General features: G+C 34.0%; 9 protein-coding genes and 1 long non-coding RNA gene across 59 annotated transcripts in view; 1 reads left to right on the top strand and 9 right to left on the bottom strand.

Moving 5' to 3' along the window:
- LOC105224521 (Down syndrome cell adhesion molecule-like protein Dscam2) overlaps window positions 1–22,196 on the bottom strand; it is a 158,160-nt gene extending 135,964 nt beyond the window's left edge. For all 49 annotated transcript variants that reach the window (XM_049453268.1, XM_049453276.1, XM_049453280.1 and 46 more), the window contains exons 1-2: window positions 21,898–22,196; window positions 7,613–7,900 (exon numbers count right to left, since the gene is read on the bottom strand). In XM_049453268.1, the coding sequence (XP_049309225.1) occupies window positions 7,613–7,679 (67 nt within the window). In that variant the 5' untranslated portion in view covers window positions 7,680–7,900; window positions 21,898–22,196. The remainder of the gene's footprint in view (window positions 1–7,612; window positions 7,901–21,897) is intronic.
- Window positions 22,197–28,880: 6,684 nt separating this feature from the next.
- Window positions 28,881–33,710, bottom strand: LOC105224522 (kinesin-like protein costa). Its single transcript, XM_011202629.4, has 4 exons — window positions 32,847–33,710; window positions 32,046–32,793; window positions 31,533–31,984; window positions 28,881–31,468 (listed from the first exon to the last, which is right to left on the bottom strand). Exons 1-4 carry the CDS (start codon window positions 33,448–33,450, stop codon window positions 29,556–29,558), a joined length of 3,717 nt encoding a protein of 1,238 aa, XP_011200931.2. The 5' UTR covers window positions 33,451–33,710; the 3' UTR covers window positions 28,881–29,555.
- Window positions 33,711–34,496: 786 nt separating this feature from the next.
- Window positions 34,497–38,870, top strand: LOC105224524 (putative pre-mRNA-splicing factor ATP-dependent RNA helicase PRP1). Its single transcript, XM_011202630.4, has 7 exons — window positions 34,497–34,710; window positions 34,808–35,601; window positions 35,655–36,128; window positions 36,198–36,461; window positions 37,624–37,746; window positions 37,811–38,164; window positions 38,242–38,870. Exons 1-7 carry the CDS (start codon window positions 34,658–34,660, stop codon window positions 38,367–38,369), a joined length of 2,190 nt encoding a protein of 729 aa, XP_011200932.1. The 5' UTR covers window positions 34,497–34,657; the 3' UTR covers window positions 38,370–38,870.
- Window positions 38,871–39,949: 1,079 nt separating this feature from the next.
- On the bottom strand, window positions 39,950–55,181 carry LOC105224525 (gustatory receptor for sugar taste 43a). The gene is made up of 13 exons (XM_049452473.1): window positions 54,762–55,181; window positions 54,646–54,700; window positions 47,374–47,407; window positions 44,022–44,141; window positions 43,836–43,935; window positions 43,702–43,764; window positions 43,496–43,639; window positions 43,302–43,430; window positions 41,133–41,211; window positions 40,836–41,028; window positions 40,716–40,784; window positions 40,480–40,569; window positions 39,950–40,282 (listed from the first exon to the last, which is right to left on the bottom strand). The coding sequence occupies exons 1-13, from the start codon at window positions 54,913–54,915 to the stop codon at window positions 40,220–40,222; spliced, it is 1,293 nt and encodes a 430-aa protein (XP_049308430.1). The 5' UTR covers window positions 54,916–55,181; the 3' UTR covers window positions 39,950–40,219.
- LOC125777466 (uncharacterized) lies at window positions 44,154–46,019 on the bottom strand. Its single transcript, XM_049452472.1, has 2 exons — window positions 45,828–46,019; window positions 44,154–45,770 (listed from the first exon to the last, which is right to left on the bottom strand). Exon 2 carries the CDS (start codon window positions 45,632–45,634, stop codon window positions 44,390–44,392), a length of 1,245 nt encoding a protein of 414 aa, XP_049308429.1. The 5' UTR covers window positions 45,635–45,770; window positions 45,828–46,019; the 3' UTR covers window positions 44,154–44,389.
- A 4,907-nt stretch (window positions 55,182–60,088) lies between the features above and the next one.
- LOC115066029 (gustatory receptor for sugar taste 43a-like) lies at window positions 60,089–65,291 on the bottom strand. The gene is made up of 10 exons (XM_049452016.1): window positions 65,114–65,291; window positions 64,505–64,604; window positions 64,403–64,450; window positions 64,202–64,345; window positions 63,147–63,248; window positions 62,934–63,012; window positions 62,412–62,604; window positions 62,222–62,290; window positions 62,067–62,156; window positions 60,089–60,162 (listed from the first exon to the last, which is right to left on the bottom strand). Exons 1-10 carry the CDS (start codon window positions 65,285–65,287, stop codon window positions 60,100–60,102), a joined length of 1,062 nt encoding a protein of 353 aa, XP_049307973.1. The 5' UTR covers window positions 65,288–65,291; the 3' UTR covers window positions 60,089–60,099.
- Window positions 65,292–72,674: 7,383 nt separating this feature from the next.
- On the bottom strand, window positions 72,675–84,922 carry LOC105224551 (gustatory receptor for sugar taste 43a). Its single transcript, XM_049451599.1, has 12 exons — window positions 84,197–84,922; window positions 83,978–84,032; window positions 81,676–81,808; window positions 78,403–78,502; window positions 78,277–78,333; window positions 78,066–78,209; window positions 77,878–78,003; window positions 77,733–77,811; window positions 77,467–77,659; window positions 75,300–75,368; window positions 75,150–75,239; window positions 72,675–72,790 (listed from the first exon to the last, which is right to left on the bottom strand). The coding sequence occupies exons 1-12, from the start codon at window positions 84,348–84,350 to the stop codon at window positions 72,728–72,730; spliced, it is 1,263 nt and encodes a 420-aa protein (XP_049307556.1). The 5' UTR covers window positions 84,351–84,922; the 3' UTR covers window positions 72,675–72,727.
- Window positions 84,923–85,922: 1,000 nt separating this feature from the next.
- Window positions 85,923–87,530, bottom strand: LOC105224526 (lactoylglutathione lyase). Its single transcript, XM_011202632.4, has 5 exons — window positions 87,269–87,530; window positions 86,883–87,019; window positions 86,623–86,709; window positions 86,382–86,495; window positions 85,923–86,185 (listed from the first exon to the last, which is right to left on the bottom strand). The coding sequence occupies exons 1-5, from the start codon at window positions 87,512–87,514 to the stop codon at window positions 86,065–86,067; spliced, it is 705 nt and encodes a 234-aa protein (XP_011200934.3). The 5' UTR covers window positions 87,515–87,530; the 3' UTR covers window positions 85,923–86,064.
- Window positions 87,531–88,606: 1,076 nt separating this feature from the next.
- On the bottom strand, window positions 88,607–130,805 carry LOC105224527 (ell-associated factor Eaf). Of its 2 annotated transcripts, none has more exons than XM_011202634.4 (9): window positions 130,426–130,805; window positions 128,614–129,484; window positions 128,417–128,509; window positions 99,128–99,266; window positions 95,344–95,477; window positions 95,148–95,235; window positions 94,678–95,060; window positions 94,251–94,549; window positions 88,607–94,159 (listed from the first exon to the last, which is right to left on the bottom strand). In XM_011202634.4, the coding sequence occupies exons 2-9, from the start codon at window positions 128,738–128,740 to the stop codon at window positions 93,839–93,841; spliced, it is 1,584 nt and encodes a 527-aa protein (XP_011200936.2). In that variant the 5' UTR covers window positions 128,741–129,484; window positions 130,426–130,805; the 3' UTR covers window positions 88,607–93,838. The 2 variants fall into 2 exon arrangements, with proteins under 2 accessions (XP_011200936.2, XP_029405383.2); XM_029549523.2 differs by having other exon boundaries at window positions 130,662–130,791.
- On the bottom strand, window positions 113,509–117,299 carry LOC125777050 (uncharacterized). Its single transcript, XR_007422070.1, has 2 exons — window positions 116,975–117,299; window positions 113,509–116,037 (listed from the first exon to the last, which is right to left on the bottom strand). It is a non-coding gene; the product is annotated as an uncharacterized LOC125777050 (long non-coding RNA).
- Window positions 130,806–144,179: the final 13,374 nt, after the last annotated feature.

Below are 144,179 nucleotides of genomic sequence, written 5' to 3'. Positions count from 1 at the left end.
TCTAATTCTAATTTTTTTTGAAACAATCGTTTAGTGCATTTATCGATTACTCAAATATATTGCCCTCCCCATTGAGTAATTTTTTTTGGCACCAATATTCAAAAATTGTTTAGCACCCTCCCGAACTGTTGCAACTAAAAGTGTCTGTTAAGTTGTTGCACTGACATTGAAATTCATCATTTCGTGACTCCAACGCGACTGCAGCGCATTTTGCTTTGTTTAAATACTTTGTTATGAAAGGAACACATCCGCTTTTCTTAGTACTTGTACTCGCAGCAAGCAGTTAATTTGTCTGCTGTTGAATGAACTTTGCTCGTTTTCACACGCTCTTGGTGGAAATTCACTATGCGCTCCTAAAACATAAGTTGGAATGTACATTTTGTACTCGTTAATGCAAATAATATGTTTGGGAGTGCATGTAATTGTCACTTGAAAACTTACTCGGTTAAAGAATTGTTGTGCGTGCTATTCAAATTTCATAGAGCACAAATTATACAATATGTTAATGAAGTGTTTATAATAGACAATAATAGAAATAAAATATACTCATACTGTGAGCAAAAATAGTAAGACTTTTTAATTTAAATTTAGCTCGAAAACCCATTCGTCGAATTATATTTTTATAGATTGGTATATAAACAGCTGTAAAGTTAACAAAGTAAACTTTTTTTTATTATAATCTATGACCGCTTAATCATCAATATTATCATCAAAATCATGTAAGAATAATCGATTTTCGGTCAGAAAATTGTTGCCGTAATATATAAACGACGATTTTATCGATAGCCAAAAGTCGATAACTGCTAAACAAAACTTTGAATACAACATAACGGCGTTTTCAGCAAAACAATATTATACGAAATGAAAAACAAATCAAGCACAAAGCATAATCAGCTAATAAGTGTGAAACGCACTAGAAAATATATCTTAATTCAAGAAAAAAGAATAGAGAACTCATTCTAATTGGCAATGATCGCACAAAAGATCATCATCCTCTTGAACTATCATAGCAAGCACCAAATGACAAGTGCGCAAACAGTAGCGAAAAATAAATAGCCTGGATACATAAATCAACTGCATACAAAGAAAAAAATGCTAGCATAAATGAATGAAAATAAAAATAAAAACTCGCATACATCAAATAAAGATGAAGTAATAAAAAGAAAAATGTTAAAGCGCGCATATATGTATACTACAACAAATTGCCGCAAAAAAGCGCTTTTAATCAATCTCAATTGAATGATGACCCAGTACAAAACAACTTGATACGAGCGCTGGCGAGTGTAAGCAAAAATATGTTTGTACTATGTGCTATCGTTCTGTGAGAATTAGTGATGGTACTTGCGAAAAGCAATGGCTACTATGACTATTAATGGCGGCGCAAAGGTATCGGTAACAGAGTCGTTTCCAGAATTTTGAACTTTATGTTATTTATTTTTTGCTTTCAAACATTAAATGTGCATTAGGGTGTACAGTTTTCTTGTATGCGATTTTTTTGCAATAGCAAATAGTGCCTTTCGGTTGTTTATTTTAGCGTTGCCTTAACTTCAGCATTGTGTTTCGCTCAAATTGTTTATTAATAAAACCAAGCTTTCATTTATAAATTTTTTTATTGTGATTTTACTAAAAACAGACATTTTACATGCTGTTTTAGAGCATACAAGTTGTATAATCTTACTAGCTCTATAAACAAAAATTATTGAACAGAACAGTCGTTGTAGAGGAAGGGCAACACAGAAAAACACACCCTAATGTTTACAAAGTTGGTGCGTATTTAACAAACTCAATTAAAATTGATTGAATTATAAAAGTTATTGAAAGATTTTTTATTCATTTAATTTTTGACGTAGATTATTCATATAGTTTCCCCATCGTGCGCGTGGCTTTTAACAAGCTTTCAAACATTTTTTAACTGTCAGCCAATTAAAAATAAATAATTCTGAAGTTGCAGCTAGTCACTTTAGGCGCGCAGCTGTCCATATGAAAAGAGTAAAACATAAATTAAAATTCCACGCATGAGTTGGAAAATAAGCGTGGAAAAATTAAGAATTCGTGGACAAAATATATCTGAAAGAAAATAATACAATTTTAATAAGTTTTAACGACTTACAGCTTTACACAACTTTTAACAGTTGAATGTAGGCTATTTAGCCGCTATATACACAGTACTAAAAATCTACCTACGACCACGTAATGCAGCCCACACCACGCACAAAAATTTATTACAGACTAGGTTACATTTGAAATATGCTAATTCTGAAGAGCGTACATTAAAATATAACATAACATACTTTTGTATTTTATGCATTTTAATAAAATTATGTTATAGCAAAAACAAATATTTAAATAGAGTTAGTGTTACCACCCAGTTGCAAACAACTTTTGTTTGGTTATCGAACACTTCTATTCGTACAAGGTCACTCAATTACATTAAAAAACGCTAAAATGGTTGTCAATTTCAAACAAGTCCCAAAAAGCTTTTAACAGCGGAAGTCTGTGGCTTTGTAAGCAAGATTTATATCTCTGGCAAATATATTAAAAGGTTTGACCAAAATAATTAACTATGATTTGTCTTTATTTGGACATAACTTGTCAGCATAATTTGTATGCAAAACTCATGGAGGAATGAGCACCTGCTATATTAATATCAAACACTTGAATATTGTGGTCAGAAACTATGAGAGCATTATGAATACTTTATATTTATTGAAGTGTATGTTCTAACGGCCGTAACTGTAGAGCTTTTCAGATTGTCTTCAATATATTCGAAATGGTCACATTTTCCTTTCAAAGAAGTTCTCAAACGATTCGGTCAATAATAGCACGTATGCGTTGTCTAATGAATTCAAATCTCGATTTCGGCCAATCCGTTATAAAACCAGTAATATTACTTTTGAACCTTTGCAGGATGGATTTTGCCTTATGTTCTAGACCAGAAACTTGCTGGTAGATCCAATTCTTTCAATCGAAGAGAGTTTTAATTAACTGAAAACAGCCTGCTTGCAAACTTTTGCGACATTTTAACCCATTTTCCTGGTTCTTCAGTATGATTTAATTATAATGCATTTGTCGCAAGCTTCTTGGTGGTAAAAAAATAACAACTTAGACACTCTTACTATGTTAGATTTCAAAAATTATTTCTTCCTTTATATTAACATTTATTCCGAATATTCTTACACAGTTTTACAAAAATACACATATAATATTTAGTCTTATAAAACATCAACACCTTTTAGCAACAACTATTGCAAATGAATAATGTTGCTTATAAACTTAAATAAAAATTGTTAATTATCCACATAAATCGTCAAATAAAAGGAAGCTAAAAAGATAGTCAACATTTCGTAGAATTTCGCATTAAATTTGGTAAGAAGGGTGCTAAAAGTTGAAATGAACTCCTGCAATTTATTATTTCCTAGTTTTTGGTTCAATGTAAGACATTCGCCTGACGTGTTTTGGCTCATCATGTGTATAGGCATAGTTAAGTAATAACTCAAGAATGTCATTATCACCAAAGTACGAGTAGTTATATATGCGCACTTTCGCTTCAAGACTTACCGGCCGTTCTTTGCCAAACAAGTCACTTTAAAGCCCTCTTTTATGTTGAAATACTTAAAACGAGCGCTGCTCAAATACAACCGTGGGAACGGTAGAAAAGCTTTAGGTGCACAGCGCTTAAATTTTTTTATGATATGAGCATAAACTATGCTTTGCTTATCTACTTGCTTCTTCGTCCCTATTTAAGTTTGGTTAACTTTGGTAGAACAATAAATTTCATTGTTGTACTTTTCCTGCTTAAATACATACTATATATGTACATATGGTTATGTAAATATAACATACTATGTTCATATAATATTCTGCTAGTTGTTTGACCGTGCTTCTCTAAATATTCTTGATGCGTTATAAAGAAAGACTAGTGACTAATTTTGTGTAAAATTTTCGTATCGGAAATAACACTTGGCGTTTACCATTATCTGCTCAGTGACCATTATCTGCATTCGCTACAGTCCAGATTTGAATCCACAGCTCACAGATCGGTAGTCACATACTCAAAACACTCTACTATTTCACCACTGTTCAAATATGACAACATTTGTACTGTACATTTAGTGGGATTTCACCACACACTCAACAATTCGTGAAAAACCATATTTCATGTAAATAATGATTATTATGTAATCCCTAAGGAAGAAGTGAGTCAATAAAATTTTGGAGTAATTTCAAGTAATATTGTATGTTACCATCTTCTACATAAAATTTGCTCAAAATGTGTAGTTGGTGCCGAAGGTCACAAGCTTGCAAGAAAACTCTCGCAGATTTGCCTTAATACAGAGAGGGATCACTCTTAGTAAAAATCTTTAAATCTTGTTCGGTACAGTGATCAACGTACATTTACAAAATTAGTAACATTAACCGACAGTGAGAAATGTTCTAGTAAACACGAATACTAACCAATTTTAACTGTTCTTTCTTTAAATAACCTAGCCTCATATGGTGATCGCAATGGCATTTCTTATGACCAAATACTTTCAACGTCCCTACACGCTAGATTAAGGCCATTTTGATATATGTATAAGAATTTGCAAAGTCAAGCCATGGCGAACTCTTCCTGCTTTTCGTAGTAATTTTTCTCATTTTGTTTCATTTCATGTTCATATAGTGTTTCATGTTTTAGACAATTGCAGGAATTCATAAGGAGTGAGTTGAAAATATGATTCAGGCACGACAAGTATACGAAATGTTGATACAAATAGAAGATTTTATGATCCAGATGACGAAATTCATCGCGGAGTCTACTGGCATCATATTTTTTCCTCATGTACATTATGACAAAAAAGCACCCGGAAATTGTAATTAAATTATGATTTCCAATAAAAATATCGAACAAAGAAAAATTTGTATTTCCTACCAAATATTAAAAAAGACAAGGATGTGGTGCGTAAAAATCGTTAGACAAGTCTTAAAGAGATGTCAAGAGAGTTCGACATCTCTCGCGAGTCCGTTCGAATGATTGTAGTGGATATTTTGGGTACGAAACGCGTTCTCGTTCGACTCGTCCCGATAAAGCTAAAATTTGTTTCAATAAGAGTACGATTGTGACTGAATTTAAAGCCTAAAACGCGATGAATACCATCGATCAACCACTGTATCTATTAGATTTGGCTCCGTGTGATTTTTTCTTGCTCCCGAAACCGAAATTGACGCTACATGGCACCCATTTTTAGGCGATCGAAGAGATAAAACCGAAAGAGAAGTATGTAAGACTAGTATAAATTTTAACCAAATCTAAAATTACCGCATTCACTATAAATTTAGAAAAAATATTAAAATAAAAATAAAACTGTATTCTAGCAACAGCTGCTCCCGCATAACTTTGTGAAATTCGACTTCGTAATATTTGTAACGTCACCTCGCAACTAAAAATAAAAATCGTTGAAAATAGACCGTCTTATTTGTTGTAAATATTTAAAAACTCCAGCATCATTTATTTCCCTAGCCATATCACATGCTCTATTTATAAAACAAATACATAGGTACAGACATACAGTATGTATGTACTTGTATGTACGTATTAATGTCTCGCCCATGCACTCGTTTGCTGGCTCTTGATAAATATTTTCTTGAATTAAGCAAAGCTGTGCAACACTTGCCAACATCAAGTATTTTCTCAAGTTTCCACAGATTAAAACGACATTTGGTGGAACTAACCATATATGTATTTATATTATACATACATATATACATATTTGCATATGCACCTACATATTTTCAAATATTTAACATACATGCTTGCATACTATCTACGCCACATGAGTGCACCCAGCAGACTAGTGCCTAAACTTAGATATGTATGGCTTACAAATTACATGGCGTTCAGAGCGCAAAAAGAAAAGCCCTCATGCATTTACTGAGTGCACGATGAAAGATTTCTAACACAATTGAGGCTATCAAACAAATAGCGCACTAAAGAGCAAAGCAACGAAAGTACCAGTGCGAGGGGGTGTTATGCAAAAGGGCAGATGGGGCAGATGGGTAGGCAGCAGACCAAGCATGCAGCCGAAAAATGTGTAGCATAGGTTGTCAAGATAATCGCTTGTAAAACAAAACGACGGCGACAAATCCACCAATTCATCCGTCATTCAAACGGTTTTATGAGTAGCTGACGGTATCTGCATTTCGGATGTTGCAACATGCTCGTATAAAATGATATACATATGTGCATAAGTATGTGAATGCTTCTATAGGTGTGTTGTGAACATGTGTTTATATGAGGCGACCGGCTTATTTTGATAACTAGAGAGAAAGGCATCGCAACCGGTGATTGTGGTTTTGGTAGAAATGGGTAACGGTGATATTGCGCCGTGGTTGCATATTGTGCAAATGCATTTTGGCAGCTTATATACAGAAATTGTTGCAAATTCTCAATGAGTTTCGGCATAAAATTAGAACAGCAAGACATTTTTTAGTTATTAAAACACCTTTTAATATCTGTTATTTTTAAATAAAAAGCTTTAGACCTCTAAGCAATAGTGGTTACTTCGGAACCATATGTTATTATAGTACAGTGGCGTAGCTAGGGGGGAGCGAAGGGGGCCGTCGCCCCGGGCGCAACGTCTTGGGGGCGGCAAAACGATCTTCGATGGTATTTAAAAACTCCGATTCGGGCAAAAATTCCTGCAAATTGTGTCAAAAGTGTACAAGATATAGGGCGAAAATGAGTTTTTTCTATGGCTTTTAATAAGATGTCTTGTAAATTTACTATCAATTTCCTCAAAAACCGTATTGTGAGAATTTTGGAAATTTCAGAATTTGCGTGGCTTCTAGTTCCTAAATTTTATATACTTAATATCGAAGATATTTTGTAAAAATTCACTTTTGTTCGAACCACCTCATGAAACTTGTAGGTAGGTAGATAAAAGGGGGCGGCAGAACATCCTTGGCCCCGGGCGCCCGAAGTTGTAGCTACGCCACTGTGATAGCACTAACTATAATTTTTGACAAAGCAAATTATTCTCGATTTCCGAATCCGAACGAAGCAAATACATATACTTGTATGTACATATGTATACCATATATTTGATAAGTCCATTTTTATTTTTATAAGGTTATCGGTTATCGGCTTTATTAAACAATGTGATAAACTAAAAACGCGGGAGTTATTTCTTTCAATCAGTAGCGAAATATAAACCAATTTTAATTATACATGAGCTTGAGGAACATATGAAGTATACAAGCGTTGAGAAATACCATACAAATTCTGAACCACTAAAACTTTTCGAAACAAAAATACCTTTCGTTCCCTAAATACTAAACACATGTAGATTTTGCCTGCAAAATCAAAATCACTTGAAAAAGCAGGAATGACGAAGTGTAAAATACGTCTAAAAGCTTTTGATGCCAGCTACTGCAAAATTTCGAAGAAAAAATATTGGAAATTCGTAGAAAATTGCTGAAATATACAGAAGGAATTCGGAAAACTTGAACTATGCACAATTCTGATATTCTCTTCAATCTGCAGACAGGAAGCGGGCCTCATAAATAGGCTGATACATCAGTTGCACATGCTTAAATATAATATTCCCTACATACAAACAAAACATATACTCACAGAAGGCAGCGATGGCTGCGAGCAGGGTTAACCATTTCATGGCGTTTAAACGCGGTGGCGGCAACATTTTACGGCTTTCGCTGATGCTTTTGTAGCTGTACGTTGGCGTTGCTGTTTGTACGCTTAGTTGTTGTTGTTGTTTTGTTGTAATATTTTCTATCCAAATGTTAATCCACAATATGTTTCAATATTGCGCACAGACTTTAGTGTGTGAACACTAATTTAACACTTGTTTGTCGGTATTTTTCTTCGATTTTCAACACTGGCACATTTATGTTGCTTTTATAGCTGGGCAAGGCGGGAAGAATTTAAATTAATATTACATACGTAGATAAATTGCGCAAGCACAATGAAATATTTGGGTTACACGGAAATTTTAAAAACTAAAAACGACTTTTCTCTCAAACAAATATTTCGTGTGGAAAACACTTTGTTATTTCACTAAAATTTCACAATAAATCACTGCACTTTTCACTATTCAAGACCAAAACTGCTTTGTCGATTTTTGCGTATCTGTAAAGAAAAAGAGCGGTTAAGATTATTAGACATTTATTTGAAATGTTAAATACTTAATAATTTTTATAAAAATATTTGGTAAACAGTTTAATTAATTTTCAGGATTTTACATTACACACATATACATATATGTACATATATACAAGTATATGAAAACCATTTGAAATGCATCAATTGTCATCTCTCTTAGTCGCAAAGTTCATGCTCCCTTCATTCCATATTCATACATACGCATCATACGTACCACCACAACACATCGAGCTGACGCTCATTTGCTAATGAATTGGAAATAATGTCATTAAACACCACAAATAACCCCATTACGGCGTATCTGGTACATGCTCGTCACTTCACCTCCTACTAGTGAATTCAGTTCTGGAGCACGCACACTCCCACCTTTTGCCAAGTGTCTCTTCAATGTTTTGAACAATGGTTTCTAGAACCGATGCATTTTCGGTGCGACGATAAACGATTGCAATTAGTTGAAGAGGGTTGATTGTCTTTCTAAGTGCGGATGAAATGAGAAAACTTAGAGAAGTGTATGTTCAATATACATGTAAAGGAAATGAACACGAAAGGAAGGCGGCAAATTAATACAAATATTGTCAAGAAAGTAGTTTTGAGTATCATAGATATTTCTGTATTTTATACCTCTATATTGTCAATATTATTACAGTACTTGAACAGACAGAGATTCCTATCTGCTGAAGACATCTCGATTTGTTCGCTTTAATTACAGTTTTTAAATGATGAGCTCAAATTGTCTATTATAATATATAGGTTAAGTAAATAATTTCTTTTCATTTAAGCCTGCCTAGCTGAGTCAATTTAGCCAAGCCCGCTTTTGTGCATACTTATACCAAATTTAGTCCTTTAGCATTTGATCCGATCAAATCCGATTCGAATGTAATATTTTGTATTTGTAAAGGCATGATAACCTATTATTAACTATTTGATGCCTGAAATTGAAACTGGTGATCTCGGCGACATTTGGTTTCAACAAGACGGCACCACTTCCCACACATCGTATCTAAAGTCTATCTATTAAGTCTAGTCTAAAGTCTAAATCTATTGATAAGTAGATTTATTGAGAGAACACTTCGATGAGCAGGTAATTTTACGTTTCGGGCCAGTCTATTGGCCACCAAGAAAGTGTGAACTCACACAGTTAGACAATCCCGCTTCGATTAAGGCCTTGGAGAAAAACATCACGCGTGTCATTCGCCAGTTACTAGTCGAAATGCTGGCGTGAGTCATGGAAAACAGGACTAAAGGGATGTACCATATGAGACGTAGCCAAGATTTGAAAGAGGTAATCAAAAAATAAATGCCAGAGAATGTCCTTTCCAATGATAATAAACATTCCTCATTAAATTTGTAGTTTCCGTGCTTTTTTAAAAAGTAGGGAACTCCGAAATGAATTACTCTTTACAACCACTATCGTGTCCCTTTATATTTTTGATTCAAGATCAAATATCACAACGATGTCGACCTAACTTTGCCGCCTGTGAGAGTCTTTAATCGCTTACTTCAACCAACATGGTCTTAAGCTGTCTTAAAACATACAATAATCTTCAAGCTTTGACGTTTCACCGCTTCTTTTGACGGAAAGAAATATTCAAGTGAGTGTTGGTTGCGCTCAATGCGGCAAAATACAAATATGTTTGCTTGTCAGCTCGCTCATTCAAAGGCGACAGAAAATCAATACTTGGCTGCTCTTCACGTAATTTCCGCATTCAAAGTAAAATCGCAACGCAATTGCTAACAACGCCTGTCGAAGGTGGATGCGACGGTTCCTGCGTAAGAAAAGTAGTTGAAGGAATGCCTGTTCTCCACACCAAGTTGGAGGGTCTGTAATATGACCAGTAGTACCGCCAATACAAACATCCTTTCAATTTCCGTTTGCCTAGTTGCGAAATTTGGTTGTAAGAAGTTAGGCGGAGAAGCTTTAAAAGCGTTAAAATTACTAACGGGTCAATTTGTTTAAGTTTGAAAGAAAGGCGTTTGGGAGAGACAAAAAGAAGAATATTTTTTTTTTAATTCGGTGGTCACTATATTTATTAAAGTCTATTCACGTTTTTATAAAAATTACTTTATTTAAATTTGAAATACATATTTTATTCTGAATTAATAAAAATAATTAAATTTAAAATTTTTTATGTTGTCATATTGTTTTACCAAATCTGCCATATGGTCAGTAAACTGCTCAGCAACGTTAGACGCTTAACAATGTACGTAAGGGTGTGCTTTCAACTGGGAAAAAGTCGATCCCACTTCCTAATGACCTATTCTAATATTACCATTCGATATAGGACTGCTGTTGGGGTTGAAAACTGGTTTTCGTGACAGCTTTTGAGCGGCATTAACTGTATGACTCATAAAAGTAATCCGTTATATAACAGTTTCCGCTGTATTGACTTAGGCTAGGCACACAGCTGACACGTGTCATTTAATTTAACAACAAAGGGAATAAATTTAACCGAATGCATGGAGGAAACAAAATAACAGTACATATCTATATATGTGGCACACATATGACAAAATGATTTTTACAATAAAGCGGAAGTTCTCTAAATGTATTTTTAGATATTTCGGCAGCCCTGAAAACACTTTGCTCCACTCTTGATTAGTAGAAAGCATTAAAACTATATAGGGGCATATGTATAAAAATTGGAAATATTTCGGAAATGTGCTTCGCAGTGCAACAACAACGGCAGTTAAGTGATTTTAAACCAGCTGTCAAAAGAATATGCGCGCAAAGAAATTTAGAAAAAGTTCACAGGGCAGTGACACTCAAAAGAGCACTGCACACGGCGAATTAAAAGAATATTAATAAAACATACTGAAAATAAAAAAAGAAAAGAACACACAACAACAACAACTAATAGACTACGTAAAAATTTGTGAAAGAAATTCCTGAAATACTGCTGCGCGGCCCGTCAATTGTTGTTGAGGCTTGTGCCTCAAGACTTACGTAAGTGAGTAAGTAAGTAAAGAGCGCACAGCCAGTGGCATTTAATGCCACTTCATATGTCATGCCCCGAAAGCACAACAAAAGCGCTAAGAATAATTAAAACAACTACAACAACAATGCAATTGAAAATACGCAAACGACATTGACGAGCAGTCGCTAATGCTTAATAGAAAATGAAAAGCAACGGATGTAATGGACGCTGGCGAAACAGAAGAACACAACAACGCAACAATGCAGACAAAGCGTTATATTTCGTGACTTCCGTATCAGTGTTGCCACAGGCAAGCGTTTATGCGCCTCCACTGTATATGCGCGCGATTGTGTGTTGCGTTTTATGAGTGTGGGTGGTGTGCGGATTGCGCATCCAGCAAAAAATGAGTGGAAAAATGGTGGAATCGGAATGTTGTTTTTGAAATTGAAGTGTGACGCTGGCTGGATGGTTGACTGTGCGTGACATTTTATTGACAAAATACTCCGTCTGCCTGTTGCATGAAGTGCGAGGCAAAAAGCCAACGAAAAGATGATGTGAAAACAATTTTGGATGAATATACAAGTATGTAAATATGTATAAAAATGGTTGATGAACTCTCTATATACCTATAAAAGTTTTACAAATTGAATGAAAATGTATGATTTTAGTGACTATAAAACCGACACATACAAATATTCATGGATTTGAGTAGAAGTAATAAAAAATATCATTAAGAAGTTCATTTATTTTAGGAATAACTGGAAAAAAATAATTTTATGTGATTCGTATGGAAATTGAAATGTATAACAACAAATATTAGTTGTGTCTACATTTCTGTATTTAGTTTAATGCATGGACAAAGCATATCATCGACTTTGTATTATCGATAACGATATCTGGTTATGGCTGATGCGTTTTCAAAATTATTATAATCAAATTAATTATACGATAATTGTATGTATAATAATGTGAAGAGAGATAAAAATATAGTATTGAAGGTAACAAAAAAATTTTGCTCATAATTTTTACAATAGTTTTAAGTAATTAATCTGCCTGCTAGTTTTATGCTTTGGTATTTTTTAAAACATGCACAACGGAAAATAATAAAAAAAAATATTTTTTTTTTTATAATTCTACGCTTTGGGTATGTTCATATGTCAATTTCTTTTTGCAATAACGGTCGCCAATGACCGTTACGTTCCCACTGGCATCAGTTTTGAAGAAATATGGACCGATGGTTCCATCAGCCCATAAACCACACCAAAACTGCTGTTTTTTCTGAATGAAAACTTTCTCTTGTCTAAAATTTTAAGCTTTTTGGTTTGTCCTCCTTCAACACTACCTTTCTTACATGCCCTGAGGTACTAGTATTTCAAGACCTGGCCTATTCCTCTAGGGTCAATTACTTAAAGCATCATTTGAAAGATCTGAGTAGTCTAGAAAGTTAAGGGGAGTTGTGTTCCCTGCTGCCCATGAGGGGGCCAACTCGTCTGCCTTTTCGTTTTCTTCCATTCCTATATATCACTTGTTACCCAAGCTTTTACAGACTTTTTCATAGAGAGTCTTGTTATTGCTTCTTTGCATAACCTAGCGCAGTGAGACTTAGTACATATAGGCGCTAAAGATAGCCTTAATTAACGCTTGGCTGTTCACTAAAAGTTTTATGGACTTGCTGGTTGAAGCAGAAGCCCAATTGGCAACTTCTGTTATACCAAAAACTTCTGTTATACCTGAAAACTGAATTTGAAGCTAATTTCTGCGTATGGAAAATAAATTCACTCTTCCTCCTACCTCACCTTTGATCGGTCGGTGAATAGTAGAATATAGATTTCCCCGATAAACTTGTAGACCACAAAACCATTGGCCCATCCTTCTCTACTGGGGTATGAACAAGTTATGTTTAATTCCTCATGGACCTCATTTATCAAGTTTGAGTTCATTAGCAAAGTTAATACCAACCCTTGGTGACGCTGAGTTCCAATGGCCTAAAATCAGAAGCCGTTTGGCCGCAAATATTGCATCCTACTGAACCTTTATTGGTCGAATATTAAATGTAATCTTCGATGAGTAGTTTTCGTTGCGTCCATAATTCCCAGCAAGTAGGTATGTTGTAGCCGTTCCAGAGGTTTAATGTGGCACTCTTTCTATAGTACCATCCACCCCATCAAGACATCATATGTAAGTATGGGACATGTGGCGACAAAGTAGGGTCGTACCCGCTTTTTGGGGCAATAACTCCTCTTTAGCAATTCCAAATTCAAAGTGCTTTAGAATCCTTACTTTCAATGGTTTCTCTCCCGCTTAGTTTATTATCCAAGTAAATTCCGAGGCAGAGCTCGGGAGTGAAATAGTTCTACTTCTTAAAGAGGGGATATTGAATATTTCACTTGGAGAATATGTTTTCTGATTAGCAGTATATATAAACTTTGTTTAAATAAGTAGTCTTATCTAAATTCTGTCGCTCTTAGGATATAAGATGGCGCTTCTTCTTCTTTACTAGCGTAAACATCTCATACGTAGTTATAGGCGATTTAACAACAGCGCATCAGTCGTTTCTTTTTTTTCTTGTCAAATATATACCAAGTGCAGCCAGATCCTTCACCACCTGATTTCTCCAACGGAGTGGAGGTTTTACTCATCCTCTGCTTCCACCTTCGAAACTAGAGTTTTTACTTCCATCCAGATAGCTTGACCTAGCCAGCGCAACCGCTGTCTCATAATTCGCTGAACAATGTCAATATAGCGGTATATCTCGTACAGCTCATCATTCCATCCACCAAACTTTTCTCTCAAACGCTCCTAAGGCCGACTCATCAGATGATGACATCTGTACTATATAGCAGGACGGGAATGGTGACCGGCTTGCAGAGTTTGGTATTTGTTCGTCGAGAAAGGCCTTTACCTTTCAATTGCCTACTTAGTCCAAGATAGCACCTGTTGGCAAGAGTGATTTTGCGTTGGATTTCAAGGCTGATATTGTTGTTAGTGTTGACTTCAAAGTTATGACAACAGTGACATGCAAGCGAAGTCGCGAATCCGATGACTATTTGTTTGATGACAGGAGATATTTCATCTTGCCCTCATTCATTACCAAACCTATTTGCTTCGCTTCTTTGTCCAACCTGAAGAAAGCAGAACTAACGGTGCGGTTGTTAAGGCCAACAATATCAATATCATCGGCGTACGCGAGCAGATGTACACTCTTATAGAAGATATCCTTCTCTAGTTAGATCTGCAGCTCGTATTATATCCAGCAATAAGTTGAAGATGAGACACGATAGAGAGTCCTCTTGCCTGAAACAACGCTTGGTATCGAGCGGCTCAGAGAGGTCCTTCCGACGAAGAGGTGGTGTGTGTCGACCTCTTTTTCATGGGTCCTTTCCAAGATTTGGCGAGTGGTGAAAATCTAGTCTATAGTAGATTTTCCAGGTCTAAAGCCACACTGATAAGGTCCAAACAGTTTTTGGATGGTGAACTTCAGTCTTTCACACAGTACGCTCGATATGATCTTAGATGCGATATTAAGAAGGCTTTATCGGCCGGCCCCCGCCGTTTTCTTGTTCTTCAGGCGAATAATTGCTAATCGAACCACATCATAGTCGGACAATGCAACATCTATTCCATCGTCATCGATTGGGGAATCGGGTTCGACATCTCCAGATGTTACACTTTCACTGCCGTTCAGCAGGTTCTCTCCATAATTTCAATATGTTCTGAGCATCAGCTACTAGAACACCACTTTGGGTGCTCGAAAAGTATGCCTCTTACCAAGATTATTAAAAGAGTTTTTGTTCTCGTCGGTGGACTCGGTAAAATTCTGTATTTTATTAATGTATTTTTTCATAAAAATGTCTTATAAAATCCATGAACCAATAAAAACAGGGTGTTTTTTTTTGTTATTTTTTAGAGGTCCAACTGTTTATTTATTACTTTTTTATATGTCTATATGTAAGCATAACGGCATAATTGGAATAAATGAAAAAACAACCAGTGAGGCGTTTATGCGAAAATTACACAGTTTTTTTTTAGAATACAGGCTGGCAAAAACAAAAAGCTAATCAAAATCAAAAACGTATTTTCACTTTGCAGTGAATTTATTTGCTTTATTTCGACTTCCTCTACTCGCATAAATTTTATAATTTAGGGCGCATTGTGTTTGAACATTTTAAAGGGATATACGATGCAAATTCAGATCAATTTTATATGCACGAAACAATAGCGGGATGGCGGAAAGAACGCTGCCAGACATAATTTAATTCGAACACGCCGCTTGTAACGTATTGGGGCACAAAGCAAATAAGCAAGCGAGTATATGTAGAATGTAGCTGCAAACAAAAGCCACTTGAATTAAATTTAAATACCGACAATATATGTATGTATGTACAAGTCGGTAGCAGAGGCGACAATGTAGTGAATATGAATAGACACAGAGTCGAGACTGAGTGTTGGTGGCTGGAATAGCAACGATTTGGCGTTGACTGGAATTGATGGTCACATGTGTCATCTACAGCGGACGCTCAGCTCAGTAATGGCGACGAGTGAATGAGTGGAACAAATTTGTGGCCGTGCAATAAAGGGACGAACAGAAGGTATATACATAAATGCATATGTGATAGTGATTCACATGTGAACGTATGTAAGTACCTTTACCAGACTGATAGTGCAAAAAAGCCTCCTTAATGGTGCATAGTACAAGTACTTGCAAACACGCGTAGCAACTGCGCTTTAAACTTGCGGCAACCGCGAAAATTTACAGAGGTAATTGTTTTGGGATTTAATTAAGTTTCAAGTGCACTTATATACCATATGTATATGTATATATGAAGCGCGTAGAATGCACTGCTCGACGCGCCAATCAAATGATGTGTGACCCGAACGTCGCCGGGGCTGAACTCATGGTCGTTCGCTTGACTTTTCTTGACTTAGACTTAATTCTATTGAACCGACAGCTGATTCGGGTACTGTTTGGTCATTATTGAAGAGAGTGGCGGGTATGACGGACTACATTTTGATAGCGTTCGTTAAGCAATTGTTGGTGCACATATTCTGTGGCACGTTTTATTGGCTTTCCGTACGATGTAAGAGCCGGAGGCAATTTATTGCTGTACATGCAGTGAAGGAAGCTATAAACTGTTATAATTCATTTACAACTACTTAATTTACTTTTTTCTGCGCCTATGATTAGTTATCAGCGCGGAAAAGAAGAGACGCCTCTACGCTGCGCAGTTGCATTGATAATATAAACAAATTGTTGCCGTTGATGTTTCTATAAATACTGCTTTTATGACTTCGTTTAGCTGACATGTGACCCAAGTCGGTGATAAAAATAAATCTTTGGTGTTTGCTTAGTCCAAACATAATCAAGTGGTGCATTAATTAAGTTAATTTTAACAAATTGCTTTCATATTATTTGGTAATTTGATTTTTATTATGGTGGCGATGTAACTCAAGGGTAATAAAACTTACGGAAGTTAGATTATATTCACAACATACATAGACATATTTACTAATAGTATTATAAAAATGAAAGACTTGATTGTTTGCTTGTTTGAATTAAATAGGCTTCAAAACTACTTGATGGATTTCAAAAATACTATCACCGCTCGGAAACTACAATTTCTCTAGGGAACATAAACTATATTAGAGGTATTTCTTTTCAATAGTCCTGAGTACTGTCAAGAGTACGTCGAGATCTTAAATTGAAATTGTACAAAATTCAGCTTGTGCAAAAACTGAAGCCGCTCGACCTTCTCAAGTGATATCGCTTTACTCGAAGGGCTCTTGAAAAGTTCCGGGAAGATCCGATGTATTCGAGCCAAATTTTGTTCAGCGATGAGGCCCATTTCTGGCTCAATGGGTATATAAACAGCAAAATTGTCGCATTTGGGACTAAGAGTCACCTGCAGAGGTTCAAGAACCGTCATTTCATCCGGAAAAGGCAACGATTTGGTCTGATTTGTGGGCCGGTGAAATCATCGGTCTATATTTCTTTAAAAATGATGCCGATGAAAACATAACCGTGAATGGCGACCATTATCGCGCCATGATAACCGACTATTTAATGCCTGAAATTGAAACTGGTGATCTTGGTGACATTGGTTTAAACAAGACGAGACCACTTCCAACACATCGCATCAACTTATCAATGGATTTATTCGGAGAACACTTCGCTGAGCAGATAATTTCACGTTTTGGGTCGGTCGATTAGCCACCAAGATCGTGTGATATCACACCGTTAGACTTATTTCTGGGGGGATATGTAAAGTTTAAAGTCTATTCGGACAATCCAGCTTCCATTCAGGTTGGAGCAAAACATCATGCCTGTCATTCGCCAGTTACCCGTCGTAATGCTCGAACGAGTCATAAAAAATTGAACTTAAAGGTGGACCATATGAGACGTATCTGCGGATAAAGGCCATAAAATATCCTTTAGAATGATAGTAAAAAATCCTCTTTAAATTTAAAGTTTCTGTGTTTTTTATTTAAAAAGTAGGAAACCTCGAAATGGATCACCCTTTATAACAAAGCAAAAAAACGGTAACTTCACTTTTGCACCAAAACTTTAATACTCTTCCCACGTGCATTTCTTATGACATAAAAGGATATAAAAAGATCCCCATCTTGATTTTGATCGATTGGTTGGTTATACTTGTATATGGCCCAATTGGCTATGGTTGTTCGATGTGAAAAATTTATTCGGCTATTTTAGCATTACCTTATATAATATTCAATGATAATTCATATAAAATTATCTTGACAAATAAAAAAGATTTCCACACAAGATCTAACTTCAGGTAATTCAGTTTGGTTGCCTTTATGCTAAAGTGTCCGATGTAGACGGTTCCAGTCCTCAGTATGTATGATATCGCTTTGAAGTTTTGAAAACGATTTCTTCTCTTCAAGATGCTGCTCATTTCATGGGTATAAACAGACAGACAGAAAAATGGATAGACGAACTTAGCAAAATCAACTCATTTTGACCCCGACGTTTGCTTAGTGGTGTTATAAACTTCGTGACCTAACTGTTCATGTATTAGAAATAGCAGTAAATATCTTTCACTATGCTACCCATTGAATAATGTTTCTAGGTCCTAAGATGTAAAACGTTTTAGCCAATTTTTTTAGATCTTTTGAAAATCATAGAAAAAATTATATCGAAGTTTCCACCGTCTACTAATTATCGAACATAAAAATGGTCGATAAAACTCAAAAACTTATAAAATGGGTGCTCCTACCGATATGTACAATATATAAAACCAAGTCGAGAGTAGAACGCAATACACTTTTCAAGGTGAATGTACATATCAAAGGCCGATTTAAAATCTAGATTATATTTTTTCTAGTCGAAACCATTCATTGTTAAGAGAAACTCGGAAAGCAAATGTCAGAAACTTTTCTCACTTACACTTAACCTCAATTTATTAAAAAGCAGTTAATACGAGTAATATTAGTTAATATTCGCAAGTTTTGTCCACTTTACGCCATTTTATATATATTTATTATTTATATACATACAAACATATATATGTACATATGCATGTACATATCTATAAATGTATGTATATTCAGTTTCAACACAAATGTGCATCCTTGGTTTGCACTTAGCAACAGGATACTTAACATAGTACTTAGAATGACAAAAACAACAACCGAAAACACTAGCCAACACACGACAGCCACAGCAACTGCAACAATACCATGAATTAAAACAACAAAACAGAGATGCCTTTCATGGTGACTAAATAAAAATAAGTTGAGAACGTAAGTGCATGCATAAAAATAAGAGAATGCTGTAAAAATATGATACAAACATATGAACAAATATGTAACTGCAGTCAGAAAAATGCCAAAAATGTTAAAGAAACACAACAACAAAAATAAACTGAACCAAGCCAACCAGCAGCGCAACTAAATAAGAAGACTAGTATATATACATACATACATACATATATAGATATTCATCTCTATATTGGAACAATAGCGACAAGCACGCTGAAGTGCCCGACTATGCAACTGTGCACAGCAACGGGACCTTTTATGAAGCATTGGCAGCACAAATAATGTTGCTTAGCAATATAAAAACTATCCACCAAATGCGCTACGGCATCATCAGCAACGACACTTGCTTTGCTTCGCTGTCTGTATATGTGTGTGTGTGTATGTACTTATTTGGAAATGTATTTACCGAGAGCCTGCCTGAATGTCTCTACATCTGCCTGATAGCGCGACTAACGTGCTGAGGGTTAATATCCTGTGTCGTGCAAGGATAATGCGAATGACTACTACAATAACAACAAAGCAGTAAGTATTGTATATAGGCAAGTATGTAAATATACAGCAAAGCACCAAGTGTAGACAAACTATTTATGATGCTGCGCTGCTGCCAGCTGAAAATAAGAAGTATCACTTCTGGAAAAGTACTCTCAACAGTATTGATATGGATGTATGTATGTACGCGTGTTGACAGGTCAAAGCGATGATGGCGAGTAAAGACGACTACACTGGCAGAAATGTGTTCGTGTAGTGATATTTTATTTCTCTTGAAGAGGAAAATTAATTAATTTGTGAAAATAAAATGAGAAAACGAAATCAATGGCCACTAAGAGTGAGAAAAACTGAAACAATAAGATTTTGTGATGAATTGTACGTTTTGTTTTTGTCGAAAAGTTTTGATGAATAAATTTCCTATATTTTAAGGAAGGTTATAGATTTTTCAATTACCTACAACATTGTCACAACACTTTTTTCTATATATTTATTTTTTTATGAAAATTATGATTTTTTGAGAATTGTCAATTATGTACCATTGCCTCTTATTAAAAATATTAAGGAAATTTTATCGATTGTTACTGATGAGATGGTGAGCTGTTTTAATTTGAATTTGTCTAAATCAGTGTTCCCCGTTTTATTTTTTAAGGTTTTATTTTACTCTTTTCTTAAGTAACATAAAATTTTTACCTTAGCATCTACATAAATCTTGCTGCTATGGTTAATTTGGAAACTCCTTTTACACTACACTTTTCCCGAATTTAGAAAGTCGAATAAATACAAAGCGCTTTGACTCTTTCAGTTCTGTTTTGTTAATTCTATTATAGTATAAAAAGGGATTTTTATTTATCAATCAGTGAACTTTCTGACTTCCACTTTGAACAAATTTTAATATTTAAAGTTGTAATTTCAATTTGCCACTTTTCTGTCAAGCAAATTGAGGTTTGCTCTTTCTTTCTTTTCGTCTAAACCTTTACATCTGAAAGCAATTACATTGTAACCCGTTGAGTTTGAAAGCATAGAATATGTGAACACCTCATTAAGGGGGTGTAATGGCTCTCTACTTTCTCTGTATTAGATAGAATTCTACGATAGTTTGGTAAATCGAAGAGTATGTGGAGCAATAAATTCAATATGTGAAATCCATCAAAATAAATTTAAACTTTTTTCAAAATGCAAATTATTTGCAATGTACCACAGCAAGTTGCTGCCACTAAGCAACAAAGGATCAGAGCAGTCACGCTATCCGATACAGCAAAATGTGGTAAATGAAAAATTGCAACACGTGGCAATACGCGAAACAGGGATGACTACTATGTGCCACCCAACACATTGTGCAGATTTTGACAGTTGCAGTTTGACAGTTGCCCAACAAAACATGTGTGTATAAGCAGGACATGCGCATTTAATTGCTTAATACTAATGGATATACCACTAAAAGCAGAAAAAAACACTTTTTGGCATACAATGCGAATATATGCGAAACAAATGCATTTTTTCAGATGCAAAATTATAAATGAAAAATTACTGCAAAAGCGTATATTTTACATGTAACCGTTAGAGAATTGTTTGATCTTTGTTAGGGCAGCATTTACCGCAGTAACTAACAGCTATTTCTTGGTTTTTGAGACCACGGAAGTGCACCGCACCCAAAACATACAAAATCTAAAGACAGTTCAGCAGTTTTTTCTCTGCGAATACTCTCTGTCTAAATGTACACAAGTACACACCCTTTTTGTGTTTAAATGAATGTTTGAGGTTCAAGACAAGGGGTTGGCGGCGTTTTTGGGGCGTTGTGGAACAGCAAGGGTGCTGCTGCTGTGAAAACTCAACGCTTGCTGGCAGCCGCATGGAAAATTGGCGTTAAAGTGAAGCGAAAAATCGATAGTTGAGACTTCAGTGACGGAACTCCAACGCTACATGTGAAAGAGTATGATGAATTTGCACATTTTCTTTCAGTTTACACTTGTTTTTCTTAAATTAATTTACATTAAATTAATTTTATAAATGTTAGAACAATGGCGACACATAAGTCGGCAGTTAGACATGCAGCCCACCCCATCGTTGGCCAATAATAAAGTTTTGCGTATATTACTAAGCTATTTTCGTTAGTTTTCTGCGCCTGAACCCACCTTGTTTGGCTTATCTACCGATTACTGCGACACACACTGCCAGCATTAAACACATATTTTTCATATTTCAGATGAAATTAGCACAAACTTTCCTAGTCGAGAAAATGGTTTTTGCCATGGGGCGCGGTATGCAGCAGCAAAGAGCCACTAATCCACGGGGGTGACTCTTTGCCAGCTGCACACGCACAACGCCGCACCACAGCATATTGCGCTGCATTCACAAATTGCCAATTTTTTTCCATTGACTTTGCTTAGATTGGCATATCTTATGATTTTTACATTAATTAACTTCATATTCACTGCACTTTACACATTTTATTGTAAATTATTTTAAAGCACTTGCACTTTTTTCCACACGAAAATCGCTAAGCTCCTCGAATTAATGGTTTTCTTTAAATTCAATTTATGCAAAATAAACACAAACCAAATTGAACACCACAATTTATATTTGTGTGTACGTATATTTGTGTCGCGCACACGCACACAATTCAACAAACGAACGCGTAGCACCGGAACCGGTTTCGCTTGATTGCTATTTGTGTTCGTCGCTTCGGTATTATTGTTCTTAGTTTTGTTGCTATTGTAGATACACCGTCTGGGGGTTGTTGGTGTGGTTGTGTGATTGACTCACACACACGCGCACACAATCTGACAAACACTCACAGACTCCCTAAATATACGATGAAACGTGAACGACGCGCAGCCCTATTGTCACGAACAAATCCAAACGCTAACTGAATCCATGAGCTCGAGCAATGTGTGCTCTAACCTGCCATCGCCTCTAATAAAAGTGTAGTATTTTTGCTGCTTTTGCGTGAACACGCCAACACTATTCGGGGAAATTCGTTGCAACATGCAACCGATTCGAGTTGCTTTCATGCAAGTTCGAGGGTTCGATGGAGCTTTGGCTGCGAAACCCGAATTTCGGTAAAATTTAAGCATTTTCATGTCTTTCATACTACATAAATTTTATTATACTCTAATTGTTGGTTCGTTGTGATATAGCTTGGCCTTAGAAATTGTCAAAGCTGATTTCAAACGTACTGAAATATATGAAAAAATATATTAAAGTTGCCGTTTCTTGGCAGCGCGTTGCTGCAAAGTTGTGTTTAGTGGCAATTTTTTAGCGTCAGAAAACATTCCCCAAATATTTTTGGGAACGCCGTCGATTCCACTGTCCTTGACCGTGTCCGTTCCAATTGCGAAGACCCGACTCATGCGGGTATAACATATAATTGAAATCTGATTTTTTAACACTTTACCTCTCTCTTCACATTTCAAAACATTCAAAATCACAATTAATCCATAAAAGCTCAGAATAAAATAGAACACTGTACATCAAGCAACGAAGCTTACTTAGAGTCAGTACCTCAGTGACAGACCGGATGTAAAGTTCTATGCTAGGTAGGCCGGAATTTATTTTATAAAAAAATCAGTTATAAACTATATACATAGATGTATGGATCTGAGAATTTCTAATCAATTTGTGTGATTTGTCTAAAAACATATTTACTAAAGATTTTTTTTTTTTATACTAGATTATTGCTATATCCTCGGTCGTTTCTGCAAAATTTCTATTGTCAAATAATAACGAAAACATTAAATTTTTTTTGTAAAAGTATTTGTCATGTTCTCCATTCAAAAAACTTTTGTGTTTTAAATAACTGTTTGTGTAAATACTGTTTCAGTAAAAATCTGCACGCAATCAGCTGACATCATAGTTTCATATGGTTTTAATAGTTATACATTTCGACAAGCTTTTGAAGAGCTGCCAACATCAAACACAAATAATCGCTTCACGCCAACTGATCAAACAACGACAAGTGTGTTACACTAACAAAATATACTGTTAACACGACATCATGTCGGTTCCATTTGCATAACAAGGGGAAATAAGTTCGATACTTGGCGAGTTTGCGCAGAACAGCATCGTATTTGTTTTGGGTAATTTTCAGCCGGCACTTTGAAATTTCTATTTGTTTGCACTAATTATTGGCGCCTTTGTTTTGATTACTCACATTTGTGGTGACAGAAAGAGTAAACTAACGTTTGTGTTGTAAATCAGATTGCATAATGTGACTCATGCGAGCACGTGGCGCCGCCGGGCGGAGTTGTATATCATATATGTACAATATATATATACAGTATAGCATGTGTTTAATTACAATAAAAATAATAAACAGCAATTTTATGTGCATAGTTTGGAGTAAGGCTTGTTTTCGTTGCATGTTACGTGTGTTTTTGTGTTTTATTTTATATATTTTGAAGGTTGACAGCGAAATTATAGTGCTGCTGGTCAATCAAAAGACTTAAGCAACGAACCGCGAAAATAATTTGTAGTATGATATTGAAGAGGTTTTATAGGCTAAAGGTCTGAATTCCGAGCATTTTTTTAGCAATTGGTATTTTTATTATGTGTTTGTTTTACCTCTTTCCTGTATTATTTTATAAGATTACAAAAAATAAATTTAAAAACGGACATGTACTCGTCGTTACGATTTCTAGCCTTATGATCATTTGAAAAATCAAACATTCACGGATTCTTCATAACTACAAATTTAGTAGCTCAAAACTGGAAAAATACGTAAAAAGGCAACTTCTTACAAATAAAGGTAGATTTTTCACTATTTTTTACTTCTTCGAGTATTATACTTAAGAAGTTACAAGGGTTTACGATTTTCAAAAAATCGACTTTTTAATTGTGTTATTAAATTAACAACATCTCTAGAATATTTTTCTAAATTCCCAAGTTGATCCGAGTAATAGTTTCGGAGTTACAGCAAGATAAGAATTTGTGCGCTCGAAGCTAGCTTGGCTAAGTGTGCCGTCTTAAAACGCGTTTTTCTCGAGACTGTGTTTTTGAAGTCGGCTGGCAAGATTCAACCGATCTAAATGAAATTTTACACATATCTTTGGAGTACAATTCTTATAGACTTGGACGAAGGTTTTTTTTTTTGAATACAATTTGAAAAAATGTAAAGAAATTTTAATTTTTTGTAAAAATGTCTACCAAAAATCCAATTTTCAGGTATTTTTCCTTTATCCAAGTTCTAAGTTAAGGTTTTAACTAAAACACGTATTTTTCACTTTACATGATCCTGTAAGGAGTTGTCCTGCTATCCGAGGGTTCATCGGAAATAGCGTCGCAATGGCCGAGTTTCAATTTTTTTCCAAAAATTTCAGAATTTCTTTGTTAATTGTGTATGTTTGTAACAATAAAAAATTCAAATAAAATCTTTCATTTTTTATATGAGAAAAAAATTGTTGAAAACAGGCTGTTTTTTTACACGAGGACACCCATGTAACCCTTTAATATATTAGAAATTACAACTTTTTTTGATTCAAACGATAGAGAGATGTTCAAATAATATTCATATTCATCAAATTTTAAATAAGTCGAATATTAAAACTTCAGATATCGTGGCGACTACATCGGCAAAAGTCGTTTCTATAAAAACGCGTTCAAAGCTTCGGTCCCCGCTTAAAGCGGTCGAGTTGCCACGATACTAAAACAGCTATACCTTTGGAAATTATTTGAACATGTTCAATACATAACAGCCTTCCAAGGAGGTATTTTTGAAACAATCGATATATAAAAGAATTTTAAAATCCTAGACAAAAATACTCTTATAAACGGATTACATGGATCGCTAGCATAAATGTCAGCTGCGTTAAAATTATTATGGAAAAATTTTCGATAAAAGTTTTTATGTGAAACTGCATAAGCGACTCATGAGTAGCATGTAATGCGAGATGTTGTTATATTTTAATCGTACCTAATTGCAAATGTCAATTGAATTTTAGCGCTCTAGGTAGGTGGGCCCTTTGTGAAACCACTACGATTAAAAACCAAAAATTGTAGTTTTGCAACTTCCGAGTCATCGGCAAGAAACCCCCGACCGATGTTCCCACAGCAGTTGGGTTTACGTAACCGGGACGGACCCTGATTTTTATCCGGCCAAGGACTGTCAACTCGGCAGATCTCTTCCGCTACAACAACAACAACATTATTTTTCTGAACAAAGCCCTGCATTCGTATAGAAGATGTTCTTTAGTATCATCTTCTACCTCTTGACAACTTCTATAATAGTTTTTTATGGTGTTCCCAGTCTATTGGCATGTCTGTCAATTAGACTATGTTCGGTTTGCATTTTTACTAGAGCTCTTTTGTCATAAGTTTTGAATTTGCGACTAGTATTCTATTCATGCCATTTTTGCCGGCTTGTTGAGAAAGTTAGTGATTAACTCCACCGAGTCAGCTATATCACACAGTTATACATACAAGTATATTGTTTTCTTCGGAGTCTAATTGTAGAGTAGTACCTGCTCTGACTAGTTCATCTGCTTCACAAGAAGGTTTTCTTTAATTGCAGTGATCTCCGCTTAGAAGATACTGGAGTGGTCTGGTAGCCGATTACGGTATATAATAAGCGTTCTAAATTGCATTATTATTGTTAGGTGATTTAACGTATTAGTGTGATCTTCACTTCACTAGCATATGTAACTCGAGTACGGCTTTCAAATGGATACTTTTACTTGTCAAATGATAAATATGAAAGATTAATAAACTGCTTCATATTCGGGCTGCGCTTCCATTGTATGTCTATCCGACCATCAAGTGCGCTCGTTATCAGTTCACTTTGTAGAGATTAAAGTATTTTCATATTTTATATTTCGCGGTTAAGCGGCTTCTTTAGGCCTTCAGACTTTGTTTATAGTGCCTCGCTTTGTTACATTTATCAGTTTTGTTCTTTAGAAAAAAGTGAGAATACAAATGGCCGAATGGAATTTTCTCAGGAACAAAAGATTGTTCAATATCGGTGGAAATGGCTTCTTCACTTCACTATATATTACAGATTTCCACAATTCAAACAGATATGTTCATAGTTGACTACAAATCCGTTTATGGTTTTATATGTAGAATGAAGTCTCTAAAGCAACTGATATATTGTATATATTCTGATGGATAGTTAAGTATCAGATTAGCGAAAATAATGAGATTTTCGGATGGTGTTTCATAGAAATGTTGAGATTGTTAACTTTTACATTTTTGAGTTGGACATAAAGCAGGCACTTCAACTGCACGAAAAAGCCGGTTTTAAAACATGATATTGAACTGTCATCTCGGCAACGAAAGTATTTTCAGACAACAACAACAGACTTATTGTTTTCCGCGATTGGATCTGGGAAGTGTTGTAATTTTTTATTTAAAATTTATTTTTAATAATTTCGTTTTATTTAAAAAATATTATTATTAAAATAAAATTAAAAAAAAAAAATTATTTTAATAAAAAAAAATATTTTTGATATTTAATATGAAAATTATTTTTAATAAAAATTGTTTTAATAAAACAATCAACAAATTGAAATAAGTAATTATAAATTATTTTTAGTTAAGATTTTCGAGATTACAAAATAAAGAGAAGTTATGTTATTTCAATTATTTTTTAAAGCATTGTTAGCAAGCCTAACCGAAAAAATGCCGATTGTTAACCGGCCCAAACGTGTGAAATCGGCAGCGTTCTCCAAAAATATACATACAGGCAATGTTTTTTTGCCGCTACAACAACAATATAAACTTACCTGTGACAATTTTCATACAAATTTCAAATATTAAATAATTTAATTTCTACATATTATTGCAATATTTATTTAACTTGTTAATATTTATGAATATTTCTGTATGTTTGTAGTATAATATGGCATTTAATTGATATTTAATTTGTATATATAGTTTTCTTAATACAATCAATATATGTTTATGGGAAAATAATTGTTGGCTTGTAGTGGTGCGTCTAATAAAGTTTCAGTTTCAGATAAGATTTGTGATTTATAGAGAAAAATGCGATGATTTCTAAATACATACTATATGTACGATATATAAAAATAAATTAAATGTCTTTTCAATTCTTTTCGAGGAAATTGTTAACGTAATAATAAAAAATATATAATAATATATTTTATTGTTAACACAATTTCATAAATTTCGGGGTATCAAAAGTGTCTTTTACTATATATATTTCGAATATAACTTTTCTAAACACATTCTTTACTTAAGTGTAGGTGTGTGTGTGTGGGCTTGTGTGCAATATAGACTACATTACATATACATAGACGAGAAATTGCTTAAATGCCATTAAGTGGGTTTGAGTATTACATCGTGATTTCTTCTTTCATTTTTCATTTATTCGCTTCGCTTCACTTCGTGTCGTTTTGCTTATATGAGCAATACATGAATTTATAGTAACTAATACTTAGTTGTCTTAAAAGTAAGAAATTATATTAAATGAGCACATTATTAAGTTTTCGAACTAAAAATAGTTTTTCTTAATATAATCGGAAGATCTATGCTATAATGCTTTGATTATGACACTATGAAGTAAACTTTTAAAAGTATGTGTACAAAATTGAGTCTTAAATTATTACTAAATTAGTTACATAATATGTTTGTATGTGTGTGTACTTAATCTAGGTAGGAAAATAGCTACCATGGAATTAATCATTTTTTCTATAGAACCATATATGAGGAAAAAAATTAATTGTCATTTATTTATATAACTTCAAATACATATTTTTAGATTATAATAAATGTGAGTATTGAGTTTTAGTCAACATTGTAAACTCCATATTTTTTTAGATATGGAAATAATATATGTAACAAAGAAATTGAAATTTTTAACAAAAGAATTAAAAAAAAACATTTAATAAAAAAAAAAATTTAATAAAAAAAAAAATTTAATAAAAAAAAAAATTTAATAAAAAAAAAATTAATAAAAAAAAATGTTAATAAAAAAAAATTAATAAAAAAAAATTTTAATAAAAAAAAAACAATTTATGTAAAAAAACATTATCACCTAACGTCAAATTTTATAATTTATGAACAGAATAATTTAAATATAATATAAAAAGTAACTACATACATATAATCTTTATTAAAAAAATAATAACCAAAATTAATAATGAAAGAAAATAAGACTTTTTGGTTATTAATATTGATTAAAATAGAAAATAAAACAATTTAAATAATATTATACACAAACTATTTTTCAAAAAAAAAAATTTTGGAAATTGTAAGAAGTAAACTTTTGAATATGACATTTAGAAAATTTTTGTATAGCTAATTTATAAAAATAAATAATAAATAAATAAATTTAAGGAAATAATTAAAATCGTTGCAATAAAATAAAGAGACACAAAAATTAATTTACACAAAATATAAAAAAGAAAGAAATAAAATAAAATAAGAGTTTAAAATAAAACTATGTTGTAAAACAAATATATTAATATTTAATAAAATAATATAAAATATTATAACACCAAAAATTAGTAATAAAATAAATTAATATAAATAAAATAAAATAAAATTTTAAAAGTAAAACTATATCGTAAAAAAAAGTTATGTAAATAACTAAATGTATAATAATATTGTAAATTTATATTGTAAATATTATTCGTTAAACATTATTTTGCTTAGCTACCATATTGAGAAAATTTTACTTTATTTTTTAGTGCAACAAAACTTCAAATTCAAACTTTTTTGAATAATTTTGCACAAAAACACATCTAATTCCTATAAAAAATAAATCAGCACAATGGTTACAAATACAATAATAAGAATATAAAAATTAAATTCATTTCGCAAAATCAAAGACCTTTCTTTGTTAACTCATTTCTTTGCGAAAATTTCATTGCATAATATTTTAAAAGTACCTGATGTTTACACCGCCTCTAGCACATACCATATGCTTTATACTAGTCGAATAATAGATATATTTTAAACAAATAATTAAATTATTAACAAGTGCAAAAGCACCTGGCACATAGGAATATTTACGTGATTTGAACAACGTTTGTGACAACCCAAAAGTTTATCGATAACTACCAAAAAACATATAATTAACATGTGTTTAGATAATACAACTTTATACATGATCATGATAAAATCGATAGCTGTAGTAAATAATTGTTACAATTATTTTTATAGATTTCTTACCTGCTCGCTACTCAGCCCTATTTGTGTATATGTATGTTTGTATGCACGTATATTGAGATATAAAAGTAATTAATATACTTCAATTGTTACTAATTTTTGCGTGTTGCATCCTGTATTATAATCTTATTTTTCTGACGCGTCACTTTCGTGGCGGGAGGTGTTGATATTAAGCGTTTTAAGTTCTCTTGTGGTATGGCCGCTGCTAATTGATCCTTATCCTTCTTACGGCTACTGTTACCGCCGGTCTGCTCGTCAGCAGCACAGCCAGCCGCTGCGGCAGTCACCGATTGACCGGCGTAACGTGTGAGCACTTGAAATTTGGCAAATAGTTTGTTCTTAGACTCGCGTTCCTTCTCTTTGAACTTTTCCAAGGGCTTATATTTGGCCAGAGCATCGGGTAGCGGACATATTTCCATTTCACCATGTTTAGGGGGCTTCAAAATTTTACCACTCACTGGTACGGTGGGCTTGTAAAATTCTAGCTCGAGATCAGAGTCGGAGTATGGCGATGTTGTGTTAATAGCGCCGCCAGCTGTGTGCAGCTGTTGTTGATGGGCTAGTGCAAGGTGTGTAGGACGCAAGTAACGTTGTTGTTGCTGTTGTTGTGCATCACTGAAATTCAACGAACTAGCCGATGCCGAGGCAGAGGTCTCTTCAGCGAGATGACGTAACATTAATGTGAGTTTCATTTCATGTTGCCGCTGCAATAATACAGCGTTACGTTCACCCTCGAGACGCGCCTGCCGCACTGCATTCGAAAGCACACGTTCCTTCCACTCCCAGGCATCGCGTTCGCGTTCCAACTGCATTAACTGCACTTCCAGCTGACGCGAAGAGTCGCGCAAATCTATTACCTTTATGAAATACTTATATAACAGGGTGCGCATTTCCTCTGGCGAGAGTTTATTAAGACGCGCCATAAGCATCTGTTCGCCTTTCTCACGTTGCAAGCGTTCGCTGGTATCGATGGATTTGTGGCCGCAGATAAGTTCATTCTTGAATTCAATTGCTGCATCGATGGCTTCGATAGCCTCGTCGCATTCGAGTAGTTTGCGCTCCTCGCGTTGTGAAAGCACTTTGTCGCGCTTTAATTTACGATCGAGCGCGCAGCGTTGTTCGAGTAGGTGGTCACGTGTGCGTCGCAGATTGCGTATTTCATGTCGCAGACCCTCCTTTTCACCTGTGCCTTCGGCATTGTCGCCATATTGTTCCAAATTCTCCGATTTCTCACGTAACACATGATCTAAATGCGAGATTCTTGCTTGCACCTCTTTCAGATTCTTACCCCGCTCGGCATCTTCGACTGTATTCAAGTTGCCATCTAGCTTCACAAGCGCTTTGCTGTTGGTGCTCTGTGTGTTTTCTTTCTCTTTGAGCACTTTCAACTCGTGCTCTAACTGTTCGCGTTGCTTACGATCTTTCTTTAATTTCTTTTGCAGCTCGTCGATGAGTTTTTTGGATTCATGCAGAGATTGTTGTAATTTCTTTACCTTTTGTCCACTTTCGCCGGCGATATGCTTCATTGAGGCGAGATCTTGCAACCGCTGTTCTATGTGTGTGATTAATGCGCGCAAGCGTTCGATCTCAGACTTATCCTTACCCTGCACTATGGCTTTAGCTAACTGTTTTTTAGTCTTTTCATACTCAGACTCCAGTTTGGATTTCTTCTTATGGAAACGCTGTTTGGCTGTGGAGCGTGTGTCACTATTTTTCACCAGTTCCGTTATAATATTTTGTTTCAACTGCATTGTTTGTTCTACTTCCTCTATTTGCCGTTGACGCGCTTCGATATCTGTGACCAATTTGCGCAATTTCTTTTGTACGTTTTCCAGTGGCGAATTAATTACAGCGCGTAATTGGGCTGCATTCTGCAGGTCACCTGAACTCTCAAGAAAGTCGTCGGATGCTTTTGGTGCTGTCTGTTCACGCGACGCCACGCGATTGAGCATTGCGATCTCAGCACTTGATAGAGTGGCTCCGGGCTGTATCGATCTACGTCGACCTAGACGTTGCAAAGGTAAAGTTTAAAAACAAAATAATTGAGAAAATTAGACTTAGCAACTTACCTCCCATTGATGGCTTGCGTTCATCTAATTTTTCACTAGGTTGACGTTGTTCGCTCAACACTAATTCTAAGCTCTGAGCTGACTCCTTTCGTCTTGCGCTTTCCTGACTTTCCATTACAGCTTTTGGTTGGGTTTGTATAAATTCTTTATATTTTTCCTCTATTAAAGTATCTGTTTTTATGCGTAGCTCCTCCATAAGCGTTTCTAATTTTTCCATCAAATCAGGTCGTTGTGACTCACAGTCCGATTCATTGTCCGAATTCTGTTGAAATGAAGTTTCGGGATCGCTAACAACCTCTTCAGGCTCTTCGGCCTCTTGTATGGGTCCTAGTTGCTTCTGTGAGCGTATAGCTTCAGCAGAGCTTAAACATTCCTCACATTCTTGCTTGAGAAATAGCCACTCCTCAATTTGTTCTTTGTCCAACTCAGTCACAGCATTTGAAGCAGCCAATCTGTGGATTAATTATTAAATATCAATAGGTAATACAAAGGTTTGTCTTTTTTATTATTTACTTTGAGAACAACCCTTCGGCATTGGATACCAATTTGTACCACTGACTTGCAGCAAACTGTAATCCGAATGTATCTGCTCCCACTGGTATACCAGGACCACCGCCTCCAGGCAATTCGGGCATTATTGCTTCGGGAGAGATGGGTGTGTTATCGTCCGAAAATGTGTTCATAATAACATAATTTCTGACACATTGTACTTTGAAGGCAAATTGTAAATTACAGATTGTTTCATTGCAATCTCGCTCCAGCGGCGAAACACATAAAATAAGCAAAGTTTGTGCCCGTCCGCCAAAGGAATCTTTCAGTAGTGTAGTCAAAGTGGTTTGATTGTAAGGTATATTGCCATTAGAACCATACATGAGTGCAGGATCAGTAAGTGTGTTTACTACCCGCTCCAATGTTTGCAAACCCACATCTTTGGGTAAGCTTGCCGTTTGATCTAACGCATTCAGCATGAATACACGATCAGTACCACATAAATCGGAGAAACTTGCTGTTGAAAGACGGTGTTGTATGAGACCTTCTTTTGAAACCCATTGTTGTTCGAGTGTAAGCGTAAAAAGTGTATGGCTTATAGATAAATCGTCGTTACTGTTATTGTTAGAAGACTGTTTGGCATTCAAGCCAATTTGTAACCAATGAAAAACATCCGTTATGCTATTGCAATGAACATTGCCCACACCCAATAAATCATGAATAGCATCGTCGGTTATCTCCACCCAACCGATATTTATAGCATAAGTACGTTCTAAAAAAAATCTATATTATTTAAACAACTTTTTGAACCATTTCAAAATTTACCTGGATGGTTGGCCATATGGGAAAATATTTCGCGTACACATCTTTGCACCACGCCCTGTTCGGACTCACTATACACACAATCCAATCCAGGTCCGTAAAGTGTGTAACTTTTACCAGTACCTCTTTGCCCATATGTTACTACAGAGGCATCAAATCCTTCCATAAACAAACTAATCAGCGGAAAAACGGTCTGATGGTAAATTTGACTTTGTGTGCAATCCATAGATAGAGCATGAGTCACGGGAAATGAATGCGGTCCTACTTGCATTAAACCAGCGGCAATGCCGTTATCTATTTGACCAGGCAAAGCAGTGGGTGCGGTGTTTAGAAATCCCGGTGCAGTCATTGGAATGGCTTGCACATAAATGTTGGCCCCAGCTCTAGTAGATTCATTTTGCAGGTTTATGGGACCATTATCTCTAGTATTTTCATTAGCATTAAAATTCCCATTGTCATCTTTTTGCGTTGTTATTTGCGAATGTTCATCAGCCCCTAAAATGGATTGCGTATCTACAACATTGCCAGCTGATAGTAGTGGTGTCGTTACAGCCGGTGGTAAGCAGGGGTAGATACGGACAGCAACTTGTATCGGAATTTCCATCATATTCGATGCGCTGATTGTACACTCAATTATGCCAAATTATTGTTACGTTGGTGGTACATGTTAATTCACAAATTATCTTGCTTTTATTTAACAATTTTATATTTTACAAGCAATTTTCACAGCTTGCTCACAATAAAATTTTCAGTTTTTCCAGTCTGAAATCAGTGTTGTATGGATTTTACTCGCTTTGTGTTGCAAAGGAAACACTTCATAATGGCACCAGTGATGCCAAATTCATAACTTATGGCATGTTCACAATTTACAGCCCAATTCTGTGCTCTCACAAAAATTACCAATCTCGCTATTGTGAGGTTTTTGCAATTTCTGAGGTTTTCCGTATGCTGAGGTGATTTCAGGAGCACAAATGCTTCCAATTACCTCACTAATTTCTGATGTCTGTAAGCAAACCTCACAACGCAATATCAGTTGAGTTCGTTTTGTTAGTTTTAGTATTATTTAAAAAAATTTTGCAATTATTTTAATTAAATAGAATGGAGGAAATATTCCAAAGGTGTTATCTATTATAAATATAAGTATTTGCCTGTTACAATTAATATGTAACTTACGGTCTTTGTACATATTACTTCCTTATGAATATACATATTTATGTTTAAATTATTTGGAACAGATTTTATTTGTAAATTTGTATGTATGTTTTATTTAATAAAAATCTATTTATGTTTAAATAGTATGCAGTAATGCTGCCGCTGCTCCTAAGGTGTTCTTCCACATTGTGAAATCCTTAAAATAAATTATATTATTATATATCCACCAAATTTAGCAAATTTGCGAAATCACTTACTTTTCGTGGTTGTCCATTCATTTATTTTGTCTTGTTTGTTTTTGTAAAAGAGTTGGTTCACAACAAAGTGCTTTTCTACTCATGTAGTGAGTGGTTTGTGCCTTTTGCTTGTGAGGTTTGAGCAAGAATAACCTTACAAAATAAACCAGTTGTGAGGTCTTCTCAGAATAGGGCTGTTATATTCTCATGTTAATATAGTACTCACAGTGCAACTCTGCTCCTATCGGTTATTTACGGCCAACTTCGTTTTCTTTTATTTGGTGCAAAAGGTGAATATTAAACGTTAAACGCGTGTTTTTCGCGTGCATTTTGCTTTCTAAAATCGTTTTTATACGTTTAATAGTGCTTGCAATACTCAAAAACTTGTAATATACCACCATCTAAGACACGTAGCACTGTTTTAAAATGTCGAAAAGGCGTATAGAAGTCGGTGAAACCTACAATTCGAAGGCGAAAAAGTAAGTGATACACACATACAAATGTGGAATAGGCGCAATTTAAATAGAGTTCGCATATCTCATTTAATATATGTATATCTAATTTTTTTAATCAAAGGGATTATGATCCGTCCTCGACAACGTTTGCTAATGCTTCTACAGTTGCTCCCATTACCGGCAATGTAGTTGGTGCCACGCGCCAGCCGGGCGCTATAAATCCCTACAATATGAAACCTTACACACAGCGCTACTTTAACCTTTATAAAAAGCGAATTACGCTACCAGTTTTTGAGTATCAAGCTGACTTCATGCGTTTATTGAACGAACATCAATGTATAGTTTTAGTGGGAGAAACTGGTTCTGGTAAAACTACACAAATCCCACAATGGTGCGTAGAGTTTGCTATGACAAAAGGTAAAAAGGGTGTTGCTTGTACACAACCACGTCGTGTGGCAGCAATGTCTGTGGCACAGCGTGTTTCGGAAGAAATGGATGTAGGACTTGGCGAAGAAGTGGGATATTCTATTCGTTTTGAGGACTGCTCATCTGCCAAAACCGTACTCAAATACATGACTGACGGTATGTTGTTGCGTGAAGCTATGTCTGATCCCATGTTGGAACAATATCAGGTTATATTGTTGGATGAGGCTCACGAACGTACATTGGCAACAGATATTTTGATGGGTGTACTGAAAGAAGTTATAAGGCAAAGAAGTGATTTAAAATTAGTAGTGATGTCCGCCACTTTAGATGCCGGCAAATTTCAACAGTATTTCGACAATGCACCCTTAATGAACGTACCGGGTCGTACACATCCAGTAGAAATTTTCTATACACCCGAACCCGAACGTGATTATTTAGAAGCAGCAATACGTACAGTAATACAAATACATATGTGTGAAGATATTGAAGGTAAACAAATTAAACAATTGAAGTTTTCTAACTAACTCTTAAACGAATTTCAGGTGATATATTGATGTTTTTAACTGGTCAGGAAGAAATAGAAGAAGCATGCAAACGCATTAAACGTGAAACTGACAACTTGGGTTCAGATATTGGCGAACTTAAATGCATACCACTTTACTCAACTTTGCCGCCAAATTTACAACAACGTATTTTTGAGCCTGCCCCACCGCGCAATGCTAACGGGGCCATCGGACGTAAAGTTGTTGTATCCACCAATATTGCTGAAACATCGCTAACCATTGATGGTGTTGTTTTCGTGATTGATCCAGGATTTGCGAAACAGAAAGTCTACAACCCACGTATACGTGTAGAGAGTTTACTTATTTCCGCTATATCCAAAGCTTCGGCACAACAACGTGCTGGTCGTGCTGGGCGAACACGGCCAGGAAAATGCTTTCGATTATACACTGAAAAAGCTTATAAAAACGAAATGCAGGATAATACCTACCCGGAAATATTGCGTTCAAATTTAGGTAAACATTACTATTGGAAAATTAGTTTTATTGAACAAAGGATATATGGCATTCTGCATACTCTTCTAGGTACTGTTGTTTTGCAATTGAAGAAGCTTGGTATTGATGATTTGGTGCACTTCGATTTTATGGATCCACCTGCACCAGAAACACTTATGCGTGCTCTGGAATTGCTTAATTACTTAGCAGCTTTGGATGATGATGGCAATCTTACCGATTTGGGTGCCGTCATGTCTGAATTTCCATTGGATCCACAGTTGGCAAAAATGTTAATAGCCAGCTGTCAACATAATTGCTCGAATGAGATACTCTCAATAACGGCAATGCTGTCGGGTGAGAATGCGCGTATAAATACCATATACGTGCTTTATATTTTTATTTGTTATTATTTAAAACCAAACAGGTAGTCAGTTTTTTTGGAAGGATTATTATAATTTTTTCAAGTGATAAGTAATCATCAGGAGAAAAAATCGCACAATAACTGTTTAGTTTCTATTATATAGAGGTTCAGAAAGCCTTGAGTTCAGGCAAATTCAATACTAATGCTATTAATATGTTGCGCACAAACTTTTTTGCTTCATAATGCTTCTTACTACCACTTTAGATTAGGATATAATTTTGAAGGAACAAATTAAATTGAAATTGTAGCAAAGCAGGATTTTTTTTCTAATTTATATAGATATTTATTTTGACATTGTTATAGACTAACGAACTGACAGCTATTTTCCACTGTTGCTAAATAATTATTTTTAGTTAAAATGCAAAGGAAAAATTTTATCAATTCATTTGTCTTTTGCATTCACCACTGAAAACAGTTTCACGAGCGATATTACAACTTTAAACCAGTCTTCTCTTCAGCACTGCAAATAACTTGTGTTCGAAATTTCGAAGTTTACATATGTTCGAAGTTAAGTTTAGAACAGAACTAATAAACTTGCATATAAAATTAATTTTAAACATTAATTACTAAAATTCACTTTAATCTTTACTAAAATTTTTAATTTATTGAATTAGTAGCTTTAAATTTTAAATAATTTTTAGAGGTTTAAGTAGTGTGCGTATTGTGTGCATTTGTAGAAAAAAAATCGCTCTTGAAACTCACGACAAAATTACTCAACCAAAACCCAATTTCATTTGCCAATTTAGGCATTGTCTTTAGTGGCCAATTACGTAATTTACTGAAAAATTGCTTTAAAATCGCAATATTCGAAGATTATCAGCAAAAGTTTGCAATCATATGAAATTCTTAAAAAAAAAATTCTTGAAAGTTGAAAAATTTTGCTCGAAATTAAATACGAAAATTAGTAAAGCAAAATAGGACTCTCCTTCAATCATCAAATTTGCTGTGAAACATAACTCAACTGCGTTTGTGTGGGATTGTGCCGCGTTCAATGGATACCGTGACGCCGCCAACCCAAAACCAAACCACTTTTTCTCTCTCTTCCTTTCTACACTCTTACTATTATACTCTCGCCTCACCACCGCACAACGACAGTGCCACAATGCTTTGTGCGACCGAATGAGGCTAAGAAACCTGCCGACGAAGCAAAGATGCGTTTCGCTCATATCGATGGTGATCACTTAACATTATTGAATGTCTATCATGCTTTTAAACAGAGTAAGCTGATCTAAATTATATACTATTTCCTTTTATTCACAAATAAATCAATTGTATTATTTAGGTGGTGAAGACCCCAATTGGTCTTATGAGAATTTTATAAATTTCCGTTCATTGAAATCAGCCGATAATGTGCGTCAACAACTCGCACGTATAATGGATCGTTTCAATTTGAAACGCAGCAGCACAGAATTTACATCCAAAGACTATTATGTCAACATACGCAAAGCGTTGGTGCAGGGCTTTTTCATGCAGGTCGCTCATTTGGAACGTACCGGCCACTATTTGACCATTAAAGACAATCAAAATGTGCAGTTACATCCGTCTACATGTTTAGATCATAAACCCGATTGGGTAATCTATAATGAATTCGTATTGACGACGAAGAATTATATACGCACAGTTACGGATATTAAGCGTAAGTTAAATTTTCCATACATTTTCTTGGGCAAATATCAATCAATTACCTATATAAATTTTTAAATACCCTTCCAGCGGAATGGCTGCTCACTTTAGCGCCACAATACTACGAAATGACAAACTTTCCACAATGCGAAGCAAAAAGACAACTGGAAATGCTGCAGCAGCGCCTCGAGTCGAAGCAGTTTCAAAAGGGATTTTAATTTAAACGCTGCCGCAACATGCGCCAATTACAATTCCGAAAGTTTTGCCTTTTATTTCACTGTTATCTCTAAGTTACTATAAACAACAATTTGTTTCATTGTATACACATATAGTTTGATAAATTAGTTTTTCGCAACAAACTTATTACAATTTTGAACTGACAAATTCTGCGTCCACAGTTCTTTAATAATTTTAATAACAACAATAAATGCGCGTTTGACTATTTTATCAAAGCGTAAAATTTTATTAATATGCACTGAAATGTCGTATCACGTGATTTTGAAGTTTGCAAATTAAAAAGTATGAATAGCAAGAGCTTACATATATACTTATAGACATACATATAAAATAAACGATACATGTAAAATATGGTTAATGATGCAATTTTCGACTACTATATACATATATATCTAATATCGCAGAACTAACTGTCATTTGATGAATTTTATCTGAATGAATTGCGTTTAGCAGTAGAAAATATACATACATATATGGATAAGGATGAAAATTTTGTGTCTTTTATTGCAGATATTTAGTTTTTATGGCAATTGATCAGGTGTGCAAATAATGCAGTATAATAAAACAATAACTGTTAAAGTAATTTGATTTCGTTTTATTTTTTAATTTGTTTTTATTTATTTTTTAATTTTTTTTATTTATTTTTTAATTTTTTTAATTTATTTTTTAATTTTTTTTTATTTATTTTTTAATTTTTTTTATTTATTTTTTAATTTTTTTTATTTATTTTTTTTATTTTTTTATTTATTTTTTTTTATTTTATTTTTATTTTTTTTTATTTTATATTTATTTTTTTTTATTTTTTTAATTTTTTTTTATTTTTTTTTATTTTTTTTATTAATTTTTTTTTATTAATTTTGTTTCATTTTGATTATTTTTATTTATTTATTATTATTATTTATTTATTATTATTATTTATTTATTTTATTTTTTTTTTTTAATTTTTATTATTATTTTTATTTTATTTTTTTTTAATTTTTATTTATTTATTATTATTTATTTTTTTCCACTTTTGTAATCTCAAAATCTTTATTTAAATATACTAAAAAAAAAATTAATCTGAAATACTGAATTGAAAAAAATTAATCCAAAACTGGATTGTAAAACTAAATATTAATCTTAAAAGCCGGATTGAAAATTAAAAAAAGTGAGTCCCAAATGCCGAATAGAGAAAAAATTTTGATCACAAACTTAAGTTTAAAAATTAAAAAACAAAGAAATAGTTTTGGAATTTATATTTTTTCGCATTTACTACTCTGTGTTCTACCATTAGGAACTGAAGAGCCATCATCTGCAATAAACTAACGCAGTGGTCGGCAAACTTACACATTCTAATATTTATAGAATATTTTATCAATTCTTAAACGAAGATGTTTGGGTTTAAAAGTTAAATTTTCATTTTTTTTTTTAAATTATATAAAAAAATTAATCCCAAGATATACATTTTTAATTCCGATTTTTTTCTAATTCTGATTTTGAGATTAGTTTCTATCTTCTAAATAATCTAAAAAATAAAAATATGTTTTGATAATTTAAAAATTATAAATCTAAAAATCTAATTTTTAATATAATTCTTTCTTAGTTATATTAAAAATAAAATTTCTAATCACAAAATCTAATTTTTTATCCAAAATCTGAATTAAAATTTCAAAGTTAGTATTAAAAATTTAATTTCTAAATTTGATATAACGTTTTTGCATCGAAATATTTGCTTGTGCAATTTGATTTATCATTCGTGAAATTATCCAATATTTACACCAGTAAACAAATTGTTATTAGTTATTTTAAAACAATATTTATTTACTATATATCAGAATAGTTCTCAAATAGTTTAGCCATTGGTGTTTTGAAATTGTATGAGTATTACGAGATATGTGCAAATAGCTGAGCTGAACTGGAATTATAGAATAAAATGACAATTGATGAAACTTCAAAAATGTATGATAAAAGGATAAACTGATTTTCACGCAGTAATTTATGTAAGCAATGTATTATATTCTATAACAAATGGGATTTGTTTGAATTGTACTATTTGCTTAGTTTATCCTTTTATGCACATACATACATATACACACAGTTATATGTACGCACCGATGTCAGTAGCGTTCGGTTAACACGACAAAGACCACTCGCCGAAAATTCCACGTCCACCACAAGTAATTGTTGCCAAAACTTTTTCACCTGTGTTTGAATAAGCAAGCAAATTCGTTTAATACTGCGCAATAATTGTGCAAGTGTCAATTAATTGCATGCAAGCTGTGTATTCGCTGTCAATTTATATTGCATGTGAACATACATATGTATGTATGTATGTGATTTTCACCTACCTCCTCGGTCAATATTGGATCGTGAATTTTACGCTCAATTTCGCACACTATTTGTATAGTCTTTTTGGACTGAAATGTGTAAATTGTATAATAAGTATGCAATTATAAATATTTACCCACCTCTACGGTTGCCAAATGACATGGCTCAACGACTAATATTAAGCGCAGCGAATGAAAGATAATCCATAACACTTGTAGCCACACCATGCCGCTGTCCTTTTTACTTAGCAACTCCAAAAAAAGGAAATATGAAGTGGCGACCAAGTGCAGCAGGCAAGAGACCAATATGAAAAGCACTGCAACGCCATGCGAACTGTGGAGTATTGAAGGGTTTTGAAGATTTTAGGAAGTGGGTTTATGAAAACTATTACTACCCGTAATTATTCTTTAATATAAGCTAATTTAAGTACTACTCACTTGGATACTAAGCGCATGCATTTGCCCAAAGACTCGTGGTTTTCTTCCAGCAATCTTAATAAGGCCACTTTATTTTTAGCTGCATACATATATAAAGGAAATGTGTATGTCTTCGGCTGATATTGTGTTAAGTTTAATCAAAATAATCATATAATTTTTTGATTTGTATATTTAATGGATTTTAACCCCTATTTTTATATACTTATGACAAAATTAAAAAAAAATTACTTCCTTTTGCACTTTATTTGATTATCTACAATTTTATTGTAATTAAATATACATAGAAAGCTCTTTGTATATTGATTGGTACAACATTTTTTGTTGCTTATTAGTCCTGCCAGTGTCCGCTTATGGGAGATTTCACTGTATTCAGATTTTTTTATTTAATTTTTTTTATATTTTTTTTTTTTATTTTATTTTTTTTTTTATATTTTATTTTTTTTATTTTATTTTATACAGTTTCGTTTTTATAAATTAATTTAAGTAAATGACTCGGTATTAGTTTTTGCTACGTTATTTCCACCCTTATTACTTGTGAGTTTAAGTCTTATCGCCCTTCCTCAGCGATATAGTAAAAGATTTGCCTTATTGTAGTCAGATCAAATGGAAATGGGTGAACGGATTCTGCTAATACAGCTCGTTTCCTACAGTTTAATCAACGATTTCTACCATTAAACGGTGTTTAGTAGACGCTTCATAAGCAACGGCAGTGGAGACATGAATAGAACTAGTTAGTGTTGGCGAGGACTATCCGCTTGTAGAACAAATGTTTATCTCTTTTGAATAAGCAGGAGTTGAATGTACTACAATATCGAAAAGGGAGTTGCGCGACGCTCACTGCGAACTTACACCGCAATTCGAGCTCACGCTTTGCGATGAATGCTATTTCGATTCCCATGACGCCATTTACTGGGAGGGAGTCAATGAAGGTGTTAATGACTCCACGGTGAATGGCGTTCAGTGCTTGTCTGAAGTCTGTCTCGTTCGGAATTAAATCGGTATATTATTGTACCTCTCTGACGCAGTGTAGGAAGGCTCTCTTGATAGTCCTAGAACACGGTTCCCTTTTTAAGCAGAGAACTGCAAGTATGGTTTCTGCGGAAGCATCCAAGCAGAAAGTAATTTAAAAGGAGTTAGTTGTGATATTTAACCGGAAGCATGCGGACCTTACTGAAGGTGTTCAACAAACATACTAATTTTCCGGAGTGCTGTGCTCTGACAGATCTGTATATTTTTGTGTTATTGACGGTCAAAAGTTTTAGGTCTATGCCGTATTCCTTCACCCAGTTTATAAATAAATATGCTTGCTGTGTGTTTAGCAAGGGAGAGTTTTAGGTTTCTTGCAGGGAAGATGCGAGAAAGTTTATGGAGGGATTCACATTCTAACAGTGTTCATTGATATCAGTGCCTGACATTAACATCGTGTAGTCATCAGCATATTAGGTCAACGAAAAATGCCTCTGTTGGTTGGAGGAGTCTCGAGATGTAGAAGTTAAACAGTAGCGGGGAGAGAACACCATCTTGCGGAGCCCCCTGGTTAATTTTTATTAATTTTGACCTCGAAATATTACGCATGATTGACGACCGATTAGATTATTCAAGGTTCATCTTTTGCACTCTTGAGGAAGCATGGATTGTTCAAAATCTTCTAGTAGCGTTCTGTGTCTAACTGGTCTAGGACTGTGTCTAAGGCTTTTGACAAGTTCAATACGATTTAGTCTTGCTGATGACACCCTGAACCTTGAACCACTTATTTTGCAGCCATTTGGCGTTTTGCGCAAGCGTCAGATAACTTTCTTTTAGCCTTGTCCGAGGAAGGGTGCAATATATTTATATTTTCCAGCTGAAGCGGCTCGCGCAATTCTTCGGTTCAGAGGAGGCATGTTTAATTAATTGACTTTCAACCCTGTATTCATGTTTCGCCGGTTGAGTCAGCGACTTTCGAATTTTGTTGTTGTTTATTTATGGTTTGGTTTTCTATATTGATTAAGTCTTTAATATAATTCAGATTTGTCGTTTCATAGCGATAAGAAAGGGGCTAACGTGATACGATTTTTCCACATTTCATTATTGTGATTTAATTTCATTTTATCTGATCGGAAGTGATGTACATTATGACTTTTCCATTATGATGCACCATTTCATTGAAAAATCGTACATAAAATTTACCTGTGTCTTGAGTTGGAACATGGGTCAATTTTGATAGACTTTGGTGTAAAGCTAACGGATGCTGCGACACCACCTTCACAGTAGTTATTAATGGTTTTAAGGAAACGTGCTTTTGGCTGCTATCAACATCTGTTCAAATAAGAGTTTTAAGTTAATTTGTGAATTTTTTCGCGATATTTTTAAATTCTACCAACCTTTTAGAAAACTACTTCTCAACATCACATTTAGACGTCGAAAGCGTCTACCCAGGCCAAAGGCGGTATTGGCAAAATTGATTTGCAAGCCCGTTAATATGAAGTAGAGGCTATAGAATGGTATGTACCATTGTACATTTAACTCTGGAATATAAAAATTAAAAAAAAGGTTTTAAAAAATCAGAGAATTTATGATTTAAAATTACCCGTGTCATCTGTGGGCGTTCTCATTTCAATGGCAAAACGTAGCCAAGTCGAGAGGTCCAATCCTACAAATTTGTAAATAACATAAAGCAATAAATCGCAAAATTAAAAAACAAAATTTGAAATATTGGTTTACCTAAAATCGATGTGATTGCTATTAACGGTAGCCCCAGCATTAATATCGCCAATATGCGATCTCGTTTAAAATTGGAAAATGAATGCAACGAATCATCGACCTACATATATACGAAAATACTTATAATTATGCACATAAAATTAAATATTTATGATAAATATGTACATAAATTTTGCTCGAACTTACCTTTCTCAGTCGCGTGTTTAGCTCACGCGTTGCGCGATATCCCCACAAGCCACAACCGACTCCTGCCGAACACGCAAACACCACAACCGAAACATCTAAGGCTGTGACCACTAGACCTGGCTTATTTTTTTTTTTTGGAATTTTGAGTACGGGGATTGGTCAAATATGCGATTCGATGTAATAATTCATGTGGTAAATTTTTAACTCAATCAGAGTGTGCCAACCTGTGCCATAATGAGGTCAAAGTTCAAAATATAGAAAAACACTTGGTTTTTTTACTGTTATCTGTTTATTTATTAAAGAAAAAATAAAATGACGCAATTTTTCCACAATTTGCATTTCAATCATTAATATATGTCTCAATAATATTACAAAAGCGAAGTTTTAGTATATGAAGGGAACTTTTGCCTGTAGTTCTCGACAATATGAAGCAAGTATTGTTTATCTTCTTCGCTATGAGTTAAAGGCCGGTTAAAATCTGTTATTAGTTTTACTTTCCTCTCAGCAGAATCATTAACAGCAGTGACGTTTTTGAGAATTTGAACACCTTTTAAATATTCTGCATTTTCGCACCAGTTTGAGGGATCTAAGTTGAAAAATTTTACGTCTATTTCCAATCGTGAAAAGATATTTCTAGTTCTTTGCGTTACAAAACAACTTAAATCTTTACTTATGAATGCTTTCATTTCTTCAATGCTGGCATTTACATTTTTACGAAGATAAACGCCATTATCGTCATTGCTTTCAAACTCCTTTTCTAATGCTAGTGCTTCAACCATCTTTCTTTTCACATTTAAGTCCACATTAGAATCGAAAAAGGCGAGACCAACGGCTTCCTCGGACAGATACCATAAGTGTTTTTTCATTTTATCTAATAAGGCTAGAGATATTTTTGGGTCGTAATAACCGGCAATGTTTTTTATCAGCTGCAAATCCAAATTTGGTGCTTCGACTGCATTAGTAGTTCGAAACCAATACGGAATATAAAGACGCACCAGGAAAATACACACATTGCGGAATCCATTCAAATGGCTGGAAGACATTTTAAATTGTTTTTGCAAAGCAAACATTTTTAAGGCATATATCGCTTTTGACATAAACCTGGCATGTGACGTCGCGCCAAGTGCACGAAAGGAAAAGTTCGGGGTGCTGCCACCTAAGAAAATAAACATGAGTTGCAATAGCTCTTTGTAATCATGGCGAATGTGGTCTTTTGCTATATTTTTGATCCAAAATTCTTTATTGGCTTCACATTCCTCTGTATTTAAAGCACGTCGCACTTCTTCATCCATGATTCCAATAGAAAGATCTTTTAAATTGAAAGTGTTCCATTCCCGCGAAAAACGTTCAAATATGGCAACTTCCGGGCCACAAGATTTTCCAAAATATATTTCAAATACAGCTCGTAGTATGATTTCTGCAATATGATGCCTGCATGGCAAGCACAACAAGCTACGTTTCAATTTTTGTTCCAGCAACATTCCAGCACCGTTACGTTTACCAGTGTTTGTAGCTGTCGTGTCAAAGCATACCATTTCCACCAAATTTATCATATTCATTTTTTCTAAGTAATTATACATATATGGACTGGGCGATTGCTTCACCAATTCCATATTTCATAATTGGAATGGAAATTAATTTTTCTATATTATCTGCCGTTAAAACAATAGCTAGGCGTTCTACGTTTTCCTTTCCAGTCATTGCAGGAAGTAGTTTACCGTCCCAGTGTAACACAAATGTTTCAGGGATCTGAAAAATTTTCGCTCTGAGAAGTATTCATAACAAATCCAAAATTAACTTTTATACCTTGAAATTCTCAATAATTTCTGTACCATGACGCCGACGATATTCCTTGCGTTGTTTTCTCAAACTTGTACAATTAATAACCAGATCTTCAATATTGTGACCCAAAGCTTTAGCTGTTGCAATAATAAAATGAATTGCGAGTGGGGTTGACATATTGCCAGCATCCATGCAAGCATTCTATCATCTATGAAGTTTTTTTACCACGTTTTTTTTTCAACTCGTTGGTGTTTGATACGATCATGAACTGCTCTACAGAGTTTTCAGACTCACATTTACTTTCATGACTTACATCATAGTCTACACTCAACTCTAAAAAAGAATAGTTGAAAGAGAAACTTACATATTATTTGTTTCAGCAGAATTAAATACATACCTTGCGTGCTTTCCAATCTTTGATGCTTTGCTCTGCGTCGATTTTCTTCTTCTAACCTTTGCGCCTTCCGTTTTCTTTATTTGCGAGACATTGATCTATAGAAATCATGCTCCCAACACGACCTGGCTCTCTTTGTTTAATTAAAAAGTCTCGGTCCTCAGGAATAGCTATCATTTCTAAAGCATCAGCATGTGCAATATCGAATAAATTGTTTAAATTATCATTGAAATCATTTTCCTTTTTACGAGAACTAGAAAACGAAGATTTACAAAATTTCTGTACTGTTCTCAACTCATCATATAATTTCACCAATTTATCGTCACATGTTCTTTTGTTTAACGTTGGAATACGTGCTCTTTCCCAAAAAGGCAATATTTCCTTCGAAGCCAATTTAGCACTTTCCTTAATTGTTTTCTTTTCACACCGCACATAGTAAAAAAAACATTTCAGCACTTGTAGTTTTGACGGTAACTTGCTTCCAAGTATATTTTTTTCACATTTTCCTATCAAATATACATTTGCGTCAGCAGATCTAAGTGTAACAAAATTATTTACAGCCATCACGATATTGCAGTATAACTTTTACTATTTTTAATTATTTTAATAAAGACCCTTTCTTAACCACAGTCAATTTCGCAATGACAAAATATTAAAAGCTCTATTTGCACGTCTCAGTCTGTCTAATTATCAACATTGGCGTATGTGAACGGTAATGTATGAATTTACCGTTAGGCGGGCCACTGACTACATTACATTCGAGTAATTTGTTGTTGTTGTGAACTCAGTGAACGCAATTCCACTCAATTCCAACAACAGTCTTGTGCAGATAATTTGTGTAGTCAGTGGCCCGCCTCAGTTCAATGGAATTTTTACTAATTTACTCTTTTCTAATATTTATAAATTTTCTTATCATTGGACATATAGAAAAAATTATTGTGCAAAATATTGAGAAAAAATGAGGTCATTACATTCTATATATAATAAATAAACAGATAACAGTAAAAAAACCAAGTGTTTTTCTATATTTTGACCTTTGACCTCATTATGGCACAGGTTGGCACACTCTGATCGAGTTAAAAATTTACCACATGAATTATTACATCGAATCGCATATTTGACCAATCCCCGTACTCAAAATTCCAAAAAAAAAATCATATAAGGTCTAGTGACCACTTTCGATGTGGCTGATTTCATTCTAAAAGATGGGCTATATTTGATGAATTTTGACATTTCAAGTAATGGTGCATTAGACGTGGCAGTTTTGTTGTTAGCAGTGAAAAGAAGTGGCGGAAAAAAGAGAAAGAAGAGTCAAAGTTTATATAGAACGGAAGTTTTCATAGGTAAAAGATCAAATAATTTTTTATTACATACATATCTACATAGTTAATGCTGCAACTACAAGTACTATGATAGCGTTAATAGATATATATAAATTTATGGGATCTAGTAAAAAGAAATCCATTATACGAGTATTTGCATTAAATTGAAGGTCTGACATAGAATGTCTTGATTTAGATCCAATATGTACTTTTTTTTGTAAATTCATACCATTTGGAAAGTAAATTTAGAACCCTCCTCTCTATTGACAAAAAACTGGGACAGTCGATTTTCACAAGCTTCGCTTGAAGCGAGTTTTTCATTGACAAAATCACTCGCCATGAGAAGAAACAGGCTTACTTGGTGGTAGGTTCGGTTAATGCATAACAAACTCCAGCAGCTTCTGGTGGGTTAATAACGGTATGTGTGTGTCCTTGCGTGGTCTTGATGTCGCACAATTCCAATCAAAGTAGATGATTCCCTGCCAATCCCACTAAACTCACACCAAAACCTTTCTGACCGTCAATCCTTGCTTATTTAACGTATATGCGAGTTCTCCGTAATTCGACCACGATAATTTTCGCTGATGTTGCCGTTAAGGACACACTTTTCTACATACTCCTCAAATTGATCGATTTAGTTGTGATTCAGTAGCGGATGGCAGGTGGAAATTCAATTCATTAGGTTTTTATTGCGTTAACTCGTGTGGCAGCCATACTTGGAGTTTCTTTTCTTATTTAAATGATTCCGACCTTTTTAGCTCCTGAGCAATAGAAACAGTGTTATATGACGGTCGGACTTATATCGAAAATTAGCCTTCCGTAGTGCGTCTTTAACATTAAAGTTATCGAAACAGAGTGGACGAATTGCGTGATTGTCTTTTATAGTGTCAGAACTAGAATCCTAAAATGTTTAGTTGCCTGGCTTGCGGGTTCGCCTTTTTATACCCTGAATATTTGCCAAACGTCGGAGACCATATTTATATACATATATCGTGACGAGCTGCTACTATGTCCTTCTATTCTGTCTATATATATGTGAACTAGTCTTTTAGTTTATGTGAGATCGATCTTAAAATCGAGTTCTTGTCTGGATTTTTTTTTATTTGACAAATTATCTTTCTAAAATTGGACTTTGGTTATTGTCCAAGGCAACAGTGCGATCTCAGCTAAAAATTGTCAGATTGGACCAATATGCCATCGCTAAATATAGGATACATATAGCTGCCATACAAACTGATCGATTAAAATCAGGTTCTTGCATGGAAAGTAATGGATTTCTTTCTACTAGACTTTATATATTTACGATATTATGTACCACTACTAAAACTGAAAGGTGGCAGACTTCTCAACTACGAGTGCAAAAAAGCTTATAGTGTACATACCATTGTAGTATTAACATTTTCATTGTTGCTAGAGATTATAGCACAAGTGTTTCGTATCCAAAAAACCCCTAAAACGCTTTCCGTGCGATACCAAACGAGGTTTAGGACAAGGCGACTCCCTTTTTTGCGACTTCTTCAATCTACTCTTGGAGAAAATAATTAGAACTGCAGAGCTAAATAGCTGCTGACGTGCGATGACATTGATATTATTGGCTTCAACAACCGCGCCGTTAGTTCTGCTTTCTCCAGACTGGTTAAGGAAGCGAAGCTTATGGGTTTGGTTGTAAACGAGGACAAGACGAAATATCTCCTGTCATCAAACAAACAGACTTGGCTCGCAAGTCACTGTTGACAGTCATAACTTTAAAGTATTAGACAATTTCGGTTATCTTGGAACCAGCAACAACACCAACACAACAATATCAGTCTTGAAATCCAACGCAGAATTACTCTTGCCTGAGGAGGCGATTGAAAAGCAAAGTCCTCTCTCGACGAACGAAGACCAAACTCAATAAGTCGCTCGTGGCGTGGAGGCATGTACAATGACATCATCTGATGAGTCGGCCTTAGAAGTGTTCGAGACAAAGGTTTTGTGGCAAATTAATGGTAATTTGCGTATTGGCAACGGCGAGTGCCGCAGTCGATGGAACGATGAGCTGTACGAGATATATAGCAACATTGACATAGTTTAGGATAATAAGAGACAGCGGCTACGCTGACTGAGTCATGTCGTCCGAATGAACGATAACACTCCAGCTCTGAAAGTACTCAACACTGCACCTTAAGGCAGAAGCAGATGGAAGGAAAAGCACTCCGTTGGAAAGACGAGGTGGATAAGGTCCCGGCTACAATTGGAATATCCAATTGGCGCCAAACAGCGAAAAGTAAAAACAACTGGCGCACTGTTGTAAACTCGGCTATAACCGCGTAAGCGGTGTCTACGCCAATAAATAAGAAGATTTAGAAATGGTCTTAATCAAAAACAATTGAATTCTTCAAAAATATTAGAAGATTATTATTTCTCATACATGCATCTACACTGCTGGTCACAGGTTAGAGCCTCATATTTTTTCTTCAATAAACTGCTCTTTTTACTACTAGGAAAAGAGACAAGGTTATTATTTTGAGCTTATTGGATTGTCAATGTCAATCTAGACTTATTTCAGTCACAAATAAAATCGAATTGAAATATGGTAAAACAAATAAAGCAAAATTTCAAAACTAAAGATTAAAATACTCAGATGTATAGAAAAAAAATAAGAAGCACACCTAATTAACAATAACAATAAAATAATGTTTTTGCATTTTTCATAGTTTTGAATTTTAAGAATGTGCAACTTTTAGAAGAACTCCCTCATTTCCAATGAAAATATCAAGATAAAACTTTGCCCAATTGGTGTGTTTGAGGTATTTCATCTGAATTCTTAGAATTTTAAAGATTGCATGATCATTTTCCAAATCATCAGGTAAGGAATATGTGGATACTAGTGTCAATGGCTGTTTTTTTACAGAAAATATCGGTCAATCTGTCAGATATATCATTGGAATTCGAAGGAATATTTATCTGATAATAATATAATAATGTACTCTACCCAATATAAGAATCGCAAGCTTCTGGTTGGCTTTAAACCATACAAATCGATCACTATGCAAGGTACCTTAGGAAAAGTAAGTGAATATACGATGTGTGTTCAAAAAAATAACTGAAGTTTCCGTTACTTGAAAAAGATCTTTATTCATTCGTTCACTCTAATGTTGTCGTCTTCAAAATATTTCCCATTCGTTATTATACAGTAATGGCATCACTTCTTCCAATCGACGAAATATTACTCGAAATCGATTTTTGGAATAGCCTTTTTCAGAGATTTTCATATATCTAGTAAAAAGACCACTTTTAAGGATCTCTTTAGTATTTTCGGAAATAGGAAAAGGTTACAGGAATACGAAGGCTGGGGCTTTGTTACAGTATTGTTTTGATCAAGAATTCACCAACAAACGAATATCGGCAAGCCAAGCAGATCTAATCTTAACGACTGCTACGGATAAAGTAAGCCAGAAATTTTAAAATTATCTTTAGTTTCCGAACACACTCCGCATAACACTGGATGATATATATTATTTATATAGTTTATTTCCGAAAATGCGTGAAATCGGTCCACGAACTACTTCAATTCCCATATACTACATACATAAGTGTAATGATTTTCGTTTATTTTAGCAGACATTACTTTCTTCTTCTTTACTGCCTTAGACACCACTTACGTGGTTATAGCCGAGTTAACAACAGTGCTCCAGTCGATTCTTTTTTTCGCAATGTGGCGCAAATTGGAAACTCCAAGCGAAGCCAGGTCCTTCTCCATCTGGTCTCTCCAACGAAGTGGAGGTCTTCGCCTTCCTCTGTTTCCCCTGGCTGATACTGCGTCGAATACTGTCAGAGCTAGAGTGTTTTCGTCCATTCGGATGGCAATGACCTAGCTAGCGCTGAACTATGTCAAAGTTGTCAAATAACTTATACATATTCTTTCTTTCGAATGCTATATTCAAAGTGGTCAACGCGCAAAAAACCATAAGTCTTTCGCAGCACCGTTCTCTCGAAAACTCGTAACGTCGACTCATCAGATGTTGTCATCGTCCATTCCTCTGCACCATATAACAGGACGGGAATAATGAGTGACATATAGAGTTCGGCTTTTGTTAGTCGAGAGAGGACAGTACTTTTAAATTGCCCTGTTGCCAAGAGTTATTCAGCGTTGGATTTCGAGGTTGACATTGTTATTGTTGTTCCAAGGTAGACGAACTTATCTACGACTTCGAAGTTATGACTGTAAATAGTGACTTGGGAGCCCAGTCGCGAGTGTGACGACAGTTTCTTTGATGTCAGGAGATATTTCGTCTTTCCCTCGGTCCCTGCTAGACCCATTTGCTTGGCTTCTTTATCCATTTTGAAAAAATCTGAACTAAGAGCGCGGTTATTGAGGCCAATGATATCAAAATCATCGGCGTACGCCAGCAGCTGTACACTCTTATAGAAGATGGTATCTTCTCTATTTAGTTTTGTAGCTCGAATTATTTTATCCAAGAGCAGATTGAAGAAGTCGCACGATAGATAGTCGCCTTGTCTGAAACTTCTTTTGGTTTCGAATCGACCGATCCTGTCAGAGTTTTTGGTATTGCTCAACGTTGTTTACACAACCGTTTTAGTTTTGCGAAGTTACTAAATTCGGACATAGCGGCATGGAGGCAGCATTTTTTCGTGCTGTCAAGATTTGGCGTATGTGGATAAACCTGGTCAGTTTTTGATTATCCAGGTTCAATTAGTTTGTTGACCCTGAGCTTTAGTCTTTCACACAATACCCTCGATTAAAAATTATATGCGATGATGAGGAGGCTTATCCCAAGGTAGTTGGCGCAGATTGTGGGGTCTCCCTTTTTGTGGAGTGGACAGAGCACACTTAACACACATTCTACAAAGAAGGTGATGCATACTCCTTATCAGTTTTTCGCCGCCGTGTCTGAATAGCTCGACCGGTAATGCATCGGTCTCCGCTGCTTTGTTGTTCTCCAGACGGGTAATTCCTATTCGAACTTCTTCATGGTCTCACAGGTTCGCTCCAAGCGCTCATAGAAGACATCTTTGGTTACATCGTCCTTCTCTTCCGTTGAAGGACTTCGTTTTTATGGGGATGGTGGCTAAACGTTCATCAATTGGCGTGAATGGCAGTATTCGACCCACCACAAATCCCACACCGAATTTGCGCTCCTTTATAGGGCCACTATAGTAAATGCCGAAAGGACCTACTCGTCTCAGCCTGGTCCCGTCCATCGCAGTTCTTGGACGGCAGTGATGTCAGCCTTTATTTTTACGACGATCCAGGTGCATGCCCTTAAATTATAGTCCTTATTATGTTTGCTGTGGTCATCATCAAGGAGGGTTTCTCTTCGGATGCTTTTTTTTACTGTTCATTGAGGGCGTTTTTTACCTGGCGGGTCCGAAACCCAGCGCTCAACCTTGCGAAGAAGTGGTAAGCCATTTGAGCTTGCCTTCATACGGATGTTCTCTGGCTATCCAGAGGATACTTGGTCTAAGGCCGGAAGTTGTGAGCTGCTTGAGTCATATGTAAAATAATAGTTTCTGTCCACTCCTAAGTGAATGGTAATCAGAGAAATTTCCTCCCTTGCGAGAACTTCTACACATGACTCCCTCTTCAAGACTTTACTTTAATCTCTTAAGATACTGATTTCGTATCCTCTGGTTGAAGCTTTTTTTATATACATACATTACATTATTTCATTTAGGTTGCTTTTCTTAGACATTTCTGGGACATGAAGCTGAGCTCAGTAATGAAACAAAGGGAGTCTACGGCTTTAGTATAAGTTAATATCATCCCAAATTTGATTGCAATCACTTCTTATTTCGTATTGAATTCTGTCGCAATATTTTTAGTATAAAATTTTGGTAATACATACAAGAAAATATTCCTCCTCAAAATTCTTAATTTATCCTTTAAAAGATTTGTCGTTCCCCTCAAAGTAATCCTCTTTAGGCCAAATACACGAAACTGTATTTCGAAAAAATTTAGTGATTTTGGGTCCAATCTCGCTTTCACTGATCTTTCAAAATGATTCTCACTGATCCTCCCGATATTCCATTAATGACAGTAAGAGCTCTGACTGTTCATCGTCGAAGGTCAAGAACCAATTCCTTAATTTTATTGACGTGTTGATCATCAGTTAATGTTGTTGGCTGTCCTGGACGTTGTTTGTCGCTAACGCGTTTTCGACCCTCTTTGAATAATTTGTACCAATCAAAAACACTTGCTAGCGACAAACAATTATCACCGAGGGCCTTTTCCAACATTCTGAATGTTCGGAAGCAGACATTTGATTCCACTTATAAAATTTAATGGAGCTTCTTTGTTGAATAACTCCACTTCAGACTTCAAAAAGACAGGTGTATACTAAACAATAATGATTATTGCGATATGACGTTTGGCACAGATATCTCTGATAGGCATACCAACCTAGAAAACGAATGGGTCATATTATTTTTTGCCCACAGTAGTATGCCCGAAAATTTCCTTAATTGTTCAAACTCGAAGAAAAATCATCCGACCGCTTTAGTTTTTCTGCTTCTTTTGTAAATTTTTTTCTGAACAACGGATATCTAGTTTTACTGTTACTGTTTACGGAACAATACGCATTACGGAGAATTATTTCTTTTTAAGTCAAATATTTACACTCACAAAAAATAATTAATAGAAAAAAATAATTACTTTAAGCTCTTATCCCAGTGATCAAGAAAAGTGGCCTTACGAGTATATTAAGTTGCTATAAGAAAATGTTTGAAAAGCACAATTTAAATAAAATCTTTTGAATATTATCCTCGATGTATCATTGATTAATAAAGGTTTTTGCATGCTAGCTTTTATTTAATTGAATTGAAAATAAAGAGCTTTTAACTAAATACTAATGCAAATACGTGGTGTCTAACTTTTTGACGAGGAGTGTATATAAATGTTTCAAATAAAAATTGTATAAAAATTTAGAACTTCAACATAACTTTTACGAGCAGAAAGAAAGTAAACGCTGTTCTTCTGGACGCATTAAACTACGACAATGACATAAAGTCAGCAAAGACCAAGCTTCTACAATACTTTCTACAACTTTATAAAAATAGGTGAACAAGACAAAAATCCAAACTACAAGGTATATGTAAAACATTATTTAAGCACAATCATACTTACCGCACTGGCATCTGCGAATTTGCATCGAACAAAAGTCCCTGATAGGTCAAAAAGACTAGAAAAATTCGTCACAATAAAATTTCAAAATTTTTCCACATTCAATGAGGACAATTTACCCATTAGCAAGCACAGTGAGGCTGAATAAACCGAGAACATGACGCTACGTCGAATATCCAACACACCCTTCGAGTTTCGGCGTACCGAGAATGGCGCCAGCGCCAAAGCTTTGCTCACATAGTAAACGCACAGTGTCGGCTCGGTAATTTCCATAATTAGTTTGAGAACTTTTACTTTTTGAAAATATTATTTTATTTATTTGAAACACTTTTCATACTCTTTGAGTACAACAACACTACAAATTATGCAACAAGCAATTCTAATCGGTTATTTTCGGTGAAGTATATAATTTGTAGTTCTTCAACTGAGTCTCACTTCCGCACGTTCAGCCTTGCTGTGTCGCACTGATTGAGTTTTCGTATGTTGAGGTGGTGAATTTCGTGTCGCTGGCAATTCCCAACTTCACTTGCTGTGACAATTTGCTAAAAAAAATTTATTTTACAATCTGGTAAATATTTGTTCGCCTGTAAGCATACATATATGTACATATGTCATTTATACGTCGAAGCGAATGTGTGTCCGTATTTTTATTAACTTGTAGGTTTTTATGCATATCCTGCATATATATTTTACTTCGGACAGCGGCGCACAAACTAAAATTTTAGATAGGAGACCTTAAAAATAATTTTAAATTTACTGATTCCTTTAGTAATAATCTTCAATTTCGCCTTCGAAATATTATACCGACATTTTCGATCTGAAACACGTGGTACTGTCAAGCTGAAACTTTGAATTAATTGAGCCCATTTGACCTTACTCACAGAACCAATCGATTTTATGACTTCTACTAATATTCTTTTGACTACTTTGTGAAAAACTACAAATAGGACGGTTTCAGTCGGACCTCCTAAGCCGTAGATTTGCGATACGTTTGTGTATTTAAAAGAAATAAAATAAACAAATCTCCATTCAAATATTTCTCTGACGCTTCGGAATGGACGCTCTATGAACGTAACTTGGTTGGTTGTTTAAAAAAAGCAGCGCAGAAGCGCTAGACTGCAGACGGGAGCACTTCAGCCATCTTTACAAGCAATCTTTAATGGAGCTGAGTAGCCGAGATAGGTAACAACGTTCCTTCTCTCTTGCAACTATAGGCGAGTTCCTTCTTTTTGGGTGACCTTAGCCTACTTCTGAACTTACCTAGAAGATGCTCTTAATCAGCTGCTGAAACATAAGCGACCTAAAGTTTTATGACTCGTGATCAGTGTTTAATTATGAAAATGCACAGTTTGGCGAAAACTTGGTAGCTAAAGACTGTGGCACTGTGTCTTTATATTTAGTAATTTAGTAAGAGTCAAAGGGGGGTCACTTATCCGAGGCTTGTTGTTTCCTTTCATTGGGGGTGTTTTTTTTAAGTGGCGGGTCCCAAAACACAACCCCAAGTAGGGAATATTTCGCCTTCTCATATTAGCTCGCCTTCAAACGGATGTTCTTAGGCTACCCAGAGGATACTTGGTCAAAGACCGGAAGTCGTGAGCTGCTTGAGTCATATGTGAAATGATCGTTTCTGGCCACTCCCAAGTGAATGGCGATCAGAGAACTTTCCTCACTTGCGTGAACTTCTATACATGACTTCATCCTCCCCTGTACGAGATATACGACGATATTGATATAGTTCAGCGAATTAAACTTTAGACAGCGGCTACGCTGGCTAGGTCATGTTGTACGGATGGATGAAAACACTCCTGCTCTGAAAGTATTCGACGCAGTACCAGCCGCGGGAAGCAGAGGAAGAGGAAGACCTCCACTCCGTTGGAAGGACCAAGTGGAGAAGCCGGGTCTCGCTTGGAATATCCATTGGCGCCACGTAGCGAAGAGAAAAAACGACTGGCGCGCTGTTGTTAACTCGGCTATAATCTCGTAAGCGGTGTCTACGCCAGTAAAGAAGAAGAAGAAGAAGAAGAGTCGAAAGTTGTTAAGAGAAAAATTTCTTTTAAGTAGACTTGACAACTTCCCATATAATAACAAGGCATACACATTAAAGCATGTGTTAAATTTATTAAATTTTGCTTTAAATTATTTTTCTTTGTACTTTATGCAAATGTAAAGTCCTCGCTTGACGAACAAAGACCAAACTCTATAAGTCACCCATTATTCCCATCCTGCTATATAGTGAAGAGGCATGGACGATGACTACATCGGATGCGTCTGCGTTAAGAGTTTTCGAGAGAAATGTTCTGCGGAAGATTTATGTTCCTTTGCGCATTGGCAACGGCGAGTATCGCATCTGATGGAACGATGACTATACGAGGTATACGACGACATTGACATAGTTTAGCGAATCAAGAGACAGCGGCTACGCTGGCTATGTTATGTCGTCCGAATGAACGAAAACACTCCAGCTCTCAAAGTATTTGACGCAGAACCCGCCGGAGGAAGCAGATGAAGACCTCAACTTCGTTGGAAAAACAAGGGAGAAAGAACTAGTTACACTTGGAATCTCTAATTGGCGAAAAAGCAGAACGACTGTCGCGCTCTTGTAAACTCGGCTATAACCGCGTAGGCGGTGCCTACTCTAATAGAGAAGAAGATATGCAAATGAACCAACAAATTATTATGTCATCAATTCTTTTAATATTGAGTTAAATTATATCCTCTTTTTATAATGAAATCCCTCTGAACTCCACCTTGCATTCAACAGTTTGCCTTCACCTGGTTGTAAACACTTCTAAATGCTATTTACACTCTTATCGTTTAAATTGTAAATAATCATTAGAGTTCGTGACTATAAAGCGCGCACTGAAATCTGTTTCAAGCTAATTATATGCATAATTAAATTGTCAAACGGTTGACTATAAAATGGCGCTGCCAATATTACGGTTATAAAATTATTTTTGTATGCGCTACGAACACCAGGTGGGCTGTCAAATTGAAAACTGAATGAATTTAAATTGCACTTGGGCAGTGAAGAAACGCTTGAAAACGAGCAAATGGCAGCGCTTGCAGGTAGCGTCATCAAACCTTAATGTATGACAACGTTCATGCATGTATGGGGTTGTGTGTGTGTGGATGTGTGCGCGTATGCGAATAAGTAAAAGTAAACAACAGTAGCAGGGCTACTGCGGCGAATGTAGCATATATTTAGGCGCAAGCAATTTTTTTATTGGTCATTGTTTGTGTATAATGGGAGAATAAATAAGTTTATAGACAGTTGATTGTTGTTGTTTGCGTGTAGAGTGGGGAATTTTGTTTGCAGATACGTGTTGATCACTTGTTTAACAAATTGAGTTAACAACCACGTGTATGCATATGTATGTATATGTGTGCTGCATGTACAAACATATTTATAACTTGGATACACATATGTATTGAGCATACAAGGGAGCCCATCGAATTTCGAGGAACTTTCGTAAGTCTACTTCAGCGGAAAATTTACATGCGCTGGAAAGTCTTCGGTGGGAAGCAATAAATATTAATTACTTTACACAAGGTGGTGTTTCAAATGAAGATTAATGTTACGGGTGGTAGTTGAAGAAATAGGGGCTTCATAAAGTCTCATTAAGGTATTTTTTTCTTAATGAGTTGTCAGTCCCCTAAATGTTTTTTTCCAGAGTTTTAAAATAAAGCTAGACAAACGAATGAAATGCCTAGTCTGTCAATCCAATTGTTCCTAAGGGGGTACATGGCTTTACGGGTTAAACAAAAACAATTTTTTTTATTGTCTTATTAAATTCTACAACACCTCTAGAATATTGTCATAAATTTTCAAGTTGATCCGAGTAATAGTTTCGGAGATACGGCCTTAAGAACTTGTGCGGTCGAGGCTAGCTTGGCTAAGTGCACCGTCTTTAAACACGTTTTTTTTCGAAACTGTGTGTTGCAGTGGGTTGGCAAAATTTCTCGAAAACTATTCAACCGAACTTCATGAAATTTTACACAGGTCTTTGTGTTACAATTTTTAAAGATTTGGTCGAAGGATTTTTTTTTTTCAATTACAACTATTAGAAAAAAAAATGTCACGAAATTTTCATTGAAATTTGAATTTTTTTGTAAAAATGTTTGCCGAAAATCCAATTTTCAGTTTTTTTCCTTTGTCCAAATTCTATGTTAAGATTTTAACTAAAACATGTATTTTTCACTTTACATGATCCTGTAAGAAGTTACCCTGCCAACGCGAGCACATCATTTTTCCGAGAGGTCAGCGGGAATGGCGTCGCAATGGCCGAGTTTTAAATTTTTTTTTCATAAAATTTCAGAATTTCTTTGTTAATAGTGTGTGTTTGTAACAATAAAAAATATAATAAAATATTTAATTTAAATGGTTTAAAAAAGACTGTTTTTACCCGAGGAAACCCCTATAACCCCTTGATTTTTTTCCGTATAACTGCACTTATGTCAGCAATAGTACGCCAAATGTATGTTTCCCTGTGGCATTGACTTCATGTACTCCAAAAAAAGTGTTGAGCAATAACACCCTTTCCATGAATTTTATATCGGATCCTCGGAGTTCAAAAATGGGCTTTGTGTATAAAATATTATTAATCATTAGTAACCCAAATGTTTAGCTATTCCGAGACTTTGTTGTTGTTTTTGTATCGTTGCTGTAATCATGAGGCTTTAAATTGTTTGGTGACCCCTGCTGTAGAATACAAAGAAGTTGCAGTAAAGTCAAAACTGCAACTTTGCTGATACCATCTATTTCGTAGGACTTAATTGGTCTATTTAATTTGAAATTTAGCATTTTAAGATTTTTATAAATTTGTGTGAAAATAATGCTCAACAGAATATTATTATATTTCAACGTTTTTTCAAATTTTTTTCATTGCATTTTGTATAACTAGATACCCAATTAATTGGGAAGAACACGGAAATGTTTTAAAATAATTATTTGATTTATTCTAAGGCAAAATAAAAAGCTGGCATATTTAATAAGAGAGTTTATTTAATATAACTTTTATTATCCACTTCCAGTTAGTGATCAACGTTATTAGTGTAAATATATATTTGTCATGCAGGATCACTGGAAACGTGTTGAAACGGATGATCGCATAGGTGCTGTCATGTCGAAAAAATATAATTCCTGTTGCATCTGTGTATAAACGAAAAATTAGCGTGTGTAATGGCTCATTGCTCAGTAATCGAATGAAATGGGTGTGATGAACCCATCCGTTTTGTTAGTGAGGTGTTGTGGGATGCCATCAAGTGTAGTATGGTGACCTTTTTGTTGCTTCGTGATGTCGTTAAATGGTGACATCTTGCTGAGTGGTGGTGTTCTGAGGTGTGGTGTGCTGTATTAGGGTACGCCAGCTTTTTCCGAGTGGTACGGTAGGGGGAAGCTTAACTTTTTTAAACACACTCAAATACCCTCGTACGAACAGTGTTTCGTTTTAAGATTCCTTAGCCTCTGGTATTTTGGAATTGTAATACAATAAAAAGATATGTAGCAATTCCTGAGCTGAACTGTAAGCAAAATAAAAGTGATTTAAGGGGGACTTAATACATATACTCATAAATCTTAAAATTTTCACTTAACATCTAAGCATTTGTTTAGTTAGTAAAATTTGTGAGGCACTGTGGCACGTTTGAAACTATTATTAAACACTTTTATTTATTATTTAATATTTACTACAATTTTAACTTTTTGAGGGGGTAACCATCGATATAAATCTTTTTAATTTGTGTTTCCATTGTCCAGCGAAGTTTTTTTTACTGTCAAGACCACGTTCACGTTTAATGTTTTCGATTAACTCAAAAGGTTCGCTCCGGAGCGGTCATTTGAGTTTGCTGAATAACCATATTACGGTGGTTGCGGCACGATATTGTTAAAAATTTGGCGAAAATCTCACGAATAATCAATGTAGTATGGGACAGTGCATTATCGTGGTGCAGAAACCAAGAGTTGCCTAAAAGTGTTCCTAGTTGACAGTATGGCCGATCGATGGAACCTTGGTTTTTGACCTGCTTTGACGTGGTTTTTTCAGCTTCGGCTCACGATGCTACGATATTCGGTCGATTGATCGTTTCTTTCCGGGTCAGCCAATTATAACATTCATGATTCCTGATAGTTGGAAAAAAATATATATAGACACGACTGCTTAACACGACGCCTTTTTTCAAAAAATTTTGGAACCAATCGTGCTTTCACTTTTCTTAGGCCCAAATGATCAAAATAGCTTTCATAGGTCTTTCAAATATTCCAACCATCCCTGTAAGATCTCTGACTGTCAAACGTCGATTTTTACCCACAAATTCGTTTGCTTTATTGACATTTTGATCCGCAGTTGATATTAGTTTATGTGGTTCGTCGTAAACGTGTTCTCGACACTCTTTTGAATAATTTATACCAATCAAAAACACTTACCTACGACAAACAATTATCTCCGAAGGCCTTTTCCAACGTTTCGGCATCAGAAATTTGATTCCGCACAGAAAATTTAATGTAACTTCTTTGTTGAATAGTTTCACTCATCATAAAAATCGTCAAATGCACTTTAAGTATATATAGGGTGGGTCATCTAACGTTTTAAATTTGAATTATCTATATTTCGACATTGGAAACGATAAATACCATTCGGAAAGTGACAGATATTCAGTAAAAAGTCCAAAAATTACGAAATGGGTCGCTATTCATTATTCTACAGTTTGCAGATTGTCAGAAGATCGTTTGACCGAGGATGGTCAATTTTACCCAAATATCATCTTTTCGGACGAGGCTCATTTCCACCTCGATGGTTACGTTAACAAGCAGAATTGTCGCATTTGGGGCACAGAAAACCCGCACGTAATCGTCGAGAAGACAATGCACCCAGCACGAATCACTTTATGGTGCGGATTTTAGTCTGGCGGAATCATCGGCCCATTTTTCTTCGAAAATGAAGAAGGAACCGTAACCATCAATGGTGAGCGATATCGCGCAATTTTAACCGAATTTTTCTTCAAGCAAATTGAAGAGGAAGACTTTGACAACATTTGGTTCCAGCAGGACGGCGCTACGTGCCATACAGCTAACGCTACACTCAATCTTTTACGTCCTAACTTCGAAATTTAAAATTTTATATGGCCCACCCCATACTTCAGAAAGAAAAGCGTACACTAAATACTAATGATTATTTTGAAGTTACATTTGTAACAGATGTCACTGCAGTCATACTAACCTAGAAAAAAATATTTCGTCGAATGGGTTTTCACGCAAAGCTTAATTTTACTATTTCTGGCCCACAGTAGTATGTATGTAAGTAGATTAATAACATGTATGTAGTAGTTGCCATATTTGTTAACTTGCAATATTATTTCAGCTTGGCAGACTTACATTATGCTTAACTGATATTTGAAATTCTAACCTTTTTATTGTTGTTGCTACTCACCGCTGTCAATATCGTTCTATTGATGTCACAGATCCCCAAAACCGAAATTCTTACATCGTAAATATGTAAATGTTTCCAAAATTTTTGAAACTGCCAATAGAACAAGAACTTATAATAAAATTTGCTATTTAAGGTAATGGTACGAAATTAGTCACCTCAGCTGATAGCGATAGCTCTACAGTTGTGCGCTTGATTTCGCTAACGATCTGTATGGTTTCCTTTGACTTTGCACGAAAATAAATTTTAATTTAATATTAACAATAATTTTAATCTAAATATTATCAAATAAGTAACTACAAATTGTTTAATATAATTTTTATATAGCTTCGAAAAACTGTTACTCACCTCTACGGTCGCCTTGTGACAAGCTTCCACCACCAATAGTAATCTGAATATATGCAGCATAAGCCACATCATCTGACAGTAAGTCCGAATGGTTATAGAAAACTCTCTGAAAGCTATAATCAGGAAATGTGCAGTGATGACGATATGTAGCATGCAGGAGATCAGGTTGCAAAGCACAGCAAAACCGAAGGTGCTGATTGAAACGGAAAACGTATATTCGAATTTATTATAAATTTATTAGAAGAAATGTTTGTTGTTTTTGATACCATTTTCATCAATTAATAATTATAATTATGTTTCCTTTGCAGAAATTAAAAATAACTTCTTTAATTAACGGGAAACCTCAGTTTTTGTAAAAAGTGTAATAATTTCTCTATTTTTCACTTGAATGTCTAGACCGTGAGCCACTTTTTTGCAAAACAAACATTCACCAAGTAAAACCAAATGATCAATGGAACTTTTGTTAGACGCTGGCTGGTGACCAGTTATTGCGTTTTTGAACCAAAAAACTTATGAACTTACTTGGAAAATATTTCTACACATTTGTACAAGGATTCGTAATTATCGACCAGTAATCTCAACAGCTCAACCGTTGGTTTGCCTAGAAAGAAAGGAGTGAGTTTGACAGAACAATTTCCCTAGTGTTTTCACATTTATAAATAATATATAATCTAATATATTTACATATATAATTTATACATGTACTATACATATATACTACATAATTTCACTTACAATGATGATTTCTTAGACGATTAAACTCATGGTGTGGTGGAGTTTCCTCATCAGAAGATAAATTATTAACCCAAGTCTTCATCTTACTGCAGTGTTTTTCATCTGTGAGAGCGCATTATGAATGGCAATGTAAAAATTTTAATTAGGTAAATTAAGTAACTTGTAGTAATTAAGTAAATAATGTAAGAGCAACAATTATCGCTAGATGTTACGACTGTATTGGAAAAGAGAGGAGTATCCTCTGGGTAGCCAAAAATATCCGTTCGAAGGCGAGCTAAATTGAGAATGCGAAACATTCCTCCCCAGAATTGTATGCTGGCCACTTAAAAAGTACTTCCAAAGAAAAGAAGAATTGCTGCAAAGCAAATACGGTTATGTAAATTGACGGTGAGCAATACCAAAAGCTCCGTCAGGATCGGGAAAGACCGCTCCGAGTAATTCAATACCAAACGAGGTTTCAGACAAGGCGATATTGATATCATGGACCTCAACTGCTTTCTCCAGACTGTCGACATGTCGAAATATGTATTTCTTGTAATCAAACAAACAGTCGTCGCACTCGCGACTTGGCTCCCACATCACTGTTGACAGTCTTAACTTCGAAGTCGTGTATAGTTTCATCTATCTTGGAACCTGAATTATTGAGCCTATTTTAGGTTCATATATTACTACTATCAGACTGTAGAAATAATAAGGCGACGACGCGCCAACCAAAGCTTCTTTATTGCTGTCTATGATTAGTTAAATATTTGCGAATCGAAACTAGTTAAAATAGTCTTAAGTTATTAAAATCTATATACATATATATAGTATAATAAATGGCGCCGAAAGACAGCAACCAGAATAAATGGTGAATCGATGAAAAAACGAACTTTCGCTCTATCTACATGAGATCTATTTAGATTTTGAAAATCGCCAAATTCAATATTTCTTCTTGTACGCTTCTAATTTGCAATTTATAGCTGATTTGTTAGGTTTTCATGATATATTTTAATGTAAAAACACATTTTAAAAATAAATTAAGTATATAAATATTTGGTAAAAAATTTTCTTACCCAACAAGAAATGCTGCTTCAATATCTTGTTTAAATGACGAAAACGTCTCGCAAGTCCCAGAGCATTATTCGCATATAAAATATGACTTCCAATTAGCACCAAATAAATCCCATAAAATGGTATATACCAATTTAAAGTAGCGGCTGCAAAAAAAAAATAATGAAAGGTGCCGCAAATTGTTCTCTTGTGTTAAATCTTACCAAGAACATGTTTCGGCACAACCTGGATCCACACAAAATAATCGAAACCTATAAATATTGCTATAAATTTGAATTATCTATAAAAAATTAAATTGACGCAACTTATAATTGCTCCAAATAATGTAGGTGTGACTATAGCCAACATTCTAGGAACAAAGCGATCATTTTCGAGATTCAAAAATAAGTGCAGAGACTCGTCCAGCTGTAAGAAATTTAGTTTGAAATGATTTAGGATTTATTGATATTATAAATTTTTATTTTTTTATAATTTAAATTTAAATTTTAAAACTCCAAATTAATTACAACAACAATTATTATTTTCAAATTGAATAAAAATTAGTATTTTAAGGACTTTTCTGAAATAAACAGTTTTTAAGTGACACAATAGTATAATTGACTAAGAGAAATTATCACCTAGTCAATAGTGTATATCGTCACCTGAAATGCAAAATAACGTATCATAAAAAAAATCGAAATTGAGTGTCTTATTGATTACGTTTCACTACTTCAAATTATATACATAATATTGCATATGTTCAACATTTTCTGGTTCTGCGGTCATGTATAAACCAGTCTTAACCAATATTAATATTTTGTTTCACTCAGGTTCTATTTTATTTCGTGTTTCATTCATGCGACACTAAATTTATGAAATTTTTGTTACTTTATTTTGCATTTCAGGTGACGATATGTAAATATATCATAAAATACCTTCCTTAAACGCATATTGAGCTGTTGTGTAGGTTTCACACTGCAAAGACCGCAACCGATGCCAGCAATGCATGTCAGCGCCACCATGCCCACATCCATTGCTGTGACCACTTGTAGGGTCGATGAACTCACGCTGGAAATTTTACGATACATAATTAGTAACAGTAAATGCATTATTAATTTTTAATACAGGAAATACAATATATGAAGACTGCTATGTATTGTGGTGTATGTGATTTGTTTTCTATCTTTGCTCAACAGGAATTGGAAGTGGAATATCGAATGTATATATGTAATACAATATATCACATTGTTTGTCTGTGATAAACTATAGAACCGATTTTAACCAATTTAGCACTCTTTGTGGAGTTTGATTCAACTTAAATGATGGGATAGTTTATACATTAATTTATAATAACAACATTTTACACTCTCATAACATTTTACAACAGAGCATAACAGTTGTTTCTGACACGTAAAATGTAGTGAAATAGAGACCGAGTTATAAGCTATAAGAAATTTATATTTTTTTCAAGTAAAGAACCTCGAAATGGATCATCTTTTATATATCTATGTACATAGTATATAATAAAATCGATCTGGATGACTGCGGTTTCTGGATATATACTAAAAATCAACATATCTTGATGGAACTTGTTGTACGTGTGCCTTCGGCACTATGAAAATGTTGGTAATGGCGAAATGGAACTATTGCCATGCCAAAAATTAAGGTACTCGTACAAATACATAACTGAATGAGAGAGGGTAACAAACGAAGAGATAGTATTTTATATATTTCTCTTAAACCACTACAGTTAACTCGACCAAACTTGCTAAAACTATTTAACTTCATCATGCAGTTTGAAAATGGGACTTCATTTTGCTTTTTCACGTTTGGGAAACCATATAATCTATTCGTATTAGAGATAGGTTTACGAAGAATCTTGTTCACCGATTTGTACTGACATAAAATAACACTGGTGTATAGCAGCTCTGTCGACCCAGAGATAAAATCGGTTTTGGATACATTTGTGCTCACCATCCATGATACTATCAATGGTTTTATAATATTTGCTCTGGTTTTTTTTAAATCTTTATTTTCAATTTACATTACAAAAATCAGAAAAATTAAACATTGTATCATATATATTTATAATATTAGTTTTGAAAATTTAGGATGCATCGAAATAAACAGAGATAGGAATGTTGAAAACATAGATTAGTATATTACATCCGCTTTAAAGATCTTTTACGAGTACTTCATTTATAATTTTATGGTTGACAATATCTTTTCAAGGATCAGCTGTAATTTGCCACAATAGAATGATCCACTCAAACTTGATACCTTTCTTTCATCACTTTTGATCATAGTGGAACAGCTCTCTGTTTTTGTTTTCTCAAGTTTGACAGCATATTTTGCCAAATTTCTATACGAGTATAATTAGGAGCTTTATGGTTACCTAAGCCACCTATTCTACAGATTTGGCCCCCTTCGACTATTTGCTGTTTTCAGATCTTAAAAGAATGCTCTCGTGGTAGAATGAAGAGGTGATCGCCGAAAATTAGGTCTGTTTTTTAGGAAAGGACAAATCGTACTACAAAAATGGTATTGAAAAGTTTGAGTGTCACCATAATCAGTGTATCATCCCTGAATAAAATCCCCTCCATATAACGGTTATTTTGAAAAGTACTGAAAACGCTATAACTCATTAACTAAATGCGTTATAGACAATAAATTTTAAATTCATAATTGTACGAAAGGACTTTATGAGCGCCGATGGACTATGGAAACTACTTGACCAATTTCAACCAAATTCAGTGCACAGGACGATCATCATCCGAAATTCTTTTTTCTATTTACCATATACAAATCAAACATCAATTATGTTATAACTTTGCGCAAAAAGTTCGGTCAAGGAATAAAATCTCACCTCTCAACAGATACCGATAGGTAAATAGGCTGATTATCGATGGCTGACTTTTCAACGAAAATAATGGTCAATCTATGTACTATAACAATGAAACATATCGTCACCTAGAAGTTTTAATAGAAATATTTCGGACACGAAGCAAAAAATAGTAATGAAATATACGAGGTATGTTCCAGAAATGTTACGAAGCATGGAAAACGCGCTGGAATCACTGTGTAGCTTTCCAAGGGAACTACTTTGAATGGAATGGCAGATTTGTAGAATAATTTTCAAATATACGGTTTTTATGGAATCAGTCTCATTATTTAATTGTCAAACCTCGTAGTAATGACTCATAATACACGTGAATAAGATGAAATTGATTGTAATCTATTAAATTATTATAAACAGGGAATATTGAGTTTACTACGAAGTTTGTAACACTCAGAAGAAAACGTAGTATGTACTATAAAGTTGATATATGTATGTAAAATGAGGACGTGAGGAGCTGAGTCGTTATAACCATGTCCGCTTGTTGCGCGTCGGTATAATATATAGCTGCCATACACCCTGTTCGATCAAATTCTACTTCCTCTATGTATAACTTTTTATTTGGCAATGGATATTCATAAAATTTGCCCAAGCAACACACACAGCTTATTGCCCAAGAAGGTTTCAGCCCCTTCCAGAAAATTGTTTAGATCAGACAACTGTAGCATATAGCTGTCGCACCGACTGACCGATCATATTAAAGTCCTTGTGTAGAAAACTTTTTTATTTGTTAAGGTATATTCACGAAATTTGGCATAGATTATTGTCCAAGGCTTTAAGTTCAATCTGAGTGCACCTTTATTGATATATGGTAATTTCTTAAAATTTATTTAAAGTCGTACTTACCGATATTGAACCTTGCAATAATCCTTGAATCCAGTGCCGACTATTATAACTAAAGCGATAATATATATAAAAAAAAACTTTCTTCAAGATAATGAGAATTATTATTATTTTTTTCCGCTCTCTTACGCACCCATTGTTAAACATAAGATAATCGAGTAGACGGTAAACACTTTGCTGCGTTTTATTGTCATTACGCCTTCCACGTTTGTCTTAATAGAAAGGGGAGCCAATGCTAAGACTTTACTCAGGTAAAAAACACTTAAAGATGACTCACTGATTTCCATTTTGTAATACTATTTAATTATTTAGATATTGAAGTTAGGTTTAGATTTGAAGCTTAAAGTAAACCTTTCTTTTGTATATAATTTATTTCAATTTCAAGCAGCGACACTGATTACTTCTTCAAACGCATCGTGCGAAATGATTAAATTGTTGCTAAAGTATATTCTTTGGCGCACCTTAAATTTTTCCCTGTCAAATCTGCGTTTTGTTTACCCAACATACATTCGACACATTGTAAACATGTAATAAATTCAACTTTTTGACGTTTTAAGTATATACCAAAGCACACAACTGTGACGAGTTTGGGCCATGTTTCACATTAAAGGCTTAATTGAATTTAGATTTTTCATAAATTATAATTATTTTATTTTTTGGCTTGAAGTATATTTCTTCTTCTTTACTGGCGTAGAAACTGTTTACGAGGTTATAACCGAATTAACCAGTTGTTTCTTTTTTTTTGCAATGCGACGTAAATTGCATATTCCAAGCGAAGCCAGATTTCGCTCCACCTGGTCTTGCCAACGTAGTGGAGGTCTTCCTCTTCCTTTGCTTCCTCCGGCAGATATTGCGTCGAATACTCTGAAAGGAGTTTTTTGTCATATACTCGGACGACATGACCTAGGCAGTAAAGCCGCTATCTCTTAATTAACTATGTCAATGTCGTCGTATAATTCGTGCAGCCCATCGTTCCATCCAATGATATTCGTCGTTGCCTATGCGCAAAGGACAATAAATCTTCCGCAGCACCTTTCTCTCGAAAACTCGTAACGTCGACTCATCGGCTGTCGTCATCTTCCATGCCTCTATATCATATAGCAGGAAGGAGATGATGAGTGATTTGCAGAATTTGGTCTTTGTTCGTCGAGAGTGGACTTTACTTCTCAATTGCGTACTCAGTTCGAAGTAGCACCTGTTGGCAAGAGTTATTTCTCGTTGGGTTTCGAGGTTGACGTTGTTGTTTTTAACGCTGTTTCCAAGATAGATGAAATTATCTACTACTTAGAAGTTATGACTGTCACAGTGGGAGCTAATATATTTCGAGATATTTCGTTTTATCCTCGTTTATTACCAGACCCATTTGCTTCGCTTCTTTGTCCATCCAGGAGATGTACTTGAGAAAGGCTCTGAGGAGGGGTCCTTCCTAATCGTGACGGAGCTTTTGGTATTGCCCAACGTCAATTTACACAACCGTATTAGATTTGCGGAGATACCAAATTCAGACATAGCGTCATAAAGGCAGCTCCTTTTTGTGCTGTCAAGATTTTGCGCACGGTGAATATCTGGTCAGTTGTTGGTTTTCCAGGCCTAAAGCCACACTGATAAGGTCCAGTCAATTTGTTGACGATGGGCGTTAATCTTTCGCACAATACGCTTGATAGTACCTTATATGAGATGTTGAGAATATTTAGCCCACTGTGGTTGGCACAAATTATTGGGTTTCCCTTTTTGCGGATTGGGCAGAGCCCACTTGAATTCCAATCATCGGATTTGCTTTCGTTCGACCATATACTACAAAGATACTGATGCATGTTCCTTATCAGCTCTTTTCCGCCGTATGTGAATAGCTCGGCCGTCAATCCATCGCTTTGTTGTTCTTCTGAAATAAAAATGTATTTTCCCTGTTCAATCCACTATACAAGCTGTGGATCAGTTAGTTTTAAGCGCGTTTCTCTAGGAACTGAATTTTTCGAATCGAAGAATGAAGATACTTGACGACGTGCTATACGTATCCAATTGAAAATTTAACAATATACTACATATTTTTTATTATGTACTACATAACGTTTTTATTTCTTTTATTACTTAAATTTTTTTTAATAACATTTTATTGCTAATGTTTAATTAATTTAAAGTTAAAACTGTAAGTATTTGATTGCTTTTACCTAATCCTCAGGGTAACTTTTCAAAGTTAGACCTCTAGAGTGACCTATCCCCTTAGATGCATGGAGTAAACACTTTTAAATGAGGAAACTTAAACACGAATACGAAATCAAAATATTCTATCCAATAATATCGAAGCGACCATATTTAAATTTAGTATGTGAACAGAACACGCAAAATTTAAGAGTCAGTAGCGATATAAGCACCGTTCATATTTCTTTGCGCATTCGAATACCAATCGATATTAACACCTGTTGATAGTATTTTATGGCTATGCTAAATATTACAAATTGGCTATAAACGAAAGGTGACAAGAAGTAATTTCGACTACTGGATGACAATCAAAAGCCATAATCCAAAGAGAAATTTAATTTCAGTGTACCAGAACAACTTTTTCCACCAAATATGGGTAATGCAGACAAAAAATGCAAAATATTTAATTATTTATCAATAGTATTTATTGTGTCGTCTTCAGAGTAATTTCCATCAGATGTAATACACTTATGTCAACGATTTTTCCAGTCCGCGAAGAGATCCGTTTACGGGAACTCTTTAAAAAAAAATCAATTTTATTGGGACGAGCTGAGCAAAAACGTGTTTTAAACCCCAAATATCCACCAAAATAATTCAAACGGACTCGCGAGAGATGTCGAGCTCTCTTGCCATATCTCTAACACTTGCCTGACGATTTCCAAGCCCCATATCTTTTTTTTTTAAATATTTCCATTACTTGAAGATGTCGAAAGTCGTCCATAACGAGAAATATCTTCAACGATCTCTCGACCGTCTTTGAAGGCTAACTAAATCACCGTTAGCCTTTTCCAACACTCTGACTGTACCAACTTATGCAGCTGCTGTAAACGAACTGGTCGCGCTCATAAAAAGGCAAAAGAAAAAGTTTACTCTTCAATTGTGTATTTGCGTTATTCCAAATTCACCGCATAACTTTATTATTCTGCGAGTTTTTAAATAACAGTTTTATTGTAAGGGAAAAAAAATATTTTGTGAGGAAAAATATAAATTAAACAAGTAAGGAAGGGCTAAGTTCGGGTGTCACCGAACATTTTATACTCTCGCATGATAAAGTGATAATCGAGATTTCATTATCCGTCATTTACATATTTTTTTATTTTGCTGTAAAATTAATTAGAATTAAATTCTGAGAGATTTACCGATATTTTCGGTGGAAAATTAGGTTAGCTTAGGCACTGAGTTCTTCGTGTTCGATATCAGGGACCTTGAAAAGTTATATACCGATCACGACAATTTTTCCACAAGGGATACCTCAGTTCAAATACCGTATTTGTGTAAAGTTTTATTCCGCTATCATCATTGGTTCCTAATGTATATATTATACAGAGAAGGCATCAGATGGAATTTAAAATAGCGTTATATTGGAAGAAGATTTCGTACATGTCATCAAAGTGTTAAGGAAATACTATATACTGAATTTCATTGAAATCGGTCGAGTAGTTCCTGAGATATGGTTTTTGGTCCATAAGTGGGCGACGCCACGCCCATTTTCAATTTTTAAAAATAGGCTCGGTGCAGCTTCCTTCTGCCATTTCTTCCGTAAAATTTTGTGTTTCTGACGTTTTTTGTTAGTCGGTTAACGCACTTTTAGTGATTTTCAACATAACCTTTGTATGGGAGGTGGGCGTGGTTATTATCCGATTTCTTCCATTTTTGAACTGTATATGGAAATGCCTGAAGGAAACGATTCTGTAGAGTTTCGTTGACATAGCTATAGTAGTTTTCGAGATATATACAAAAAACTTAGTAGGGGGCGGGGCCACGCCCACTTTTCCAAAAAAATTACGACCAAACATGCCCCTCCCTAATGCGATCCTTTGTGCCAAATTTCACTTTAATATCTTTATTTATGGCTTAGTTATGACACTTTATAGGTTTTCGGTTTCCGCCATTTTGTGGGCGTGGCAGTAGGCCGATTTTGCCCATCTTCGAACTTAACCTTATGGAGCCAAGAAATACATGTACCAAGTTTCATAATGATATCTATATTTTTACTCAAGTTACAGCTTGCACGGACGGACGGACAGACGGACGGACGGTCAGACAGATATCCGGGTTTCAATTCTACTCGTCACCCTGATCACTTTGGTATATATAACCCTATAACTCTTTTAGTTTTAGGACCGTTATGTGAACAAAACTATAATACTCTCCTTAGCAACTTTGTTGCGAGAGTATAAAAACAATTATTAAACTTGATGTTTCAAACATTTCCACATAAACGTGACGGTCCCAGAAATTAACCGCGTTGTGCCCACAAGTCAAAATTTGAAATTTGGAAACCTGAAAATGTTTGTCCTAAAACAAAATTGTTTACACCTTGTTAAATGAAGAATATTGAGGCACAAAGTCGCTAATTGACCTAATGCCCCGCAGATTTTTCGATGTATTTGTAAAATAAACTACATAAATTTTTTATAAAAATTTTTGCAAAATAATATCATATATATGTTATACAATTATACAAAGTACAGTTTTTAATTCATTGTTTATTTACATTTTTATTTCTTCTTGAATTTACAATATTTCCAAATGTATTGTTAAACATCCTTTCGGCATTATTTCTGTTAAGTGGTTTAACTCGAAATTCACAAAATAAAAGGATAATGCCTCAACCGCTTGCTTTTTGGAACTGTATGAGTATAACCAGATATGTAGCGATAGCTGAACTAAGCTGTAAGTAATGAAAGGACAGATTATAATGTTTATTTTGATTTCAATTCATTCAATATTTATTAACAATGACTTAAGCTCGTAAGTCTCACCTTACATTCTTTTCAAAAGAAGAAAAACTTATAAAAATGTTTATCGATAATATAAAACATCTGTTAAATATAATTTTTTTTTTTAAATTTGGTATGTATACAAGGTGGCGGAAGAATCGTGCTACAAAAACAAACCGCAATCACCTTTTTTCTGTGTGAGTAATCGACTTTACTTTTTCTCAGTTGGCTGGATATCATTTTAGTTTTTTTTTTAAGAAGGTTTGGATTGTGCGGCGGTGCCATGCTGCGTAGTCCGTCATTTCCGTCAAAAGGCAATTCAGTTGAGATTTTGGCGGCACTGCCCCGAGTAGATGGAATATTATGAGGTTGGTCAGTATGTTTGCCGATTCTGGAAGTATCGCAGGAAGACCGACCATCGAGATCCGTATTTTCGTGTTCAAGAAACAATAGTGTCTGTTGCTTCATAAATTTAAGCAAATCCAAGAGTTTCGTTACTTCGAGTTTGGAGAAGGGTCATTACAACGCATAATTCCGCTGGTCCCCAGGTCACTGCGTCAGAAGTTTTTTACGGGGTTTTGTGAAGTAAAAAGGAACAAAACAAAACCCAGAAATCTGACTGGTGTGAAGCAGTCCATTAAATCGATAATTGAGTCAACCTCGACTTCAACCCCTCAGGCCGAATTAGGTCCAAAATTTTTAAAAATACTTACATAAAACGAAATAAAACTTGCTTAAAAAAAATGTAATTAATTGATTAAAAGTAATTACGGTTGTTTTTGTAGCACGGATGGAACTTTTACTGTGTGAGAATATTTTATTTAAATTTTTCCTATTTTTGTATTATATGCAGTATTATAAATAAAATCAGCTTACATAGATAACACAATTCAACAAAAGCAAAGTGTTGGCTTGGACATCTTAACAAATTTTGATGATGTCAAGTGTCTAGATTACGAACTGTTCATGAAGATATTGAATGTGCTCTTGTTAATAAGAGAATTGCATATCCAATAATTTGATAAATATCGGCTTGCTAGTAATAAAAATTTACTTTTACAGTCATGGCCTGGGTTCTCTGAGCCTTTTTGACGCATACAAACAACGCATGATCTCCACCTTCAAGCTCCTTGCCGAAAATATGCGAAAAATTATGCGGAAAGTTTTAAGGTTTTACTAAAAATAAAACGTGGAGATATCTAAAATTACAGTCTACAAAGTGTTCTGATTTACTCAATGAAAATTTCACTTTTGTTTCAAAAGCAAATCGTATGGATCACTCAGAGACATTTATGTCGCCAAAGACCTAGATATTAAGACAGTACATCAATCGCTGTGAATAAAAGGGTGAAATATCAACACCAAAGTTATTTTCGTAAAATGAACTCACTGTATGTAATACGTGAACAACTTAGCAATGACAAAACAATTTTTTCAAAGCGTTGGACGTTGAAAGATATTGGTTTAGTAATATTTGTAGAAAATTTCGGTACTTAGTATGAAAAAGATGAAAGGTGGAATATTTGATACAACAAAGAAAGAAAGATGCAGATTTTGACAAAGTTATGAATGTGGAATTGTGGAAATACTTTGTGTTCATAGTCGAGTCTAGTCGGTTTGGGTACCATTAAGTATCAAATTATGAACAAATTGTGTAAAATTTGCGGGCAAACGGTCAGCCTCCTGGAGCAAATTTGAGTATCAAGTTAAAACTATCTAGATTTTCGAATAAAATTTTGGAAATTTTAGTGAGGCATCAAGGCTATTGAGATCAACCAGGATCAAAATGTGTTGGAAGAAGGATATCAAGGTTGTTGAGATCGTTATAAGATGACAGATTACTGCTGGTCCTTAAAAAGATATTGCTATCAGGAAACTTATGAACGAAAAGGCCAAAAAAGGGGTTTTACTAAAATATTACACATGTTTTCGAAAATATGTCCTTACTTTTCCAGAACAAAACTAATTCTTATCTTTTTTCTTGTTTACTGATTCTTGTAGCGTAAAATGGAAATAAAGCTTTAAAATTAAACCGAAGTCTTACAAAACTTAATTCCATGAACTGTGGACACAAATACATATATCCAAAATCGATCTTAAATATATCCAGCGAAACAAAACCACCAGTATACCAGTGTTATTTATAAAAACGAGGAAATTGTTTTACTTTTTGTTTTTTTTACCTTTTCACAACTGACTTTATGTCTAATTTTCAATAGTAATTTGAAATAAAAAATGTAACAAATTAATAAAAAAAAAGAAATTAGGAAATATTAAATTTTAAATTATAAATATTTTGTAGGCACCTACCGCTGTTAGTATATTTCTGTTAATGCGACAAAGCCCGAGAGCAGAAAATTCTACATCGATAACAAGTAATTGTTGCCAGAACTTTTTAATCTATCATAAAGAAACAATTTACCTAATAAAAATAGATAATAGATATGTCACACAGGTTACCTCTTCAACTAGCACAGGCTCATGCATTTTACGCTCGATCTCACAAACAATTTGTATGGTCTTCTTTGACTGCAAAAATATATTTAAAAATAATTATTAAAAATTCAAATAAATCTAATCTACATAATATTCTAATAAACAAGTTCTGAAGGGTTAATTTTGGCAAAATTTTATATAAAACAAGTAAGGAAGGGCTAAGTTCGGGATTCACCGAAAATTTTATACTCTGGCATGGTACAGTGATAATCGAGATTTCATTATTCGTCATTTACATATTTTTTATTTTGCTGTAAAATTAATTAGAATTAAATACTGAGAGATTTACCGATATTTTCGGTGAAAAATTAGGTTAGGTTAGGTTAGGCACTGAGTTCTTCGTGTTCGATATCAGGGACCTTGAAAAGTTATAGTCCGATCACGACAATTTTTCCACAAGGGATACCTCAGCTCAAATACCGTATTTGTGTAAAGTTTTATTCCGCTATCATCATTGGTTCCTACTGTACTTATATATTATACAGGAAGGAATCAGATGGAATTCAAAATAGGGTTATATTGGAAGAAGGCGTGGTTGTGAACCGATTTCGCCCATATTTCGTACATGTCATCAGGGTGTCAGCTTCCTTCTTCCATTTCTTCCGTAAAATTTAGTGTTCCTGAGGTTTTTTTTAGTTCGCTAACGCACTTTTAATGATTTTCAGCATAACCTTTGTATGGGAGGTGGGCGTGGTTATTATCCGATTTCTTCCATTTTTGAACTGTATATGGAAGTGCCTGAAGGAAACGACTCTATAGAGTAGAGTGACATAGCTCTATTAGTTTCCGAGATATGTACAAAAAACTTAGTAGGGGGCGGGGCCACGCCCACTTTTCCAAAAAAATTAGGTCCAATGCCCCTTTATAATGCGATCCTTTGTGCCAAATGTCACTTCAATATCTTTATTTGTGGCTTAGTTATGACACTTTATAGGGTTTCGGTTTCCGCCATTTTGTGGGCGTGGCAGTGGGCCGATTTTCCCCATCTTCGAACTTAACCTTCTTATGGAGCCAAGAAATACGTGTACCGAGTTTCATCTTAATATCTCAATTTTTACTCAAGTTACAGCTTGCACGGACGGACGGACAAACAGACAGACAGACAGACATCCGGATTTCAACTCTCTCGTCACCCTGATCACTTTGGTATATATATCCCTATATCCGACTCTTTTAGTTTTAGGACTTACAAACAACCGTTATGTGAACAAAACTATAATACTCTCCTTAGCAACTTTGTTGCGAGAGTATAACAAGAAAATATGTTAACTTCGGCTGCACTTAAACCATAATACCCTAATACCCAACACAAGCGCATTTTTATATAATAGCATAAGTGGATATAAAAAATCTCTATCTTGATTTTTAACGTTCTGTTTGAATGACATCTTCAGAGTTTGCCTAATTGCTTTCGATCCATGTAAAATTTCGTGACGATATCTCGTCCAATGAAAAGGCTTTCCATACAAACACTTGGTTTCGATCGTTCAGTTTATGTGGCAGGTGTATAGTATAGTGGTTCTATCTCAAAATTTGGTTAAAATTAATCGAACAGTTCTGGAGATATGTGATTTCACCTAAATGTAGACGGCGCCCCTTTGTATCATCCCGGAAGTAAAATTTGATGTCTTTAACGCACTTTTAGTAGTTTTTAATAAAACCGTTGTATGGGGATTTGGCGGGGTTACATCCGATTTCACCTATTTTCAAAATATCGTAAGATGGGTCGAAAATATTTGGTATGTACATAGTTTAAATGGTTGGAAAGTTATATACTTTAAACTTATTAAAAGGAAAGGCCACGCCCACTTTTTAAATATTTTCAAACCTTCTTCATGTGATTTGTTGTACCGAATTTCAGTTTTGTATTTTAATTTGCTGCTTAGTTTTGGCAATTTGTAGCTATTTGATAAATATCGTTTTGTGGGCGTAGCAGTGGACGGTTACGGACGGACGGAGAAACAGATAGTTACCCGGTTTTCAACTCATCTCGTCATCCTGATTAATCATTTATGAGCTTTAGGTGATACAAACAACCGTTAGATGAACGAACTCTGCTACCCGGTAGCAACATGTTGCAAGAGTATTAAAATTCAAAAATATCTAATACAAGTATATGCTTAACACTCACTTCTAAGGTTGCCATGTGGCACGGTTCTACCACCAGTAACAGTCTTAATATGTGTAAAAAAATCCACAGCACCTGACCCCACGCATAACCGGTTACATTTGGGTTTAACAATGCTAGAAATAGAAAATACGCAGTGGCAACCAAGTGCAACAGGCAGGAAACAAGTATGCACAGCACGGCAATACCGAAGGTGCTAAAACGAAAAAAGCGGCATTTTAACATTGCGTTTGATTTAAACGCTTACGATTTTATCGTTACATAATTACCTTGAAAATATCTGTACGCATTTACCCAACGATTCGTGGTTTTCTGCAAGTGATCTCAAGAGCATAACACGTGTTTTGCCTAAAAAAAAAGAGTAGAACAAACTGAAAAATCAAATTTTCGCCAATTTTTCTCGATTTCACTAACCCAAACCGTCTTTGGGCAACGACTCCGTGTTCAAACGGTCTATACTTTCGTGTAGTGACATCGCTTTGTCAGGTATGATTTTAATGTTGTTAATCTGCGCTCTCACTAAGCTATATGGTTTACTTTCTGCGTAGACAAGCATATTTTTATATTATAATAATTTTGAAAAATAAATATATTATCTTTACCAGACAAGTATTGACATTTCAGCATTGCATTCAAACGGCGAAACCGTCTGCCGAGTCCAATTGCCGTGTTGGCGAATAAAATGTGGAAACCGATCATAACAAAATAAAGTAAGTAAAACGGGATATACCACTTGACATTGGCGGCTGAAAAATATGTTCCGAAATAAAGCTAGCAATTTTATTTGTTTTTTGTTATTTCGGATTTACTCACTTGAGCTCATGTTTGGTGAAATTTCTATTTGTAGTACCCATGTCCATATATCGAAAGCTTTAAAGTATAGTTTTTTTTTCTTTAGTTATAAAGTTTAAGAAATTAAAATATAAAATATAAAATAACCTATTAGTGCTCCGCTTATAGTCATCGGTATGATGGCCATTATTCTGGTTGTTATCCGATCACGTTTGAAATTTGAAAATGAATGCAAGGAGGCATCGAACTGAAAGATAATATATATTTACTATTAACTTCTTTTATACAGAGTATGTACTATATATAAAAAAAAAGATTCGAAGCGTGAAATTTATTTTTATATAAAAAGTTTTCATTCAAAACTGTTAAAAATGCTTAATTTATTATTTATTTTTCATATGAATTAGTTAAAGAATTTTAGACTAAATTTTTCCAAGTTTGGTGCATTATATTCTCTTAGCATCGGTGCTGCAATGTGATGGCAAACACGTCTACCGCCTATCTAATAATATTTAGAATACCCACAGCTTATGCGACTTTACAATAGAAAACTGTGGCGTTTAGAAAGACATCAAAAATATTTGGTGGCACGGAGTTTGTGATATTTGACAAAACTCCTCCAGAAATGTCCGAAACGGGTCGGTAACTTCTACAATAGCTCTCATTTACAGTGTGTTATTAATTTTCTTCCGGTGTACTTTAAATCATATAGTTCATTGAAACAAGTAAGAAAGAGCTAAGTTCGGGTTGAATCGAACATTTTATAATCTTGCAACTTGCAACAATCAAAGCCAGGAAAATAATTTAAGGTGTAAAACGTCAACCAGAGCATCGAAATTTAAGCAATTTTATATATACATATACTATATATAACTTATAAACTGATCTACATATTCGACATAAGGTTTGTTAGAAATACGAAAATCATCTTGTGTAAAGGGTAATCCATTTCGACGTTCCATACTTTAAAAACAAACACAGAAACTTCAAATTTAATGGGAAATGTTTATTAACATTCGCGCATTTTGACTGGTAACTGACGAATGACAACGGTGATGTTTTCTTCCAAGGCTTGAGTCGAAGCGAAATTGTCTGCATAGACTTTTGAATATACATAACCCCACAAGAAAAAGCTTAACAGTGTGATATCACACGATCTTAGTGGCCAATCGACCGACCCAAAACGTGAAATTAACAGCTCACTGAAGTGTTGATACACAGAATTACTGTTGTCTGGAAAGGATTCGCTTTTAATTTCAATTGTATATACTATTATTGACAGATATTTTCGTTAAAAAGTTAACTACAGATATTCGGTATTTATTGGCTTGAACAGATTAGGTTGGATTTAAGAAACTTTTGCTTATAAGGTGGTATATAACACTTTAAAAGAAATATTAGTACAAAAATGTGTGGCCTTATATAATTTATTTTGTGATTTGTGTACTGGAAAGTAAAATATTCAACTGGAATTTAAATTGTGATATATGGCAAATAGGCGTAGTTATAGTCCGCTATCAGCCATTTTCGCACTGTGATATAAGAATATGAGAATAATGCCACGTACTAAATATAGTCCAAATAGATCGATAGGTGAACAAAACTACGAGTATTACACTCTATAACAACATGTTGCAAAAGTATAAAAATCAGAGAAGAATTTCGGACATAAGCCGATTTAAACCTCATTTTCGAACCAAAAGAAAAATCAGTCTAAATCATTTCTTAACCGCCTGACAGTACTCAGCTCTGTACACCCGTCCCGCTTGTATTTGCGACTCAACTAAATAGAAAGGTAAATTTATATTAAAATGGATGGAGAAATCTAGATTCGATTCTTAAATGGAATACGAACTTCCGCCGCCAAGTTGTGGCCATTAAGCTTTTATTCAAGAAAATTTGAATCATATAATCAGAATTAATTATACAATATTAGCCTCAAACTGATTGTCGATGTATATTTAGAGCTCATATTCATCGGCCAATACTAAGAGATTGTAGAACCTAATCTGTCTGTTGAAAAAATTCGCTTAATAATATTGTCAAGAAAATGGTGAAATTTGCCGTTTAGCCACTGATACTGATATTTTGGAACGTTTTTATACTCTCGCAACAAAGTTGCTAAAGAGAGTATTATAGTTTTGTTCACATAACGGTTGTTTGTAAGTCCTAAAACTAAAAGAGTCAGATATAGGGTTATGTATACCAAAGTGATCAGGGTGACGAGTAGAGTTGAAATCCGGATGTCTGTCTGTCCGTCCGTCCGTGCAAGCTGTAACTTGAGTAAAAATTGAGATATCATGATGAAACTTGGTACACGTATTTCTTGGCTCCATAAGAAGGTTAAGTTCGAAGATGGGCAAAATCGGCCCACTGCCACGCCCACAAAATGGCGGAAACCAAAAACCTATAAAGTGTCATAACTAAGCCATAAATAAAGATATTAAAGTGAAATTTGGCACAAAGGATCACATTAGGGAGGAGCATATTTGGAAGTAATTGTTTTGGAAAAGTGGGCGTGGCCCCGCCCCCTATTAAGTTTTTTGTACATATCTCGGAAACTACTATAGCTACGTCAACCAAACTGTATAGAGTCGTTTACATCCGGCAATTACAAATACAGGTCAAAAAATGAAGAAATAGGATAAAAAACACCCCCACCACCCAAAAAAAAGTTATTTTTAAAATAAAAAAAAATGCGTTAAACGACTAACAAAAAACGTCAGAAACACTAAATTTTACGGAAGGAATGGCAGAAGGAAGCTGTACCCAGTCTTTTTTTAAAAATTGAAAATGGGCGTGGCGTCGCCCACTTATGGACCAAAAACCATATCTCAGGAGCTACTCTACCGATTTCAGTGAAATTCGGTTTATAATATTTTTTTAACACCCTGATGACATGTCCGAAATATGGGCGAAATCGGTTCACAAGGACGCCTTCTTCCAATATAACGCTATTTTGAAATCCATCTGATGCCTTCTCTGTATAATACGAGTATGTATATACATTAGGAACCAAAATAAAAAAAATATGTAAATGACGGATAATGAAATCTCGATTATCACCTTAGCATGCGAGAGTATAAAATGTTCGGTGACACCCGAACTTAGCCCTTCCTTACTTGTTTACTTTTACTTTTGCTTAAATATTTATGAAATCAGTTATTTCGATAGTTTGTAAATTCAATTGGGGGTACTCACAACCTGTCGTAAAGCATCATAAAATCGTAAAATTATAAATTTTTACACTTGTTTAAAAAAATTGTTGTTGGATTTCATACAAAAATGAGTTTACACATTTACAATTCTCAATGCTATGTTTTCGAATCGTTATAACTTACAACTTTATGAGACTTGTGAATTGCATAAATATTTTCCTGTAGAGTTTTACTATTATAGTAAAGACTATCTTTGCTTTACCTTTCTTAAACGCAAATTTAGCTCTCGTGAAGGCGTAACACTAAATATGCCACATCCAATGCCAGCAACACTGGAGAACACCACAACAGTAACGTCCATCGCTGTAACCACCCTCGAGGTAGAAGAATTCATTCTAAAAAATCAACATAAAGGACATATTAAGGTATGTTGCATTGAATAATTAAGAAATTTAACTATAAAAACAAAAACAAATTTATATTATATAAAACAGTTATGAGGAAATGGACAAAAAAGCAATTTAAACAATAATTTTTCAATTTATATTTTTTCCTCACGAATAATCGTTATATTTCCAGTTTTGTTGTTCGCTAACAAAATGAGAGTTATTTGATAACAGTTATTTAATGCTCACAGAATAATTATTTTGTGAATAAAAAATAAAATTCAAAATTTAAAAGTTTTTTAATTATTTTTGCAGTCCTCAAAAAACAAAAATTTTCAATTTCTACATCATATATGTATGTATGTATGTATGTATATCCCAACGTTCCTTCATAATGGTTTTTAGTTAGAAATTATATAATAACTGTTATTTTCTGCTTCCAGTTTTTGAGATAAATATTATCATATTGCCTACATTTAGGGGCCTTGTAAATACATAAAACTCTGATTTAGAAAAAAAAATACTAGGACATGTTCCACATAAAAAAATATAGGGAGAAGTTAGCATTCTGACCAATATTCCCTGTGTATTTCCATTTGATTTGAGAGCTAAAATGATTTAATTGCTCCTACTTTTAATCTTCAAATTAGTATTTTGAAACTAAAACAAATCTATGAGCAAATCGTGAGCAAGTGTTTTTGATAGGTACAAATTATTCAAAAAGGGTCGAGAACGCGTTGACAAGGAACTACGTCCAGGGCGGCCATTAACATCAACTAATGATCAAACAAGACAATAAAATAAGAATTGGTGCTTAAGAATCGACGATTAACAGTCAGGGGTCTTACTGGCATCGTTGGAATATCGAAAGGATCAGTGAAAACCATTTTGGAAGATCATTTGAGCCAAAGAAAAGTGAAAGCACGATGGGTTTCAAAATTACACAATTTTTTCGAAAAACAGTATCGTGTTAACGTCTGTGAAACAAGGCTTTCCGACCACCTGGATGTCATGAAACGTATTCCTAATTCCTTCTGACCGGCTGTCAACGAGGAAAACTATAAAGTGGGCCATATAAAATTTTAAATTTCGAAGATAGGGCGTAAAAGATTGAGTGTAGCGTTTGCTGTATGGCACGTAGCGCCGTCCTACTGGAACCAAATGTTGTCCAAGTCTTCCTCTTCAATTTGCTTGAAGAAGAATTCGGTTCGGTTCGCGATATCGCTCACCATTGATGGTTACGGTTCCTTTTTCATTTTCGAAGAAAAATGGGCCGATGATTCCACCAGACCAAAATCTGCACCATACAGTGATTCGTGTTGGGTGCATTGTCTTCTCGGCGATTATGTGCGGGTTTTCTGTGCCCCAAATGCGGCAATTCTGCTTGTTAACGTAACCATCGAGATGGAAATGAGCCTCGTCCGAAAAGATGAGTTTTCGGTAAAATTGACCATCCTCGGTCAAACGATCTTCTGCCCCATCTGCGAACTGTAGACGGCTTTTTTCTAGTGAATAGCGACCCATTTCGTAAATTTTAGACTTTTTACTGAATATCTGTCACTTTCCGAATGGTATTTGACGTTTCCAATGTCGAAATATAGATAATTCAAATTTAAAGCGTTAGATGGCCCACCCGTTATTTGAGTGTTATGCGTTGTTTGCGCGAAGTTCTTCGTAAAAGAGGCCGGTATTATGGGCCGACAATTCTTGGTTTTTGCCCCCGTGCATCGTCGCATACTACATTAAATCTTCATGAGTTTTTCACAAAATTTGTGAAGTGTAGCATTAGCCCAAGTGTATTAGGGCCAAGGCGGATTACTTTAAGGGGAACGACATAGATTTTGAAGAATAAATTACAAATTTAAAAATTATGAATAAAGTCTTACTATTTATTGCTCATTGTGGTATATTCGATTTTGTGAACTATAATACCATCTTTTCAAGAAACTCCACCTTTTGGAGAGAAAGGCATACATTTTTAATATACGTCGCTCCAAATTTGAAATATATTTTAAAGCAATGACATTTTGTCGTTTGATTTTTATTTGTTACTGTACTTCAATCCCAAAAATTTTAAATATGCTAATTTTTTCTTGCCAACTGTCCGCCTATAGTTTTGTGTCTTAGTAAACACTATCGATTTTTGAAACACATTTCATCATTTTCATACGTACTCACCGCAAAGGAACTTTAGAATTCGCGTCGAACAATAAGCCTTCGTAGCAAAGTATGACTATAAAACACATCACAATTTGTATGAAAGAATTAGTAAACTTATATTTGCAATAATGTTAATTACATCAAATTATGACGTTATGAAAATAAACTATTTTTATTTTACAAGTATATATGGTATATATACATATATTTTTTATTTTTGTAGTGGCCAATACACACCCATTATTAGGCCCAAAGCGATAGCATATATAGAGAACATTATACTACGTTTTATCTCGATTACGCCTTTCGCGTTTTGTTGTATTGAAATCGGTGCCAAAGCCAACAATTTGCTGAGGTAAAAAACGCTCAAAGATGACTCATTGATTTCCATATTAAGTGTTTCCCGGCGATTTTCAATTTCAAAACTTTAATCTCCAGCCTTATTAGACATTTACAACTGCAACCGTATGTAATACACTGCTGGCATTTATTTTTCAAATATTTTTCAATTTTCACAATATTTTCCGATTTTAAGTGCCCGTTTTTTTACTACCGCGTGCGACGACTTAACCACGTTAACTGCCAGCGGCTTTTCAAACAATTCAGGACTGCGTGAAAATTTAAATTTGGCTAAGTTCAAATTTTGTTGTACATAATTTTGATAAATGACAAAACTTGTAACGGTATGCAAACAATCGCCAGTAAACACCATTTTCGACTTCGACGCCGCTAATGTGACATATATTTAGGCGCAAGCAAGCGATTTATTATTGAGGTAAACAAAACTGCACACACCGAAAAGCTTGGTGATGGATAAGGGCGTTGCAGGATATGAGCACGCACACATATGTACACATACATATGTATATACTAATTTTCACATGCCTTTATTTGTTTTGCGTTGTATACGTGATAGCACCCATGGGTCAGTGTGTTTATTAGAGGTCGTGACAGATTAAACGGTTAAAACATACATACACATACACACATGACACATGCAAGTATAATAAGAAAAATGGAAAATTTGTCGCAAATAAATAGTTGATTGCTATCTTAAACGTTCTCTTAAGCTCACACATACACATATATGTATGTACTTGCAGCGCCGCAGCAGCAGCAGCATGAGGGCGAGCACCGCTTGCACTGTGTAAGCATACACACGTGCGCAAATAGCGATTTGTAGCTTTTTGTAAGAGTGTTGGTATTCATTCAGTAATTTTTATGAATACAATGACGTCCAATATTAGCCGCAACACACATAAAATGTGCAATATTTAAGGGGGCTTGGTTGCTGCTGACGGCTTAATCATTTGTCATTACCTTTTTAACAACGCATAACAACGACTCTGTTGGAAACTTACAAATTTGTTAATACCATGTTGTTAGCCTATAATTGTATACAAATTTTCTCTTCGCTTTCGACTACGCAATTATGTTATAATTAATAAATAATAGATTTCAGTCATTTGAAAATGTACTTTTATTACTTTCTATCACTCATATATTGTAGTCTAAACAAAATTTTGTACAAATTTTAATATTTTCTAATATTTCACAACAAATTTCAAGTCAAAATGTAGTAAAATTTTTTTTTTTCAAAATATTTTTTTATTACAAATATTAAAAATTAATACAGCACAATCCCTCTACAATCCCATGAATGATATACATCAGTGTTCACGAAACTATGGTTGTATATTATATTTAGGAAGGTCTAATCTAAAAATTCCAATTAATTTTTTACTGAAATTTTTAACAACTGTACATCTAATCTTTGGGACTTTTTCGATGAATTTGGCAATGATATTTGATATTTGCATTTTAAAGCATTAAAAATTTAGAACTTTTCTATTTGCATTAGCAAACTGTAAACTTTCAAACTGTTTCTTTACATTTAGAAATTTTTCAACGAAAAAAAAATATTTTCTGAAAACTACCAAAAAAAAATAAAAATATGAACCAGTTTGAATGTTGAACATAAATGTATTTATTTACATATATACATATATAAACATATATTTCGAAATATTTATATGCTTATATTATTAAATCCAACAAATAAATATTATTATATAATTTATTTGTAAATATTATTCGTCTGATATTCATACAACGTTTGCTTTAAAAATCTCAATCCAATAACCATCGGGATCCTTAATGAAGGCCAGGCCCTTCATACGACCGTCATCGGGTTTCTTTACAAATTCAACGCCTTGCTCTTCAAAACTGAAAATAGAGAATATAGAGAAATAAGTATTTTAAATTCCTTGAAAAACGCTATAGAAACGGAGCTAAAGTAAAGTATTAATATATAATATATATTTTTTTCTTTGATAAATTTTAGATTTAAGTTAAAACTTGTTTAAGAATTCTATTAAACAGCAATTAATAAATTATTAATTCGTTTTTTTTTCACACTAACCGCTTGCAGGCAGCATAGACATCAGGCACCAATATGCCAATGTGTCCAAAGCCACGAGGATCAGAGTTGCCATTGTGATATACTGGTTTATCTTCATTCTCCGTGCCCCAATTGCTGAAAAAACGCCGATAAAATTATATGTAAATATTTTAATGCCTTACACTAAATATTCAAATATATATAGATATATGTACATAGATATACATATGTTTATACATATATCTATATCAGTTCAACTTACTGTGTCAACTCCACAGTTGCCTTGCGGGTCATTGCCCAACGCTTACGCTCCGAGGGATCTTTCGGCACGTCTTCAGGATTTTCATAGCTGCAAGTATGGGCATAGATATATAAAAAACATACATTAGTACTTATTAAAACACACGGAATTATTTAAAAAAAATTCCATATTGATCGTAATCATGTATTTTTATCTTATCAGAAGCACTCTTAGTTGAGAGCAATAAAATAATCAGTGGACGTGACCTCCCATGTACGTACCCCATAAAATAGAGGGAAAATTTGGCTTCGGGGAAATCCAACTTCACCAGCAATGTCATGCCAAGCACACCTGTGTAAAAGGGCAGTGATTTGCGTGGATCTTTGATGCGGTACATTGTTTGTTGGAAGAGGAAATCCTGAAATTTTACACAACAGAATTAATAAAGTTTCTCTAATAGTTTAATAAGAACATCAGACGATTGATCATAACCATATATACGATATTTATAAAGCTTATAATACGTATTAATCAAATTATGCACATATAAGGTAATATATTTACATATATATTTAATTATACATAATATATAATTAACTACCTCGCCCATAATTCACTAATACTTATAATTACAATACAATAATACTTATAATTATATTCGCTATACCTTGGTCGCCGCATCTGCGGGCTTGCATAATGCCGCTGCCTCCTCATTGGACAAACCTACTGAATCGGCCATTTTCACTGCCTGTGTTGTTGCAAATGTCCTAATACTTTGCGTACTTTTTAATAAATTTAACGCCGGATGAACTAAGCGAACAATTTCACAACCGTATGCAATTTGACCGGCTCTATTTATGCGTGCACAATGCCAAAACCGTATGGAATTTGACAGCAATATTTTGGCACTCATATTAAAGACGATCTAAGTAGTGACGACAGCGCTGCCACCTAACATTGCTTACTAATACTTGCGTTAGTAAAGCAAAATTTAGTAGAGCGCTAGTAAGGGGTGTTAGAAAATTGTGAATAAATTAATTTCGCAGAACTTCTACAATATTCAATATGTTTTCTTTTACAATTTTTTATATTTTTTTAAATTGAAATATTTTAAATACAAATTTTACAAAAATTAAAAATATGATTAAAAATAAAAAATAAATAAAAATATGATTAATAATTAGAAGGTATTAAAAACAAAAGTTTTAAGCAGTTAAATATAATAAAAATTAAATTTTATCAAAATGTCCGTTTTATAACAGAATGTAGAACAATATGTAAATAAAAATTACATATGTAATTATAATAAAAAAAAAAATTTAAGGAAATTTTCACCACAAAAAATATCAACATAAGATTTTAATGGTTTTCAAAATTTTAAATTGAAATTTGAATGGGGAAAAAATTACATTCATGAAAAAATTGATGCAAACTTTCAAAATAAAGAGTAAAATGATACTAATAAATAAAAATAATATTAAATAATTATAATAAAAATTTTAAAATACTTAAATAACACTTTTAAATTAAAATTAAAGTAAATTACTTTTATTTTTGCTGTTAAATATAAAACTTAATTATAAAAACACAATTTAAAATTAATAAATAAAAAATATTAAATTAAACTACTGAAATCGTTTTTTTAAATTAGTATATTTTTTTTTAAATTCACACTTATATAAAAGTGTAAAAATAAAAAATCTTAAATCAAACTACCGAAATCGTTTTTAAATTATTAATATTTTTTTCTTAACTCACACTTACCATAACTGTTTCCAGTTGTTTCGCTTCAACTTCTCCTTATTAATTTAAATCCTTAAATAAAACTAATTTCTGTTTTATTAATTATTTTTTGCTTTAGGTATTTTTTCTATGTATGTACATACATATTTATTTAAATTACTTTTATTTTTATTTTATTTTATTGGACTTAGTATTAGGTGAATTTCATTTTAATACATGTTAAAGGCATTTAATTTGAGGGGGTGTTTGTAACTTAAGAATATTTGTTGTTTTTGTGTTTTTTTTATTTAATTGTTTTAATCTCTATTACTAGCACTATTAGAATTTATATTTAATTTTTTCGGTTTTTGTTTCATTAGTCGATTACATTTTCGTTATGTACCATCTTAAGTTTACATTTCTATTGGTAACTTCATAACGATAAGTTTCAACAAAATATTTTGGAGAAAAATTTGAGAATTTACAAAAAATAATATAGGCACAAGAAACTCAAATATGTTTAAAAAATATTTGCTTCAATATTATTTTTTTTTTATTAATTACAATGTTTGAGTTATCAGCAAAAGTAGAAAAAAATGTTATATAATAATTTTTAACATTATAATAAAAAGTATTTTTGGAAACTCCTTGCAGCGTCATTTCTAACCAAAAAAAATATATATTGCTTAGTTTGGTACTTAGCCAACTAAATACTTTTGCGCGATATTTCCATGTAATTAAAAGAATTATCTTCTCCTTCTTATAATTATATTTTACTTTTTCTTTCGTTCTTAGTCGTTGAACGAATATTCGGTTGAGACGTTTTGGGGGAATGTTGCCAAAAAATGGACGACAACTAATGGACAGTATAAATTGCAATCAATACGCATTCTTAAATAGATATGGATGGCATTGTAAAATCGATTGTTAGTGTAATAAAGTAAATCAATTGACACAAAATGCTATTATTGACAAATTTAGTAAATTTTAGACGGTCGTTATTTATTATTATGACGGTTGTTGATAAGCGGTAGCTTTTGCTCTCGTATAATTACTAAAAAATAAAATTGTAAATTTATAAAAAATTAAAAATAATTAAATTAATTTTTGAAATATGTATATATTTTTAAGTTAATTAAAAAATAGGAAAATTATTACAAGTTTATGAAAAAGCAGTATTTTTAATAAAAACGAACTAACGAAACGAAATTTTTAATCATTAATAAACATCTATTACCACATACTAATTAAAAAAAATTAAAACAACAAAATTTGCATTAATAAATAAAATTCTGAGTAGTTAAAAATATAACAAATTTTTGTCCAATTAAAAGTAACCAAACTTTGTTAACTCTTTGTAAACTTTCTTACTATCAGCTTTTGAAAGTAAAATATTAGGGCATAGTGTTTTAAAATTATTTCAATAAATTTTTCAATTTTGGAATTCTTTTGTTAAATAGGCTTTGAGGCTTATGAGATTGTTGACTTAGCATTTAATGATTTTTTTTTATTTACTTTCGACTGGCGTATACATTTTTTCATATAGTTAGCTATGAAACTAAAAAAAAAATATTAAAATTAAATTCCAAATACATTTACTAAAATTTACAAAGAAAAAAAAAAATAAAGTTAGCTAGAAAATTTACTGAAATACATAAATATTATAGTAAAAACTTTTTATATTTTTAAGCAAAATTGCAGAATGAAATCAGTGGATAAAACTTTAAACCGGTATTAAATCCTAATATTTACCTGAAATGAAGCAATTATAAATAATATACTTTAAAAGATAAGAAAAGTAGTAAAAAAAACGAATTAAAAATCAAAATTTTCTAATATTATATTTGCCTCAGGAATAACAAATAAAATAATATATAAAAATATAAAAAAAGTTGTAAAAAAAAATAAAATTCCAAATTTACTAATATTTTGCGCCAGGAATAGCAAAAAACAAAGTATTACAATATTAAAAAAAAATTAAAAAGTATTGTAGTAAAAAAAAGAATTAAAAATCAAAATTAACTAATAAAAAAAAAACAAAAAAATTTATATCAAATCACTTGAATCAAATATGTATGTATATATTAGTTCTAAATAAAAAAATTATAAAATATATATTTATTTAAAATGTATTTCATAAAAATATATTTTTTATTGGGAATAACTAAATTTATTTAAAATTTAATTTAATAATAATAAAGAAAAAACTACATTTTAGAAGTAAGAAAGAGCTAAGTTCGGGTATAACCTAATATTTCATACTCTTGCAACTTGCAAGGATTATAGTCAGGAAAGTGTCTTCAGCTACATAAGGCTTTCTAGTTATATGGGGTCTAGGGAAAGTTTATTTTATTCATTCTAAGCACAAATATGCACCGTTATATAAAAAACAAAACTCACATATTGTCTGATGTATACGATATAAAGTCTACCGAAAGTATATTAAACGAAAAAAAACTAATTTTAAGTAAATTCATAAAAAATATTGATAATCAAAAATTGAAATAAAACTCTCTTTTTGCTCATATATATTGCAGTAAATATATAAATGTAAAAATTAACATTTATATACACTTCGCATATTTATTAATTTTTTTGTAATAGTATTTTTCATATTTAAATTAATAATCAATTCAATAATAATAATAATTAAACTAAGGACTGTAGCGTGGCAGACATAAAAATATTATCGGCAATAATAACAATTGATCAATTGCAATAAATTTGATAATCATTCATTTTCATATTTATATAAATTCATTAATATTATATTTTTGCGCTATATAAAAAATTATGTAACAAAACAAATAATGTCTTTATGCGTTTATTGTAACAAATTACAAAATAATAATGATTAAAAGCAATTAAAAGCAATGCACATAAATTTATATACTTATCGCTAACATTAAGTTAGTAAATTTTTTTTATGAAATTTAACATAGTAAAATTATAACAAGTCAAGCTGAGAATTTATTTTAAGGGGGGAAGAAGTACATTATTTGCTAACATAGGCATGACTGGAAGTTGACTGGCAAATGACGTCATAAGCAGGATTTGAGAATGGAGAATTCAATTTCAAATGTAGTGGTTAAATGGGCTAAGAAAACAAAGCAGGAGAAAAATATACCACAGTCTTTTTTAATAGAAGAGTGCATGTATGTATGTATCTATTTAATCTTTGTTTTTGTTTTTTGCAAGTTTCTTCCACATGATTGCACCAAGCAACATCAAATTATATAAATATTTTTACAACTAATTTTTTGTAGCATTTTTGTTGTGTTTAAATGTAACAGCGCTGTTCTTTAATTTATTTTGTTTTTGATTTTACAACCTCTCTTCAGTTGAAATGGCAACTTTTTTAGACATTTATTTATATACATATATGAATGTGTGTGTGAATGCATGTATTTTGATGTGGATTGCTATTTGCTGGGGCAGCTGAGTGAGCAAAGCATAACAAGGCGATAATTGCAAATTAAAAAGTGTATATATGTATTTAGAATAGACCGCGATAAGAGTTCATTAAGAACGAGTATTGCTTCGTTATTTTGTTTTTTGGCAATTACAAAAGAAAAAAATGAGGTTTTATTTACAAATGTGTATATATTTTTTTAAATTCTCGAATTTAGCTTTTAATTAAAAATTATATATACATAAATAAAGCCCACAATATTCAATATTAATTTTTGCAATTTTTAGAAATTTATTAATAAATCCGCTGTGGCGTGGCCACAATGCCTCTCACACATACAACATTTTCTCGAAAAATATGTTTAATTAATAAATTTTCAGATTTTTTCTAGTGAGTATATTTAAAAAACATAATTTAATTGAATAAATAAATAAAACAAACCATAATTTCGCAAATAACTACTAAAAAAAATAATATATACAAACAAGTTTTTGTGCTACTTGTAGATTTATGCTATAATTAAATTTCGAAAATTCAATATTTCAATTAAGACATTATCTAGTTGGAGAAATAAGTCTGAAAATTAAATGAATGTAAGAAACACACAGCACTTAGTAAACTATTGCTTTATGCTAAAAATAAAAACGGCCATATTTACCATATTTATATTGCATTAAACTGTGAATAATTTTCGCACAATTTTTTAGGCTATTCTCAGTGAAATAATAATTGGTAATAACAAAAATTGTAAAAAAAAAGTAAATTTTCTTTGTTATTTAAAATTCGACAGTACCTTATAATATGCCATAAGTGTTGCAATATGTCAAACTGGTTGAAGTCGACTTAGGTTAGTAAGAGAAATTTCAATTATCCTTTGAGTTTTAGCTTCCAGATTAATTTATCCGTTGCTTCAATCAATCGATTTCAATATCAAATATAGTTATAACAACTATGCGCAGATTTCTGGTAAAAAGCAAAATACCTAACCGCACTTAAGCCAACTTTATCCCTTTTAACATTCTGTCACATTTGTGTAGCAAACAATTCAGCGCGCCAATAAGCAAAAAGCACTAATAAATAAATAAATTGCGTAATTTTGCAAAATCTCTCTCTCTCTCTCATTCGTTTTTCTTTCATATTACACTTCATTCATGATTTATGTATGTATAGCATTTCATTGTAAATGGTTTTTTATGTATGTATGTTTGCTTATATGTTACTAAATTAGGCAAATTATTTTTCGTTTTGTTTTTGTTTTTATCAATCTCTTAATCCTGCACCGTTGCTGATTGCATATTTGCTGTAAGTTTTTTGCTACTTTGGACTTATGCACATAAACTTCACTATTTGAATGATTCACGTAGCACACAAAACATTTTTGTGGAACTGAACTTATTTTGTATAAAATTAAGTGACCGAAAATATTATTTAGTTTTATGTACAAATTGGCATTTTTGCGTTATTTTACTATGTTGTTGTTGTTATTTGCAACTACACTATTTTATTTGCAATTTTTTAATGATTTCCACTTAAAGCACTGCTTTCTACAAAAGTTCGCCTTCAACTTGCTATGCCTCACTTGGTACTTATTTGCGCTTTATAGATTTCTAGACCTACTACATACATGCATTTAGTGTGCAATGTTGCCTTGCTAAGGTTTGCTTTTAAATTTTACTAGTATTAAATTAACTTCCTCACTCCCTTCCACCCTAGCTTCGTTCGCACTGCGTTTTGTTGTTGTTTATATTACAATTGCAAATAAATTCAGCATTTTAATTTCATATACATTAAAAAAAAGAGTATGTATGCTCAGTTTTGCAAGCGTTATGCAAATTTGAAATTCAATTTATAAATATATATAATATTATTATTAATTTAAAAAAGAAACTCCTAAACAAAATTAGTTGCCTAAAGTATAATCCATAGCTAAAGCAATACGCTTAAAATACATACGCACATTATATTCAAGAAATAAAAAAAAAATTGTATATATAGCAAACAAATATTCCTATGTGCATGTAATTGTATATTTTAGTTGTTTTTATATTTTTCATATACTTTTTTTAATGTAGCGCGTGTGTAATTCTATATAAATATATTCTACTAATCATCTTCATCGGAAGAGTTCGATGATAATTGCAGATCGTTTTGCAGCAAATCACTTGTAAATGCACCATTATTGTTGGTGTGGCTATTATTAGACGCATAGCCAGACGAAGGCGTATTGCGATTGTATTGTGGCGCAGTTGTAGACATTGGTGGTAACGCGGACATCAAATTGGGCAATTGATGCATTTGATGTTGCGCCTGTTGTTGTTGTTGTTGATCCTCTTCATCACTGCTGTCGTCAGAGTCGCTGGCACAATCACTGCCGCTCGAATCCGAGCTGGAACTCGAACTGGATGAGCTAAGACCACGTATTTGCTATAAAAAAGAATGTTGCAGTTATTAATCATTTCATATAAATGTATGTATGTAAATGTATTGCGTGTAATGGCGAAAATCAAAAACTCACCTGTTCGAGCTGCGCCGCCGCACTAGCCATGGCTGCGTCGCTGTCATGCGGCGATGACATGCCTGGCATATTGTGTTGTTGTTGTGTCTGATGATGGTGCAACATTTGATTGCCCATGGACATATTGTTGCTATTGTGATAGCCACCAGTGACACCGTTAGACATTTGCATTGAGGACGATGAGTTGGTCGGGTACATGCGATTGTTGTTGGATTGCTGTTGTGGCTGTTGGTAGAGATTGTGCTGTTGCTGCCTTTGCTGCTGCTGCTGCTGCTGTGCAAAAGTTTGTGGCGAGGAAGCTAAAACAAAAATAGAAATTGTAAAATTATAAAAAAAACAAAAGAAATAAAAATGTTTCAATATTAAAAGAAACAATAACTTATTTAAAATTTGTTTCTTTAATTTCATAAAAAAACACTAGACATACTTCGTTGCTCTATGCGGTTGTGCTTCGTCTGTTTGCAATGACTCTGTGCTATTGGCACCGCATTCGTGGCAGACGTCGCCGTCGCTGCGTTCAAATTGTTTTGCCGTTTCTGATTGTTGCGATGCGATTGCTTAGACTGTTTGGTCGGCGCCGGTTGCTGTTGCTGCTGCTGCTGCTGCATTTGCATGTGATAATCGTGCGCTGAATTGTTATGACTCGACGCGGAGGACGATGAAGACATATTTGCCGCATCACTGCCACTGCCACCATGCGTTTGACTATTGCCGGTGGCGGCGGCGGTCAGTCCAAACATGCCATCATCGTCGTCATCGAAGATCATTGGAATGCTGGGCAGCGTGGCTTGCGTATTATTCGCATTCCAGCTGTGACAATAAAAAATATATATATAAATAACAAATTAATCAAATAAATTACACAACAATTATTAGCGCATATTATGTAATACTTACGCCGGCGCTGATTGTGGACTTTTGTGTATGGATGGCGGTGCAGACGGGGACGCTGATGCGGATGGCGAGTTTCTTGGCTTAAAATCAACTGCAAGAAATGAAGACGTGATGTTATTAATTTTGTAAAAATGATGAAGAGCACATAGTTGGAAATATAACTGGGTATTTGTATATGACTTTGATTTGTTGAACTTACTTATATTATTACGACGACTCCCTGTCGACACTTTCGTCTTCGATGTGATGCGCATCGTACTATTCTCTAGTTTTTGCTGCGGTGCTACATTCGCGCTAGCAGCTATCGCACTTGGTTTGTTTGTCATCTCACTCCTGGAAAAAAGTTAAAGTAGAATTTTTTTTAGTAAACATTAGAAACTGACTTGAGTATATATTTAAATAATTGGTATAAAAATACTATAAATAAATAACTATTACACATTATAAAACTTATCTTAAGAGAGCTTATCTATGATTATTTTTCATTTAGAAGACATCCGGATAAATCGAGAGATCTTTGTTTTTTAGAATTAAATAAAATTTATCAATAATATCGGACATATTTGAATAAATACAAAAATAAACGTATTACATTAACCGGATAACCATAATATAGGGTGATTTTTTAAGAGCTTGATAACTTTTTTTAAAAAAAAAAACGCATAAAGTTTGCAAAATCTCATCGGTTCTTTATTTGAAACGTTAGATTGGTTCATGACATTTACTTTTTGAAGATAATTTCATTTAAATGTTGACCGCGGCTGCGTCTTAGGTGGTCCATTCGGAAAGTCCAATTTTGGGCAACTTTTTCGAGCATTTCGGCCGGAATAGCCCGAATTTCTTCGGAAATGTTGTCTTCCAAAGCTGGAATAGTTGCTGGCTTATTTCTGTAGACTTTAGACTTGACGTAGCCCCACAAAAAATAGTCTAAAGGCGTTAAATCGCATGATCTTGGTGGCCAACTTACGGGTCCATTTCTTGAGATGAATTGTTGTCCGAAGTTTTCCCTCAAAATGGCCATAGAATCGCGAGCTGTGTGGCATGTAGCGCCATCTTGTTGAAACCACATGTCAACCAAGTTCAGTTCTTCCATTTTTGGCAACAAAAAGTTTGTTAGCATCGAACGATAGCGATCGCCATTCACCGTAACGTTGCGTCCAACAGCATCTTTGAAAAAATACGGTCCAATGATTCCACCAGCGTACAAACCACACCAAACAGTGCATTTTTCGGGATGCATGGGCAGTTCTTGAACGGCTTCTGGTTGCTCTTCACCCCAAATGCGGCAATTTTGCTTATTTACGTAGCCATTCAACCAGAAATGAGCCTCATCGCTGAACAAAATTTGTCGATTTCGAACATTTCGAACCGAACACTGATTTTGGTAATAAAATTCAATGATTTGCAAGCGTTGCTCGTTAGTAAGTCTACTCATGATGAAATGTCAAAGCATACTGAGCATCTTTCTCTTTGACACCATGTCTGAAATCCCACGTGATCTGTCAAATACTAATGCATGAAAATCCTAACCTCAAAAAAATCACCCGTTAGTACTAGGGTCAACACAGAATCCTTATGGATATCTCAATATTCCAACAAGCGGACAGTTTTAATAAAGTAAGTAAGCAAACTTAAAATAAATATTGGAACAGAATCATTAAAAACACTTAAATTTGTAATGTAAAAAAATTAATATTAAAACTATTATTAAAAGTTACATGTTGTGAATATAAGCACTTTCTGCTTTTTCAATAAAATATAATAAAAAAAGTAATATAAAAAAGTTATCGAAAATTTCTGTAGAATAAAATAAGAGATACATACATATGCACATTTGATTTTTTTCCTTTTATAACTTATAAAAAATAAGATTAATAATAAATATAAAATCGTTTTCTATAATAATATAACGGGTGATTTTTTTGAGGTTAGGATTTTCATGCATTAGTATTTGACAGATCACGTGGGATTTCAGACATGGTGTCAAAGAGAAAGATGCTCAGTATGCTTTGACATTTCATCATGAATAGACTTACTAACGAGCAACGCTTGCAAATCATTGAATTTTATTACCAAAATCAGTGTTCGGTTCGAAATGTTCGAAATCGACAAATTTTGTTCAGCGATGAGGCTCATTTCTGGTTGAATGGCTACGTAAATAAGCAAAATTGCCGCATTTGGGGTGAAGAGCAACCAGAAGCCGTTCAAGAACTGCCCATGCATCCCGAAAAATGCACTGTTTGGTGTGGTTTGTACGCTGGTGGAATCATTGGACCGTATTTTTTCAAAGATGCTGTTGGACGCAACGTTACGGTGAATGGCGATCGCTATCGTTCGATGCTAACAAACTTTTTGTTGCCAAAAATGGAAGAACTGAACTTGGTTGACATGTGGTTTCAACAAGATGGCGCTACATGCCACACAGCTCGCGATTCTATGGCCATTTTGAGGGAAAACTTCGGACAACAATTCATCTCAAGAAATGGACCCGTAAGTTGGCCACCAAGATCATGCGATTTAACGCCTTTAGACTATTTTTTGTGGGGCTACGTCAAGTCTAAAGTCTACAGAAATAAGCCAGCAACTATTCCAGCTTTGGAAGACAACATTTCCGAAGAAATTCGGGCTATTCCGGCCGAAATGCTCGAAAAAGTTGCCCAAAATTGGACTTTCCGAATGGACCACCTAAGACGCAGCCGCGGTCAACATTTAAATGAAATTATCTTCAAAAAGTAAATGTCATGAACCAATCTAACGTTTCAAATAAAGAACCGATGAGATTTTGCAAATTTTATGCGTTTTTTTTTTAAAAAAGTTATCAAGCTCTTAAAAAATCACTCTTTACATTATTAAAAAATAATTTAATTAAATTTGCTTCTTATTTTGCAATTCCAAAATCTTATTATTTTTTTTAATCTGAAATACCAGATTGGAAAGTACGAAAAAATAAAACTCAAATAAATACATATATTTGAAATTTTTTGCTCTTTTAGTTACTTTTATAACTTATATAAAAATTATAATAAATACATTTTTTTATTATAGTATTATTAAAAAAAATTGAATTAAAATTGTTTTTATTTTATAATTCCAAAATCTTAATTAAAAAATTTCTAAAAATATTTTTTAATTCCAAATGTCGGATTGAAAAGCAAAAAAATAAATGTCAAATACGGAATCGAAAATAAAATTAAACCCAAAACACATATTGAAAATTTATTCACGAATTGAAAAAATAAAATAAAAGGTTTAATCTCAAAAATTTAAAAATAAAAATTATAAAAATTATTTTAGAACTTTTATTTTGTTTTAGAATTTTTATTTTTTGTACTTCGCGTTATAACCTTTTGAACCAGAGCCCGCAAAAAGACTTCATCTTCGATATGGTAAAATTATTTATTTTTTCAAATCCAATATTTATAAAAAATTTTGAAATAAAAAATGTGCAACCTGAAAACTAATACATAATACTCGCAATAATATTTATGATCATGTTTTGTTTCTGTTTTTTAACTGAATTAAAATGCATAAATTGTCTTAATTTTCTTTTTTCAATAACTCAAAAAACAATTTACTTGTTAAATTTTTAAACGCTTTAACGCGAATTTATTCAAATCTCAAAACTCAATTCTGCTACGCCCTAGTTTATATGTCTTATTAAATCTAAAAAAAAATATTTTTTTAAGTTTACTACAAAATTAAGGAAAAAATAATAACTTTTAACGATTTACTACAAAATTAAAAAAAATATAAATAGTATTAATTTTTAAAATTCTACTACGAAATTAAAGAAAATAATAATAATTTTATTACAAAATGAAAGAAAATAAAAATAATTTATTTGTTTACTTCAACGTCATTTTAATAATAAGAAAACGGATTCTAATAAAACTGAATATTATAAAAAATAAATAAATTTCCAAAAATCCTATTTGATGGTGATTTTTAGGATTGTAAATGATTTTGTTGCTATTCGAACTTACCTCGTCTTTTTTACTTGAATATTATGATTTAACTTCTCGAACGTAATACCACCGGTTTTTCGATCGTAAATTAACAAACATTCTTTTGTGTATTTTCTATGGTTTCCCTTATAAACTGTATGAGGCACACCGGAGCTTACTGGAAAAAGATGGAAAAAAATAATTTAGTTAAAAAATAAGTTTGTAAAAGATTGAAATATGTTCAAGAGACACAATTTAAATGTATTTAGGCATAAATAACTTAATGAAATTGTTCCGTTCAATTAAGGTGTAATAACCTAAAACAATTTTTAAATAAAAAATCATAAAAAGTATTTACTTCTATAGGATCAAGTTAATTGTCTCATTGGTTTTTTCCATGTAAATTTGTAAAACAAATTAAATTTTTTTTAACAACACATACATCTCTACACACATACATATGTACATATGTATGTGCAAATGTTGGTGTATATACATATGTACATACATACATACCGACTAAGAAACAACCAAAACTACTTATTGCCGCAATAAATGAATAATGGTAATTTAGACGAAAAAAATCTGAGTGCATTTTCGCCGCGACGACAGGTTTCCTGGTGTGGCATAAATTATGCAACACCCAAAGGCAGCACCGTAAAAACACACCTCAAATATTACAAGCACACGGCTAACCGAAAATAACCATAGCATAGCAAGCAGTAATAAAAAATAGTGAATGGAAAAATCACCGCAAAAAACCACCAACAAACAGTTACATATATACATAAAGACTTTTGTAATGGAAGTGTAATGCAATATTGCAATAACAATAAAACCACTTCGAAATTTCGCAAAAAAGAACAGCTTACTGAAATAAAATGTATATAAATGTAATTGTGGTAATAAATAGGTGCATATACATACAAATATGTAATATATGTATATGCTTAGGAATATGAATGATTTTAAAAAATTTTACTTATATGAATTCTTAATGTTAAGAAAAAATTTTTACAATTAACAACCGAATAACCGCTGTACATATTTGAAAATTTTCTTGAGGCAAATGACTGTTGTACCGAAATGATTCATATACAATTATATATGTATGTATGTATGTACATATGTATGTACCCTAGAGTGCACGTAGACTTGATTTTGTTCTAAAAATTGCAAAAGTGCAATAATTATAATTTTTTTTATATAAATTTCCGTATGATTTCAAGCCGGTATGAAATGTGTGGAAACTACATACATCAAATATACATATGTATTGAAAATGTGTAAATTTCGCAATCAACTGATAACATATTGCAAATATATATTACAAATGTAATGGAATTAATGACGCTATAGCAAATAATAATAAAGCAGGACCGTAACTCTTATGACTTTTATCGAAAAAATCAAAAAATAAGAGTTATTTTTGATTTTTATATATTTAGATCAAAAATAAAAATTATTTTTGATTTTTATATATTTAGATCAAAAATAAAAGTTATTTTTGATTTTTATTTTTTTAGATCAAAAATAAAAGTTATTTTTGATTTTTATTTTTTTAGATCAAAAAATAAGAATTATTTTTGATTTTTATATTTTTAAATCAATAATAAAAATCAATTCAAAATTTTTATTTATTTATTTTTTGCTGTTATTATAACCGTACACCTTAGTTTTACTTTAAAGCTTAACAGAAATTAAGAAACATATTATGCCACAAATTTTGAATTTATTTTTATTATTGATTTAAAAATATAAAAACCAAAAGTAAGACTTATTTTTTGATCTAAAAAAATAAAAATCAAAAATAACTTTTATTTTTGATCTAAAAAATAAAAATCAAAAATAACTTTTATTTTTGATCTAAAAAAATAGAAATCAAAAATAACTTTTATTTTTGATCTAAATATATAAAAATCTAAATTTAAAAATCATACAATATTTCGCATATAGTTCACCTAAAAATCATGATGGTGTAAACAAAACTTTTCTACGATGTTCCTTTACGTATGATTTTTTTTATTAAAAATTGTAAAATAACTCTTATTTCCGGTCCCTGTAATAAAGTTAAATAAAACGTCATAAAGTAATTATAACGAGAAAAAACGTAAGTAAAGTTCGGCTGGACCGTCGTTATAATACCCTATACAAATAAAAAAGTTTCCACACAAATACTTTATTTTGATCGTTCAGTTTGTATAGCAACCATATGTTATAGTAGTCCGATATCGGTGGCTATGACAAGAGAGCAGTTTTCTGGAGAGAAAAAAATTGATAACTCAAAACTAAGGGACTAGTTTGCGCATATAGCGACAGACAGACGGACATGGCTAAATCGACACAACTCGTCACAACTGATCAATTATACAAATATACGAGTATGTATATGTACATATGTACATACTTTGAAGCACCTCAGTTTTCCTCTGGGTGTTAAATAACTTCTTAGAGAACTTAACATAATCCCTTCGGGTTATAATAAATTTAAATAAAATGTCATAAAGCAATTATAAGACATTCATACATATAAAATGCATTAAAGCTCGGGTGATTTATATTTTCGAATCCTTAATTGCAGCTTAAAAGATTAATTGACGCTTTTGTTTGAAAGATCGCAAAGGGGTTCCTCACTAACTGTAATTGTGGATAACTGTTTTATATTGTATTATTCACACTTAAGTTTCAAGGCAAAATGTTTTAAATATAGGAAATACATACATACTTATGTATGTATTATACTCATTGGACCGAATTTGTACTTGAAACTTTAATGAATTAACGTTCTATGAAAATTATTGTTATAAAAAAATCACAAAAAATCATACGATAATTTTTAAGAAGATGAATTCTAGAGATTTTATTTCTTCACAGCCCAAAAACGCGTTTCAGTTGTACCTAAATAACTGTTAATACAAATTTTATTTTGTATATTTATAGAAAAAAAAATTACTATGAAAACCGCACGTACATATACATTATGCCAGACAAGCGTCCTCAGTAAACAAAAAATACAGCAAAAGCCTGGTTTTCATGCCGCAGACAACAACAGGGCAATCAAAGTATCAAGCTTTTACACCAACGATTCATTAATCTTTGCATCAAGCTGCCTTGCTGTCAGCTGCTGAAAATACACATATAGTATATACATATATACTTACATGCATATGTATGCATGTTTATTGCTTTAAATTTTCCATTTGTTCATTCGTCAGCGCTTTGGTTAGTTATAAAAGCCAAGTCATCTCAAGGCCGAAAAATTATTGCACTTTTGTTTTGGTCGCAACACTCAAAAAGCAGCAATATTGTTAAAGTAACGAAAAAAAAATCAAATTAAAAACAGCTATCTTACAGCATTAAATCAGCGAATGTGTTGGTTCGCACAGGTTAACGTCAGAGTCAGCGTCCGCGCTGACTGCCAACTTCCAACTCCAACGTCATCGTCAACGTTGCTTGCGCACATTCACATTTTACGACTGTGTGTGTGTGTTTTCACTTAGCGTCGCGCTCGTAAACTGGTCCGGTTCGGGGCCATTAACGTAGGCACAATTATGCTCATATACATACATACATATAAACACAATGCATACGTGTTGTGTATGTGTGCGCATATAAATTCAACGCATCGGAATGTAACGCCAGGCGGGCATACACTTGGAAATGTCTTCAAAATAACCAGATGCGTGAGTGCGTGCAAATCACACCAGGCAGCGGAGATAGCTGCCTGCGATACGATTTTATTTTTGTTTTATTTTGACACCTCACACCCCCCTACATACCCCTTTCAACAACAATTCATTAGCGAGTCGCCGGCGCTTTTAGATTGTTGGCTAATGATTTCCTTCGACTTTGTTTTCAACCAATGTTGCTTGCACCCTTCGCCCGCCGCATTTGGCAATGCGAACAATAGCAAGAGCAATCAGTGTCCAAGCGATATTGTTGACAACAAAGACGTCGCCGCATTCACGTACACAACAACTTCAAGTCATTTTGTTGTTGATAGTGGAAAACATGTACCATGTAAGAGGCACGCTTCGGCGCATTTTGAAGCGACAGAGACATTGATGATATGAAAAGTTGGTTGCTTGCTATGTTGCTTGTTATTAGTGCATCTTTTAAAATTCACATACCTTTGCTCGAACGCAAAAATATTTTCCATTTTTTGTTTTTGTTAATCAACATAAATGGATTCGAGAATTTTAATTCGTTTAGCAACCAGCAACAGCGGAAATTCTTAAGTATTTAGTTTATTGGTGAAATATTTATAGAATTTGGTGAAAAATAAAATGCTATAACTGAAATGCATTTTATTTTTATATACATACATATGTAGATGGGGGTATCATGAATTAAACATTTGAATTGAAAACCGATTTAAAATATATTTAAATTTTAAACACTATAACCGACGAAGAAATATTTGTTCTTGAAATACAAATGCAGCTTTGTAGTAAATAGAAGTTATCGAAAGCTAATAATTATCGATTTCGCTCAATTGGTATTAGGATGAGTTCACTTGTCACGAAGTTAACTTTGCTCTTATTTTTGTTCAACTAAATATTAAGTTATTTTATTTACTAAGAAAAATTTCGCATATAAAATTTACGCGTTTAATATTTTAGTAATAATAGTAGTAATAAAAATAAAAAAATTAAAGATATATTGTCGCCTATGCCATATATCTGCTAATTTTGATAGCATAGTCATAGAGGGAGTAGACTATGACTATGCTATCAAAATTACTAAAGAAAATTTGAACTTTCTGCTTTATGTTGATTGTATGGGCCAACATTGCCTAGTTAGATTAGATTTGTATTACCGCTAAATTCAAAAATGATTATCAAGAGAAGACAGTAAGTGAATACAAAAATGGATGCGAACATTTTCTTTACAACTCTACGATTGTTCACATTTCTACATACATACATATCATATGAAAAATGGGTCTCTGACCTAAATTCGTAATTTTAATCAAATTCATATTCATGTTGTTTAAAAAAAAAACAACTTCTTTCTGAGTATTCTATTTCTATTTTACCAACGATCGAATTATGGTGCTTTTGTCATTTCACTTCTAATTAGCAAACACGTGTCGATATGGCGTTCTTGAACACTATTACTCTACATTCAAGTCTAAGCAGCAATAAAAAAAAATTAAATAAAAGCAATAAAAAAGAAAGTTATTATAATGAAATCAGAGCAGGAGTCTTGAAAACCACTTCTGTACAACATTTTTAACAGTTTCGCCTGTTCCGGTTTAACACATTGTATGCTATACTATACACTACTATAACCATAGACCTGTTTGCATCATACATACGTACAAATACACATACAAGCAAACGTGTATAGTGCGAATAGTCAGTTGTTAATTCGATCCGCACGCCGCACTTCCGCCGTCAGCTGTCCAACGATTGGTGGCAAGAAAACCAAGACAGGCAACCAACCAACTAACCAGCCAGCAAGCCAAAGACAGTTTGCTTTCACAAGAAACGTACGACCTTGAGCGGGCGCGTGTCTGTTGCGTTTGTAGTGAACGAGTTAGAGCAGCAGCTGTAACTCTACGAGAAGCAACACAGCGGCGTTGGCACTCGGTTGGCGAGTCGGAGCGACAAGCAGCCTGTCTTACCGGTAGCCAAAACATTCACTTCTGCTTTGCGGACGTACGACTGTTCGGCTGTTGCTCACTCGCCATTGCTGGTTTTTCGCTCTTCATTCGCTTCATCTACCGAAACAACCTTTCAACCTCTGTTTTATACTTCAGTCTGTGCGGTGTGTGTTTTATTTTTAATTTCTACCTATTTGCTTTGGGCATCTGGTTTTGTGATTTTTGCTGATTCTGGCTCTGACTCTACCGTTGGTGTAGCTTTTTGGAAAGTTCGTGCGCCAAGCAGCCGGCTTAACCAGCTGTTGCTACGATTTCTACGTCAATAATTTTGTTGCTTTTGTAGCTACTACTACTTGACCAGAAGTAACCTGTTCTTTATCACATTTGTGTAATGAAAATGCATAGCAACGAAAACATTTGTTGCTACATCGATTTTTTATATTTTATTTTTATTAAACAATTTTTTTTTCGGTTCTGTAGAAACTTCAGCAAGGGTCTTTTAAAATGAGCTTTGGTTTTTATTCCCACAGATTTGTAAAGCATTTTGTAAGTAGTGACTTTCAAATAAAAAAAAATGCAAATATTTACACAGAAATTATAAAATTGTCCAAAAGTGGCTCTTGTCGAAAATGATTGATCACACTCACATAATCACAAGATTAATCTTAAAAGCATTTCATGCCGCTATATCCACGGCATAACACAATTTATCTTTTTTATATATTTCTATTTGTACAAACCGCCAAACATCAACAAGTGAACAGCATACTCGCTCCAATGGACAGTTTCACCAGCGCGCTTACAACCCAACTTCAAGCAAACCGTTGCTTTGTGTTGGCATCCGTAATCCGATTTGCTATGCCATGGCCATTTAATTGCACACCAAATATCTACACTTTGGCTGTTCGCTCTTTCGATTTTATTCATTGTCCACTCTTTGTAATGGTGTGGCATGGCATGACGTGGAATATGTATTGGTCTGCTAGTGGGCATTGGCCGATGGGTCGTTTGGTTAATGGCCTTTTTTAATGCCGTTAACTATCAGTCGTTGCGAGTGGAAACCGTAATAAATGTATAAAACCGGAATACAACAAAAAAAAATTTGCTAAAAAATTGTAGTCACGCTTCGAAATTATTTCTTTAGATTACTTTCGGCACATTGTATGCAATGTGAACACCATTTACTATTCACTTTTCTTATCCCATATATATATATCTGGCCGTTGGCCACACTACTTATGTACATACATACATAAAACTAGAATCTATTGGATTTTTAACATTTACGCTGGAGGTTACGTAAAATGCTTCTAGTAAAATTTGTTGACTTTAACCATGATATCGGATCAATGCAGCATAAAGCTGTCATAGAAAGTGAATGATGAAAATGAAGTTCTTGTTTGGAAAATTTCTTATTTTCAAGATATATTCCCGAAATTTTTCACAAATTAGTCGCCAGGATAACACTACAATACCAAAAAAAAATTTAAATCGGACCAGCATAGCTATAGATTACATACGAGGTACATATATTCACAAAATTTGAAAGCTGCGCTATAATTTCCAAACAAATTTTTGATCAGATCACTATTGCATATAGCTGTCATGCGAACAAACTGCCTGAAATCAAGCTCTTCTATGGATTTTCTTATATTTATGAAAGGTATTCTAGCTTGGATGCAACCTACGTTAACGTCCTTCTTATTTTTGATAAGTAATGTGTTATTTAAACTTTAAGCGATTTTTTAAGTCACTACCACCGCTCGCGACTGCCAAATTAATTGTACTTGGCATGCGATTTAAAGGAAAAAACATTTTTCGTGATATTTAGAAGTTTCCACTGATTTTGTGATATACTTTGATATTCTTCAAACCTTTCTCGTTATGAGCAAACCAACTTATTTTCCAGCAGAATTAATTAACTACGTTTCTTGGTAGTATCTTTTTTGAGCGTTTTTCAAGCGTTGCTTCTAATTTTGTTAGTTAGCCTGTGGGCATTTTCAGCTAAGTAAATATCCAAGCCAGTTTGCTTTGTACTTTAACTTTATGCGCAATTTTCTGCTAAATCGAATGCTCGCGTATAAGTTTGTCGCTTTTGAGTTCATGTTAATTGCTTACTACTCTGACTTAAGTTCACCAGAAATGCGTGCACTTCTTCACTGCCCGGCCTGCACGCACAATAACCATAATTTTTGTTTTTATACTGAATTTCTAATCATTTAAAATTGCTTGATAATTCTAAAAAACTAACGAATACACAAGTATTTATCAATATTGTGGTGAGAAGAGCAAACAATATCGAAAGTCGATAATTGTTAAATATGAAAGTGTCATAGAAGCGAATTGCTTGGCGTAATTCGCTGAATTGCATAATTAATTGTCTCAATTTGTGTTGCACGTTAATATATTCTAATTAATACTGTAATTAAAAAATATAGATTATCCTAAAAGATTACTTAACGTAACGCTTGATTAGTAGAGTAGAATAAATTTGCATTTTAAATGGAAAGTGGAAAAGCGAAAAGCACACCAGCTCACAACTGCTTGGATTTTGATTTCTCCACACAAACAAAACCAACAAGTAGCATTCTATTGTTTATAATTGCAAATGTAAAACGTGCCCCATTACCAATTTAAAACGTGATGCCTCAACGTAACTACACACACAGATATATGTATGTGGTCATACAAATGGACTAGCGAGCAGACAATTATTTCTATCATTGCTTAGCACTATCATATAGATGGAAACACATCAATTAACATATTTACAAGTATTTTGTGGCGCTCGCACAAGATATACTATGTATGTATGTTTACTCGCTCGTTTCAAGGCAAAAACTATGGAGGAGGGGAAGAAAATAGCTCAAAGTGCACAAATGCGGAATTGTGCTAATTTGTCTGTGCAGCTGATGCATTTTTCTACGAGAGCACGTGTTTCAGCGTTTTACGAAAGCTTTCATTGAGAGGGAAATATTGTAAATGTAGGAATGCTAGATTGATATACATATAACTACCATATATGTAAGTATAGATAATGCAAATGAAAAAAAGTATATTGGAATTAGTCAAGTTATGTTAGATGTACATCACGGTAATCTTACACTCTTCCACATACAATTTAACATTTATAGGATTTAGGCTACAGCTGTTTTTCTTCCAAGGTTTCGCATAGCTTAATTGTAAGAGATAACGAAACTGCAATAGGAGTATATAGGTATTCAAAACACCTAAAAGTCCTCCAGATCCTAGAGAAGAATTTAATATGGTATTTGTCTAGATTGAGAAGTCCAATTTTCTCAATATAAAACTGTAACCAAGAGAATAAAATGTCAGTTATTGAGATAACTATTTTGTCTATAATTATAATCGTGCTTCGTGATTTTTCTTCAAAATTTGAACATTTGAAAAACATATACAATAGTATCAAGGTATTGACCATCTCAAGTTATAACATTTTCCCATCAGTCTGGCTTTTTATGCATTCCATCCCAAACGCATTGAGGGACAATACTGATTCAAGCCCGTTCTAATATGAACCATATTTCAAAGAGGACAATGTGCATCGACCGGATAATTGGTAATCAGAAGAGGCAAGGTACGCTTGAGAGCCCATCTTTTGGTAGCAATCTTCATCGAGTTATGTTTCCAGTTCCCCATATTCAAATTAGATTGGGCGCCTAGAACGTTCTTCGTCTTCCAACCCAAAAAAACGCCACTTTTAAATCGTACAAATCACACACATTCGATCAGCTAGAGCAAACTCAACATAAATTTCCTTCCGTTTTGTTAATTCATCAAAATACGATGAATCATCATAATAAAGTAAAAATACGTTTTCTGACATAAAGTGCGACATATTTGTATGTATGTATGTATGTACATATATCAGTTGTAGATCTTATATTTCTCCAATTTGATCCAAGTTTGATATAAGTCTGTTTCAGCTAAACTATAAGTAACTTTCTGTGCAACTGGAATTTGCAATATCTGGCCTATGTCGCAATCCTACAATTATTCCAATCCCCTTTCCCCGACTGTTTTTTTTTAAATTACGCAAATTTAATGGAATCAACTTTGTATGAACCACTCAGGATTTGTTTGCAGTAATTACGGAGAGATGATTTTTTCAATCAAACTTGTTTTGCATTAAAATACGTAGAGTGATATAGTAATAGTTTTGAAACATTCTATATATACATACATACATACACATATGTATATGTAAGAGGGCATGTACAAGCACATAGTTATTTCCCTCACCAGATGCTCGTAAAACACGTGTAATTACCTTAAAAGTTGCAATAAATCGTGCATTTTCGCACATTGCCATTGGCGTCTAATTGTTTTCAGTTTTGTTGACACATCGACGTACGTCAATGCAACACGTGTGCAGTAAGCGGCTTACCACTGGTAAGTACAGATGTGGTGGGCGACTGTCGAAAGGGAGGTGACGACGTCAACAGAAACAGCAGCATATGTTCAATACTTTATTGTAGTTTTTTGAACGCACACGCATACATACATACAAACTTATGTGATACATGCTTGGTCGATACTCTCTAACAATTTATTTGCTTATTTATTGTTTTTGCAGTTTACCATAGGAACCTTTCCGAAACCTATTCACCACCTTAACACACCTCACCTGAATTTGCCTTTGGAAACAGAACCTCGCTGCACATACACACACACACTCCACACGAAAACGTGAGTTCAATAAGAGTCGGCACAAATTTCATTTCAAAGTTGCCATGTGCTTTGTTATTGAATGTAGATTTTTTTTATTTATTTATTTACTTTTTTATTTTTTTTATTTAGTTTTATATGTTAATATGCATGTGTTTCGCAAAGTTGCGTTGTTTTGCAAAGCGTTTTAAATAGTTTCTTCTATGCTTGCGCAGGCACATTCAACTGTTTATGAGCGTGTTGTCGCCTATTTGCGAATGTGTGTGTGATTTTATTTATACCACTGCCAGGAAATTGATTTGTTGATATGCATGTACATATATATATTTGAGAGCTTTATTTGTTGCGTTTTGCTCATACTTGCCGTTATTTAATAAAATATATATAAATAGGTACGTGCATTTGTACAATCTGTAGAAGTATTATAAAACAGCTGTGAAATGCGTCAGCAGAGCACACACACCCTAGTAATTGTACCCCACCTAACCACTTACTCTCTGCGCTATCACTCTTTTGCTTTCGCCGTTGCTGTCGCTTTTTCGTTGATTTCGTGTAGATGTGTGCTAAGTGTGTCGACACAGTCTGGGCCACAGCATGGACGCCAACAATCTGTGTTGACACAAATTCTGAATGTACATTCTAATTAAATTATCTGCAAACTATTTAGTTGTTACTAATAGTTGTTGTTATTGTTGCGGTTGTTTCTCGTTTTAATAATTATCTTAAGGCGTGAAAACGCTGGAATGAAGGTCGTTGAATAAGGCGTGAATCTTATTCAAAAAAGATTGTTAGTTGGATATTTTAGGCAAATTATCAGGCTTTTTGCAAAGGGAACATTTTGGGAGTTTTAATTAAAGAAAAAATTAAATATTTGTAAAAAATAATTTTTTTTTGATTATACATATGTAGATTTGAAAAATTATAATATTTCATAAAAATTAGAGCAAATCGATAATATTTGTAAAAAAAAAAAAATATTTTTGATTGAATATTTGAAAAATGGTAAAATATACTATAATAAAAATTTCAGCAAAATCAGAATTAAAATTTTAAAAATTTAAATTCAGAATACAATTTTGTATCTAAATTTTTGTTTGTAATTTCGTTTTTTTTAATTTTTGATTATTCTTAGGGAGCAAAAAATGTATACAAAAAGATACAAACATTAAATTTTTTTTTGAACTCCTGCTTCTGCCTAACCTTCTTACACTACGCAGTACGTAAAACTAAAAAAAAAATATATACTATATATGTATGTTTATAAAGTATTATTTTCTTAATTTTTAATTAAAAGCTTCGCATTAATTTTCTCTCAAACCCCTTTAAAACAAAATCTGTCTCTTTCTTATTGTTATTAGTCAGAAATTATTTATTTTCTAAAAAATATATGTCGCTTGTGAGTAATAGCAAGGGAAAATACAGACATGGTTGGAGAAGAAAATTTGCTGTGGTCGGAACTTGAAACCGCGACACACTATCGACAGTCACGAACTCAACTTATCGTGTACGGGGGTTAGCTAACCTAACTTCTTTACATAATATCCGATATCTCGCTTATTACACGCAGCAACTTTTGTCTCGGCAACTCTTGGTTTATAGGCGAGGGGGCGACGAGGAGAGGAGAATCGCGCCGAGTTTCCAGTGTTCAGCAACTCGCTTTGTGTTCTCATTCGTAGCAGTTCGCTGCGACGTTTTTCGGCATTCGTGTTCTTTCTTTCGTAGTACATAGTTGCATTTGCGTATATTTTTTTTTAAATTAATATTTGGAATATATTTAAAAAATTTAATTTCATCTTTTGGCAAGTAATTTGCAAATATGTATACAGATATACATAATATAATATAAATATTTTAGAAAATGGAGTATGACGAGTATCGAATTAATTAAAGATATTTTGAAATGTATGGAGAAAGCCATACAAATTGATTCAGACGATAGCGAAAAGGGTGACATATGTACATACTTATGTGAAAGTCTGTCATATAATCTTTGTTTTAATTTTGAATTATAAATAAAATGTATTTCTTAATTGTCAGAACTGATTAATATATGTGATAGAGTGGCCCAAATACCCATAAGGAAAAAGAAACGACAATGGGTTAAAGAAAAGAGTAGACAATGGGTTAAAGTAAAGTGAAAGAGAATGAGAAAAAAACTCGAACAGAGTTGCGCAACACAAGTTGCTCGTGTGAAGGTAATGGGCGACAGCAAAAGAGAATCGCCCGAGAATTAGCAACTTTTGTCGCCTCGTGTAATAATACACTATGTGCATAATTCAAAAATAAAAAAGAATCATCAAAAATAATTCTCACAGTAGCGTTTAATCCAGAGTTCGCAAATGCTCATCACTGAGAAGTAAAATTTCTATCTTCCTCCTCAGTACAACAAAATTGAGGAGCAATAAATTTTGATTTCCTCAATTGTGAGTTCAAAGGAAAGAGTGCTCTAGAATATTTCTCTTTAATACTTATCTTATCTTTTCGCTCTAATATTTACCGCAAACGTACGTGCTCCTCAAAATAATACTCCTCACAAGAGCGCTAAGTTTCTTTTTCTCATCTCAGGTTTCAGCACTCAGTATTTTGTATCGCTGATAAACTCAGTGATGCAGCAGAGAGTGCTCTTGAGCAATTTCTTATTCTCTTAGAGTATGTATATTTATAAATTTATGTTAAAGTTTAATTGTTGTTGGTGTAAATATTAACAGTTTTGGGTACATGCATGATTAACCGTTAATTTAAGTTGTATTGTGTGTATGTAAATAATTTAAAAGATGAGTTTTATTTTTCGCATCACTTGAACACTCAGAGCGATAAAAATAAAGATGATGCATTAGGCAAATAGTTATCTTTTAAAAATGCTCGCTCATGCTAATATATGAGTGAGCCAAATACGTGAGGAGTTTTTTTGTGATGAGAATGTTAGTTAAGCTTGCGCTCCTGAGTATTTGAAATGATGTCCTCTTCCGGAATATTACTCATCAGAGCAAGAGCGTATTTTGATGGTTTTACGAACTCTGGTTTAATCTAATGAATTCCGCAAATAAACATATGTATTGATATAAAAATAAATTATTTTAGTGAATTTCCAGATGAATTTGGTTTCAATTAATATATTAGCTAGTATGAACACAGCTTAAAAAAATATTATTATATTTCTCTGTACCTAAGCATGTTGTTGCGTTGTAAGAATATAATTAAATGCTTTCATTGGAAAAATGTGCGAACCTAAAGCATATAAAATAACTCGTAAACAGCCGGGCAGCCTTTAACCCGCATAATGGCATTCTATTTGCATTATTAATTTCCTATTTTAAACTAATTTCACACATTTCGCCTGCACTTTCCACCGGCTGCCACGCACGCCGGCAGCGCGCACATACACTCACATATATAGTACATACATATGTATATGCATGCATACACGAAGCGCTGAGTGCGTGCTGCATGCAGCTTTATGTCAGCCACATGTCAGCACACAAATATCATTGCATTGAATAGCTTTTGACTTGAGCGTGGCGATTGCTTACAAAACCGAAAAAAAGTAAATAAATAAATTATATTTATTCACCATGTCACAACGGCGAGTGTGGGTGACGGCTCTTGTGAGGTGAGTACAAATAAGTGCATCACGTGTGTGTTTGTGTGAGTGACTTGCTGCCAATGGTTGGTTGGCAATTGACACATCACTGCAATTGACATGCGACAGCAGCTGTTGATAGCTGCAAATGAGAGCAGGGGTAGGAAAATAATAACAAGGAGACCTGATAAACAACCAATAAAAAAGTAAAATAGCTATAGGTACACTCGTATAAAAGTAGCAACAAATTAGCAGCAATATGCAATGCAATCGGCTGACTGAACGACTGCCACTTGGCTGGTAAATGTGATATTACCGAAACAATGACAGTAAGCACAGCGCAGAGCAGCAGCGACCGGCAGCACTTTACGCTCTACATTTCAATGATTGTGTTTATTGTTGCTGTTATTTTATCTGCGCGCTGTCTTTCCATTACGTGAGTTGCTTCTATAAATTCATGACATTTTGTATCAATTGTGGCTATTTATTTTTTTTTTGCTGTATTTTCTTCTCTTTTTATTTTTTTTGCTTGATAGCGTTGTGTTGGCGCTTTCGAAAATTGTTTAAAACAAAAATAAAAAAACGTGTGACTGTGCAGCGATAAAGTGCGATTAATATGTCACCGAACAGAAACCACCTGCATTGAAATTAAAGTCACACCAATTGCTGTTACCCAACGAACGGCTGAATGAACTGATTGGCTGCTAAACTGACTACCTGCCTACTTGTTGATAACTCATTGTTATCACGAGACATTTTTTTTCCTTTTTCTTTGGGCATACACGTTTGTATTTATATACATACATATGCATATAGTCATGTTAAACGAACGTAAAGAATATTTAGGCAAAAACTAGCTTAAAAAGATGACAAAATCGTACATGCAAGACATTTTGCAAAAGTAACCGAAATTATATTAATTATATGCAACATTAAAAAGATACATCCATCTTCATTTAGGTTTCAATAATAGAAAAACTGCGCAATGTTCAATTTTTACAAAGCACAAAAATAAAATTTTATGTTGAACTTAAACAAATCTCTCAAATAACATATGTATGTACATACATATGTATATCGATGAAAAAGTTTTTTGTTGATAACACTCAAGTACTCATATTTATATGTGGTTTACACGAAATAAAAATGATTGTGAGGATATAAAAGAGGACCAAAAGCTAGGTCGTCTATAAGTTAATAATAAAGGTGAATTGCTGAAAAAGTACTGTTTTCGATGCGTATTTTAGTACAAAAATAGCCAACATTAGTGGTTGAAATCGACCAATAACACTATTTTGAGAATTTTAACTGAATATAAGGGTAAATGTATAGCCTGTTCCACGAGAATTACGAGTAAATGAAGACAAAAAGGTAAACGAGTTTTTGATAAAAAAAAAATGAATTTTCTTGTGATAATTTTAAACAAAATGCGATAAGAAACACATTGCGGTTTCCTTATTACTTTCAAAAAGTGATAAAATTTTTAATAAAATTATATCTCGCCAAATTAGTTTTACTTTCGATACGAATCTCATTTCTTTCATACATTTTTTAAAGACCTATTATTACCTATAGTTAAATTTTAATTATTTTGAACTATTCCTTAATTCACCGTTTATAGTTCCCGATTTTTTTAATTCTTATTAATTTTTGATGTTTTGAGACAGTGTTTTTTAAAGAACAATACGTAAAATGATCAAAGCAAGCAAATGGTCTTGCTCAGGTGCCGTCTGGTTCACTATTGCCTGATATTGGCTCGCATTTATTAGTTCAATGGAAATGTAATACTAAATTGCAGCTTCTGACTCTAATGATGCATTTTAAACATATTTTTTCCACGCTCCTATCCATATAGGGGTAGCTCCTTTTAATTTATTCATTTACATTTTACTTTACATTTCAATATTTATCATATTTAAATAATTTTTGAAACGTTTAAGTTGTTGTTGTAGAAGATGGTGACAATTAAATATTTTTCTTATTTTTGAGAGGATTCAGTAACAGTTCTTTATATATTAAATTTATCGAAATACATATGCCATATATCGATAACGCAATAACTTTCGGAGCACGTCCATATTTAAATATAGCTAACAGTGCACAGATTCTGTATGTATAACACAGTATTAAACCGATAGAGAGATGTGGTTTTAACAAGATTTCACGGAGAGACAAGCAAACTTTATAATTCAAATATAGTAAGGGATTGCTAGAGTACTCGTATACTAATTTAAAAAAGGCAGATTGACTACATTCTTCCACAAATTCAAAAAAAGAAATAATACGTGTGCTTTAAGTTCGTTGACTTTTAATACTTTTCGATTATTTTTGTTGCTTCACCAGTAAACTTTTTATCTCATATTATTAATTAAATACCTAGTATTGGAGTTGCAAAATTTATTTAGAAAACAATCAATAAAGCTAGACGTGTATTTCAAAAAAATCAAAATTAATGTAAATTCATTAAATCAAACCGGTATCCAATCACTTATGTGTAAACCGGCCTATTTCCTTTTTCACTTTATTACCCTTCGCACTTAATTCGATTTTTTCCATTAATGAACTTTGATTTGAAAGCGAACTTCCAATAAACATTTTAGTGAGCAATTTATCACAAACACCAGCGATGGAAAAAAATTTACGGCCGACCATTTGTTTAGGCAAAACAATATTTTTGTGTGTGGCATTTTTACATTTTTCTTTGAATTTAGAGGCGTCGCCGCTAAAAGTAAAATGCAAATACTGAAATCGGTTCGGGACGCTATAATATACATACATATGCACATGTTTTTTTTACTACCATGAAAAAGAAACCCGAAATAAATTAAACACTAAATTGAAGCGCTGAATCAGCACGAAAAGCGGTAAACAGCAGGGAAAATGTTCGGCAAATCCCTGCATAAGCAATACTTGAATTGAAGCTCATCCCACAACACGAAACAACAAAGCCGTTGTGACATTTAGCAAAACAAAGTCATTGACATCGATGTTGAGCGCTGCAAACATTGACTTATGCGGCGCAGACGTCATTGCCGACAGAGACGCCGGCGCATATGCAAACGGGTATGTCTGCTTATAAAGGGTGATTTTTTAAGAGCTTGATAACTTTTTTTTAAAAAAAAAACGCATAAAATTTGCAAAATCTCATCGGTTCTTTATTTGAAACGTTAGATTGGTTCATGACATTTACTTTTTGGAGATAATTTCATTTAAATGTTGACCGCGGCTGCGTCTTAGGTGGTCCATTCGGAAAGTCCAATTTTGGGAAACTTTTTCGAGCATTTCGGCCGGAATAGCCCGAATTTCTTCGGAAATGTTGTCTTCCAAAGCTGGAATAGTTGCTGGCTTATTTCTGTAGACTTTAGACTTGACGTAGCCCCACAAAAAATAGTCTAAAGGCGTTAAATCGCATGATCTTGGTGGCCAACTTACGGGTCCATTTCTTGAGATGAATTGTTGTCCGAAGTTTTCCCTCAAAATGGCCATAGAATCGCGAGCTGTGTGGCATGTAGCGCCATCTTGTTGAAACCACATGTCAACCAAGTTCAGTTCTTCCATTTTTGGCAACAAAAAGTTTGTTAGCATCGAACGATAGCGATCGCCATTCACCGTAACGTTGCGTCCAACAGCATCTTTGAAAAAATACGGTCCAATGATTCCACCAGCGTACAAACCACACCAAACAGTGCATTTTTCGGGATGCATGGGCAGTTCTTGAACGGCTTCTGGTTGCTCTTCACCCCAAATGCGGCAATTTTGCTTATTTACGTAGCCATTCAACCAGAAATGAGCCTCATCGCTGAACAAAATTTGTCGATTTCGAACATTTCGAACCGAACACTGATTTTGGTAATAAAATTCAATGATTTGCAAGCGTTGCTCGTTAGTAAGTCTATTCATGATGAAATGTCAAAGCATACTGAGCATCTTTCTCTTTGACACCATGTCTGAAATCCCACGTGATCTGTCAAATACTAATGCATGAAAATCCTAACCTCAAAAAAATCACCCGTTATGTACATAAGTATATGTATGTATGAAGTCACGTTTAGGTGAAGTAAAAGTATGAAACCAATAATGCATGTGATGCGACGCTTCATTCATATTCCTCAAATAACGTAACAACAAAGATAACGAAATGGAATAAGTGAAAAGATGCTGTAGTTGATCATCAACTATCTGATGAATACGTCGGTTTTTGGCATTATGTGAATATGAATGTGCGGAGATTACACACAACAAGAGTTGAGTAAGAAATCGTATGAAAAGCGTGTGAAATTATAAAAGTTGAAATATTAAATTGAATAATATATATGTGTATAATAATAAACTGTAATATACATATGTATGTATGTATAAAAAAAAATATTTTGAAATTATAAGAAAAAAATATAAATTAAAAATTATATTTTATATATTTATATACATATATAGTTAAATACAAATATATTGAAATATTGCATCAAATTCAAGGGCACATATTATACCCATATTTATTATATGTTTCTGGTTAGTTTTTCTAGCGAAAGGTACGTATTTCCGCAAAAAAATTTCTGTTTATACAAACGCATATATACATACATATGTACGTGTGCAAAAGATATGATAAAAACAAATTTATAGACCATACTTCATTGACAGCTATACACACCTTCCTGCATACATCTATAGTACACATATGCATACATGCATATGTTCAACAGTATTTACGGAATTCGTATTTAAACAAGTGCGAAATGCACGAAATGAGTGGCTAAATAATATTTCAAAATTAAGGTCAGCAACAGAGCAACAAAACATAGCCAAAAATACACAGCCAAGAGCAAAATAAGAAAGACACAATCAACACGTGCGTATAAATCACAACAAATACAAAGAGGTATAAAAAAACCAACGCTGAAGAGAGGTCAATTTGCGGAGAGAATTCGCGTAGATATGGAAAATAATCAAAAATATTCAGAGAGCAAAGGGGAGTAAATGCCAAAAGCGACAGAATGCTTAATGAAATCGGCAGACACTGGACGCCAACAGCGATGATTTGAATAAGTTTCGCATACCAACAGAGAGTAAATGCCGGAAAGTATAAATCAAATGTGCGCTGAGCTGATGAGCACAAATGAGTGTCAGCGTATGGACGCATATGTTGGGATGCAGTTAAAAGTGGTATGTGCGTATGATGAATAGTTAGAAGAAAAACAAAAACAAAATCCACATATACATATAATTGGCTGACAGTCTCCAACTAGAGTGCACCAGGACGTATACGCAAATTTAATTAAGACAATGGTAAATGTGTTAACGGGTTAATTTGGCAATCCTGAGCCTGAGTCCTGTTTTAAATTATTTTTATGCTTAATATTTAGTATTATTATTTTGGCGATTTACAATAGAATTATGGAAAAATACAGCTGTGCAACCTTTAACCCTGGTTGCATTTTAATAGTTATTTTTTGCTCATTTTAATTATTCTTTTTTAAATGTAATTATTGCATATTATTTTTCAGTTGCAAATTTTGTTATAAAGCGCACGAACATTAAGTTCTTTTATGTAATTATCACCACTCAAACGCGCATATTTAAGTTATTTGTGAAATTTGAAGTTGAAATTGTTGGCAATACAGCGGTTGATTGAAAAAAAAATGTAAATACCATAAACTCTACTGTTCGTTGCGAATTCAAAAAGTAAGCATTTAATTAAAAAGAAAACAAAAAAAGATCGCAGTTGTGTTATAATAATACTTATAGATTTTATGATTGAATCAATATTGAACCGCGCATTTCATAGTGTTGCCCATATTTTATTATAAAATGTTTAAGAAAATATTTGTAGCAATAATGAAATATGAAACAGTGCAGCTGGACTAAACACACTTTCAGCGGACGCATGTAAACTAGTGAAATCAAGATGTTAATACAAGTCCTAAGCGTAGGAGATCAGTATGGCTAAGGATTTCAACAAAAATTATAAAAGAAATATATATAAAATGTTCACAATAAAATGAAAGTAAAAAAGTGCATAAGTCACTCATATAATTGATCATACAATAAGCAAAGCTTAATGCTAGAAGTTAAAAAAGAAAAAATCTAATTTCAACAATTCCACTCTTCCAACAGGCATTTGGCATTTTATTTGAGCAGTACCAAATACGACTTGGCATAATTAACTAAACGCCGAATATGTCTGGTCCAATATCAAATCGTCTATCATTAACCTCGAATTGCTGACAAGCGATGCGTGAAAGTCTCTTTTTTTGGCAATTGACAAAACTTACATATTTCGGCATATGCCTGCCACATAACAATTTAAAATATATAATTAGTCAAAGTTGAAGGAACACAGGTTGTAATTAAACAACAACAATAACCAACAGTTCAAAATATAATATAAACGTTGTATGTACATATGTATGTGAAAACCTTGATGTTAGCAAAGACCTTAAAAATTCATAAATTAAATCAAATTAATTTTGATTACTAAAAGAGAAGAAAGAGGGGTAATAAATACAAAACAACAATGGCGTACAACGTGTATTGGATGAAAACAAAAAAATAAAATAGAAATAAATAAAGCAAATGTCGGATGAAAGTAAATAAAGTGTAGTGTATATGCTATACCAAAGCAGAGATTGTACTCGACAGCTCTGATGGGTTGATAAAATTGGTTTTAGCTGGCATTATACCGCAGTCTTGAAAATCATGGTGACAATACTATGTTGAGGTGCCATAATTGTGTGTGTAGCACATGTGTATTAAAACAAAATTAAAATAAAAATAATAACCATAATTGGTAACTAACCATGATGCTAGCAGCCTTCATTATGACATAATTTTTTACTTTTATATATGAGTGTGTATAGCGAATGTTTTTTTCACTTTTGCTGTAATTAAATTTCTACGGAAAAGTGAAACACCAAATAGAAGTGCCAACTAAGAAAATGCCATATAATTGTCTGGTATTTTATGTTGGAAATCAACGAAGCATTGCACAGAAGCGCATAATGAAAAGGAGTATCATTACTGGCGTTGTTGTGTGGGTGCATTAAATATACTTGTATGTAGCAATGTACAGAGTGAAGCAGTGGGAGTGTGAAGAAAATTAAAAGTGCAAGTCGCTGGCAGACGTTGACAATGAAGTGCTATTGAAAAGCTAGTCATTTGGCGGAAGGTGGAAACTTTATGTAATATTTTCATTTTATGTGATCTCAATTTGCTTTCATTTACTTAATTTGTTAGTGTTAGTTTAAAAAATTTTAAATTTTTAATACTTAAAATGCATATATTTTTGCAAGGAAATTGGAAAGTTTTAAATTTGAGTATAATTTTAATTAATGATTTTTTTTTACATTTTTTTCCAAGCTTAAAAATTAAATTTTTTATTAAAACTAAGAACTAACTACCAAGAATATATATTTTTACAAGAAAATTAGATGGTTATAAATTTTTTTCCTAAAAATTATTTATTTATTTTATATATTTAAAAATTAAATAAATTTTTTTGTTACAAAAAAAATAAATAAAATTGTTTATAGGTTTTCAATATTCAGTAGGAGAAAAAGTAGTTGTTACTAATCAAGAAAACAATAACTATTTTTTCATTATATATTTGTTCATTAAATTCATACTTGATACATTAATAGCAGTCGGATCTAAGTAACCGGTGTGGACATGAATTTTTATTAACCGTCAACACTACAACAACAACCATTTATTAATTACAGTTTACATATTATTTTATTATACGTATATATTTTGTAATTATTTCTCTTTAATTTTTTTTTTTTTTATATAATTATTATGGTACCATAATTTGATATTTTTTTGCATTTTCTTAATTAGTTTTAGGCAATAATAAGATTAATTTTATGTTTCTTTATTATTTCTTTATTATTAATATTTATGACAGGAAATTGTTTAAGATACTACCACCAGCTGTTTTTGAATTAAATCAAGCATTGAATATAACAAAATTTAATGAATAAACTAGTAAAAACTCATTTACAATACGAAAGCGAATTTTAGAAATTAAAAAATTTCTTTCAAATAACACAAAAGCAACTAAACACTTTGTAGCAATAAACTTTAATCATAAAAATGCGATGAAGGAGTAAAGTAAAATAGTGAATGTGCGCATGAAGACACAACTGTGGCGGTAGTAAGTAATGTTGGTGACGTTAGACTACCACCGACTGGCGGTGCAATTGTCACAATGTTTGTTTGTTTGTGGGTTTGTTTATTTGACATTGGTTGTCGCTCGTGGTTACACAGAGATTTGTTTGCTGCTCGGTTGCTTAGTCGCAATAATATTCCGTCGTCGCAGTTTGGCGAATAGTACTAGTTGTAGAAAATTAGCGAATGGTTGAATGAATGGCCGACGCTGCTTGCAGTAGTGTGCGTGTGCATGGAAGTGCTGGTGGAAGTTGTGGAAAAAATATTGCTTTTGATAATGAAAGGAAACTTTTTCTACGATTCAACGCTCATTTTCCTACATTTTCTTGTGCATGCTTTTGCACTTTCCCCTTTTATTACCGCCACTATACTGCTCACATTACCGCTACACGACTACCATCACCAGATACTGTTGAAACAGTTGGCGTGCCAGCAAATTACCGCCGTGCACTATGCAGCGTATACGAATTGCCGATGACGGCTGCAATGACGCTGCTGACAGTTTGCAAGACATTTACATAATCTCTTTTCATAATAAAAATGAAATGGAATTTTACGCTTGGGATTTTTATTATTCATCAACTAACTGACTTGTATGCGACTTGTGCCGAGATTTACTTCAATATTTCTCTCTCTGTAACTTTAGATTTGAGCACATTCACCTTTCCTCTTTTTTTCTTTCGATATTGATTTGGCATGCGGTATTCATTTGATTGGTGCTAGTGTTGGAAAATAGATGGAAATATAAAAAAATTGATGGTGGTGCAATTACAAGAGCCAATGTTAATTATCTCTTAAATCTTTAAATAAAAAAAATTCCAATAAACATTATGACTTTCCCTAAATTTCATTACATAATGGAAACTAATAAATATTATAGATTTCCTCTAAATACTTAATTGAATCCTTAATAATTGTTTATATTTTATTATTTATATTTCATACCTTTTATATTTATTTTTTATCTTTAACTTTTTTATTACTTATAACCTTAAAGTTCTTGATTCTATCAGTTTTCTATTTTTTACTTTTGATGAAATTTTTTTGTAATATTAATTGTATCACGAATTATTTAAATAAAATGTTATATAACACACATTTTTTATCTTCATAAAAAAATTTGTGAAATTCATGGAAAACACCGCATATACAACAAGTCATTTAATGTGAAAATGAAAGAGATTGCTCGTGGCGCTGAGCAGCACAAGTGAAAGGCGTTAAATCAATTAACGCCAACACATAACAAACTGCAGATGAACAGCCACAACAACTTCAGACGTCAATTGATGTCTGCGAGTGTGCGGTGGGGTGCCAACTTCAGCAGATTCTCAAAGCAAGCGCGTAATTTTTAAGATTACTTGTATATACATACTTACATACAAATGTATCTATATATGTACATATGCATACATACTTATGTAGTAAAGAGCTTACTCACTCAACGTTAATTAGTGTGGACCTGTTCTTCTTTTCTATTGATTATGTTTAAACGATTGAAAGTGAAAGGCATGTGATGCTAATCTATTAAAAATCATGTAAGTATTTTGCTCAAGCCTACAGATTTGTGGGTAAATATTTGTTAGAAAAAGTTTGACTTTTATAAAACTTTTTTCCTGACTTTACAAATATCTCATAATTTTTCACAAATTTGCAAAATTCTTCAGCACTGTTTTAATATTTCCACCACAGCTATGTATGTTAAAGCGCTGACAATTTGACAGCGGTGAGTCAAATAGACTCAGCTGATAGCTAAAACTAATTTAATTGATGTGAAAGTTTAACCATAAAAGTCGATTATCTTCCGTAAACAAAAATGTTTACAATAAATCAAAATGATTATTAATTTTTGCTAATAAGTTCAAAAATTCACCTTAAATTAGCAATCAGTGTTCATAAATATTTGATTACATCATTAGATGAAATAGTAAAGGTAAATTGCACACAATTCACTAGAAATCTAGATCGTACGTGTGTATGTGTTGTTTGTTTTTTTTTCACTGAAAGCACATAACAACAATTAACTAATTTCAATTCGGTTTTAATAGATTCAATCATAAATACTTGACTAAGCTGAATGAAGGAGCATGATAAGTTTATAGAATTGGTAAACATTGTGAAAAATACAAGTAATTGACTAGATGTGCCCTTCAAATACTTATTATGCGTTCATTTACGAAGCAAGTTCATTGGCAAAGCAATAAAATAGTTAATAGTTTAATGTGAACTGAAGGGAAAACTTTGTTTTTTTTTTGATAAGCAATTAAATGGCTCATATCAGACACTCAAATTGATTAAATAGTATTGGTAATTTACTATATGTCAGTATTAATATAACTATGTTTTTAATAAATACATTAATGGAACTATTTTGTAAAGTTCAAAAAGTCTACTTATACAATGTTTCTCAAAGCAAATTTTTAATAAAAAAATTAAGATTTATTCTATATAAACAAAGAATACTTTAAAATTTAATCTTAAATAATTATAAATTAGTTTTACGGCACTGACGCACATTTCGAAACTATTCTGGGAACTTAGCTTAAGCAGCTTAGCAAATCGCCTATCAGTATTACACAACTCACGTGCTCACTTTATGAGATAAGCGAGGCAGCCAAAAAATCTATTTATATCAATAAATATTTAAAACAAAAAAAGTAATAAAAAAAAATGTTGTTTATACTAAAAAATAATAAAAAATATTATTTAATTGGACTCTTCATCATACAAGAAATTATATAAAAGTTGAGCACAAAATACTTATCGCAAATGATAAGGCAAAAAAATATACACATATATATAATATTAAAGTATTTAAGTTGCCAAGTGTTTATTTATGATAAGCCACAATGGGCATTTCATTTTACTCACACCAGGAAAAAAGCTTTCGAATATAAATTTGTAAGTAGAAGTAAGAGCATTGAGCAGACGAGTGGATTTAAATAAAACTGGCGGTGCCACGAATCAGTTTGACGTAAAGTTGGAAAGATCAGCTGATTTGCTGACATTGACGTAGCCATTTAGGTTGCTCTCAAAGGATAACATTGGTTCAAAACCATTGTAGCTACAAAACTAAGATACTACAAATAAAATGAAACTAAATTCTTAAAAAATTCTGGGCTGCACCGAAGCTATAACGCTTCGCCTGTGCATTCCTACTAGCATGAAAGGGGATATTATAAATCTTTATTCTGAGTTAATCGCTTAGTTTACATGGCAGCTATATGCTATAGAGTCCGATCTAAGCAATTCGTTTGGATAATAATCTTAGACCAATTTCGTGAAGTTTGCTTGTCAAATAAAAAAAAATACATACAAGGAGTTGAGCTTGATCGCTCAGTTTGTATGGCAGCTATATGCTATAGTGATCGAATCTGAAAAAAATGTCCGAAGATTGTACCGTTGCCTTACAAAACAAAAACAATGTTCAACTTCGTGAAGATATCTCATAAAATATAAACGTTTTCCGGTATCGGTAGCTCCGACAAATGCGCAGTTACTTGTGAAAAAGGACATGTGCAAAATTTCAAATCTACATTTCAAAAACTGTTGGACTAGTATAAATGGACAGACAGACGGACATGATTAAAGTGACTAAGCTCGTCATGCTGATCATTTAATCATACATACATATATACATTTTACAGGGTCTTCCACGATTCTTTCCGCAAGTTGCAAACTACGTAACTAACTTAATACGCCCTGTTCAGGGAATAAAAAAATATATTTAATAAAGATCAGTTCATTAAGATATTTTGAAAATAATAGATCGAAACCATTTTTATACATTTTTCAGCAGGTTAGTAATTTAAGGTTTTTATTAAATAGTATGCCAACTGACACAAAAAGATAACACAAAAAGAAATTTAATAAAATACTATTAATAGCGGCATGTGGATACATAAAAACACATTTACATAAATATTTGCTTTTGACAATACATATTATAGCCAAATAAAAACGGCATAAATGTGGGTAACCTCAATTGAAGGCAACGATGAATTTGGAGCATTAGAAAATAACTCGAAAAACAGAAAACAGAAGAAAAAAATTTAAATGATATAGTAAACTAACCATGCATATAGTAAGGCATTCACAGTGAATGCCATTAATGAAGCATAGTTAAGTTGCAGCACAGACACATGGATATGAATGTATGTACATATGTATGGGTGTGTGTATTGTAGAGTAGCGGCGGAAGAATAGGTGGCGAATGTGGTGCTGGACAGACCAGCAGTGAAGCAGAAAATAAATAAATTTTATGCAGGTTAAGTGAACAAAACAACAATTTAAATAAATAAACAAATGACTGAAATAAAACAAAACCAACTAATATTTTTTGTATAAAACTTGGCAATGGTTGCGCAAGTTAGACTTTACGGTTAGTTGACTATACTAAAATTTAAGACAGCAGCGGTTATAGACACAGCTGGTATAGTTAGTAACATATTTGCAGCGCTATTAGTACGAGCTAGAGGCGCAACTTGGCCAAACGCTAGCTACTAGTAACATATGTACATATGTATGTATGTATGTGGTAGCTTATTTCCGTTACTGCTCGCAAATAGTTGGCATACCAAACAAAATATGACGTTGAAATGAGAAAGCTACTAAGCAACAAAAAGACAAATTGGCTGGTGTGTGCGGAAGGCAAGACTGTAATGGGCAGCCAACAACTGTTAGCTGCTAAGCGTCCGGACGCCGGTAATTGTTGCCAACAAAACAACAAAAAAAAAAAAGATGTAGCTAGAAGTGATTGCTGCAGGCCAAGAAATAATACTCAATTTTTTTTTATTTAAAGAAAAACATGGAAAATTTAAAAAGTTATATCAAAAAACAAGCAGACAAAATGATTATAGCTGCCAATAGGTTCAGTTTATGCTTGGGCCACACACATGAAAAAATTTGAAGTGATTCATAAAAAGTTTCACTTTAGAAACATGCATACATATGTATGTAAGTGTGGCTTTATGAGCGTGTGCGCACAGGTGGAGATGTTACTTAAAATCACAGCAGTCGGCTGTTATGTGCAGATGTTTGTAAGCTAACAAGTTAGACCATCCATCGATTCAATTCTGCTTGCCAGTGGACTGAAACAAGTAAACTACATATACACATATGTACATATGTATGTATGTACGTATGTACATATATATGTATGTATGTATGCACATATGATGAACTAGTTGTAGAACAAGCTTAGTGTGGTGCACTTTCAAGCGCTCCACATTCACATCCTCTCTTTGATTGCTTCCAGCTTGGCATTCATTACATTCTGCCAACCAGCATAGTTGGTGATTATGTTTTGTTAATGAACTTGTTTCGAGTTCTGATGAGTTTATTTTTTTCGCATTAAATGCAGCCACTTTTCACTTGATCATTCAATCTGGGTCTAATTATGAGACAACTATGTACTTTATTCATTGTTTTGTATCAGAAGGCGAGGAGTGCCTATACAAAGTACATAAATTCTATTTAGAATGCAATAATAGTTTATATATCAGAAAGCAATTAAAAGCGGAAATATATTGAATAATATGCACATACATATTTAAGTAAGTAAAAATGTATAAAACGGAAGTTTCACATTAATAACCTTAAGGTTAAGTAAGAAAAAAAATAATGTACGGAACTTTGTTTAAATGATAATACGAGTATTAAATTACACACTTTTTTAAATCTTCAGTATTCCAATTCGGCACATTTTTATCACAGTCATACCAAAATAACACAATATTTTCACAAACTTCATCCAACTTTGTCCAACACCACTGTATTTTAAACTCCCACTCAATTTATGTTTCTCTATCAAAACAATAATATTAAAATTGACAACAGAAAATTGTAAAATACATAATATGTTGCAAACGATCAATGTCAATCAGTCTGACATTACAGGGTAACAAGCCAGCTGATTATCAGCCAAGTGTCAGAAGCGGCTGCCGGGCAGAGGGGGACAGAGTAAAGCCAGTTGTTCGCCTTTATATCAGGCACGTACGAACGTATAGCTGTATGTTAAACAGTGCTTGCGAACGCATTCACCTGAATAAAGTTGAGCAGAGCGCGGCCAACAAACGATTATTGAAAACAAATGGATGTTATTTTTCGACAAATTGTTTTCAATTGTATTATTTAAAATATTACCACTATTTTCTATTCATAATTGCTAAAAAATTAAAAAATTAGCAACAAAAATTTTTTGACATTGTAGAAAAGCATGAAAATTATTCTAAATTGTGAGATTGTGCACTCGAATACATGAGATATGTATAAAATATTATCAATATTATTGCACAATCGATTTTATCGCATTTACATTGCGTTCTAATAGATCGATGCTTAATATTTGTACAGATAATACATCATCTCAAGCACAACTTCAATATAAGACACTCAAATGGCTATACATAGTAGTTCTGTTTTTATAGTCTTTATGCCAAAGACTTCTTGATGTATGTATGTATATAAAAAATATGTGAATATTAGTGAATGACAACGATACCACGCCGGAAATTGATTTTTTAAGTTCAACGGACTAAGTTAAAATTGATTCTGAGGTATAACTATATGTACAATTAGAAAACTGTGGACCATTTAAGCCTCTTTTATCATGTCAAAGTACTTACAGAAGCACCCTTCACTTAAAGAAAATATTCTCTTCTCAGCAGTTCTAAAAAAATATGTCTCTCCCTATCAGCAAAAATATGAGTGTATTATAAATATATACAAACTTATTATATACATACATAATTAAAGTTAATGTTATCAGGAGTCAAAATAAGTTTCAATTGTCATTCAATATATTTTTATGGTGCAAAGAAATTGACGGCACGTGTAGTCGAGATTGAAAGATATCATAAAAATTATTGAATAATTCAAATTTACTTTATATGTTTTTTTGAAAGTGGGAAAATACCTTCACATTGTTTTGAAATAATACCCAATTACAATGAATTTGTTATAATTGTATATAGTATATATACCTAAGTACATAGTTGTAAAAAAACCATAAAATATGTACATACATATTGTCCTGTTTTTAAAAATGCCAATACTTGGGCAATGTCAGCAATTAAGAAGTGCATTTTCAAACAAATCTACGGTTCAGTTTAGTGTGAAAAGGGTTGGTATGCATCTAACATTGACTTATCTTTCTTTTAGGTAAATAATTATTATTTGTTTTTCGATTGATACTATTTGATTGCTTACATATTTATTATTCTTCACTTATTCTTTTTATCAAATTGGTTAGTACTATATATGTATATATATGTTTTTCGGTACTCACCTAAATTTGGCACGGTAACGGTAACTTGATTATTGGAGCCGACGTCCACTAAAGCGACTTTACTTTTGTCCACACTTGCTGGCTTGAAGTCATCTGTTAAACGTAGAGAATAAATGTTATTTTATTTATCAATTGGAAGGTATAGTTTTTTTTAACTAAGCCGATATCTAAAAAGTGAAATACGGTCTTATACTTACATTTGATAGTGTGAAAGGCCGTCGTTGTATTTTTTGGATTGTATGTGCAGCCAAGCTTTAAATCGCGCACCTCGTCTCCAATGTTAAGGCGCTCTGCGAGCGAGCTTTTATGTTTGGTCATCATCATCGCCGTTGAACCAACACCTGCGGTTGGAAGCTTGTTATGAGGCGTTGTCGTTGTGTGTGGAGATGACGATGATGTATTTGCGTAATTTGAGTGATTTGAATAATTGGCACTGGCGTTATTATTGGTGTTATAGAGGGAATTGTTGTAAGTGGACTGGTTTTGTTGTTGCTGATATGATTTTGTGGTGTTATAGTTTGGTGATTGAAAACCTTGCAAAAACGCCGATTCTCTTTCAGCCAGCAAAGATGTATCGGATGCCGTTGTAAAGGAACTGACTCCGGTGCTAACACCCGCTCCAGCCGTCGTCGCCGCCGTCCCTGCTGACCACTGACCAGCACCGCCGCCACTTCGTTGCAATTGTGTTATACTGTTTGCAGTAAATTTACGACCACCCGCTGCACGGGCACTTCCTCCAATCCCACTACTTCCCCTATTACTAGATGTTACTGTTGTCCCAGCCGCTGCGTTGCTTGTTCGACTGCGTTTTACGCTACCACCTGCAGCCTTGGCCTTGAGACGTTGTAACGTTGTGGTACCCGATGACTTCGGAATTTTTTTGCTTTTCGGTGCAATATGGAATTGCACACACACGTACACGTATAAAAAATAGATTATTTACACTTAAATTGAAAATTCAAATGTTAATTGCACTTCCAGGCGGAGAGGCGCCCAGCACCACTACATTCTCAATAAAGAGCAATATGCACTACACTTAGCACACATATTTTATAATTTGATATTATTCTGAAACAAGAAATTTCAAAATTAACCACATAAAAACCGGGATAATTATAAAATTCGTGGTTTCCGTTAATATTCAATTGTATCACAATTATTCTGAATAATTTTAGGTCTCATGCACACATTACTACAAGACTGTTCACTTCACAATAAATTTTATATTTCACCTACTCAGCTTATTTAACTGCTAGTAATTAGTAGCGTGTTAATTTTCTAAGGAACTTGGCTCGTATTTCTTTTTACCATTTCACACCCTTCACTTTTACTCGAATGCTAAACTTAGCAATCACTCATCTGACTTAATATATAATCATTCTTTTCTACTTATACAATTCTTTTTATCTTTATATTCTCTTTCACACACTAAAATAGAAAGAACATATGTTTCGAGTTTTAGGCTTTCACATGCACATTCCTCCGGTTTTCCCAAATAAAAAATGAAGCAACACAATGCATGCAACACTACGAAAGGTTTGCCACGCCGTTACAATTTCAGCTAACGTCAACGTTCAACTCAGCACAGCAACAGCGCTGCAGACAACATTGCCACCCAGCTGTCGCCAAAACCACCCCCGCAAGTATGCGGCATATATTGACCACTTTTCAAAGAAGAATGTAAAAGAAAAGTAAAGGTAAAGCAAAAAAAAAGTACAAAAGAACGCGCACGTCACTTCATCGTATTCTGCCAACAACTCTACGCAACGCTGCCGTCGACGTCATTAACGACGGCTATGAATGTGGAAAAATGAACAGAAAAAGATGAGGGTGGGTGAAAAGGTGTGGGGCGCTGCGTGTTGGCGCTGTTGCTGCCTGTGGCGAAACTGTTGCAATTTTCGTACTACTTTACATTATAAGCCTTACATACATATATTTTAATAAGTGGACATTATCACACTTATGTGTAATCGAAGAAAAAGAACTACTATACACGAGAGGAGTCTCACCTAAGCACATAAGCCCAAAATTGATTTAATTTATATTTCTGTGCGGTTATTTTCCACACGAAATATTTCGATGCTTTGTATCGACGTTTTTGGTTTCGATTTCGACGACGGCGCAACTCGCGACTTTCAGCGCACCTGCCGCAATAAGACGGCAATGAAATTTTACACGTCTACAAAATCCGAAACGAATTTTTTGCACTTTCCAATATGCTTGTTTTAGAAATTTCTGCACTCACGTTTTTTTCCGATTTTTAACCACTTTATGATTAGCGTTAGTCAAATAATAATTTCCTCTTTCGATTGATTTGAACGTCGTCGCGCTGTCGTCGTTGTCTCGTCTACGTCTCGTGCATTTTCATCACTTCAGCGCTACTTCGCCGTTTTTGGTATTTTCTCTGCGTGACTGCTTCTTACAATTCCTCGCTGTCTATGTCTCTCGCTTGACATTCGCAGTGCAGTGTTGCATAGTTTTTAAAAACTCTAGAATGCAAACAATATCACCCGGTAATATTAAGCAAAATACTTATTTTCAGAGTTTAATAAACACAAACTTTTTAATTAAAACCAATTTCCAAAAAATAGATTGGATTGTGGTAATGCTCGCACAGTTTAAAGATTATGGAATATACAATTTATTGCCAGTGTTTAGCGTATGTTGAAAATTTCAAGTGTTGGTAAGCTTGGCAATTTTTCACATAAAGTGCTGAAACATAGAGCGCGACAAACTGCAACCGACATCTGTCAAATATTAAAATACGCACGTTCTAAAGGACACAGTTATTTAGACAGCTGCACGACTACTAGACTGCAGATCAACAGTTGTCGCTCTCGCTTACTTCAAAATATTCTTATATTTGCCAACGACAGTAGGACGACAGTAGAGTTGACAGTAGAGAGTAGTGATGCTACTAATATGTGAAATGCAAAATGTAAAATTGTTCAAAGCTCTAAAAACCTGACGTTATTTTCAAATAAAAACATAAAATAGCTCTGTTGTATCATTTGTAATAACAATTGATAATTAAAAACAAATAACTTTACCTATTTACTTATTGTTTGCATACAAAATTTCACTTTGAACAAAATATTAAAATTTCATTAAAGTGAAAGCTATTAGTATGACCAACACGAAATTGTGTACCTGCAAAGTGGACAGCTGTGTTGCCTTGTGTACATGCCGGCCATTGTTGTGACGCTAGCTTCTTACAAATGTTTATGTAGAAGGATTCACCACGCCATTTACCGTAAACTAACGTAGAAAGGTATTAAGGTTATCATAAAAAAAATTGTAAACTCATGAAATGAAGTTTATTTACTAGTATTAGAAAAACTTCTAGTGAAACTATTAGAAAAATATTAAAATAGAGTGAAAAGCAACGAAATCTTTAAAAAATCTGTAAGGAATCACTTTTTACTCTTTTATGACGTCATTTCCGTGAAACGCAAAGTAATACAGATACGGCTTGAAATTGTTGTCAACGTAAAAAGTGTCATTCTTGGTTCAAATAGAGAAATTATAAAAAAAAGAGAAAAAATTCGAATAAATGAATATTATTATAATTCATTGTGAAAGTAAGATACACTTTATATATAAAAATAAATTTAGTATATGCTATTATAACATATTAAAAAGATATACATTTTTTTTTTCCAAACAGTTTGGAAGGCACTGTACAGTATTTGGTGCAACTGTTTGGTTTGTGTCTTGAGTAGGTACATCGTCGGTAACGTAGAACCGCAGCACTGTCTTACCATCGGAGAAAAACGGTTGTGCAACTCACGCTTGAAAGAAACTACACAACTACTTTGGTTTTTATAAATAATAGATTAAATAAAAAATAGTACATAAAGACATTACGAGTTATTAAAAAACTTTCAGAATTCTTAGAGAATTATTACAAGCCCTACGAATAGGTCTTATTAAAAGCTAAAAACAAAAAATCGATCATTCCAAGGCTTCTGAATAAAGGCTTAGGATAAATAAGCAGGCAGTTCTAACGCGAAATTTAAGTCTCGTCGAGATCTCTAATCCTTTGTTTTATGGCAAAACAGCTTGATTGCAAGAAGACCATCAAGCGGTTTTATATAGGTTAGGTTAAGTATATATAGGGCAATCGTGGGATTTTCCGAAAGAAAAAATTAGAAAGGAAGTGATCGCAATAAAGAAGCACTCAACAAACCTACCATTTTGCTACTTTATGGACTATTCAAGTAATACAACAACAATTAATTATTCAGTGCCCTCTCAAAATGAAGCCGAAAATACCGAAATGCTCACTGCTTCATAACCACAATTGCACACCTTGCATTTGCTGATAAAAATCAAACGGTGCACATGACTGACTCTTTTCAAGCTGCCAGAAAAATTCACTAGCCAAAAGTAAGAAAAAACTAATTATTTTCAATAAGGTATCGATTACATTGCCATATTTATCTGTAAAGGCGCATCAAAATATTGAAAAGAAAGAAGAAAGAGATTTTTAAACAGTATTTTCCCAAAGTAAAAAAAGCAGTGCAATGAAAAAATAGAGTACGGGCTAAAGTATTATAAACTTATTTTTCAACCTTTTACAGAAGTGCAAAAAAAAAACATTATTTCTGAAAATCAGTGCGTTAAACAATTAACAACTATAATGAACGCCTACTTCATTCAATAAAGCTGCAGGTAGATGAGCAAAATACTTGTATGTTAAGCAGTAAGAGAGTTTAGCAGACTAGTTGACTAGCGACCTTGTGGGATATGTACACAACATTTTGTCTATGTAAAAGACTTTGCATTTTCACTTGCTTGATCCGATTTTGTAGATCATATCATAATCATACTGCAAGTACCGCGTCGCTGGTGGCAAAGTTGGCGGCGCCTCTGTCTGTCTGCATATCTTACTCATCCGATTCTTATCGACTACTGCAGATTACTTAGTGTAGCAGAAAAGAAAGTGTACATGCTCTATTTTCCAGGCGGATTTAATTAGTTGAGCCCTCATAACATACCTGTCATTGCTTTGTTTGTGTTTGTATTTTAATTTTGTAAAACAGCCGATCAGCGCCGACTTGAAATTGTTCACCATTATTTGGTTGAAAGCAGAAAATTTGTTTGTTTGTGTTTAGCAGGATTAAGGGGCAACGTGTTGTAGGTTTTACAGTAAAGTTCGCTTCAGTTTATTCTTATTATCAATTGCGGCAGGTGTATTGTTGTTAAAAAATAGTTACATGTTAAACATAACCTCGAATAAGTGGCAAGTAAGTTTTTTACATCCATAAATTGCCATAAATAATATTACAGGGTTTTCCAATAAGAGTGATATTATTTTTTTTTTCAAAAAAAAACTTACTAATTGTTATTTAAACTTAAATTTTTTTATTTAATGTGAAGTACAATCGATACAATTAACTTCTGAATATAACATCAGTCAAATGGCCTCATCGACTCTCAGGAACGAATTCGTTGAACCCAATTTTCAAATACTTTTTCCACTAAAATAAGTCGTATGTCATGAATAGCACGTTAAATATTGACTTCTAAAGCTTCTGAAGACATTCTGTTTTATTCCTAAAGGCCAATAACTTCAAAATCACATCTTCTTGAACACCATTCAATGCCATAGTTTCTTCAAATAATCGAATCTAGAAACTTTTCTCGCAATAATTCGGTGGTTGCACGTTTTGTTGAAACCTGATATTGTCAAGATCAATTTTATCCAATTGCGGTCACAAAAAGTTGGTTATCATCGATCTGTACCACTATCCATTGACAGCAACGGTGTTACCAGCTTCATTTCGAAAGAAGTACAGAACGATGATTCTACCAGACCAAAAACAACAACCAAGCGGTCAATTTAAATGAATATAATTCATGGACAGATGGAGTCTACTGTAGAAGTTCACGCAAGTGAGGAAAGTTCTCTGATTGCCATTCACTTGAGAGTGGCCAGAAACGATTCTTCTACATATGACACAAGCAGCTCACGACATTCGGTTTTGACCAAGTATCCTCTGGATAGCCTAAGAACATCCGTTTGAAGGCGAGCTAAAGTGAGAATCCGAAACATCCCCTCCATAAGGTTGTGCGCTGGGTTTGGGACCCGCCACATAAAAAAGGCCCCAATGAACAGTCAAAACCAGCCTTGTCTGAGAGACCTCCCTTTTAATGACCACCATGGCAAACGAAATAAGGATTATGATTTGAGGGACTGGAATGTTCGGTCCCTTAATTTCGAAGATGCTGTTGCCCAGCTGATTGATCTCCTCTTGAAAATAAAGGCTGACATCACCGCCGTTCAAGAATTGTGATGGACGGGACAAGGACTGAGGCGAGTAGGTCCTTGTGGTATTTACTACAATGGTTATATAAAGGAGCGTAAGTTCGGTGTGGGACTCGTGGTGGAAGAGAGACTCCGTCGCCGAGAACTGTCATTCACTCCGGTGGATAACGTCTAGCCATAATCCGCATCAAAGCGAGGTTCTTCAACATATCGCTGATTTGCGCCCCCGCCTCGATGGAAGAGAAGGACGATGTGACCAAAGATGTTTTCTATGAGCGCTTGGAGCACACCTATGAGAGTTGCCCCCGCTACAATGTCAAAATCGTGATGGGCAAATAAGGCATATTTGGCGCAACAGTCGTTAAATTCAGCCTCCACGAGGAAACATCCCCAAATGAGTTGAGGCTTCAAAACCGGAGCATACTCTTGTAGAACCCCCCGAGGTGATCTAGAAACCGATGCCCAGAGCATATAAAAATTATGGAGTTAACACTTCACCAGCCTGCTGAATGGCAGTAAATGCATAACGCCAAGAGAAGGCGAACCCGATACCCCAATCGATGACGTTGGAGAAGTTCGAATAGCAATTACCCGTCTGAAGAATAACAAATAGTAAAGTATTCGACGCCCCGTCGGGTACTCTCCACTCCGTTGGAAAGATCAGGTGGAAGTGGCTTCGATGGAATCTCCAATTGGCGCCACCTTGCGAAAAGAAGAAACGAATGGCGCGCTGTTGTTAATAACATTCTTCAATAAGAAGAATGGTTGTTCATGAATAATTTTTGGATTTTCTTTGCATCAGAATCAACAGTTTTGTTTATTTACTGCACCACTCAGATGAAAGAGAGCCCGTCGGAAAAGATGATTTTCTTAAAAAAAAAAAATGTTATCGTTTTCTTCAAGTTTTTCCAAAGTTTACCACATTTACGCTTTAATTCTTGAGTGGGAAGAGTTTTACCCCAAATCCTTTCACAAAATCCGCTATGTTGTGAGATAGTCCCATTCTTAAGAACGTCTTGGAACCGACAAATTGCGGTCTTGAGCAACACTTTTAAACCGATGGCGCGAAATCAGCTGTAATTAATTCATTTCAAATTCGTCAAAATCATAAAAATGTTTTCCGGCAAGTTACCGACGTGGCTGTTCCAACCGAGAGACGCCGAATATTATCTTCCAACGCGTCAATCGTCACGGGCTTTTCTGTGTAGACAAGCCACTTCATACACCCCCAAAAAATAGTCCAGTGGTATTAAATCGGTCATTAATCATGTCTCTATAGTGTCACTGAATGAACCTCTGTAATTATAAGACTGGCTTAATTACGGGTCTCATAGCACACCAAACAGTAACTTTCTAAGAATGTAACGGCATCTCCATAATGGCAGTTTTGTTTATTATCGTACCCATGCAACCAGAAGTGAGCTGAACAAATTTTTCTTGGAAATATCGAATAAAGGGGATGAGCATAGAAGGAGTGATACGTAACCTCGTGATAGCGATTGGACTCATTTGGATCTCCTTCCAAAATATGTTCCCCCGGAATAATAGCGTCTTCGCTGCGCACTGTACGGCGTCGCTGGGGACGCGCAATATCCAGTAGAATAAACGTGTTTGCTGGAGATACCGACACTGATGGGCGATTATTGGACCGAACCATTATTTTGGTAATAAACTTAAACGATTTACGATCGTTGTGCCGGTGTAATTCTGTTCATTCTGAAGTGTCAAACCAGGCTGGTGAACGTAGAAAGTCTAGAAATTGACTTGGCTTAACTTTGTTAAGTATAATTTTATTTTGTTTTAAATTATTTATTAAATATATACGATATGTATTTTTTTTCAATCAATAATTTGCAAATTTTTCAAATTATTCTTCTAATTCGAATCTTCATAAATCTGCTAAAAATCAAAGTAAAATCAAATTGGCTAATAAACGTCAAAATAACCAATCTCACTGATTTATCGGCGCCAAAAAACGACGAACATGCCAAGTATTAACATCACGAAATCTCCACCTCCGCCATTTGTCATACGAACAGTTGACGTGTGTACAAAATGGCGCAACTCGTTCGCACTTGCGCTCGCTGAATTCACGCATAAATGGTGAAAATTGCGCAAAACAGCATGTGGCTTACATTTTATTTACAACAAAACCGTTTTATTTTGCTTCACGCTCGGTAATTTAGCCACGAGTTGGCAAATTATGAAAAAGCAGCGCCTTAACCAACTCTGCAAGTTTGCGAATGCCGGGACAGTAAAGTAGCCTAGTGCTGCATATGTAAATGGCAATGAGGAGGCGGCAGACAATTTCACGCTTGAAGGCAACTGCCAGCAAAATACGTTTGACACAGCACCGTTGGGGCAGGCATTTAGCAAGTTGACTCGTTTAATAAAATAACCACATGATACATTTTTCGTTTATGTACGAGCGCGTGTGCGAAAGGAGGTGCTGTTGTGAGTGACTATGACAGGTTGGAATTGATTTATAGCTGGATGATTGAGGATATTTGTCAGTGGAAATTAATTTTTATTAGCCGCGATAAATCATTGAGCTATTTAAATTGTTTATTAATGAAGCACGCGTGAGGCAAGAATAAAAGCAACAACGCCCAGCACAACGAATATGCCAAGTAGTCGTTTTCATAAGGCCGAGCGATGGCAGGTGGATGACATACTGTGTCGGACAAGCACGGACATGCATGGGCACAAAGCGACTAAGAAAGGATGAATGAAGTTGGAAATTTTGCAAATGAGTGGGGAAGCAATTCATTGAAGGCGATGAATATGGCAAATAGAAGCTATTTTAATCGTGATTTTATAACCGCATGGCAGCTGAATAAATTAATGCATACATACATACATATGTACATACATGTTCACATTGATATAATGTATTTAAAATATTGAATAACATGTTCTAAATATAAATATGTACATATCGTCACCTGAAATGCAAAATAACGTATCATCAAAAAATTCGAAATTGAGTGTCTTATTGATTACGCTTCACTACTTCAAATTATATACATAATATTAAATATGTTCAACATTTTCTGATTTTGCGGTCATATATAAACCAGTTTTAACCAATAATAATATTTTGTTTCACTCATGTTCCATTTTATTCCGTGTTTCATTCATGCCACTGTAAACTTCTGAAAATGTTGTTACGTTAATTTGCATTTCAGGTGACGATATGTAACGGGTGATTTTTTTGAGGTTAGGATTTTCATGCATTAGTATTTGACAGATCACGTGGGATTTCAGACATGGTGTCAAAGAGAAAGATGCTCAGTATGCTTTGACATTTCATCATGAATAGACTTACTAACGAGCAACGCTTGCAAATCATTGAATTTTATTACCAAAATCAGTGTTCGGTTCGAAATGTGTTTCGCGCTTTTTTTTGTTCAGCGATGAGGCTCATTTCTGGTTGAATGGCTACGTAAATAAGCAAAATTGCCGCATTTGGGGTGAAGAGCAACCAGAAGGCGTTCAAGAACTGCCCATGCATCCCGAAAAATGCACTGTTTGGTGTGGTTTGTACGCTGGTGGAATCATTGGACCGTATTTTTTCAAAGATGCTGTTGGACGCAACGTTACGGTGAATGGCGTTCGCTATCGTTCGATGCTAACAAACTTTTTGTTGCCAAAAATGGAAGAACTGAACTTGGTTGACATGTGGTTTCAACAAGATGGCGCTACATGCCACACAGCTCGCGATTCTATGGCCATTTTGAGGGAAAACTTCGGACAACAATTCATCTCAAGAAATGGACCCGTAAGTTGGCCACCAAGATCATGCGATTTAACGCCTTTAGACTGTTTTTTGTGGGGCTACGTCAAGTCTAAAGTCTACAGAAATAAGCCAGCAACTATTCCAGCTTTGGAAGACAACATTTCCGAAGAAATTCGGGCTATTCCGGCCGAAATGCTCGAAAAAGTTGCCCAAAATTGGACTTTCCGAATGGACCACCTAAGACGCAGCCGCGGTCAACATTTAAATGAAATTATCTTCAAAAAGTAAATGTCATGAACCAATCTAACGTTTCAAATAAAGAACCGATGAGATTTTGCAAATTTTATGCGTTTTTTTTTAAAAAAAAGTTATCAAGCTCTTAAAAAATCACCCTATTTGTAGCTCATATGAAATGTAAGATGAACTAACTGGAGAAGTTATGTGGAACATTGTCGGTTGAAAGAATGAATGCCGAAATCAAGCACGACTATCCTAGAAAACTGATCATTGGAAAACAGTTAAGCGCTCCGGTTGACCGGATGTAATAGGATTGATTTTCTTTCGCCGCGACTGTACTTCGGAGCGTGCACGCACCGACTGGCTTCGGTAAAGGGTGTTCCTAGCTAACGAACAAGCGGCTGGGCAGTGGTCTCCGCGCATCTGTGGAGCCAGGACAAACATTTTCGCGCGATATGCATGAGTGGTGCAAGCCTAAAAAGCAGCGATCACTAGAGCAGAGGTACGCGATTAAATTCGGTGTGAAATTCGATAAATCTGCGACAGGCACGTTTGCTTTGATCAAGCAGACTCAGATGTTGCTTTAGCAAGAAGTGGGTGAGCAAATCCAAAGTAAAAACGATGCTCATTGCGTTTTTTGACATCAAAGGCATCGTCCACCATGAATTTGTTACTCCAGGACAAACCTTCAACGCCAAGTATTACGTGGAAGTCCTCAAGATATACAAACGAAAGGTCAATCGGGTCCGACAAGACATCGCAGCCGATAGGAAGTTGCATCACGACAACGCCCCGGCTCACACCGCCTTTCTTGTGAACAGCTACCTAACCAAGGGCGGCGTCCCAACGCTTCCGCACTTTTTTTGAAGGAAGACGAATTTGTTTGGAAAGCTACTGTTGACAGTAAAAAGATGGTCATTTTTGTTTATTTTGGAACTGGAATCAACTTTTGTAACAAGTTCTCTTCTGCGCTAAGGAGCTCTCTAACTCGCTATGTCTGATTTCTGGGGTACAGAACACCAAAAGCTCCGTCACGATCGTGGAGGACCTCTCCATTTGATAGTAAACAAGGTTTCAGATAAGGTGACTTTCTCTCGTCTGCATTCTATCTACATTTTACTTGATAAAAAAATACGAGGCGCAGAGCTAAATGGAGCAGGTAAAACCCTCTATAAGAGTCTAAAGGTGCGAGCGTTCTGTTGACTGCTTTGAAATCAAAATCAATATTGCCAACAGGGGCTACTTTAAACTGAGTAAGTAATTGAAAATTAAAGTCTTCTCTTGGCGAACAAAGCCAAAACTCTAAAAGTTCCCCAATATTCCTATCGATCCAATATCACATCCTACATAGTATAATGTCATGTAAAAACAATTCCATTATTTTTGCAATAAGTTGAAGGTTTGATTTAGCATCTTGTTTAAATGAAATATACTCCGTTTTGTTTTATAACTCGCCACTCTCTTAGAAACCGTTGTTTTTCGTTGTTGTTGAATGCTTCAAAATGTAGACAGTACAAATTCGAATTCAGAGCTAGGTCATATGGGAACAGCTCTGCCAATCCCAACAAACAGATGGCAAAACCTTCTTCTTCGTCAATCCTGGTTTGGCTACTGCTTGTGTAGGTTTTTCGCTATTCGACCACAACTAGTTTTACTTTACGTCATCACGTTACGGAATACAATGCGAGAAACAGTCTACTACAGGTATCCCTCTCCAGCTAGCGAACCAATCGGAGGATCTTTGAATATCCTTTCGGTAGATATCGCTGACAACAAACATGCTCATGTCCAGCAGGCATCACTGGCAGCAATTAGCCACAACGAACCACGTTCCACCGCACGCTAAAAAATTTGATCGTTGTTAATCGTGTTTCGCGCTTGTAAAGATGCAATCAAAGAGATCTTCAAATACTCGTGGTTGGCAAATCGATTGGTTGTGATTTCATTGCCTTGCCAGCGTATTAATTTGCCTGTGATTTCACTACACGCAGTCAATAATGCCAGCGAACATAAGGAGACGGCATAAAACACATACATACGTAAATAAAATAAAAACGCAAATAAGGGAAATAAAGAGAAAAACAAATAATAAAACCCAAGAGGTCCTGCAATGCGCGACACTCGAGAAACGTATGAACGCTCTGGCTTCATGTGCGCTGACCACATGGCGAGCTAAAGTGATAAATTTAACAAATTTTCAGATAACATCTTTGATTCGCGTTGTCGCAGCAGTAACCAGCAAGCGCACTGTTTATAAGTATATGCGCATATGTATGTACTTGTATGTATGAATGTAGTGTAAGTATAAGGTTCCCCGTGTCCATGTGAGCTGTCGATAGCGATTGAGAGTAAAGTGGAATGAGCACGGCAGTTAGGTTAGGTGCTGGCCCATTATGTGTGTATATGCTCTGTCGTAGTTGGTGACTTTTGGCGACTATGATAATGTCGTTGGCTCGCAGTCATCAGTTGCAGCGAGCTTACGCCGCAGTGATGCGAAACTCCTTGGTGGCTTAAAGGTTCGCAGGCATGTTGCCAATAATTGTGGCTAATGATAAACACGCTGGCAAGTCAGAGGTGAAATTCGTGTGAATGGTTATGCAGTGACAAATTTTCAATAATAATTTGCGAAATGAGAAATACATTGAGCGGTTAAAGGTGACAGCAATAGTTGCTTGAAGAAATGGTTAAATTTGGGTAAAATTTATTCTCAAATTAAGATAGAATAAGATAAATGAGAATATGCAGAAAGGAAGTTAATACAACATACCGTCATCTATGCGGAAATATTTGTCAAAACTATATCTAAAAAAACGGCCTGAAAAAAGAAAGCAAATCTCAAAACGTTGGCATGTAGTTTAGGTCGTCCTCAAGTTGGGGCGTTCTGGGTAACGCTAAATGACCTGCTCCCTTTACGACCTTTCAACTCCTAACAACTTTACCTGAGAAACTGGATTATGAGTAGGATTAGCTCGATATGATTATAGGATAGAACTCATTAACAGTGCTTTCAGGGCTGGTCAAAGAGTGTCTAACCTCGCTATCAATAGCATCGAGTACCTTTGTGATAAGACTGGTATGGGTGCCAGGCCACGGCGATATCGCAGGAAACTGTAAAGCTGATGAGCTAAAAAGAAAAGGCACGAGCAGGTCGGGAATTACGTATCCTCTTGTATTCTACTACTAGATAGCTGGGCTTGGCTTGCATAGGGCCACCAATGTTATAAGGCTGGGAATCGTACCAGACGCCATCTGCAGAAGCTGTAAGAAAGAAGATGAGGTGAAAACAATTCAACACTTCCTTCTTGACTGTCCCGCGTTTAGGAGGTACAGACTTAAACATTTGGGAGCGGATACCACAGAAGAGCAATGACCAAATTAAGTGGCCAATTCCGATTATCAACAACCTAAGTTTTTAGGCGTTACATTTGACAGCCATATATGACCGTGGAGAAAGGGCAAGTAAACATTGTTGGCGGCCGAATATCAACTACTCCGCACCGATATGATCGCCTAGAAGTAGAGAAATGCAGAAAAAGAAGCTTCAGATGTCAGAATACTATACTCGGTACTATTTAGGATGCCTCTTGACCTCTTGCATAAATTAACTGTTAAGAGGCAGCTTAAAAGTTGGGAGCCATACACTTTTGGATTCTCCAATAGATGACGATGGACGTCCAGACGTTCCATTGCCCGACCATGAATTACCCGAGCTATTAAAATACGGCGGCGAAGAACGGGTAAAGAGCATTTATCATCTTACTTGTAGAATATGGTCGGACGAAAGCATGCCTGACCATTGAACGTTAAGGATTTTCTGTCCAATCCACAAAAAGGGAGACCTCATACCTCCCGGGATAAGCCTCCTCAACATCGCAAATAAGGTTCTATCGAGCGTGTTGTGTGAAAGATTAAAGTCCACCATGCGAGAAATCTTGGAAAATTCTCATAAAAAGAGGATAGATGCACAACCTCTTCGTCGACTTCAAACCTGAAAAGGAGATGCCTTTAGGCCGCTATGTCTGAATTTGGTATCCCCGCAAAAATAATACGGCTGTTTGAACTGACGTGAAATACCCAAAGCTCCGTCAGGATCGAGAAGGACCTCTACGAGCCGTTCGATACCAAACGAGGTTTTAGACAAGCGACTCCCTATTGTGCAACTTCTTCAATCTACTATTGGAGAAAATAATTCGATCTGCAGATTTTAATAGAGAAGGTACAATCTTCTACAATAGTGCACAACTGCTGGCGTGCGCCAATGATCGGCTAAAACAATCGCCCCGTTAATTCTCCTATCTCCAGGTTGGACAAAGAAGCGAAGCTAATGGGTCTGCTAGTGAACGAAGGCAGGACGAAATATCTCCTGTCATAAAATAAACAGTCGTCGCACTCGTAGACAATTTTGTCTATCTTGAAAGTAGCATTAATATAAACAACAACGTCAGTCTCGAAATCCAACGCAGTTTTTTTTGCCAACAGGTGCTACTACGGACTGAGTAGAAGTAAAGTCCTCTCTCCACGAACAAAGATCAAACGCTACGAGTCACTCATCATCCCCGTTCTGCTATATAGTACAGAGGCATGGACGATGACAACATCTGATGAGTCGACGTTACGAGTTTTCGAGATAAAGGTTCTGCGGAAGATTTATAGTCATTTGTGCATTGGCAACAGCGAATATCACATTCGATGGAACGATGAGCTGTAGGAGTTATACGACGACATTGACATAGTTCAGTGAATTAAGAGACAGCAGCTTCGCTGGTTAAGCCTTGTCGTCCGTGTGTTGTTGTTCTGTCACTTCATCTCTGATAGTCGACGCAGTATCCGACGCAGTACCCGCCTGGGCAAGCAGAGGAAGAGCAAGACCACCCCTCTGATGGAAATACCAGCTGGAGAAGGACCTGGCTACACTTGGAATCTCGCAACGGCACCAAACAGCGAAAATGTAGAACGACTTCCGCGCTTTTGTAAACTCGGCTATAATTGCACAAACGGTGTCTACGCCAATAAAGAAGAGGAAGAATACGGAAATGAGTCGTATTTTAAATGGGATTTCTTAAATCGTTTAATTGTACTGATTCTCTTATTTATTTAGACCTAATTATACAACCATTCACCTCAAAATCACTTTCATCCATCATCTAAGTGTTTGGTACGTGCCTTCGACAGCTTTTCATTATCTCGCGCCATGACCACAGACGATTGACGAACACTAATCATCAGATAATGTTGTATTTGTACTTTCTAATCTTCATTCAAAGACGATCGCCACTCCACACGCCAACTGATCTAACTTTACTGCACCTACAAATGAACATACGAGTCCATAACCGACCATATAAAATATTTACATATAAAATATATATGTTTGTACACAGTCATAATCACAATTTTTTATATTTCTCCTTCATGGTTGACCCAATGTCTACATGATTTTTCATCATTACATATTTATCATCCACACAGCAGTTAGCCGAACGGTCAGCTAGATCAGGCCAAACTGTCAGTCAGTT

Source organism: Bactrocera dorsalis, chromosome 3 (assembly GCF_023373825.1).
Source record: "Bactrocera dorsalis isolate Fly_Bdor chromosome 3, ASM2337382v1, whole genome shotgun sequence".
Classification (NCBI taxonomy): Eukaryota; Metazoa; Arthropoda; class Insecta; order Diptera; family Tephritidae; genus Bactrocera; species Bactrocera dorsalis.
This window is presented reverse-complemented; position numbering and strand designations above follow the sequence as displayed.

Bases quoted from the DNA above. Each gene is read 5' to 3' on its own strand.
- LOC105224522 (XM_011202629.4), bottom strand. From the start codon at position 33,450: ATGATGGAAATTCCGATACAAGTTGCTGTCCGTATCTACCCCTGCTTA. The intron at 32,794-32,846 runs GTAAATTTTGAA...GATTTTTTTTAG, and splicing joins CCATATGGCCAACCATCCAG to AACGTACTTATGCTATAAAT. The intron at 31,469-31,532 runs GTAAGTTGCTAA...TGCAACGTCTAG, and splicing joins ACGCAAGCCATCAATGGGAG to GTCGACGTAGATCGATACAG.
- LOC105224524 (XM_011202630.4), top strand. From the start codon at position 34,658: ATGTCGAAAAGGCGTATAGAAGTCGGTGAAACCTACAATTCGAAGGCG. The intron at 34,711-34,807 runs GTAAGTGATACA...TTTTAATCAAAG, and splicing joins TACAATTCGAAGGCGAAAAA to GGATTATGATCCGTCCTCGA. The intron at 36,129-36,197 runs GTAAACATTACT...ATACTCTTCTAG, and splicing joins AATATTGCGTTCAAATTTAG to GTACTGTTGTTTTGCAATTG.
- LOC125777466 (XM_049452472.1), bottom strand. From the start codon at position 45,634: ATGGAATTGGTGAAGCAATCGCCCAGTCCATATATGTATAATTACTTA.
- LOC105224525 (XM_049452473.1), bottom strand. From the start codon at position 54,915: ATGGAAATTACCGAGCCGACACTGTGCGTTTACTATGTGAGCAAAGCT. The intron at 54,701-54,761 runs GTAAATTGTCCT...GAATTTTTCTAG, and splicing joins CTCACTGTGCTTGCTAATGG to TCTTTTTGACCTATCAGGGA. The intron at 43,765-43,835 runs GTAAACCAATAT...ACAAATTTGTAG, and splicing joins AGCAATCACATCGATTTTAG to GATTGGACCTCTCGACTTGG.
- LOC115066029 (XM_049452016.1), bottom strand. From the start codon at position 65,287: ATGCATTTACTGTTACTAATTATGTATCGTAAAATTTCCAGCGTGAGT. The intron at 64,605-65,113 runs GTATTTTATGAT...AATTTCTTACAG, and splicing joins TCAATATGCGTTTAAGGAAG to CTGGACGAGTCTCTGCACTT. The intron at 64,451-64,504 runs GTTGCGTCAATT...CAATATTTATAG, and splicing joins ATTATTTGGAGCAATTATAA to GTTTCGATTATTTTGTGTGG.
- LOC105224551 (XM_049451599.1), bottom strand. From the start codon at position 84,350: ATGGAAATCAATGAGTCATCTTTGAGCGTTTTTTACCTCAGCAAATTG. The intron at 78,004-78,065 runs GTAAAGATAATA...TTGTCTACGCAG, and splicing joins GAAATGTCAATACTTGTCTG to AAAGTAAACCATATAGCTTA. The intron at 77,660-77,732 runs GTAATTATGTAA...TTTTCGTTTTAG, and splicing joins TGCGTACAGATATTTTCAAG to CACCTTCGGTATTGCCGTGC.
- LOC105224526 (XM_011202632.4), bottom strand. From the start codon at position 87,514: ATGAGTGCCAAAATATTGCTGTCAAATTCCATACGGTTTTGGCATTGT. The intron at 87,020-87,268 runs GTATAGCGAATA...GTAAAATTTCAG, and splicing joins CCGCAGATGCGGCGACCAAG to GATTTCCTCTTCCAACAAAC. The intron at 86,186-86,381 runs GTTAGTGTGAAA...CTCTATTTTCAG, and splicing joins GTCTATGCTGCCTGCAAGCG to TTTTGAAGAGCAAGGCGTTG.
- LOC105224527 (XM_011202634.4), bottom strand. From the start codon at position 128,740: ATGATGATGACCAAACATAAAAGCTCGCTCGCAGAGCGCCTTAACATT. The intron at 128,510-128,613 runs GTAAGTATAAGA...TACGTTTAACAG, and splicing joins GGCCTTTCACACTATCAAAT to ATGACTTCAAGCCAGCAAGT. The intron at 94,550-94,677 runs GTATGTCTAGTG...TTTTTGTTTTAG, and splicing joins CAACCGCATAGAGCAACGAA to CTTCCTCGCCACAAACTTTT.